Source organism: Nyctibius grandis, chromosome 18, assembly GCF_013368605.1.
Source record: "Nyctibius grandis isolate bNycGra1 chromosome 18, bNycGra1.pri, whole genome shotgun sequence".
NCBI classification, from domain to species: domain Eukaryota; kingdom Metazoa; phylum Chordata; class Aves; order Nyctibiiformes; family Nyctibiidae; genus Nyctibius; species Nyctibius grandis.
The window spans coordinates 7,992,100-8,100,283 of record NC_090675.1 but is presented as its reverse complement, the minus strand read 5'-3'; the positions used below and the strand labels follow the sequence as shown (position 1 = coordinate 8,100,283).

Genomic DNA, 108,184 nt, shown 5'->3' with positions numbered 1-108,184 from the left:
GCACAAAGCCGTGCCACTCAGAGCAACCGCCAGCGAAACTTGCTGCTTTTTACCTAGCACGAGACCGGAGTGACACCTTCTCTGAGACGTCCCTGCCTTTGACAGGCGAATGTTGGCTGAGGAAACTCACATCCTCCTGTGTGTGGCCTTGGGACACGCTGCCGTTGCAGAGCCCCGTGTTGGGGGACCCAGCCCACAGCCAGCACATGGGGGCCCTAAGCCATTGCCCCACAAGGAGGTCCCTGGTCTGTAGCCACCATCTGGGGTGGGGGTCTCTGGACCGCTGGTGAACCCCCGGTCAATGTGTGTGGGATCCCCAGGGGGGTCCCCATCCCATAGCCAACATGTAGGAAGGCTCTAGATGTCAGTTAACAAATAGGGGGGGTCCCGTGCTCCCCGCACAGCAGGGCCCCAGGTCCCTCACCAGCACACGCAGGGGGGTCCCCAGCCCCCCCAAACCCACGGCGGGCTCTGCCCCTGCCCAACACGTGGGGGGGGTCCCCAGCTCCTGCCTCCCCACCGAGGGGTCCCCGACCCGCGGCCGGAGCACGGCGGTGTGGCTCCCGCTCCGGGGCCGGCGGAGGGTCCGCAGCCCCCAGCCGGTGCACGGCGGAGCCCCTGCCCCCCTGTGCCGTGCCGTGCCGTGCCGTGCTGGCCCGCACCGCCCACAGCCGGCAGCCCCGCGGCCCCGGGGGCGGAGGCGGCCCCGGCCAGGCCCATAAGCCGGGCGGCGGCGGGAGCAGCGGTGGGGCTATGGCGGCGGCGGGAGCGGCGCGGTGCCTGCGAGGCGCCCGGCGCCTCCTGCCCGCGGGGGCCCGGCGGGAGAGCTGCGAGCTGGCCCGGCTGGCGGGGCCCGTGGTGAGAGCTGGGGCTGGGGGGGATGGGGACGGGGACGGGCCGTGGCGCTGAGTGGGGGCCGGGAGCGGCGCGGGGCTCGGGTGCCCGGAGCCTGGCGGGGTGCCCCGGGCTGGGGAGGAGCCCCCGGGCCCGGCCGGCTCTGCCAGCACGTCCCAAGCCCGGCACGGCCCCTCATCCCCGGGCACGGCCCCGCAGCCGCCCCTCCGAGGGGGCTTCACCTCCTCCGTGCCCGCAGCGGGGCCAGCCCGGTCCGTGCCCCGCAGCCCGTGGATGCCCACGGCACGGCTGGAACCAAACCGCCACCGTTCGTGCCTTCATTGTCACCCGAGCGCTTATTCCTTGCCCCGGGAGCTCCTGCTGCTGTTCAGCTCGGTGCCCGCTCCTGCAGGGGCTGCCAGCGCGGCTGTGACAGCAGAGGGGTGGGCTTGGGGAGGGGGGAGAAGCTGTTCAAGTGCTCTGGGAAACCCAGTTTAGAGCTGCAAAGGGGAGCCTGTGTCAGCCCTGGTCTAAATCCGTCACGCGTGAAGTTGTGTGCTTTGAATCTTCTACTTCCTCTGGTAAATAAGTAGCAACCAGTGAAGAGATGCCCTCCCTGACATCAAAGCGCTGACCTGCTGTGATCAGGCAGCAGAGGAAGTATAGACGGGTTTCAGTTTCTGTACTGAACGCCTCAGCCCCAGCTCAGACCCCCCATGCACCTGCGGCAGAGCCTGCTGCTCCACGTGCACAGATAACCTCAAAACCAAACCTACAGCTGCCGTTAGTTAACGATCATTTCATGTCAAACCCTGCGCTGGAACAATCGTGGAGGTATGGACCTTCCTGCCGGGATTACTCACAGCAGCAGGTCAAACATGCTCGGGCCTGGCAGGAGGACTGCATCCACAGGCAGCTGTGGGAGGGCTGGAGAGGAGAAGTTTTTGTTCTGTTCTTCCTCTGCCCCCGCAGGAGCTGCTTCTCCTGCAGCGCTGGGCTCACGGCTTGCCAGCTGCTGGGTGGAAAGGAGCATAAGCAGACCTTGGGCATGGTCCCCAGCCATGCCCACGCCTCAGCGGGTATAAATGTCCCTAACTCCTGCCATCTGGTTCTAGCTGTGCCACGACTCGGTACCTCGGACACCTGTAGAGGAGCCATCCTCTTGCCAAGGGATGATAAGATCTGGAGTGCAAGCTCTGCCCTGGCATCGCTAAGCCTTGCTGTAGCCCCTGGCGAGGAACAAGCAGGCTGGACTTGATGTCTCTCCAGGAGGAGAGGACATTGCGGTTTGGGAGGAGAGTTTTCCACAGATGCACAGAAGTGTGCAAAAGCATTGGGATTTTTTTTTTTCCCCCTCTGTGCATCTTTCATCTCGGGCAAGAGGATTTCTAGTGAAGCCGTTAAGCCCCATGTAATCAAGCGAGTCCTCAAGCTGGCTCCTCTGCCCCCGCAGTGCTGGGCTCCTGGGACAGCAGAGCCCTGGCCTGTCAGCTGCAGTGACACCAGGAAACCAACTGTTCGTAGTCCGACTCCTGGGGGGGAGGGTGGTGTTCCCCAAGTCCTAATCCCGCATCTCACCATCTCCTCCTCCTCCTTCCATCCTAGTTTGTCGCCCAGCTGCTGGGGTTCCTGATCAGCGTGGTCAGCTCCATCTTCTGTGGCCACCTGGGGAAAGCCGAGCTGGATGCTGTGACACTGGCCGTGTCTGTACGTATTGCTCAGATTCCCCTCTGATATAGAACATAAAAATTACATGTCACCCAAAAAAGAAGGAAAGAAAAAAAGGCCCTGTAGGAGTGTCTACGTGAGGACCCTGTGCGTAAGCACAGCCTGATGCAACACAAACATTGCATCCACCAAATCTTTCTTTCGCCCTGAGGACAGGCAGGAGCTGGGAACTGCGCAGTCAGTGGCTGTGCCAGGGCAAGGCCAGCAGCTGGGCAGGGAGCTGCCGCCTGTGCCCAGCAATCTGGACCTAGGCCAGACCTTGAGTGCGCCTGTGGCTAGGAGCAGCACTGTCTGTGGTCCTTTAGATATTCACCCCTTGATAGAGGATCCTTTTCCACACCAGAGGGGAGAACAGACTATTTAGGTAACAAGAATGTGTTATTCTGAGAAATAGAGAAGGGCTGGAAACTTCCCAAAAACTCATAGCAGAACTGTCTCCCCACCCAGCTGGGAGGGACACAGTGCTTTGGGCCAGGTCCCCTGTCACCCTCCCTTGCAACTCAAGTCCTTTGTCTCTCCTCCAGGTTATCAACGTGACGGGCATCTCCATCGGTTCCGGTTTAGCCTCAGCATGCGACACGCTGATGTCCCAGGTCAGTAGCAGCTCCCCCTTTCTTGTGCCTGGCAGGTGGTATCTTACCTCCTGTGCAGGGTGATCTGGGCACGAAGGGTGGGAGGATGGCAGCTTCCAGCCAACATGGGGCTACAAATGCCCTGGCTGGAGCCTGCTCCCTCCCAGCAGCTCCCCCAAGGAGCCCTGGGTCATGCCTGGGCAGCACAGGGATGTGCAATCCACCTGAGAGCCAGCTATACCCCGCCAGCCTGGCACTAGCCCCTGCAGGGTGTGGGAAATGCATTTAATCTGCCTGTTGCTGCCCTGGGTCCTGAGCATTTGCCCAGACCCTTTGGTTCCCTGTAACGCTCACCTTGGTCCTCTCTCCTGACTCAGACGTACGGTGGCAAGAACCTGAAGCAGGTGGGCACCATCCTGCAGCGGGGGATCCTCATCCTGCTGCTGTGCTGCTTCCCTTGCTGGGCACTCTTCGTCAACACCGAGCGGATCCTCCTGCTCCTGCGACAGGACCCCGAGGTCTCCAGGTCAGGGGGGAGATCGAGCCCTTCTGGATCAGGCATTTGGCTGTGGCTGGGTTGCCATGTAGCGTTGAAATCAAGGCTCTGTGGAGCTTGAGTGCAGCGCTGCTTGGCTTGGCTCTTGCTTTGCTCTATGGTTAACTGGGGAAACAACTCTCTTTCCAGGTTAACTCAGGTCTACGTGATGATCTTTATTCCAGCGCTTCCAGTAAGTTGCTGCTAAAGCTGTTAGAAGCTCTGGATCCTTCAGTAATGTTTGGGGAAAGGAGGGAGGGTCTTTGCTCTGTGGATCCCAGGGCAGCATGGTTTAGGGCTTTACAACGTGCCCCTTGATCTTGGACTTTACAGATGTGTATTGGCCAGCAGCTGCTGGACCAGCAAACACGCACTCTTCTTGTCTTGCTGTGCAAAGCCATTTACTGCAGGCCACTCTGCACGATGAGTAACTGGCAGTGGACGTTGGAACCAGGGCCTCCAGGGCTCACTCTTAGCTCTGAGATAAAGGCTGCAGCTTGCTGTTTGCACACACCCACAGCTGCTGGGCTCTTGGCTAGTCACTCTGTCTCTCTGAAGGGACTCCTCTGAGACAGGGAGCAGCACCCCTGGGGAATAAGCATCTGTAGATTAATGCTTTGTTCCAAGGTTTCCGGGCTCTCCTGTGCTGATGAGGAAGCATAGGAGACTTCCCATTTGGACACTGATCTCTCCTCCCAGTGGGAACAGGAGGTGTCTTTTATTACTCTTGGCCTGGGACGCAGCCAGTGCTGGCAGATGCCACACAGGATGAGGGTGTCGGGCAGCGTGCCTGGCTGGGGCACCCTGAGAGGTGGAGGGAGGAGCTGAGGGAAGGACCTATCTGTGGGTGTTAAATGGTAGCTGGCTGTTGAACCATAGTGTGGTGGTGCTGATGAAATGAATCCTGACTCTTGCAGGCGGCGTTTCTGTACCAGCTGCAGACAAGATATTTACTCAGTCAGGTATTGTATAACTAGCCAGGTTCTGGGCCATAGAGTAAAGGTATTCCTAGGAACATGGATAAAGTTGGGGATCTAAGTTCATCCTGTCCTGGGGAGAGCTGGGCTGAGGAATGTGTGATGCACAGCCCTAAGCCAGCCCTGCAGGGCAGGGAGAATTCATGGGAACCACCCTTAGCTTGCTCCATTTCCCCACTGCCTCCTCCCAGCTCTGCACTGAGTTGATTGCACCAGCTCTTGAGCCCTGCATGCTGCCTTCTGCATGTCTAACACGATCCAGCTTTACCTGAAACAGGAGCTGCCTTCTTGGCTTTCTCCTTGGGCATTGATGCAGGTTTCCCATGTTCGCTGGGTGGGGGCTTGGGCAGTGCTGGGGAAGCAAACTCCAAAGTCTCTCCTTGGCTTCCAGGCGATCATTTTGCCTCAGGTGTTGACGGGGATTGCAGCCAACATCCTCAATGTGGCCATGAACGCCTTCTTCTTATATGCACTGAAGCTGGGCATGGTGTAAGTGTGAGCAGAGATGGTGACAGGGGTTTGCTCGGGGCTGTGGGGGGTGTCCTGGGTGCCCAGTTCTGCCACCCTCTGCCCCTAGCTAACCATCCTGGAAAGATAAGGCTGGAGAGATCTGCCCCATATCTGCAGCGAGGCTTGTATGAGTGCCACCAGGTCTCTCCTGCCATAGCTGAGGAGGTGGTGAAGGAGGACGTTGTTTGTAATCCACCTGTCTCTCTCCCCAGGGGCTCTGCCTGGGCTAACACTGTTTCTCAGTACACTCAGGCCATTCTCCTCTTCCTTTACGTGTGGTGGAAGAAGATCCACGTGGAGACCTGGGGAGGTACTGTTCATAGCTTAATCCTTCAAAATACCAGTGTCTGTCCCTGGGGGTTTGGCCCTGTCACCTGCACCCGAGATGTAGGTCTGACAAGGGGATTACCATCCCCTCACGGCGAGTAGATTCTGTAAGCCATGAGCCCAAGGCCCTTACTGTAGCCCCAAGTATGTTCTTGCTGATCACCCTGGCTCAGGAACGCACCATGGTACAGCAGGACTAGGCTGATGTCCTGTGAGATGGGGCTTGTGGTGGTTGTCCTCAGTGTCCAGAAGAGCGTGTGGCTCCCCTTCAGGGGAGGAGAGGGAGAACATGCATTCATTTTGCTTCACCTCCTCATTGCAGGCTGGACCAGGGACTGCCTCCTGGACTGGGGCTCCTTTATCCGTCTGGCGGTACCCGGCATGCTCATGATGTGTATTGAATGGTGGACCTTTGAGATCGGGAGCTTCTTGGCAGGTCAGTCCAAATCCTCTTTTTTCCTCTGATTCAACGGGTCATCTTCCAGCCATGCCTGCTCTGGTGGCTGCCTCTTGAGCGTGTCCCCAGAGCACCTCCTGCCAGCAGCCTCCTCGCCTGCAGGGTTGGTTCTGCAGGATGCTGCATCTGTTAGATGGGAACCCTGTAATCACCACCTCCTCGTCAGCACAGGAGGGGTTTAATTCTGACCTACTGAAGGAAGCGACATATCTTTTCCAGGGCTGCTCAGTGTGGTGGAGCTGGGCGCGCAGTCCGTCATCTACGAGCTCTCCTCTGCGGCATACATGGTAAGGGCGGGATGTATTAAACCAAGATCAACCTGGCAGGAGCCCCCAGACAATGGCCCTGCAGATCAAGGCTGGGGAGGGAAGCAGGAGTGGGTACCAGGCAGGTGGTGACTCTCAGGCCTAACGTGCACATCCAGGGGTGGGCTGCAGATGGAAAGTCCCTTCACTGCAGCAATGCCAGTTTGCCCCAAATTCCCTGCTGGGGAAGAAGCAAATTCCTGCAGGCTCTGTTGCCACTCACCTCCTCCTTGTCTCCTGCTACTCAGGTGCCTCTGGGCTTCAGCGTGGCTGCGAGTGTCAGAGTGGGCAATGCCTTGGGATCGGGGGATGTGGTGCAAGCCAAGACCTCCTGCGTTACTGCCCTGCTGTGCGCAGGTCAGCCCAGGTCCTGCGGAGGGGAATAAAGGAGCGGGACGTGCTGCCCTTGGGGCAAGCGATTTGACTGTTGCTTTTTCTTTCAGGAGTTTTTGCTGTGGTGGTTGCAACATTACTAGGAACCCTAAAGGACGTGGTGGGATACATCTTCACCAACGACAAGTGGGTTAACAGCTTTCTTTTGATTATTATTACCTTCTTGGAGGGTGTGATTTATATCCCAGGAGCTACTCAGAAGCTGCTGACAGAGTTCATGAAGCTCCATCTGGCAAACATGTTCCCCAAAGGTTCCTCCCCACTGCCCCATGTCACTGGGCAGCATGGAGGCTGCTGACACTGGGTCACTACTATGGTGGTATCCAAGCTGAACATGTTCCCTCAAGTCTCACGGGCTGGGGTCAGGCTTTGCAGCTGGCTGAGGGAGATATGTCAGAACCAGAGTCCCTTGGGACCAGGCGGTGCTGCTTTCCCTGACCAGTGTGTACATCTTCCCAACAGGGAGATCGTTATCTTGGTGTCCAAAGTGATGGTCATCTTTGCTCCATTCCACTTGTTTGATGCAGCAGCAGTGAGTATTTCAGCACGTGCAGCGATTCCTCTCTGCAGGTTGGGGTGCAATGGAGAGTGCTAAGCTGCCTCGAGCTCACTCTTGATCTGTTAAAGTGATGCAGAGAAGCAAACTGATAAATTATCAAAGCAGCATCTTGCACTACCGATAGCACCTCGGCGTCCCCTGTGCTTGTAGTTGCCTGGTGGCATTGCTGCAGAACAACCCAGTTCTTTCTCCCTCTTTTCCCCCGGCAAGGCTTCAGCTTTTTACTAGCTTGTCAGAGCAATGGGTCTTCAGAGGTGTCAGGTACTCACAGCATAGCAGCAGTGCTCGTACAACTCGTTAGGTAGTAATTTCAGCCTGTTTCCTCCTGTCTGTCCCTGGGAGAGGGACCCAGGCAGTGTGGAGAGCACTATGGGGTCCGCTGGCACGCCTGGGTGTCTGCAGATGGCTCTGCATTCCGCGCCTGGGTTGGCAGCAGGGGCGAGAGGAGTGGTGTGGCTTTGGTCCCTCTGGGCTCTGTGGGACCGTGCTGCTGTGGGTTCCCCTATTCCCAGGGCCGTGCCATGGCCCAGAGCTCCTGTGGTGGGACCTTCCATGGCACGTGCTGTCCCGTGTGTTGACTCCTTTGCCCTTTCTCCTTAGGCGACGTGCGGCGGCGTGCTGCGGGGCACAGGGAAGCAGAAGATGGGTGCTATTGCCAACGCCGTCGGCTACTACGCCATCGGCCTGCCCATCGGCATCTCGCTGATGTTTGCGGCCAAGATGGGGGTGTTAGGTACGTGTGTCCTCCGTTTGGCATTGTCCGAGCTGCCAGCACAGCTTCTGCTGGTCCAAACCCTCTGCCTTGAGCAAAAGCTCAGCCCTGGAATTTGTGCTCAGATCCTCCTTCCGCTCGGCGGGGCTGGGTCGCACGCTCAAGTGTTTAGGTGGTGCAGGCTCGGAGTAGCCTCCATCAAATGGGGGCTGAGATGTCCTAGTAAATCCAGGCTTGCTCCCAGCACAGGACTCCCCCCAGGAGCTGTTCCCTTTCAGGGCAGGTCTCCCATCAAGACTGGATTAGACATGGGGCAATAACCTGACCCCACTGAAGTCCGGGGGCATTTTGGCAGTGGCTGGCAAGAGCAGGCTTTCCCCAAGCGCTCCCTGAAGTAACTCTCCATCGCTGCAGGTCTGTGGGTGGGGATGATCATTTGCATCTCTCTGCAAGCCCTTTCCTTCTCGGCCTTTGTCATGCGCATGGATTGGAAGAAAGCTGCAGAAGAGGTGAGACTCGTGCTTCTCTCTAGTAACTCTTCAAAGGTGTTAGATGAGCTCCTGTCCCAGGACAATGCCACAGCCCTCTGGGAGGGGGCAAAAGGGAACTGGGGGTCTGTCCCTCTCCTGTAGCAGAGGAGCAGTTTGGTGCTGAGCACACTTGCTGAGGGAGGGGGCTCGGGTTAGCTTGGCTGCGCAGGCCAGCCTTGTTCTGAGAAGAGCAACTCTTCCCTGTGTTTTTAGGCTCAGGTCCGAGCTGGACTGAAGAAACAACTGGAGGACGTGAACTCCAATGGCACAGCTGCTAACAAAACCTCTGCTGTGGGTATGTAACTAGGCCTGGCGACAGGGAGGGAGCCCAAATTCTCCACCCATCCCTTCCTCTCCTTCCCAGTCATGGCAGCTGTGTCTGTCCTGTAGCCCAGATGGCTACAAAGAGCAGAGTGTCTGGTGCTAGTCCCAGGCCAGTGGCACTTCTGTACTTAGTAACAGGCTACGAGATACCCCAGTACCCCTGTCACCACCCTGACTGCTCCAGGGAAGAGCCTGGACTGCTGGCCAGTGTCTGCCTTACCTGGGAACACCTGCCCCTTTGCTGTGGCGTGTCCCCATGTCCCTAAGCCTTGGGAAAGGGCCCCCAGGGCTGTCCCTAGCGCTTGTACAGTATCAGACTGGGCTCCCCTGACTTTGCAGCTCGGCTTCCCTGCAGCACTCACCTCTCTGTTGCACAGATTACATCGCTGTTGACACGGACACCGTGGACACTGTGGTCCTGCCTGAGAGCATCGTGGGAGGTGAGAGGCAACCTGACCACCAGCTCGTCACGCAGGAGGAGCCTGCAGTCGTCCCTGCTCCTCCCGCTGTGCTATGGAGGGCCCTGATCATCCGCCGCGTGCTGGCTGCTGCCACCGCCATCGCTGTCCTGCTGGTGGGCATACTGTTCCGGCTCCTGACTGGCAATGGCTAGAACTGGTGACACTGGGGAGCTGTGCACAGAGCAGGAGGGCATATGGTATCGTCCCAGGAGGAGGATGGTGCGGGGGAAGGAATTCCCCCTCAGTTCCTTGTAAAGAGTCACTTTGCTCAGTTTCTGGTTAACTCACAATGTTTTATCCCACACGCAGAGTTCTTAAAGGGGGTGAGGATGGGGCACCTGGGAAGAAAGTGCTGGAGAGCTGGTCCCTCTCCTGCACCACAGTGGGATGTCACTTGGGATAGGTGGGAGTGTCCTGGGGCTGGCCTGGGAAGGAGACAGGGACCTTGTGCTGCTGTCCTGCTACCTCCTCCCTGGGGGCATCTGTCCATGTCATTTGCTGACGGCAGAGGCTCTTGCTGCCCACAGTGCCTTTCCTCACGCCCAGTCTGTGCCAGCACCCCGGCGTGGCACGGCCCCCTCACTCCCGCTGCGGCAGCGTGGGGCAGGGCTGGGGCTGGTGGAAGATGGCTGCTGGGGCGTCGGGCGCTGGCTGCTGGCCCTGCTCTCCCTGCTGCGGGGCAGGCATGGGGCCTACAACAACTCTTCTTTGCACTTTTGTAAGGTGGGATTTTGATACAATAAAGTTTTCTGAGTAAACGTTGGGCTGTTAATGTGGTGCGAGCATGACCCCGGTCATTGGCACGATGAGGCTGTTAGGAGAGGGGAGACGTTGCGCCTGGGTTGCGCAGCACGACGGGCTTGCACGGGGCGTGGCCTCAGCCTCCCGGCCCCGTGGTTTGAGGCTGGCTCTGGGTACAGGGGCAGCCGGGGGCTTGTTTTAGCTGGGCTCACACAGCACGCTGCTCCCCTTGGGTACAAAAGCAGGGTTTGTGCACCTCGACTGCTCCTGCGCCATTGCTGAGCCACATGGGAGGGTGGGTGTGTGTGCACAACCCTACAGAGCCACCAAGGAACTGCCATATGTCCTAACGCCAACGCCCTAGCACTGCCTGCCCACCCCTGCCCGGGCTCTTACCTGCAGCTGCAGGTGGCACGTGCTGAGCCGTTGGAGGTGAATGCCAGGTACAGCTGGTGCACAGCCCCTCCCTGCCACCCCACAACTCTCCTGGCACGTGGCACTGGTTGCCTGCGGGCTGGGAATGAAAAGATGTGACATAAAGGGGCTTGAAAGAGCCATCAGCTGTGGGGAGGATGGGGCAGACTCTGCCCTGCTCGGAGTCCCAGTATTTTTGGGACTGGAGCCTGGGGAGAGGAGGAAGCCTGCCTTGCTCTGCCCTGGGGGCTACCCCATCGCAGCCCCCTCCGCCGCCCCGGCTGTGGGCCAGGGCCGGACGCTATATTTGGCGTGGCGGAACGGTGCCGGTGAAACCCGACGCTGCGGAGCTGTGCGAGGCCAACAGCCGGAGCCAATGGGGCCGGCTTGTCTTGGCCACCGCCGTGTTGTGATGAGAGGGGCCGGGACGGGCCGCAGCCACCGCTGGCAGCAGCTCACGGACCCATGAACCCTCCATCGCTGCTGGAAGAGGAGGACGGCCCTCCAGCCCTCCAGCCGGCAGAGCCACGGCGAAGCAGGAGAGAGGTACGAGGGCTGGCGGGAGGGATTGGGGAAGACTCAGTCCCTCACTCCGCACGCCCAGGCTCCTCCACGCTGCCCTGACCCGCTGCCCGCACTTCCCATCGCCGCCCCAGCAGCTCGCCCGGCCCCGGCTGAAGTTCACCCCCACCGTGGTTACACATTGCTCACCCCAGCAGGGTGGTTTTAAGAGAGCACGGAGGAAGAGGGTTGTTTCACTCCTCTGGCAGAGCGGCAGCATGAAGCAGGCGAACCTCCCCGAGGAGAACGGCTTCGGCGAGGCGATGGCCGCTGGCCAGCACGATCTCACACCCGGCAGCTGCGGGAAGAAACGCCGCTGGCTTCGGCGCCTGGTCCCGGACCACTTCTGGGAGGACACAAAGAAGCTGCTGGTGCTGGCGGGGCCGCTGGTAAGGAGCCTGGGAGGAGACTGCTGGCGTGTCGGGGTGGCTGCAACCCCAGCCTGATGCCACAGGCACCCTGGGGAGCGGGTCCCTGGGCCAGCAGAGCCCAGCTGATGGGAGACCTCCAAGGGCTCCTGAAGAATACAGACCCAGACTTATAGACTGGTTTGGGTTGGAAGGGACCTTAAAGATCATCTAGTTCCAACCCCCCCACCACAGGCAGGGACACCTTCCACTAGACCAGGTTGCTCCAAGTCCCAAGAGTGCTGCTAAACACCCAGCAAGGGGCTCAGAACCTCACACCAGCTTCACCCAACGTGCCGGGGATTGGGTTGTTGACTAGTTGTGTGCACTCAGCTGAATGCACACAGCTGCCCTCCCAGCCTGTGCTGTGCTCCGGCCCAGAGGCTCCCCCAGCACCATCATCTCTGACCCTCACCTCTCCTCTTCCCCGCACTTAGATCCTGATCCATCTGCTGATCTTCCTGATACACCTCGTCAGCTCCATATTCTGCGGCCACCTGGGCAAGGTCGAGCTGGCCTCCGTCACGCTGGCCATTGCTGTAAGCACTCCCGGGGTCTGCACTGGCGCTGGGTGCCAGCTCCCACCCGCTGGCGCTGGGATGGGACATGGGAATGGAGGTGGATAAGGGCAGAGGAGATTTCAGACTCACTTTTCCTTTCCACCCCTCTCCCTCCCTAAAAGTCTTAAATGCTCACATTCTCTCTTTGTTTTTTTTTAACTCCCCTTTCCAGGTTATAAACGTTACTGCCATCTCTGTAGGATACGGTTTGTCTTCGGCGTGTGACACCTTGATATCACAGGTGGGTAAGAGACGGTGGCACTTGTCCTGGTGACACGGGGTTTTCTGGCGTCGGCTGATGCTGCCCAGGCACTGTGTGGAGCCCCGGCTGCACCTGCGACACGGGGAAGCTCATCCACCCCCCGTAACAGGGAGCTCTGCGCTCCCCTTGAAATACCAAACCCTTCCTGGGCGGTCTCCAGGGTGGTCAGGGCTGCTCCACGGGGTCCCCGTACCCCAGCGCAGCGGAGCTCACCGTCCTCTCACCTTGCAGACCTACGGCAGCAAGAACCTGCTGCGCGTGGGGGTGATCCTGCAGCGGGCCACCCTCATCCTCCTGCTCTGCTGCTTCCCCTGCTGCGCCATCCTCATCAACATCGAGCAGCTCCTGCTCCTCATCCGCCAGGACCCCGAGGTCTCCAGGTCAGTGGCCCCGTGGCCCAGATACTGCTGCCTCATCCCTCCCCGCATGGTGGGGGGGCTGCAGGGGACGAGAGGCAGCTGGGGCCGTGGCCCCTCGCTGACCACACCTCTCATGTCCCCCCAGGTTAACCCAGCTCTACGTGATGGCGTTTGTCCCCGCTCTCCCGGTGAGTCCCCACGGGCACCCCGGGTGCTGGCCACGTACAGGGCCTGGCCATCCTGCTCCTGCTCAGCGCTGGCCTCATCTCATCCACCAATTTCCTTTCCAGGCAGTTTTTCTGTATAACCTGGAGACAAGATACCTGCAGAACCAGGTGGGTCCCGCAGCCCTCGCACCCACGGTTCAGGGCTCCCCTTGACCGTGCACTTGGGCTTTTTCGTGCTCGACGTTCCCGCTGGCGAGGCAGCGTTTGTCCCCAACACAGCCCGGGTGCCCTGGAGCAGCTCTGACCCTGGAGATCCCCCCATCCCATGGCCAGTTGTATCCCTCTGCCTGATGGACCTTCCTTCACGCTTCCCCACGTCAGGGATTTACCTCCAACACTCATTTTCCAAGCAGGCACCATCATCATCAGAAGTTATTTATTTTTTTGGCTGGGAAAGCTGCTGAGCCCGGGGCTGGCGGGGACCTCCGGCCCTCTCTCCCGAAGCTCTCGTGACGGCACCGTAGCCCCCATCTCCTCCTCTTTGCAGATGATCATGTGGCCGCTGGTGCTGAGCGGGATCGTCGGCAACGTCGTCAACGTCGTCGCAAATTGCGTCTTCCTCTACGTGTTCCACTTGGGCATCACGTGAGTAGCGTCCGCGGCAGCGGGAAGGGACAGCTCGGGGATGTCGGCAGCATCGGCGCTCGCGGGGGCACGGCGTGACATTACGCTCCGGTGCCCCGAGGCCGGGGAGGAGTGAGCAGGGTGCCCACAACCTCTCTCATTTCCTTCGCAGGGGCTCTGCCTGGGCCAACACCGTCGCTCAGTATTCACAAGCCATTTTCTTGTTCCTGTATATCATAGGCAAGAAACTCCACGTGAAGACCTGGGGAGGTAAGGGCATCTCCCCAGCTCCCTCCGCGAGTATTCATGAATCTTCCACCACTTCCAGCAAGTGTATTCTGTTAGTCCTGATGGTGAAATATTAACCTCAGCCCTCCGCCCCCGGTGCTGCTTCGGTGGCAGCACGTCACGCGCGAGCGCTGGCAGAGCACCGTGCCAGGCAGTAAACATTAATTCTAGAGAAATGAAACTTTTTCTGCCGGGGCTTTGTAGGGTTCAGCCCCGAAGCCGGATGAGCACAGACGTAAGCACGAGGTTGTCCTCAGATGCTCTGCTCCAGGAGGGCTGAGCTGAGGGTTGCATCGCTCTGGCCCACAGGATGGCACCAGCGGAGCTCGTACGCGGAGGCTCTGCTGCTGGAGGTCCCATGGGGCTGAGGAGCATTGCCCTGGTGGCTCTGCAAACAGGGTGCCTCGGGTGCTCTCAAGGAGCTAACACATGGCCAGGCTGGTCCTCCATCAGGTGCCATCTCTCCTCTCCGCAGGCTGGTCCAGCGAGTGCCTGCTGGAGTGGGACAGCTTCACCGCCCTGGCTGTCCCCAGCATGCTCATGATGTGCATCGAGTGGTGGACCTACGAGATCGGGAGCTTCTTGATAGGTCAGTGGAGAGGGGGAGCTGCAAAGAGGTGGCCAGGATGTGACCCGGAGCAGCACCAGTGCCTGGCACTGACCCTCTCCTCTCCCCCAGGCCTGTTGAGCGTCATAGAGCTCTCTGCCCAGTCCATCATCTACGAGGTGTCCGTCGTTGCGTACATGGTAAGGGCTGGGGGTTGTTATTTCTGAGCAGGGCTCCCTGGGGACAGCCCAGACATCCACCAAAATCCAGCTCCAGCAAATCTTGGGCTTCCCCCTCTGCGCTTATGCCTCTCCCTGCTCCTGCCTCTCCCTCCTATGGAAATGTTTTAAATTAAATCCTCAACTCCATCCCTGTCTCTACCGGCTGGTTCTTCTGCTGTCGCCGTGGTGGCCCCTTACCCGGCGTTACAGATCCCCCTGGGGCTCGGCACAGCGGCTGGCGTGCAGGTGGGCAACGCGCTGGGCGCCGGCGACGTGGAGACGGCCAAGAGATCCTCCTCCACCAGCCTGCTCTGCACAGGTCAGCCTGTGCCGGGTTCCTTCCAGGCACGGCGGGACCGGGGAGCGCTCGCAGCCCCCTGCCCGCGGCACACGCCGGGGTTCCCCGCTCTGTCCCTCCGGCCGGGCTGGGCGCAGCGCTTTGCTCTGTTTTTCAGGGGGGTTTTGCATAGCCGTGGGGTCCATTTTAGCCGCCACAAAGGACGTGCTGGGGTACATCTTCACCAGTGACGAGTGAGTGCCCCCGGCTCCCAGCCTCGGCGCGTGAAGGTCAGTTCCCAAAAGCGACCGCTGGCTCTTCTCTGTCCCCAGGGAGATCGTTGCCTTGGTGGCCTGGGTCATGCCCGTCTACGTTGTCTTCCACTTGTTTGAAGCCACGTGTGTAAGTCCCTGGGGATGCTGCTGCTTTCGGTGGGGACCTCGGTGCTGAGCAGCAGTGTCGCAGGGCGGGCGGGCGGGGGTCCCTCAGGCTGCGGGTGGGCACCGGCTCACGCACCGGGACCCCGTGGAGCTCCTGGGATCACCCCTTAGGAAACACCGAGTGCACAAAGAGGTGCTGACCCACAGGATGGGGCAGGGATGCAGAAATAACCGGGCAGAGGCGGGGAGCTGGTTCACCAGCCCCCCAAGGCAGCGTCAAAGCCCCGAATTCAGCCGAGGTGGCACCCCAGGCCCCAGCCCCTCTCCCTCTCCCCGCAGGGCGCCTGCAGCGGGGTGCTCAGAGGCATCGGCAAGCAGAAATTCGGTGCCATACTCAACGCCGTCAGCTACTACGGCGTGGGCCTGCCCCTGGGAGCCGTCCTGCTCTTCGTGGCCAAGATCGGTGTCATAGGTACCGACCCCGGGGCGTGCAGCTCTGCGTGCCCCAAAACCCCTCGCGGATGGGTGCCGCTCCCCGTGCCCCACCGTGACCCTCCTGCCTGCCTCTGCCTGCATACTGGGCACACTGGGGTGGACTGGGATGGCTCCTGCAACTCCTGAGAGCTTTTAATCATACTGGGAAAAAGCAACTGCTGGCAGGTTTGCCAGCCACCCCATCCCGTGTCCCTGCTGACCTGGGTGACATCCCCTGTCTTGCCTCGCCGTCTCGGCCGGGTCAGGTCCCGCCGCGGTGCCCGGCTGACGCCCGCGTGCCCTCCGCAGGCCTGTGGCTCAGCATGCTCGTCTGCGTCTCCCTCCTCTGCACCTGCTTCATCGTCTACATCTGCCGCATGGACTGGAGGAAGGCGGCCGAGGAGGTAACCCCCGCGCCCGCAGCATCGCACCCTGACAGCGGGAAGGTCCTTGGTGCCTTAGCTGGGAACAAAGCAGGATGAGACCGCATCCCACAGGACAGCGCTGCCTAGGGCTGTCCTCCAGTGCTCCCAGCAAAACCCAGTACTCCCACGATCGCAGCCACATCCCTGTATCCAGCTCCCTCCCACCTGTGCACTCCATAGCCTCGGGGTTTCCCTCTACACCTCGTGCCACCCTTGGCTGGGGACGTGGAGCACAAAGCAGATGGGGCGACCGAGGCCACCTCAGCCCTACGGTCCTGAGTGCCGTCTCGTGCCCCACAGCTCCAGGGCTCCCCGCCCGCCAGCACCGCGGGGGCATTTCCAGCTGCTCCCTGCTAAACCCAGCGCGTTCCCTTCCCCAGGCTCAGCGCCGTGCAGGAGTGACCCAGCTGCCGCCAGAGGAGCCGAACCCGGGCCCCGAACCCTCCGTCAAGGCGCTCCCCTCCGGTGTGGGGCCGGCCCCACCGCCCCACGCTCACCCCCTCGCCACGGCGGTGCGGGGCTGCGTAGGTACGGCCAGGAGCTGGGCACGGCGGGGTGGGGGAGCTGGGCACAGTGGTGGGTTTGGGTCCAGGAAGGGGTCCTGAGGGTTCACATACAGCAGGAATAAGCCCATGAAATTGGGGTGCAGTGTAGTGCTGGTGACGCCCCCGGTTACTGGGCAAACTGTAATTACAAGGGTGGGCTCAGAAGGGTGACGGAGGCTGGCGAGGGGACGACCGCGAGGGACAGGGCACCCTGGGCAGTTCTCACCTTGCAGACACTGGGTCCCACCAAAGCTCCGCTGAGGGCTGGAGATCTCCCTGCTCTGGGCTGCTCACAAAGTGCCTTCAGAGCTCAGACAAAACCCTGCCAAGAAACGCCTCAGCCCCCCCGAAAGCCCCCCGTGACCCTGCCCCGCTCTCCTTGCAGCGGGAGTGGATGCGCAGAACGGCGTCGTGCTCACGGGCATCACCAGGATGGATGGACCCACGTACCAGCTGGAGCCCCAGGAAGCCACACGTGCCACGTCCCCTCCGGCCACCGCCATGGTCACCAAGGAGCTGATCATCCGGCGCGGGCTGGCGGCGGCCGCAGCTGTCGCAGTGCTTGCACTCGGCATCGTCATAAAGCTGACGACCAGCAAACACTGACTCGCACCAGGGACCGTGGGGACTTTGCTTCGGGGGCCAAAGCTCCTCCTGAGGGATGGACGTACCAGCCAGCGAGAGAACCCAGCACATGCCGGGCCCGCGGGAGCCAAAGGGCCCCCGGCAGCATCTGCTCAGCCACCTCTTGGGAACGGGCCCTGCGGCTGCTCCAACACCCAAAACGCTGCTCGGGGCTGCCTGTGGGTACCCCCCTCCTGCCCGCGCTGCCGACCGGAGCCGAGCGCAGCCCGGCTCACACCGCTGCTCCGTGACAAGCGTCAAATAAAGAATAAACCCAGCGGGCTCAGGCTGGCTCCTTGGGTGGAGGCTGAGGGCAGGGCCGGGGCTGGAGCAGGGGAACATCCAACGTTGGGGGCTGCAGCCCGTGCAGGGGCCTGGGGCACGCGGGTCTTGCCCTGCCCCAGGTGGCCTTCACAGTAAAACAAGGGGTTTATTCAGCAAAGCTCAAGGTCAGCTTCCAGTTACAGGTTTGGAGGTAGAAGACTACCAGTAAACCAATAAAAAATGGAAATTCAATTCCAGGTGGGATGGCTGGCTGCTCGGCCACTCTGCCAAGGACTTCCCCAGACCTGGGGGGACCCTGGTCACAGCAATGCCCCTGTTGTTGCCCCCAGCAGCCCCAAATGCAGCGCACCAGTGGTGCGACGGTCCCTGGTGCTCCTCTGCACTTGGGGCAGAGCGTGGCCAAGGCTCAGAAAGCCCTCGCTGTCACCTCAGGGAGCCTTTGCACACCTTGGGTGGCTAAAGGTGGTTTCCCCTGCAGCAAGACATCACCCTTTCGGTCGTGAGTCCTTTCAAGGATGGGATGCTGCAGGCTCTTAGAGGCTCATTCCCTCTGCTCCAGGCAAGGTGCTGAGGGCAACCAGCCTGGACTGTCCCCGTCCGTACCACCCACACTTTGTTAGGGTTATTGCTGGGATGAGACAGCTTTTCCCAGGGATCACACAAGACAACACAGATAACAGGCTCGGTAACAACAGGCTTTGTTTTGATACCCTTGTGGCGAAGGATTCCCCGTTCCCCAGAGCCTGTAGCTGGGCTCCTGTTTGTGAATTGGGGCAGATGCCTCCTCCCCTCTGCCACCACTCGCTGCTGAGGCCTGCACCGATTTCGGCAGGAGCCGAAGCCTTCAGCTCGTGGCTTCTCTGCTTTAGGTGGGCTTCGTTCACTGCTACCTCTTCAGTGCACTGGCTGCCTCGGAAGAAATGAAATTGCAGCAAAAAAAAGTTCAGCTCTAGGAATGCAGGGAGCGAGTGGCGGGTCACAAGTCTGGTGTGCTGCCGTCTGCCTTCACCCCTTCATCACGGGGACAATATCTGGCGAGGCACAGAAACACGGCTGAGTCCCACTGGGAGGGAGCAGAGCTTGACACAACGGGGCCACAGAGGCTGGGACCAGGTGGGGCTCAGGGGACAGGGCTGGGAACACGCACTCATGCGGACAGCACAGACCCAACGCTCACCTTTGCCACCACTGCTGCCACGATCCCCAGCAGGGCCAAGATGACCAGTCCCACTCGGCCCTTGTTAAACCGCTTCAAGAGGAAGAACTCGCAGAAACATGAGGGAACATTGCAGAGGTCTCATCCTGCTTCCCAGGAGCAGCCTTTCACTTCTTAGTCAGGACGAGAGATCTGCCTGCAGTCCCTGCCCGACCAAACGAGACACCGAGGTTCCCTCACAACCATTACAGTCTGTCCTTCCCAGCCCGCCATCGCAGCTGCGTGACACAGCCCGGTCCTGACCAAGAAAGCAGATGACTCATTAAAAAATGAAAAGAAAGAAGAAAAGTTACCTTCAGAGAAGCTTCTCTCTCCACCAGTCTCCCACAGCAAGTGCAAGCGGCCGCAAGCCCTTCCCCTGACGTGGCTGGGAGTGATCTCTCCTCCCACGAGAGGGTGGCTGGCCCGGGCCCAGGGCTCTCACTAGATACAAGCTGCCCTTTACCCAGATATATCCTCGTGCTGTGAACACACAAGCCCTGGATCGCCGCGTTCAGCCGGGGCAGAGACCCAACCGCCCGCACAGGATTGCGAGAGACCGTGCGGCTTTGCCCACGTTGGGCGCACGAGGCCGGGGGAGCGCGTCCACGTGCCCCAGCAGCCGTCGGGAGCCAACGGACGCAGCCCGTGCCGTTGTCCGGACTGAATGAACCCCCGGCTGGCAGCGCCCGCAGGCGGGAGGCAATCGGGGGATGGATTTGCACAGGACAGGAGGAGAAACAGTCCAGTTCCTCCACAGCTCCCAGCACCGCCTCGTCCCACACCTTGCCTGGCTCCGTGTGCCTCCGGGGCAGCCTGCTGCGCTCCCGTTAGAGCTGGGGGGGATCTGTCCCTACGAGCACCGAGGTCATCACGCTGGAGACCTGCGCTCCTGTGCTGCGACAGAGGCACCTCGCAACACGTGTGTGACGTTCGGCCGAGCCATGGCCAGGGCTGGGAGTGGCAGAGGACAGGCAGGATTCCCCAGGACACTGCAGGGACTTACCACGCTCGCTTCGTTATTTAAATTCTCAGTGTTTATTTAGTACTTGCAAAATATATCATTAAAAAGGCTTAACGTATGGATTGGACATGAAGAAATCCCACCTATTGCACAGTAAATATAGTTTTCTGCTCCATAGCGAGTTATTGCATTTAATAATAATTTTCAAGTTTATCTTATTTAAACATTAGTATTTCTAAGGTCCTTTCACCTTAAGTTTCTCCAGCATCCTTTCCCCAAGCTAGAACAAGCCCCACATTATCTCCCAGTGCAAGATTACAGCAGACCCAGAGCTCGAACACAAAGGAGTACACGCTCATTTGGTAACTGTTTTCCCTTGGAGGAATCTGACCAGGAACAGGTTTGTACTGGTTTTGGCTGGGATGGAGTTAATTTTCACCAGTTTCATTTTACAGGCAGTGCAGGTATCATCTTTGTCATCTTCTAATGGCCAAATAACTGTTATAGGCACGTGATGAAACCCAGAGCCCCCAAAAGAACATCAGCCTGCATCTCCTGACCAGCTCTGGACGATTCTGGCTCGTAGGGACGCAGGAATATTTCACCTCAATTAAACAGCAAGTGGGAACCTCACGAGGTTTATTCACAACCATCATATTGGTAAAAGGCATCAGCAAGCAGAGCCTGCCTCAGCCTCATCACCACGAGGGTGGCTGTTCGGAGCACAACAGAAGACAGACCATCCCGAGAACCGCAGGGAAAACGCTGTCAACCCCACCACAGCCGAAACTTAAGCTCCTGTTTGGCACCGAGGGAAGGCAGAGTGGTTTGGTGCAACACAGCACGCACGTCCCTGGCAGCAGCGTGCTGTGTGGCACGGGGTGGAGGTAGGGACTGGTGTTTCTTGCTCTGCAGTCCTCCTTTGGAGAGCTTGTACCCACTGGTCCCTCTGTTTCAGCATGGCTTTTTAGTAAACAGGAGTTTGAGCTTTCTCTTGGTTAGTGCCTCTCTAAGGCTACTCTGTGTGCTCGACAGCTCACTGAAATCACCCAGTACAAAAGAAAAAAATGACTTCCCAGCTAAAGAAACAGAAACAAAGCGAGCGCTCAGAGTATGACTTGCACGTGGCACCTTCTCCTCTCTTCAGCAGAAGACCATCTGTGGAAGCAAAACACAACACCAACGTCCTGTGAAGGATCTGCTGAAACAAAACCAATACCTTTCTAGAACAGCCTGCAGCAAAGCCCCTTCACTCTGGGTGACTCCCACCTGCCTCCTGCCCCCTCGGCATGCACTGACTGCTGGTTATCTTGGACGAGCTCCAAGCGCTGCCAGGGAAAGCATCGCTCTCTGGCTCCAGGGGGAACCTTCTCCAAGCCCCACATTCACTACTCTAACAAGGCTTTGCCCCATCTCAAACCAGGTCTACACACAGGAGAAGAAAAAGGCTCCTACCTCACTGTGCCAGCCACAGCAGTGCTCTGAAACCTGCTCCTCCTTACCACACCCTGGGCCAGCCCAGCCTCTGAACAGCCAGCACAATCAAGAGGGCTTTTCTCTTCAGCACAGACTGGTGATTCTGAGAAAACCCAAATGATTTCAAGATGCCATGAGTTGTCCCTCTTCGCTGAGAAGGTGTTCACCTAGACAGGACCTGCCTCCCTGGCTGCTGCTTCAAGCCCTGAGCCAGTTGTTGGCTCTTACACCTCCTCCTGGACTCAAACACTCCAGCAGGTTTTTTCCCTCGGCTCATTGGGCTCCTGCACGTCTCCTCACAGCGGTAACAACCCAGAACAGCAGACTGAAGGGAAGCATCCTGATCCACCCTGCCATCTCCTGCCCCCTCAGTGGCTGTTCCCTAAAGCCCACTAAACCCCCAGGGCAGGGACGGGAAGGGCGCACAGTTGAGCTTTGCAAGGAGCAGCCAGCGCAGGCACAGTCTGCCAGCCACGGAGAACCACCAACGATCACATTTAGGAGTTTTAGATCTTATCCCTCCACCTCAGGAGGCATCTCAAGTCCTCCAGCCAGCTTCTGCCTCCCGCAGAGAGGGAAGGACATCCCACCTTTCTGCATTATCCATCTGGAAATGGAAATAATTGAGCTAAGGTGAGATGGGAGCCGCACCTGGGCGAGGAATAAGAGCTCCTCATAGCCCTAGGCTTGAGGACACAGCCTCCCTTCCCCACGGCCCCACGGCACAAAACCACGGCTGGCAGGGCCAGGCTGGGGAGCAGCTCACAAGGCCGCTGAAGAAACCCCAGGAATCGGTATCACTCCTGAGACTTGCCCAAGATATACCAAACTCTGCCTCTGGAGGGAGCTTCTCACGAGGTCACCTACCAAGGCAGAGCAACAAATGCTACAGCAGCCTAGGAGATCTCTCTGAGGACATTCCTATTCTCGATACCACTTGCAAGAGTGAGAGGCAGATCTTGATGATTTCAAGGGGGGCAGATATCATAAGTCTCAAGAAAGAACAAACAGGCCAGGCTCTACCAAAGGGCTGCAGCTGCAAGGAGTGAACTTGCAGAAGATCAGCTGGATTCCACATGCACTCACGTCGATGGCAAAGACCCAAAGCTCACCTTTGCCACCACTGCTGCCACGATCCCCAGCAGGGCCAAGATGACCAGTCCTACTCGGCCCTTGTTAAACCGCTTCAAGAGGAAGAACTTGGCCCAATCCACCTTCTTCTGGCTGCCAGGTGGGTACCGGAGTTTGTTCGTACCCTCCATCTTCAGGTCCTTGATCAAGCAGGCGCGGCGGTGGGAGAAGGTCTCAAAGCTGTGCTTGCCATGGTAGGCGCCCATCCCGCTGTTACCTGAGGGACACAACCCAGGCAGGTCACACCACAGGCTCAGCCAGTCAAACCTTTGGCCACCTGAGGCCACCAGCATGGCAAGAAGCATCACAGGGTAGTTTCAGTTGCTTGCCAGCTGCACTGCACATTACTACCATCTTCCATATCAGTCTGCACTAAATGCTTCAGTTTTCCCAAAAAAGACACCCAAAGGTGCCTCCCTTTTGGCCCCTGTCCTAATGTACTCCCAGAATTCATTATTACTGAGATCTGCTATATAGACACCTTCCAGCTGTGACATGGGCAGGGGTACCTGGACACAAAACAACCGCTGCTGTTCCCTGGGCCACACCGTGCATCAAGTCACAACACTTAAAGAGCTCCAGTAACTTACCGACACCCCCGAAGGGCAAGGTTGAGAGGAAGAAATGCATGATGACATCATTTCCAGTAACACCCCCACTGGAGGTTTCTGAGATTACTCTCTTGATTAACTGACAAAAGAAAACAAACAAACAAAACATTACAAAGGTCCAGAAGAGACCAGACCACACAACCAAGCAGGACTGGGAGGGGAGCTACGAGCCAACAGGCCACCGGGATCATTTTCTCTGGCTGACAACTCAGATGAGTCCTCTCCATGCGATCTTAACTCAAGGAAAGCGGGAAAGTTCAGAGGAAGGATGGGAAAGATGGAAACCTGTGAGCTCACCTCCCTAGCAATATATTAGAAGTAACTACATTAATCATGAAAGGCTACACAGCACCAAATAGGAAATTCAGCCTTTTATGCTTCTATTTCTTGAACTCATGCAAAGGCACAGCATGTCAGCAGGAGACTGGGAGCCTCCAGCAGCTCTGGGAACACTCGTGGGGGCACCTCCGTGGGGAGCACAGCCCAGACCCACCTTCTTGTTGTTGGAGAAGACGTACAGGGCAAGGGGCTTCTCCCGACAGTTGATGAACTCAATGGCTTCGTCCACGCTCTTCACAGTCAGAATGGGAAGCACCGGCCCAAAGATTTCCTCCTCCATCACCTTTGACGCCGGAGAAACGTCGGTGAGGATAGTCGGTGCTGAGGCAAAGAGGAGGGCAGGAGATGATGTGAGCAGGACAGGAGACGTGGTCCATCGCAGGACCTCGTCCTGGGCACTGCCTGTGTGCAACACACACCAAGCAAGACACAGACACACACAGCCCGAAAAGGCACCCACCACCACCTCCCCGACCCAACAGCTGCCAGAAGCACCTATGAAGCAGGAGGCCTCATCAGCCTCTCCCCCGTGAGCGATCTTCTGCCCTTCCATCAGGCCCAGGATCCTCTTGAAGTGACGCTTGTTGACGATCCTTTCATAATCCGGAGACGACTTCACGTCTTCCCCGTAGAATTCCTGTCAAAGGGCACCGCAGAACCAAAGCACTCGACACACCCTCACGACAGCCCCAGCCCCAGGGCTGCAGTTACAAAACTCACACCCGGGCTGTAACGGGGACAACTCCCACAGCACCAGGAACTCCACACCTACCTGCAGAGTCGCCTTGATGTTCTCCACCACCTCGCTCTGGATGGACGGGTCGCAGAGGATGTAGTCCGGGGCGATGCAGGTTTGCCCACAGTTCATGTACTTCCCCCACGTTATGCGCCTACGGGGCAAAGGGAGATGGTTTCTCCATGGTCAGTCCCTTCCTGACCCTACAGACCGGCCAATCGTGCCCGAGTGACACCCACAGTCTGGGGACAGTGGCCCACCGAGGGCTTTAACAGCCTGACCTGCAGGCGACAGCCAGGTCACAGTCCTTGTCGATGTAGCAGGGGCTCTTCCCGCCCAGCTCCAGGGTGACGGGCGTCAGGTGCTTGGCAGCCGCCTCCATCACGATTTTGCCCACGGTGGAGTTGCCGGTGTAGAGGATGTGATCGAATCTCTGGGTCAGCAGCGCTGTTGTCTCAGGCACTCCTCCAGTGACCACGGGGTACAGCTCCTGGGGGGCAAACAAGAGCCTTATAGTACCTTTGATTTAAAGCACGTACATCAAGGCAGCAGCTCTGCATGGGGCAGAGTCACTTGTGAGCTACGTTACGATCTGGACAAAGGACAGCGGTAACAGAGACAAGCTCTGCTCCTTCCCCTGCAATGAAGTTTCACTTGCCACATTATCTCACGTGAACTATAAGAAATGGAGGTTGAGGCCAGGGCTGAGTCAGGCTGTGGACCCACTCCCACACACTAAGACCAAGGGCACATCCAACAGCCGGGCTCTCCCGAGGGCTGTCTCCTTCCTCAGCTCTTGCCCCTGCCTAGAAAAAGCACTGACTCCCTGGAGGAAACTGCACACGGGGCTGTGCTGTCAGAGAAACAGCCTCAGTGACACAGTGCAACCGGTGTCAGAACTGCCAGACAAGCAGAGGAGAAACACCACGTCCCGCTACGAGCGCAGCTCGGCAGGACATGAAAACCCGGGACGTACGGCCACCGAGCAAACGGCACCCAGTTCTCAGGGAGAGCCAGGCACAGCCAGATCCAACAGCAGTTCATGTTTACCTCGGGGCATCCCCAGCACAGCCTCCAAAAGAGCAGTTATTGCAGTGAGAACTACCTACACACCTCTTTACATAGTGACAAACGTCAATAAAGCTGTCATGTTGCAGCAACATCATGTAGGCATGCTGGGTTATGCAAATGCAAGAAGAATGTATCCACGTGCCTTTGTACTCTGAGAGCAATTTGATCCTTCCCGTATCTCCTACTTATGCTGCTTTGGAATGAGCAACTGGTTTGACTCTAACCTGCAGGAGCCCTTTGAAAGCGTGACAGATATTTCCCCAAGTCAATCATGGGGCCACACTCACCCGGTCAAGGTACTGGGGGAGGAGATCAGCCACCAGCTGAGCTGTGTTCTCACTGACCTCCGACGGCTTCACCACTACGGCATTGCCTACAAGACAAACCCAGCACAGCCTCTGAGACCTCTCACGCCTCTCCTGCCTCCCGCACCACCTGCCCACAGCCCCACAAAGGACAGGGGCTGCAGCAGATCCCCACCTGCGGCGATGGCCCCGATCAAAGGCTGCATGACCAGGACAAAGGGGTAGTTCCAGGCCCCGATGATCAGCACCACCCCGAGTGGCTCAGGACAGATGTAGGCCTCGTCCCGCATCGTCAGCAGGTTCTTCTTCACAGGCTGAGGGGCTGCCCAGGACGGCAGCTTGTCCATGGCCAGGGCCAGCTCCCCCAGCACACCCAGGACCTCCTGGCTGTACGCGTTGGGCCCACGCTGCAATGACAGAGAGCTTGGGGAGGGGATGGTGAAGGCACCCACCTCCTGCACCCACCGTGGCAGCCCAGGGAAACAAAGTAAATTTCACTGGCTCAAAGCGTGTGCCAGGGCAGTTACTGGTAGCGGTGCCCCAAAGAAACTCGGACAGAAGACGGCCGGGCCAGGTGCGTGGGGCTCAGCGTGTGGCAGATACCAAAACCTGACAGCCAGGACCTGCCTTCACAGTCCTGCCTCAGACCAGCTCCTTCTTAGAAATGGTGGCGGCAGCAGACCTTGGCAGGCGCAGTGAGAGCCAGGACCACGGGGGACATCAGCAAATGCCACTTGGCACGGCAAAGGCAGCCCTTGGCCTTCCTGCTTTCCCTTCAGGGCTCACCACTGTCCACACAGGGCCGATGGCAGAAACCCCCCGCCGACCCAGACCTTGTGCAGATCCGCCTTGAGGGCTGCCAGGATCTCCTTCTCCTTCTCCTGCACCATCCGCTCCAGGGCCTTCAGCTGCTGCATCCTGAACTCCAGCGAGCGGCACCGGCCCGAGTTGAAGGCGGCTCTCGCCTGCCCAACGACCTGCTGCATCCTCTCCATGGCTGCTCAGCGCTGCGGGGAGAGAGCGGCGAGACCCAGCTCACTACGGGCCCTCCCTCCTACCGATGGAAGCTGACTTTCCCCCCAGGTACCAGCCGCCCTTTCAGCCCCCAGCCGCCACCCCACCTCCCCGGCTCCAGGGCCGGTACCCGCTATCGCTCGGTCCCAATTCTGCCCTTTCTGAACCCTGAAGGAATTCGCTGCAGTTTGTGATTTAGAAGAGTGTGGAGAGGCGCACGGGGAGCACACGTCAGTACAACAGCCAGGCTGTCAGGCCGGGAACCGAGGGGCAGCTCCCGGCCGGGGCGCAGGCCCGGGAAGGCGGCCTGGCCCCGAACCCCGCACGGCCGGAGGGAGGCGGCCCCCCCGAGGAAGCCCAGCCAGCCCCGAGCGCCAGCCGGGCTGCGGCGAACACCCGACCGCGGGCCTCCCCCCCGCCCCGCCGCGGTGTCCCGGGCAACCCCCGCGGCCCCGCCGCCCACCCGGGTCCCCGCTCCCGTCAGCAGCTTCCGCCTTCCGCTCACGTGATGGCGCCGCGCCCCTCCTCCCCCCCCGGGGGTGGAATGGGAAGGGCCGCGGGGCCATTTCCCCCCCCCCCCCGCCACTGCACTGCGGGGCGGGCACAGAATGGAAGCGGCCGGCGCGGGGGCGTGGTGTCGGTGCAGCGGCCCCCGAACCCCCCCGGCCCCGGTTTGACGGTGGGCCCCGGAGGAGGAGAGCGCGGTGTGCGAGCCGAGCGGCCCCGCGGCGGAGGGGGGGAGCGGGTTTGCCGGGCTGCCGAGCCGCCCCGCCGGCGGGCAGGGCCGGGGCACCGCATCGCTCGGTGCGGAGGCGGCGGCAGGCGGGAGCCCGAGCAGCGCCCTGTGGCTGCGGCCATGAGCTGAGGGAGCACCGGGGACGGGATTAGTGTGGCAAGAGCAGAAGTTAAAAGGGGAAAGAGCAAAAGATCAGAGCGGGGTGAAGGACGGGAACCGACAAGCGCCAGCACCTGGGTTCCCACCGTCAGGGATGCGCCGTCCCTCCGGGCCGCCTCGCAGGAGCGCCGGCTGCTGCCCACGGCTGCCCCGCCGAGCTGGGGCTGGACTGGGACTGGCACCGGCTCTGGGGCCGGGACCGGCTCTGGCACCGAGCGGAGCCCCGGAGGTTGTGAAACGCTGACAGACGCGGGGCAGAGAAACGCGTGACGTGAGAGCTCGGGGGGGCAAAGTCCCACTCGGGGCTCCTTATCTAAGGAGGGTAAAGTGGCACCGGGCAGCTGAACCCCTCGGGTTTCCCCCGCGGAGCGAACGCTGCCTGAATTCTGTGAGCACCTCACCTTTGGGTGGCATTTCGGAGCCAAGCGCTGGTGACGGAGATCATGGTGCCCTTCCAGAAACCTCCTGCGCGGGTGGGAGACAAGTCAGTCAAGGAAAACTGGGCGGCGAGAGCTGAAACTGGAGGTGGTGGCTTGTAAGAGGTGAAGCAATCAACAGGAATAGCCTGGCCAGGACAGTCAAATTAACCTTGACACAGCACTTGTGTGGGAAACAAGCCAAAAAAAAAAAGCAGGGAAAGGAGCTGAGACAAGGCTGGGCTCATTCCCGTTAAAAATAGTCCGGCCACAACTTGTTCTAAGAAATGCAAGGGGATTGTTAGAAAATTACTGCCAGGTTGTTAATGGGCTACCATTTCTGACATGCTCTAACACAGGCCCTTATTGCTAATGCTCCTCAGCTGAAACTGTCCAACTACATCCCTGCCCACCGCACACCTCTGCGATGCACAGGGCCAGCAGCTGGGTGCTTGTGCCCAGGAGATGGGGCTAGCACAGACCATGTGCTCTCCCCCAAAATTTCATGACATTTTCCCCGATCAGCCTGGCTCCCCAAGGCTGGGGGCTGCCCTTTTAGCCGAGCCGGCTGTGCCTGTGCCACAACTCCCCAAAAACACAAAGCTTGGCTTGCATGAAGTCAGTTGGCTTTGTGAGCAGCTTGCGGGCTGCAGCTCAGCCAGCACATGGACATTTCACAAGCTATTGCACAAATCTCGGCAGTAAACAGTCTGCTGTGGAAAAGAATGACAAGAGCAACTGCCAATACTTGCATGCGGGAGGCAACGTGTGTGCAGGGCTTGACGCAGCCCTTGCACTGTGGTGTATATGAAAAGGAGGTGGGTTTACATTCAAGGAGAAGTGGGAACTTTCCTTGCAGGAGCGTTACCTGATGCAAACACGCTCTCCTTAATCCTGTTAGCATCCTTGCAGGCAGGGCAGGTTGGAGCTCTGTCCAGGCACCACGCTGTCTGGAGAGCCAAAGAAAATTAAGGAGTTAATGCTACTGCAATCAGAGTAAAAGTCTTTGAGCTCTTGGAGTAGGGTATAACATTGTGCCTGGGGAAAGATGCTGCAACGCATCCTCTGCAGGCAGCGCACCCACCAAGGGATGGCTGCAGGGAGAGGGAGATCATTATTTACCTGTGTTGTCCAGAGTGGCCGTTCTCCAGAGCCTGTATAATTCTCACCCTTCAGCCCGAGGGTTTTCATGCCACAGCAGTGCTGCTTGTGCTTGGCGTCACACACAGGAGGCAAACGTCCCAGCTCCCAGGTCATCCCAGTGGCCAGCAGGCTGGTCCTGTGCCACGCTTGCGCAGAAACCTGGTCTTAAAGCTCCTCTGCATTTGCAGAAAGGAGAGAGCAGCAGTGTGGCTGCATCCTGGGAGACGGTCCCTGTTGGTCCTTGTCAGGGACATCTTTTAGCCAATTATGGACAGGAAACAAGGCTGAGGGTGTTTTAAGTGTTGCAGAATATCAGCGGAGTCTCCCTGGAGCGGCTGGGCGAGACACGTGGATTTCAGGGAAGCGTGGGATCTGGAGTGAGATGGAAGAATACCCCAGACAGCACTTGGTGAAACGCATGGTCTGCAGCATGCTCCCCACGCCTAGGAGCTGACAGTGTTTCTATTTTTATTCAGTCACTAAGAAACAATAAAGAAGGAAACTATTTATGGGAAAGTAATTGAACTGCAGAGCAATCAGGAGGTAAGCAGTGCTGGGGGTGCTCTAATCCCCAGGGCTATACTTAACAGCAGCAAGAGACGTTTTATGGAGAAGCTGAGCTTGAGACTCCCCTCTCCTCTCCATTCCTCACAGACCCTTGCTCTCGCTTCCCTCTTGGAGTCTATTATAGCAAGGCACCACAGTGCGACAGGCTCCTGCACTGGGCCTGGGCAGCATGCCTGTGTGCTGTTCCTTGCCCTGCACCCAAAATCATCCAGCAAAGCCTGGGGAAGGAGGACTTTGGTTTAGAAGATAAGCTGTGCAGTATTTGATGTCAAGAGTCCACCAAATAACACCAGCTAATCAATAAACGTTTCTGTAGCTTGCACACTGCGCTCACAGAACTTCAAGCTTTTAGCTAGGCTGACAATCCTCAATTTCTGCCTAAATATGTACCTAGTCTGGAGCTCCAAGTGTTTTCTACAAGTCACACAGTCCAGCCAGTGGCACAAGATGGGGAGATACAGAAGCCCAGACAGCGCTCAATCATAAAAGCAGTTACAGAAGATTAACAACAGGGAGAGGCTTTAAGGAACCTACACAAATAAACGCAGCCGAGTTCATTTATGGCATCACTTGTTTTGAAAGCTGTGGCTGATGTCACATTTACAAGAACAAGATGCTGTGTAGTACAGAGCCAGGGTCTGTGGGCTGCACTGTAGACATAGCTGGGGCCATGGAAAATGTGAAAGCGACACAAAGAAACAATGAGAGTGATTGGCACAAAGACCACAACAAGACTCAGCAGCACCGCTAGCATTTCGTTTGCTTTCAGCCCAAGAGGAGGGGGGAGCCTGCCACACACAAAAGCCTATTGAAAAGGTGTTTGTCTGAAGAAGCAGTGCCAAGACTTAGTTAGACTAGGCTCCAGCTGACTCAAAGACCTCAAGAGAGAGGTTACTGAGCTATATTTCACTGATCTACAGAAAGGAGGAGCTATGGGGGCACTCAGTAAAGAGCCACAGCCAGGGCTATGGCTCAGGTTAGACAGGGAAGTTCAGGGTAACAGGAGATTTGCTTAAAGGCGTCCTGGACAGTCAAAAAACAGTGGCAAGCAGAGATCAGAGCATTCACAAAAGTCAAAGGATCAAAACTTTAAGAAAAAAAAAGAAAAAAACACCACAAAAAAAAAGCAGAGGAAGCAGGAGCTGAAAAGCAGGTGGGTCACAGGTCACAAGCCAGCCCACCTGAATTTCAAAGCCTCAACAAGCTTTGAATGCAGCAGTATCCAGCTTTACTGGCCTCGATGAAAAAGCAAGCTGCCCTCTTTGGTGCAGCTGGGCTGTGCACTGCACAGGGTTGTGACACCAGTGGATCACAACCACAGTTACAGCCTCTGAACCCAGAGGTGACAATGGCAATACCTTGACATCGCTGTACGAGAAAGTAGCAGGAACTATGCAGAACCTAGCGAGTCCCAGGAATAACTTACACCTCTCAAATGAAAAATGCCTCTCAGAATAATTCATAGTGTATTAGTTGCAGGTTAAATTAACTAGATTTCATTCTCTGCATCAGAGGAAGGGCTGAGAGTTCAACTTCTTGCTTATAAAAAGCAGAAAATGTCAGAATCAAAATGTGTTTTAGATTCCTCAGCTGACATCATACACTATGGAGACAGCAGAACAAGTATGGAACATGGTGCTCTTGAGTAGATGCTAGAGAGCTGAACTAGAAAAGCAGCACATCAAATAGCTCCTTTCAAGTTCTATCTTTCAAAAGGCTGAAAAAAAAAAAAGTATTTGGTAGAAACAAGCACCTGCTGTTTCGGAGAGCTGAAGACAGAGGACGGCTTCAGGATCTTTGTGGAATGAGCTTCTGCAGAAAGACGGGCCATGAACATTGGTCTCCTCCTCTTGAAAACAGCAAACAAGAATAGTCCTTTTCTTCTCCTCCTGTTTGTGCAGCTGTAGTCTTGCTGGCAAGAGTGGAAGGAGAATGAGCTTGAATCCTAAGAAAAAAAAAGAAAACCAACAAAAACCAATGAGTTCCTGGGAAAAGCAGCTTATCTGCTAGACTTGTGCATTAAGGTTTTTGCTTTGTTCCTAGATTCGTGTTCAGACGTATCATCAGCACTCCCTGCTCACTCCGTCCTCATCCTCTTTATGTGCCAGTCACAAGTGTAGGGTTTTTTAAAAGAATAAATTGGGAAAAATTTGATAGTACAACTAAGAAATACAACACCCACATACCAGCTACCACAGCACACCTCAGCTGGGGAAAGGATATTAGCTACATGGTGGCCAAAGCCTGTTTTTCCTAAAGTTTGGATAGAAACTGTAAATTACTGCCAGTTTTTGTCAATTAGCTCTGTATATGCTGTTCTGGCAGCCCAGACAGCTCTTCTTTGCTAGAGGCAACAAACAAGCACCTTCTTGAAAGAACATACAGCTGCTACCCAGGAACCTACTTACCATATTTGTTTTCAAATCCAAGTTTAAAAAAAACAACAACCAAAAAGCAGGGGAAATTGTTTTCCTAATGCAAGTGAAAACAAACTCGGGGACACTTTGTGCCAGAACTATCCAGAGATAAAGAACTCCAGCAAGTTGCCCCATCCTGCCCTGGTGGCACGTCCAACTGCTGAGGTGAGCATCTCTCGACCCAAGCAGGGAACATTCAGCAACCGGCTTCACCAGCCAAGTACAGACCGTTTCTTTGAAGTTCACACCGTTGGCCTTTGGTTAGAGAGACACAGAAACCTGGTTTTACCATAGAAACACTTCTAGTGTCAGTATTTATTTTATCTTAATATACATTTATACAGGCCATAATAAAAAGGCTATTACGCAACAGTTCAGTGAGTTATTACCTAGTTTCAAGAATAATGCATGCAATTACAAAGGAGAGGTAGAAACACCGTATTAAAGACCTAAAAATACAAACATTATATAAACAAACACTTTCAAATTAACTGTTGGAATTTCATACAGATAAATAAGGTAAAAAGTACATTACTCTGTCAAAGTAAAGGAAACACATGGTTATCCGAACACTGAAACAATATTTCGATGTGTAAGCCCTGTACAACTTTGTCAAATAGTTCAGACCACTGTGTTTAAGAGGATTAAAATGATTTTGTCCTGGAGAATGGTTTATTCAAGTATTCAAGCAGTTGAGTAACAAAAAAAAAGTCCCAAAAATGAAGTATAGGAACCATTTCCAGAGAAGCTGATCACCTAAATACTTTGCAAATTGCTGTCCTGATCTCATGGGATGCTTGAAATGATAATGCCTATAAGGCTAAATGAAGCTTCCCACCTCTCCCCTCAAATGCACACAAAATAATCCTGATTTTTCACACACACACTGTATGTAGATATTCTACATCAATTCATCAGCATCTCCAACCTCACCATTATTTTCTGGTTTTGCATGGTTCCTTGCAGAACCTTTCAGTTTACAGTATTTATTGTAATACTGCCCAAGAAACAAACCACAGAGAACTGTCGTTACACCCCTAGAGACTGCAGGCATTAATGCACGTATCGCATGCACAACAAAAGATGCAACCAAATCTATATAAAAAGCAAACAACCAGCAACTCAACATTGCTATTACTGAGAAAGTCCAGAGCAGTAGTTACTCAAGTATTAGACAAATAGGTATAAAATGGAAAGGTTCACATGAATACAAGTTTGTACAGTTTGTTTGAAAGTCTTCTAGAAGCTACGTTTGAAATTCTGAAAAGAATTTTATGTACACTGAAATGCAATTCAGCCAAGTCCATTGTGCCTTCTTTCTCTGATTTTTTTTTTTATATAGTTCTTCAAAAACGAATATACAGTTGCTTTAGTAAATTAGTGCAAAACAAAATATTTTGGAAGAAGATCATCAAATTGTATCCACATCAGCTGAAAACCCACTGGGGATTTTGCAGATGGAGCACAATTTCCTCCATTACCATCTCTCCCCCGTGTAGGAGAGCGCTTTCTCGCCACCCCTTCACATGACAAGCTAGGCCATGGTTACGTGTGAGCTCCAATACAAGCCAGCTTAGCCCCGAAAGCTTCGAACAGCACTTGCACATGGTTTAGGGTTTCCCAAATTCACTCTGCCACATTTTACTGACAACTTAAAAATATTTTTCACAAACTTTTGAGGGAATCTTCTGAGGGAAATGTCTTTTTGTACCTGATGCAGAAGGATCCACTCTCTATAAACCTCATGAGGAAAAAAAAAAAAACCAAAACCCTGATCATTCAAGTCAAAGCACACATACAAGGATCAGTTTGAAAGGTGAAGAGAGATTCTTTTAAATTCTGTTGCTAGGAAGAAAAAGGAGCTGCTGGATCGGTAAGGCAAGTGTACTTTTGGAATTTCTCCTCTTTGAATATGCTGCTGTTTCTTTGGTAGTCACCACAGAAATGTAAGAATCATCTTCCACGTGGGGCAGAACAAGGACAACAATTAAGCTGTAGTGAAAAAAGTGCAGTATCACTGATGTGGTCCCTTATGTTCACACCATCTGGTCCTTGGGATATTCCTACTGCTCATATACAGCCACTGTGCTATAGCAAAGCGCAGAAAGCCTTCGCTCGATGCTAGATTTATCTGGAAACAGAGAGAGGTAAAATAGGTGATGACTTCAGTGTTACTTTATAACGCATTAATTCCATGTAATTTTCAGTATTTTCATTATTCAACATGAACTTACACTTGTGTACATTTTCTATATCTGCAGGGTCTTGCAGTATTTTAGTCAGTCCTTCCAGCAGCAAGGCTGCTTTGTGGTATCGATATGTAATATCTTCAGTTTGCTGAAACATCTCATCCAGAGCTGCCGACTGAACCTGGAACCATTCAGGAGATTCAGTTACATAAACTGCATTACGACAACGTAGGAATAGATATGCTTGTTCTTATACCTACATTTTCTTGTAAAGAAGATAAATTAATTGTGCACGACTACACCATTATCAGCACAATATTTGCCAGTATCTTTTGTTTGACATCTATGTTAAAAAAGACTTCCCTCTCATCAAAAAGCAGTTACGTTTCCTGTATGGTTACTGCATCTGCTCCACGGCAGGTATAAAGTTTATCAATTACATGAAAAAGCTTCGACGTGTTTGCTACCATTTTTGCTTTGTATGGACAGGCTGATGTTCCTCAAATTGACCTGGTAGATTGACGAAGCTATTCTGTTGCTTCTATGCTTTAGTAAGCCTTAGTGCATGCGGCTCCAGAACGCAGGGCTGTGTGGCTTAGGAGTTCATTTCCTAGTGTTTATGTACCAAATGTGCTGATGTAGGAGAAAGGTCCCTGAGGAATAGTAGCTGCCAGGGACTTTAGCCACAGTTCAGGCAGGGCAGGAAAGAGAGTGAAAGACTAAGAAAAATTATTACAAACAGAATTCTGGAAGCATACATTCTATTTTCTGGTTATATAGAAGAGGTATGTGAGAAGGAAGCAATTCATCTCAATATTCTACCATTTAGGTAAAAGGAGTGACTTACTATTTCTACAGCACAGCTGTAGATGAGTTTCTCTGCAGTTACACTGTTGATTTCATCAATGAACCTTTGCTTGTCCGAAAAGAAACGATTCAACTTTTCTGTCAATTTCTTGCACATGCTGATACAGAATTTGTATCTCTCATTGAGGCTTTTCACAACTGGAAGAAAGGTAAGAAGAAATTAAAAAACCCCAAAAAACACCACACAACCAAACAACAACATAGCCTAAGTTCAGCTTTTCCCAGCACGAGCAAAGTCAGTTTAAACTTGTGCTTTTAATGTTTATTTACCCTGCCACTTCTATGAATTAAGTATATATCAAATAATTTCCATTTCAAGTTAGTAACTGCCCATTTCTTAACAGTTTCTAGCTGTATCTTTGTTTACTATCAGAATTGTGCAATTGTACCTATCTACAATTCTCTTGTACAGAAGAAAACAAACAGATGTTGCAATTTAAGCTTTTTGAGTGATGCAAAGAAAATCACAAGCAAAGCAAATCCGATTATGTTGCGTGTACCTTGCTTAACAGCAGTGGATGGGTTCAGTTTCCCCGATTTGACCTGTGCTTTGGCAAGATGCAGAGAAGATGCGAGTAACTGGGCGGCTTTCATGTACAACACCAGCTGCTCTACTTGTCTAGGAAGGTGGGAAAAAAAAGAAAAAGAGTAATTATGTATCAAAACACCTTTCTTGAACACATTCAAGCCATGGGCAGGGACCATTTTTTATTTGCAACCCTACATAGGACCCAGCAGCAGCAGAAAAGGAAGACAGATGTTTAAAATGCAACTCCACCCCTCCCTTCCCTTCACAAACACTGTGTCACGGGTTGAGAGCACATCTGCTCATCTAGTAGCTGCAGCAGCAAATACAAACTGCTTTAATGTGGACTTTTAAAAAGGAACACTTATTTGTGGGGACTAACTGCCCGAGGTCAACGTCTTACCACAAGCTACTGGGTGTACTTTTCTCACAGTGTCATTTCCTATGCCCCTGGAATTCTCAGTTGTGAAAAGCAAACACTTTGCAAGGTTTTTTTTTTTTTTTTGTTGGGGGTTTTTTTTGTTTTCTTTTTCAGGAAGAAGGCAGGAAGTGGAACTGCCCTTTCCCACCACTCCAAATTTCTCATATTTCTCCTTGCTTTTGATTTTTTATTAGGGCTGATTGGTTTCATGAAAAAAAGGTCAAATTTGGACACTCCTTCCCCCTTCCCAACCTCCACCTCAGTGCTTCTGCTTCAGCCTGGTCAACAGGAACAGATGCAGGCTCAGATCTAACAGAAGCTGGTACACAAATTTCCAAGCTTAGAAATGCACTGCTGCACCTCAAGCCTGAACTCCTCACCACTTTCCCCAACGTATGTGGCATGCCAGAAAACACTGTCCTTTTATTTGTCTGCTAGCAAATGTCTCTCTATCCTTTTCTCTTTCTGCTCTGTCTTCAGTTGTTAAAAAACTTACTCCTATAAAAGATTCTATACAGCAAAACAATCACTCCCAACAAAAAGGGCATAGTTTGAATTCATTTTTGATTTATTCAATATTCACTAATTCTCTTGATACTGTTTGACCGCATACTTACCCCCACTCTTTGCTTAGCTGGCTGATCTGATCTACAACTATGCTCTCTTGGATTTGGTACAGCGATACTGCAGAAGTACACAGGTCTGGGTTTCCTCCTCGTACTGCTGTCAGATCCAGAACACATTCTGTAAATGTCAGCATCATGTTTAGATGACGCAGTGTATCTGTATGTTCTCTCTGTCAGAGGGAAAGACGACAACAATTTAACCATTATAAGCCATAAGGCAAACAAGTACACTTAAAACTCTTGCTAATCATTTGAGAATTTCTTGGTATGTCAATTCTATGTGGAAATCACACTGTAGCAGAGCCAGCACTAGGAACTACAGAACCAAATGGGTCCAAACAGATCAACAGACATTAACTTGTTCTCTCTTTGTTAATGATTTCAAGATACTGTAGCTTATACTTAAGTCTTTCAACAAAGCCAAAGGAACTGGGACATGGAGTTCTATGTTTGTTGAAACCTGAGCAACTAAAGGAATCACAAGTGGGACATATTACTTGTTATTATATTATCAGCAACCCAAAAGTATGCTCGGCACTTGTATGAGAAGCCAGGAGGAACATTTGGCTTTTATTATATAACAGACTTGATACCTACAAGAGAACCGACCTAAAGCTTCGTACTTATCTACTTCGCTCTAATTTGCACTTAGATCAAGAATTATATTGTGTTAAAAGGTGGCTGTTGCCAAAGTTCACAGTTTAAACTAAACAACTTCAGTTGGAGCTAACAACTCACTGCTTCTTGGTGACTAAAACAGATACTACATGCATAGTCTCTGCTCAAAAAAAAAAAGTTAGCCTTCAAAAATTATCAAACATATCTTAGCAATATTTGCAGGTCTAAATACATTTTAAACTCTGTGGGAAGAATGCAGTGTACTGTCAAACATTCATATTATAACATGCAGGTTCAATAGGGATCCAAACACCTTCCAGCAAGATGTGAATGAGAAAATAGAACAGCAATCTCTCTTGAGAAATCTACAGTCCAAGGATAGCATTCTGGTGAAAGACCACCCCAATATGTATTTTTAAAGTGTCACTCCTCCACACGTTTTAAAAAATATAGGACACTCTTCCCACAAGTAGGATTTAATGTCATCCACTGACTGCGAAGAAGCAGTTAAAAACAATGCCCAGAGGGATATTGCTACTGTCAGCACCCACGTCCAGAGACTTGGCGTTAAAACAGAGGCCTCTTTGGAAGGCTCTGGTGAACAAAAGCAGTTATGTTCCTTTGGGTACCTATTCAAATACATGAAATGCCAGGGATAACTACCAAAGAGAAATTGGTCACAATTGATACAGGAATATTTTCAAGATCTTAAAAAGGAATATGCGAGATAGCGAAGAGGAAACTACAAAGTGCACTGAGCAGTCTTGTTTTTACCATGTCTCTGTTTTAGCAGCATTACACATTATAAAACATTAAATTATTTTTTCTATACCTCCATTAAAGTTTCCTCAGGCAATTCTGGAGCTTCAAAAGTGATAAAGCCCTCTAAGCTGGGAGGCGAAGTACCATAAGGCATGTACTTCAGACTCGGAGCTGCCTCGGCTCCCGGAGGAGAAGAGCCCATATAAATACCAGGAGGAGAGCCCATATATACACGGCCACTAGTAGAGCAGAGAGACCCTCCAGAACTGTTTGATCCAACTACAAGAAAAATAACACACACATTCAGTCTAATAGGTTGCTCCATCTCGCAGCGCTGGGGCTGCGGATGATAGCAAATGACAAATCATTAGTCATCACAGGTTCACTCTTGGGAGGCTCTCCTCATTGTTCCTTGCATCACTCTGTAGAGAATGCAAAGGCTACGCCGTAACGAACAGTGACGATTCATAGCACAGATTCTAGGAAACGGCTGACAAGGATTCCAAGGCAGAGAGTCCAACAGTACAGACCAAAGGTTGTGCTATGGTTCAGAAAAGCACACTGCTGCACACTCCTGCTCATCCTGAGCAGATGAAGACCTTTACCTTGAGATCTTTGATATCTGGCAACAGAGCCGACACATGCCGAACCACAGTCAGCTCACACCCACTGTGTGTTGTTTCTGGTACAATGCACAGCAGCAGGCAAAAATGCAGAATCAGAAATCTAGCTTTTCCTCTCCACCTTTGCCATAGAGATTATTATACTCCCTGTGGTGGAGTACAGCTGTGTACGCAGGAGGTTACACTCCACTGTACTGTAAATCCATGCCTCTGGCCCTCTCTTTAGGAGAGAAAAGCCAGAAGTTGTCTGTTATTAATCTGTACTTTACAGAGCACGTTTACTGTATGGCCTAGAGGACCTACTGTGCAAGGCAGTAATCAGGTTACTGGCCCAAGCCTAAATACTGCATTTGAGAACAGTCCACAGTTGTCAGGAAAGTCTTACCTGAGGTGGTTCGTGTTCTGAGGACCATATGGGTGCAGGTAGGAGGGGTGGCGCTGCTTGGAGGGGACCCAACAGTAAACATGACAGCCCGAGAACTTGCCCCGCTTCCCATGGAAGGAGGTGCCATTGCAATTCCATAGGCCCCTGCTGGAGCTGGAAGAGAACATTTCAGTAAGTTAGTCCCTACTACATACAATCACACCAATAAGTAATTATATGCAGCAAACTGGAGCACTGCAACACAACATGCTTTGATGTAGATCCAAGACTTAGACTAGTCAGAAGTTCTAGCAAATAAAACAAGCTGAGTGGACAGCCTTGGCAATAAACAAAGAGTCAAGATGCAGTCTACACATATCTCTTTACTTTCAATCTCTCTCCACTCTACTCTCACCTAGAAAAGAGCAACAGAGGCTCTCTCTGAGAGCCTGAGGACACCATCAGTCCTGCAGCAAAAGATACAACAGAAAAATTCTAAAGTCAGACCGTGACAGGTCTGGAGGCTACAGACCAGCCCTGTCTGCAGAACTCCTTCCATCTGCTCAAAAACGAAATGAGAACTTCTGGTGGCCACTTGTGGCAAGGGACAAGCTGAGGGAGGGATGAGAAAAAAAAAACACCCAAAATTACATAAACTGGCTTTCATATGAAAACAAGGTGGAATTAGGAAATGAGACAGCCACAAATGTTGTATTAAAAATAAAATCAAACCAAAAAACCCCAAACCCCTCTATCCAGGATAGACAGTTGAGCTATTTCTGTGTTTAGCACAGTAACAGATATTTTCCTGTATCAGTTATTTTTAAAGCTATGCTAAAGAAATGGAACATATCCCCTTAAAGATTAAAAAAAGCCTTCTGTACTGAGACTAAAAATTGTCAGAACCAATTATCAAAGTTGGCAGTGGAACTGTATCTCGTTGGCACTCCATAAAAAACCTAGCACATAAAGACAGCTTGGATGTATCAATCTGTTCCTTACCTGTATCCATTGGCCGCTCTGTATTGAGGCTGTCTGTACTGCCTTGATATAACTGGCCACCAAGGGTAGTCTTCACCTGCTGATCTGATAGCTTCCCAGTACTAACAGACCTAGACAGAAAAACATGTGAATTCACAAGGTTCTTCAGTAAGATCTTCCTAACTTGCAAGTAAGGATGACCTTCCAATTCTTGGTGTTTATTATAGAGAACTCTTCAACAAAGGTACAGAAAGTCTTGAAATCTCGCTATTCATCATGGACCTACTGGAATAGAGCCAACCATAAAAATAAGGAGACCTTTGTCTCTTAAAAATTTATATTGCAAATTTTGTCATATAGATTTTCAAGCAAAAACTGAACAGGCTTCACAGAAGCAATGAAATTCCATATTCAGATAATCAAAACAGAAGTGAACTAGACAGCCACCCAAAGCGCTCCAGGAAGTCCATGCTATATTTATACATGGTACAGAGTGTTTCTGGTGTATACACCAAACCTCAGCATCTCCTCACAGCTCACTTTTTGCATGCTCTTCCCCTCCAAGTTGTTGGTGCAATGTACATTCTCCTGCCAAGTTACCTCCCCAGCTTTGCAGGTTATAAATACTACAATGCCTACCTGCCGAATGTAGCTTTACTGTGCTGCTCTGCCTGCTTTTCACCTCCTTGGGTCGAGTGGAAGTGCGTGAAATCCCTTGGGTCAGTGATGTCTTTAGGCTGCAATGGGGTATCTACCGAGCCCTGGCGATTAGCCAGGGCCAGCAAGTTTGAGGACGCTTGAGTTTTAGGTATTTTGAAAGGAGCTGATGCCTTTAAGAATCAAGACCAAGAACACACAAAAAACAAAGTTAGAACCCCAAAATATTCTTGGGAATGGTTTCAGGTAGTGTGTTACCACTCCACATTTAATGACAGGGGCAAACTTAACGAACCTTAGTAGGAGAGCCAATGATGGTTGGTAAGGGAGTTTTGAACAGCCAGTCTGAACTCCTAGGTGACGATCCCATATGTTTGGTAGGTGATGTTCCCAGGCTACCCGGCCTACTTGGTTGTGGAGAATGACTGTATCCATACCCAGCATAGGATGGGCACACTGGGTCTGAATGCTGCTTTCTGAGCTTCTGCTTGTTTTGGTAAATATCTGTGAGAGTAGGAGCACTCTGCAACCTTGCTCCCATCAGAAGTGACTGTGGAGACTGAGATGGTGGTATTGGAGAACCTGTGGGGAAGAGAAACAATGAAGTAAAATTCTACTTGCAGTGCTTGAAAAACGTATCAATGAAGCCCAAAATGCCAGAGACCAACATTAAACTGAAGGGACATGGGACGGCAAATAAAGTGAGTTGTTTGATCACCAACTCACTAGATGGCAAGGAGAATGGCTTTAGCCTGTCAGCTGCTTGGACTAAGGCTACATTACACTGATGAGACGTTCAGGCTGCCAAATAGGCAATATTTCAGGATGACAGCTGTACTGGCAGCTGCAGTACCTCTGGCAACCTGCATCAAGACAAATAAAGTGGTTGGATTAGCAGGAACGGCATAACCAATACTGAAATTTCAAGTGCAGCCGCCAAGACACTAGGTTGAATAGAGGTTCTCAAGTACTGGAATTATATTCTTGCAAACAAGTGCGTGAATGCGACATTGCATGTTAATGACTTGTTTTGGACGTAATGACTTCATTTGCAGACACAACAGGCAGCTCATCTCATGGTTCCTGCAAGAAAACTAGGTACTAAAAAGAACCAAATTATTCAGATGGGACAGTTTGGGATCATTACTTTGGGCAGTCATTTGCTTTTTAGTCTGCCAGACAATCTTTTTTCAAAAGCTTACTATGTACAAAGGGAGTCCACACTTAAGTACGAGTGCAGTCTCTCCTAAATCAAACAGAAATGGAAGAACTATACGCAGTCATTTAAACAGAGGGCTCTGGGGAAATACCTCTTATGAACACCTCACCTACTCAAAGGTGCCCTTCCTCTTTCAAAATAAGGAACCTGAAATTTCAAGAAATGGTCTCTTCCTTGGGATATTTTTATGTCTCATGATGAGGAACTGTGCAAAGTTACACATAGTACATACGACTTCAGCTTTATGGCCACAGCTTCCCAGATAAAATGCCTATCTTTGTACCCTCAAAGAGCTGACACTGAAGTGACAATTTCATTCACATTAAAAAAAAAAAGCAAACCTGAAAATGAATGATACTAACTAGATAAGATTTTTAAGAGCTGGCCAAGACAATCTTCTGAGATAGGCTCCGTTTCATAAATGTATGCTCCAAAAACCATCACAACCTTCTTGCAGTTTGCTCAGTGAAGTGCCCAACTGTTAAGACACATCTTTCAACCTTAAGCCTATCCTCTTGCTAGTTAGATTTTGAACATGAGCTACTTCATCTTGATTTCATTCCACTCCATTAAACAGTACGTTTTAGAATAGCCTTTCTGCCCGCAACTCCAGCAGAGGGATCAAGTCTATTTCTTATTAACTTCTCCGCCAAGAATTTGCTTGTTTGAAATCCCTCTGCTAGTCTGTCACATAGCATTGAAAGTCCTCGCCTGTCGTTTCAGAAACCAGTCTGAAATCTCACTGGTTACTGTTCTAGCGTCATTGCCACTGCAGGGAAGGGTTCTGAATTAGAAGTTTGTCCTCTGCTGCCACTGGCTGCAAGAGCAGCTCCATTAGTTCAGAAGCTACATGACGACAGACACCTTCAGTCCTTAGAAGATCTCAGTACAGATGACCTCACTTCACCCAGAAGCAAAAGACAGCTTCCCATACCCATTTAAACGCTGAGAAACAGACTCGCTGCAACTTGTGGTATTTTATAAACAGAAACACCACTGCATTAATTTGTAATTAAGAAATAAAGTCAAGTAGAAAAAGAATGCAGGAAACAGATGAAGAAATAAAACATTAAAAACCCTTACAGCCATAAAAGCAGTGCTTGTGCTATGTTACAAGTACAGGTCAGTCTGACACTGGCAAAAGGCACTAAACCAACAGCCCTACAAAATTCTATCCAAAGATGCAACAAGAAAAGCATACACACTGCTTTGTGTTCTCTTCACACACCCTTTTTTTTTTTAAAGAGACTGTTTCAAATCTGAGGATTCACTCATTCCTTGTGTTTTGTTGAGACTGCCAGTAGCATAGCAATTATGAAGGCAATTTTTGGGACACGTCATAGAACTTATTTCATAGGGATGAAACCGTTCCCAGGTATCTGAAATATGGCTACTCCAAGAAATGAAGGCTCTATCATCTCCAGATGATTTTGCAAAGTGTTTAAATAGGGGAAAAACCCACAATGCAGTTTCACCACCACCTCTTAGAAAGTAAAATTAAAGAGTGTAACTAGTACTTTAGATAAGAAGAAGTTGCACCCAAAATGTGCATAGAGCAAAAGAACGTGTTGCTGAATTGCATATTCTTATGCCCAACCCTTCTGACATTACAGTGTGATTCCATCTTTAACAGTCTCAGAACATCCTGAAGTCCTATTTCTCCTTGATCTTTTTTTTTTCCTGCTAGCACGCCATAATAATTTATGACTTGCAAAGCTTACTGAACGCTTAGCAACACTAACATCAGATCCCAGTCACTTTCCTAAGGGAATGACGAAAACGTGCTGCACGCTGTACACTGGCAATTCTTCCTCCCTTTTCTGAGGACTGGCATGACCGAGCCGGTCTATCAAAACCAGATTCTGAGAAGCATGTTACTACCATTCATTCTAATCTATCCACTTCCATCCCTCTTTAAAGACAGGCATTATTAGAGTTGCCTTTTCATACTGAGAAAAAAACTTCAGTTGCTCTTTCATTGTGTAGGGAATTAGTTATGGGGAAAGGTGTCTTGATACAGCCACAACCAGGCTGTTTCTACAGAAACTCAGCGCACCGCTTACCCAGTGTCTCCTATTAACCCATACTAAGGTTGTGTTGGCTCTCCTCCCCCTTCCCAAAACGCTGTAGCAGCTCTATCAAAAGAGCACTGGTTGCATTGTCCAAAGTCTCTCACCTGAGAAGTTTCTACTCCTTGATTCATGTCCTTGAAGTTGTCCGCAACAACAGTGTCCAAGCTGCTCAGGTATGGTTCCAACTATGCAAACAAAATCAAAATGTGAATTTACACTTTATGCTTCACCTACAAATGAAGGTAAAGCAAAATAAAACCTAGTTAGTTTCCTTCTGTAAGTCATGTACAGAAATTATTTCTGCAAATGTGACCTAGTTGGGTGGATTTTGGTTTAAGATAATTTCAGCCAAGAATTAATGTTCTAAATTACTGTTCCAGATAAACCTTTACCAATTGCTAAGAATTTATGGGCTTACCTAGTGGTGAAGGAGAATACGGCCTAGAAGATCCGGTGGATAACCTGCGCCCAACACCCTGTGCAGTGTCAGCTGGTACTGGAGAACAGGAGCCCATCTTCATGAAGCCCATTGGGCTAGTATTTGAGCGTCTCACAACTCCAGCTCTAACAAGGTGAAAAGAGTGGTTACACACACTATAGTAGCTGTGGTTCCTCGAGATAAGCTTCAGAATCCCCTAAGAAGTATAATGATCAGTTAAAGAAAATACTGATATTTAAAGAGAAAGCTATGATGTTGAAGCTTATTAAGCTAATAACTTAAGCTAAGCTTCCTGTATTGAAAACAAGCAAGATTTAATTCCCTTTGTTCACACTGACTTTTTAACTTTCAATGCCATAAGTCTGTTTACTGGAGAAAATTAAAACAGATATCCCTTAGTACATGGATTCCTAATCTTCAGACATCTTGATCTTCAAATTTTGAATTTTATAACCAAGTGAAATGTATTGCTGCAAATGCCTATTATTATGTCAACAAAGATTATGACAAAGTTTTCATATTGGGTCTGATATACAGGTCAGATAAATGAAAACAGATTATTTAAGGGAAAGGCACTTCCCCAAGTGTAGCAACTATTATAAAATCAAAGATCCTGAAAAAAATGCAAGGAACATGGGTTTTGTTTTTGTAAAGATCTCCAGAGTTCCAAGCAGTCTGTTTCTGAGTCTTTGACCTTCACCATCCTGATCCTGTAGCCCACAAGGCAGAGAGTAAGTCTGGCACACTAGAGCTTTGTAATAAGACAAGCTGACTAACCAGCATGCCAAAAATTGTTTCCTTGATATTCTACAGAACAATACATTCATCTCATCTCTACATGTGTGAAAACAAAACATAACTTATTACTGACTTTCTAGTTCATGATGTAATGCCATGTAATACACAAAGAGGAATAAAAAAGCAAGACTTCATCTTTTTACCTTCTTGGGTTGCATTTGAGTGAAAGAACAAGCTCATTTTGTTTTCATGAAAAATGTCAATTGCCCATCCAACAATCTTGAGATTGTGAAGGACTATTATTTGTTATCATTAAAATGTCTCTTTATTATGTTTTTGTGTTAAAAAAAAAAATGACATCAGCAGGAAAGCGTGGACATCTGTCAGGGTACAAACACAAACTAGAACCAAGAAACAGGAGTTAAAAAAAACCCCAAACTCACCTTGGTGATCCGTGGGGGTTTGACACGGGGCTGGCAGTAGAGGAGAGGTTCTGTTCTATGCGCTGGTAATTCCGTAGCTGAGTGGGAACAGGGATAGGTGCTGTTTCGCTGCGGGGGGACACCGAAGGCTGACAATGCCTGAAGATGGAAGGTATGGAGAGAGGAAATGAATAGAGGTGGACAGGTCTCTCTCTGAACTGTACCAGTGTTGACATTTCAAGAAGATCTAGGAAACAGGCAAATAAGCTGCTTTTGCACTCCCAGCATGCAATATGATCTCAGCTTGTCCTAACCTAGCTCTAACACTTGACAGAGGAAGACCAGGAACTGTTCGTTACTACCTACCTGTCTTATACTGGCTAGGGTCAGAGGGAGCTGAGAGTGCAGCGCTAGCTGGAGCACTTCGTCACGCATCGCAGCGATCTACAGATCCCTCCGACCTCCTGCCAATCAGCCCGCTCTGTTTACCACGCTTCAAAATAGCGTTCTAGGAAAACCCGCTGCGCTCAGAACAGGAAGTTCAGCAGCAGGGCTGGAATGCATACAAAAGCCACTAAAGTAGTCAGAGATATCCCCAGAGACACCAGGAACTTGCAAAAGGAAAACATGTTATATAACCAACCTCTGACAAAATGACCAAAACCACATACCTGAACATTAATCCACTGACTCAAACTGCAGATTAGCATTACCCAAGTTCAACTGAAGTGTCAGTGACCTGGCTTACCTCAGTGTACTCTCTGATAAGGGAATCAAATCACTGCAATGTAATCAGTTACCAACACTTTTAAAGGAAGACAGAATTCAATGAAAAGACTTTCAAACAAATGGGCTTTTTGGAAGATAATCAGTTTAGCATTTGGTCCTTTAAAGGATTTTATTGATCACCTCCTCAGAGAAAGATTAGAAATTTTTAGAGGAAAGGTGACAAAAGTTCTACCATGAGCTCTAGAAAACAAGCAGTCACAGCACTCACTGCATGGCCACAGCTGAACAGAAATCTGGGTTTCTGACTGCACTTGTCCCATTCTCTTTGCTACCTCTGAGAATAAAACACTACTTCCTAATATGCAGAGAGCTTCCTTAGTCAAAGAAGTTAGTCCTTTTATTTCCACCCAGTTTCTACATACTACTGAGTAATTTGAGAGTCAGCTCATAGTCAGCACATAGTTGGTGGAAGGGCTGGAAGCTTCCACGCAAGGAGAAGGTCTCCCAAGTGGAAACCACACAAAGGCAGTGGGCAGCCTGCTACAACTAACACAACACGCAGAGGCAGCACAGGGAGGCTCCCTGGGCCTGACCTCCGGCAGAGGGGAAGCAGATGTTATTCAAACTGTGGCAGTGACACTGAGAGGCCATGAAGGCACTTCAACTTTTAAAGTACTCAGCACAGAAAATGCCTTCCCTCGCTCTCACACAGCCTTGCAGGTAGAGCCAAGCAAGCTCTGCGAGTCATGAGCTAACTGGCAGCAGCAATGCCGTGTTAGAGTGGTGGAGAGGCTTGGTACAGTACTTGGCCTTTCATCAGGGCTCCCCAGCTCAGACCTAAGCTAAGCTCTGGGTAGGCATCCTCAAATCTGATGTGGTTTGTGGCTGGTTAGAGAAAATGCAATACAGATGTGTGCAGAGCTGCATGCAAATCTTGTTTCTGTGAGATCTAGAGAATAAAATTAGCAATTAACCACAGGAGAGCGAACCACCTCTACCTATTCTGCCCATTCTGGCTGGAGCCTGACAAGTGTTACAGCTTCTTCTACTTCACATAAACCAGCATAACTATGGGTACAATTCATTCAGTTTCATCAGCTTATCAGAAAAATTCACTGTTTCAAAGAGCATAATCTTTTGTTAAAAAAAAAAAACCCCACACACTATGAAAGAACATTTCTCAGGAAATAAAAAAAAAAAACAAAAACAAAAACCAAAAGCAGCATCTTGTAGAATATCAGACACGCTCTGCTTCCTTCAGATGATGTCCCAAGCAGCCAGTTAGTTACCAAATTTACTCAGACAATAATTAAATCAAACTATTACAGTACAACCACTGAAACAGTAAGCACCTGCTTCTAATCACACAACTATTTAGCTCTTAAGTTACTAAGGTACAGATAACATAACGGTCATATTTTCATAAAACCTGTAACTGTAAAAACTGTGACACCTGACACAATTTAAAATAGGAAATTATATGGCCAATCCAGGGCAAATGGATCTTTACAGACAAACCACCCCCATTATCTGCCCTTAAACATAAGACTAAAGCTGTATTGATAGCCCATGTCAGCAGATTTCACAAACTGCACAAAGATCAGCACAAAGTAGCAAACTTTTCTTGTGACAAGCATTTCTAAACAAATAATGCTGACTCTCAGCCATGTAGTATTAGCATAAGCCAAAAATACACCCAACATAATAGCTTTATTCCCCATTTAGCCACTCATCCTCTTTCTATTTGTACTGAAAACATTATGAAATTCATTACTTGGTCAAATGACAAATCTAACCCTTCTGTTTAGATATTACATTAGTAGTTAAGCAGCATGATCAAGGTTTACATTTTCCAATATAATAGAGAAAAGATTTCAGGCACCACTGATGAATATCAGTTCTATTTCAAACTAGCAGAAACTTTGTCTACAACCACGTGGAAGAAAGAGGACTGACTAACAGTCCCACTGATGGAAAAGCTGCAAATCATGTTTAGCACTTTCATGTGGCTTCTTTGGTATCTTGTGAGACACAAACACGAAATTCACAGCAATCGCTTGCAAAGAAGCCACACCCAGTTACCAGACACAAGACAATCCAACCACGAGACACAAATCCATAAGCAATCTCGGCTTTGTAACTTCCTCTTCTCAAACAGCTACTTCTTAAAACGCATAGCGCATTCAATATCTTGACTCACTAAACAAAGACTGTGCTGTGCTTCATTACACAGAAAGGACAAGTTAGTTATGTCTCTAAGTTTCTGCTTTTGACCAGTTCAAAATTTAAACAGACAAAAGAATGCTGTCTTTCCTTCGGGAAATCTTTTGGGGATGCACCAGCTATGCAACTGTCAGCCATTAAAATGCATTAAGTGTAGAGTGCCTGGAAAAAACAGGTCTAGCTTCTATTTCAATGCAGTTTCCAGTAGCTATCCACAATTAAACCCCAGAACATACAGTAGCAGAGAACCTTTTTAAAAGAGAGGAAATACTAAGCCCACATCACGCACCTGTTAGCTGTACCAGAAGCAGTACTTCGAGAAGAGGCTGAGGATGGTTTCTGTACAGTTCCTGAGCTTCCAGAAATAGTTAATGGTGACTGCCTGTGAAAACAAAATCCACTGTCAAAAGACAGGTCATCACATCAGAAACCACCTACTTTTCAGCAAAACTCTGAATTCAGGCTGTTTACATATTCATATTAAATTCAGCTTGGCATATTAATCTTTAAGAAAGTCCACACACAGCTATATAAACCCATCACTGTCAAAAACCCAGCAACCCCTTCTACAGCTGCAGTATCAATTTTAGAACATGAGACTTCTTTTGGATAAAGCTCAGCACACCTACCCTCCACACATCAAGAACTCGCTTGAAGCCCGCCTGCCAGCTGCTCCCAATGGCATATCATCTACAGTAAGCAGAAGAACACATTGAAAACCCATGTCATGAAGCGGAATCTTAAAAAAAAAACCCTCCAATATTACTGTTGTAGAAATAATCACTTCTGACAAACTTCTATGAACATATAAAAGTTTTCCACAAACTGTTTTGTGCATGAAAACACCTCAAATTTGACCTACAACAAAAATGTAACTGGGGAAGGTAGTCCTTTAACAATTGTTTTTGTTGGGATTTTTTTTGCTATACTAATTCTAATAATTTTGAAATAAAATCTGTTGTTTAAGAGTACAAGGTATTAGCATTGAGAGTTTTATGATAATGAATGACAGAAACCCTTCAGAGATCAAGGCACTAATTTAGTCAAATACTTAACACAAGTTGGTGGCATTGTACAGAAATCAGCTGACTGGCTTCCTAGTGGCAATTCAGGTTTGGAAGATGTCTTAAAATGGCAAAGTGCCACATCCAAGTCTTTCTACTGCATAAGCCCAGCCTGATGCCTTACTTTTCATGTTCAGCATTTTTCATGTTTTGATCTGCACTTGTCCATTATCTAAAGCTCCACAGCATGGTCTATAAATGTTCCGTTAGTCTGGAGGTAACAATGTGCCTGCCTCCACTGAGAGGATCCTTGGGCTTCTTATCAGCGGTTGTTTACAACTGACTCTTTTCTTCTACTGCCAAAACCCAATATTTTTCATTACTTTAAATCATTTTGGTATCTTTGACATCTCTGGCTACCCAATTGAAGATGAAAATGTTCCAGATGGACATGCAGGTGTACCAAACAGTCTCCCTTCAAAGAGTAATCAAACTAAAGAAATAAGTTCCAAGGTGAATTGAGACACATTTAGATAAAAGAGAGCCAAACAATAACAGGACATAAAGGTATGTTACGAATGGAAATCGTTTTAAAATGTAAAAACAGGAAGGTTCTTACATGAGTGGTCTGAAGAGATGTTGTGTGGGACAAGAACAAAGTCATCTGTGTCACAAGAGGAGTTCTTGCTACTGGTACTGGCAGAGTCTTTAGAGACTTGAAGATAGTTAGGAGGACCCAATGGAGGGGAAGACAAATTTTCTTCTTGAATATGCTGCATGTCTGGCAGAGACTGGGAGGGGGAAGTAAAAAATAACCACTGTAAATCCAGTGATTCAGAATGTGGAATTGCTCTTTTAACTATGAAGCTTCTAAAGCAAGAATCATCACTAGCTTTGACAAAAAAAAAAAAGATAAATTTAGGACTGTTTTTTGTTTCTTAAGTATTTATAAATATAAAATGTATTTGAATTTGGAAATGTCAAATACTGGATACCTCTATAGTGTCAATTTAGACAGTTCTAGATTAAATAGGCTGTGAAATTAATCAATTGCAATTCGTTCAATCATTCCCAACTATACAGATGCACCTCTTACACATAAAATTAAAGTCACCAGTTTGTATCAGTATAAGGGGCCTTAGCCAAAAAGGCCGATTCAAAAATTTTCTGTAACATTCATTATGTTGCAAACCATATTAGCACATCTAAAGATTTGCTACTCTAGCATTTGATATGTATATGGGGTTTTTTAATCAAAAAAGAATAAAAAACCCACAAAGTACAACATAAGGAGCAAGAGAGAACCAAAATGTTAATGGCACTCTTCTAGCAAAAGACAGAGGTATTCCTTGCTCTGTGTTCTTAAACATGACAGTTTACACTGGCCAAGAATTGAAAGATGAAAAATTCAATAACCCTTGGCTAAACATTACAGCAATTATTTTCTAGATTGTTCTGTAAAACAGAGAACTTACTGGAGGAGAAGCAAACCGGCATGATGGAGAGCTACCACAGGAACTGCCAGAGACTGAGCCTGCATATGTGGGCACTGGGACAGGACAAGCTAGAAGAGGAAAACCCAGGGGAAAAAAAAAAATGGGACTAAGGTTTTGAAAGGCCGAATTTCAAACAAACTCATTTCCTGACTGCTTTTCATTCATAAACCCTTATACAACTTATAAGCACAGCACATCCTTAGACACACAAGGGTATTTAAGTTCAGTTGAAATGTCAAAGGAACTAGTAAATAAGTATCACATTTCAGTCCAGCATAGTACAAAAAAGGGTTCAACACTTAGCCTCACAATACAGCACAACAACAAGTCAGACTCAGGAAAACGCCTCATAAACACTTAGCGTGATATTTGGCAGATCCTTCTCCATTCCAGCCCCCAACATTCATCTTTTACACAAATAAGTGGAAAAACAAAACTACTTACACTTTTTGACTGTTGAAATCTGATCCAGGAAAGGGTGGTTGAAAAATGCTTCTACAGAACAAGAAACAACAACTATGGTGAGTAAACGTACAAATGACACAGAATTTACAGACTGTATTGCAGATGAACAGTTGCCTTCCCAGAATCAATATTTCAGAGCCAGAGGGTGAAGAGCTTATAAAAGATTAAAGCTTTCTATGTTATATGTTGCTATAACATTTGGAAAGGAAACAAAAGTCAATTGAATAACTTCAAACAACAGCCAGCAAGGCAAGTCAGACTGAATTACTGGAGGATATTTTACGACTGCACTTAAGGATCACGTACACAAGAAGCCTTCCTATATTTCCTCATGACAGTATGTTTTCTATGTTCAATGTGGTGCTAATTCAGTTTTAAGTTGCTCTTCAAAATGAGCATCTCACATCAAAAACTGAAAGTATTTTCACTTCTGCCTTTCCCAAGGGCTGACGCTTATTTTTGAACCCATTAATGCCACCCCTTATGAGGCCAAAAATCACGACGCAGAGCAGCAGCCATTCTCCTTCCCAACAGCAGAACACGACCCGTGCAGCCGGTTCACAGTTCAAAGCAGAATGAAACACAATTCCTTTAACAATTTCCTCAGTTAACTTGTTACTGTTACAATAGAAACATTTTGCTTTTGTTGTAAATGGATATGCTGAGATGCATTTAACTGACTTGGCATAACCAGCTGGCTAGCAGGTTACATGGGAAGTTTTATTCTACAAGAAGCAACTTTCAGCTCGTTAGAGGTAACTGATGGTTGGTAGAAGCCAGCTGCTGAGCTTTGTGAGCTTTAATGTTCTAACAGTTGAGGAAAAACAATGCTGTTCATCAGACCTGAGCAAATAACAAGGAAAAAAAAATAAAAGAAAGAATCTGAGGCCTGCAGTATCTCCTCTTCCTTCAACACTTCCTTCCAGGGCCCAATGAGGAAGGGAGACTGGCTGTAACGCAAGAACAATGTAATGATTAACTTTAACACGAGGATCAGGTGTTCCTGAGCTTTTGTACAACACCTGCTGTTCTACGTTATATTGCTGGAAGATCAACAAGATTTCCAATGCTATTTTTACTTTAACAAGAGGCAACTGGGCTCAGTTATACACTCCCTTTCATTCCCTTTGCTAAACACATTCCAGAGCAGCCCCTGTGAGGCCCTTTAAGCGGCTCAGCCAAGGAAAACACGACTTTCATCACTACCATTCTGCTTTCTATTTTTCTTTCTAAGCGCAAATGCATTCTCCCACTACCACCACCGATACAGTGAATGTCCCATGTTTGAAGAAGCTGTAGGGATCAGCACACCCAGAGTGCAAAGCGGAATCGATTACTCAAAGCCCATGTTTGTGACATATTAATTCTTCTACACATACAGATTTATAAATCGACCTTTGAATATTATCACTATCCTCTGGGACATCTTACAGAAAAAACTCCTGATAATTGGGTATCTGACTTCTACTTAAGCTTTTACATGCAGCAGTTAAATCAAGTTATTTCAGTCACATCTATACATAAACCCCCATGCCTAGTTCTCAGAAGAGCAACACCTTCATTATGCCAGTACTGATAGATGTTTCAAATTCCAAATTATTAAAAAGAAAAAAGCTTGATATTTCTTGGAGCAAAACAGAGCAGGAATTGAAAAGGAAAAAAAGGTACAGCTAGGAGAGTCTTGAGCTTCAAGCAAAGAACTAAAATGCCTTTTGAATCCTCCTTTCTCCACAACCTAACAAATATAGCCGCCTTATCACAGCTACACAAGGACCACATGTGATGAATGAGTCAATCTGTGTATTTCAGTACTGCATCAGAACCAAGCTTGCCTGCATAGCTGAAGAGCAATCGTGACGGTTTCATAAGCAGAAACAAAAACTGAGCGTGTCTGACCTTTGGTTGCAACTCACCCCAGGATCTCAGCATCACAAGAGCTGATAGATTACAGTGAGGAAAGAAATGGGTCTTATCTACAAAGAGCCTGAAGAGACTTAAAGATTTAGGCTCTTGATTAAACTTGATGGGCCACCTATCTTGTTGCTAAAACAAATCCCAGTATAAAGCACGCTACTATTGATATAAAAAATAATAATAAAAAAGATTGTTGCATTTAGCTAAGTTAGCTTTAATTAACTAAAAGTTTAAGATTAACATTTCCTGGGAGCTATAAAACTGCAATAACAAATAGTGCTAGAAAATTTAGACAACCAGCATGAATAACATGACATACAAGATGCAGCTAAGAAGAACTAATCAAGATTTAACTTTTCAGTGGTCGTCTTTTAAAAATGCTGCCTGAGTTGGCATTAAAGGAAAAAAAGCATTACTACTTTTGCAGTAATATGTAACCAAAAACCCAGCAATAAAAAGGCTTTTTGAGGCTGAAGTGAGTAACAGACAATCCAGCCAGCACAAGGACACACAAACCTGAACTCTTCTCCTGACTAATTTTGAAGAGGCAACAGTTGTAGCCATTCTGAATGATTCAATAGGACTGATCTGAGGCCTTGAAATCTTAAGAAGTTAGAACAATGTTCTGCCACCAAAGATCTCCAGCTAAAGAGAAAAAGCCAAACACAGCAGTAAACTGGAGCCAAGCAAGTTCACTTTTGTTAAGGGGGTATCCATCTCTTTGTACTAGGCTTAACTTCCCAGCTAATTCAAAACGCAGCCCTGAACAGACATTGCAGCAACCTAACAGTATGTGAACTTCAGTCACTGCACAGTTTAAAAAATTTAAAACTTTAGGACTTAATAAAATACGACGACACAACTGTTGTTTCTACTACCTTCTGGCTTAAAACAGTGAAAATATTTCACTAAAATAAAGAAGTCTCTCCAGCTAGCAATACCTAAGCGCAACAGCAGGAATTCGTCTTCACAAATATAAACAATTTTGATATCACATCACATCTCATTGCCCTCAGACAGACATACATATACAGCTTTCAAGGTCAAATCAAATGTACACAATCTGTACCCCCATTAGTACAGTTATAATATTTGCAGTTTGCAAGAGAAAGTAAGAGGGAAGAAACATTTAAAGCAACTTTGCTTCCAAAGTGGGTTCTTCCAGTACTTGTTACATTTCTGCAACCAACACCACATGGAGATCAGAGATGCCTGCTCCTGGTCTGAAGCCAGTTAAAGTAACAGAAATAAGACTGTGACATGAAATTTAAGGTATATCAATTAACACTGGGCGGGGGGGGGGAAAGGCCACAGTTGAAAGAATTAAACTAATTTATATTTCACTACCCAAGTACAAAGTCATAATTTCTGCATGTCACTTAGTACTCACTGAAAGTAGTTACCTAATGATTTATTTTGGCTACCCTGCCTCCTTTATGAGGACCGAGAAGAAAAAAATACTTCATGTTTCATGTAATTGGCTGTAGACAAAAGGTCAAGACAGTTATTCCAGCCACATGAATACAAGAAGGGAAGTCAAGAGAGCAAAAGGAAAAGTTACATACCAAAGTCCATTCTATCTTTTTGGCTTCTCTGAAGCAAACCCAGCAGCAGGTCAGCCAGATAAGCTGATGTTTCCCTAGGAATACTGCACACAAGAGGAAGTAAAACATGCATTACATTTCAGGCATGCATGAAATTTCAGGAAGTCAGCATTCTGCCATGTCCTTACGTCTTCACTATACATGCTCTATAGCCTTAGTACAGGGCACTTTCAACTCAGCAAGGTACAATGAAGGCAAGATGCAACATGAGTCACTGGTATCACACTATGTCCTTGCCAAGATAGCAACATCAAATATTTTTATGAATCCCAGGCATTCCCAAAGATGAAAACGTGTTCAACAAATGTAAGTGACAGGAAAGGCCATGGTGACATACCTAGGAATCAAATTCCTGTTCTTTTCATAAAACATTCTCAAATCTTGAGGACTATTGGCCTGTCAAATAAAAATGTACATTAATTAAAGCTCAGTTTCATGGAGAAAATAGCTTCTGTACCTCTGCACACATACATGAAAAGGAGGCTTTTGCATATGGGCATTAAAGGAGAAAACCCCAAGCACAGCAGTGACTTCAGTACTGAGTATCCTTATATATTTCCTCTGGATTGAACACACTGATCTCATAGACTAAGTATGAGCAACTTCTCCCTTGGTATCCTCGAGTGATCTGGCCTTTGAAGCATCAACACTACAGTCATACATCACCACTTACTTCTGTTTTCATGACTGGAAGGAAAAGCCCTAGCAATTTCCATGAGACTAAAAAGAGGGAAAAGGAAATAAAGTGTTACCTGAAAAGGTGGTTTTCCAACAAGACACTGATAAATCACAGTTCCTATGCTCCACAGGTCTGCTTTAGCATCATAGTGTTGAGACATAATCACTTCAGGGGCCTGGAAAGAACAGCAAAATCTCAGAAGGGAAAACAAAAAAGCAAAGCCACAGCAATACAAATACTCCAGTTGTTCTGTCAGAGCAGTATTAACAGAGACCACTTTATTGTAAGACAAAATTAACATTTTAATCTGTATCACATGACTTGAAAGGTAACAGTTCTATCTAGAATGAAAGCTATGTTTCAAAGCCACAGACAACTAGAAATGCTGATGTTCTAAAGAAAGCATCTAGTGATAGGCATGTATAGGAATAAGAGGTAAGTGTTATTTACTCTGTTTATACAGTCCTCCTTGTGGATAAATAACCAAGCATTTCATAAGGAATATTATTATTATCATTTTGCATATACAGAAACAATACAAGGGAAAGCAAAATGATTTTCCCACAACTATACAGCACAGTAGTGGTAGTGCCAAAGTCAGACAGTTCAGTGCTCAACTAACTACCACACTACTTAGTAAAAACTAATGGCAATTAACTCCAAATTTAAAAAACAAAACAAAACAAAAACATGTGAGAGAATACATTAAGTAACTAGAATGAAAACATCAAGTAGGTTTTTTTAACTACTAGTGTAAAGCTCTTCTAGCCTGTGTTTGATCACTTTTTATTTTTTCAGAAACTGGGAAGGAGATAATGCCCTATTTCAGAGGGGAAAAAAAAAGTATGTAAGTGGGACTGAAACTACTTTGCCAAAAAATTAATGCTACCATGTATTGCCTTTTAATTCTCTAAGATTTTTCCTTCCTGCAGCACTAAGAAATGTTCAATGTCTCTCCGATTTCAACAACTGTGATCTCCAAATCCCAAGAAAAAAAAGGAAATAGTAAAACTATGGAAGGGTGAACTGCATGCTGCCCCTGATAATTCTGAGGCAACATTAGGCATTTGCCAATCTGCAAGCACTAAATTATTTTGTTCTGGCAGGAGAATGTTTGAGATAAGCAACATAATCTGAAACAGACTGTCACTTACCATATACATAGGGGAACCACACAGAGTTGCAGCCATCATGTTGCTATGCAGGTAACGAGCAAAACCAAAGTCAGCTGTGTAAAGAAATGCATTCGTCAATGAAAAGAAAGATAATTTTCAAATGTTTAAAGTCTAGAAATGAACTGTTTCTTATTGATATCTGCTACAATTACCAGTTAGAAAAAGACAGGTATAATATATAACCAACTACACAGAATTGTAAAATCTATGTTACACTGAAAGAATAGTGTATTATCTTCCAAATAGCAAGCCAAGAAACAGCAGGGGCATCATTTGCACAAACTGCTGCTCCACCATCTCCCCAGCTGCAGAGCACTGTCTGGCATCAGCAGGAAAGGACTGAAGTCAGTGGCTAAATATAAATGGTTCATTAAGAGTGATGAATATACAATCTGCTTCAGTGAAATCACATCAGGTAGAAGTTTAAGAAGCAAAGTTTCAGATGCCTGAATTTTCCATGCAGGCAAAAGCATCTGAAACTATCAGGTATGGACAGCAAGAGAAGTTTTGTCTCCTCTGTGCTGTTTAGAAGACGGAGTGAGATCTCAGATTTTGTTTGAGCAAAAGCATAGAAAATAAAGTTGTTAAAAACAAAGTATTTTTCAATAGACACTTAACAGACAACAATGAGAGATTAGAACTTCTGAAGTGTCCTCTTGGTAGTATCCTGAACAGTTGACATCTCTCCCCAGTTACAATGACAAACCACCTTCTGCCAAAATAACCTACATTGCTAAACTTCTCAAATAACCCTTAGGAGGATCTACCACAAAAAAGCCCAGCTGGAACTGCAACTGGAGTCTCGCATGCACACAGTTTTGAAATGGGCTAACGGCTACTCAAAATTTCAAAGGTTACAGATTTATGTCAATTAAAATAGTTTAATGCCAGAAACATCAGCTAAATAGGTTTCTTTTTCCTGCAGATTTAATCAAAAAGGTTGTTATGACTCAGTCCTTTTTATACTGAGAATCTGCATGACAGCATAAAGCTCATCATTCTAGACTTACTGTCTGATTTGCATCAGTCTAATACACACCATATCCAGTACACCCTCTGCGCTTTAACTACACAGACACCTCTGTGTAGGGAAACAACCCAACAGTGATGATTTACCTTTAGATCAGAGAAAAGTGTATTTACCTATTTTGATGCGTATGCCACTGACACTTGACTTCCTACGACTGGCGTAAGACAACAAAATATTCTGTGGTTTAAGATCCCTATGAATGATTCCTTTACTGTGCAGAATACGCATAGCTGCTGCAATCTGCTGGAGGAACACGCGGATGGTATCTTCACTAAGAGTTCCTTTAGCTGGAAATAACACACATTAGCAGATGAGAAAATAAATATCATTATCTTTGGGCAAAAAGCAATAAACTTCATAGTGATCAACTGTGAAAACAATGAAGACAATCATTCAGAGCGAATTACATTCAGAACAATCCAATCTCCAGTATTTTTCTACAGATGTATATACTCTCAACAACATACACATCTCCATAGTTTTACACTAGCTACTCCAAATTATCTGGTTTTACAGTAGCTTATTCAACATGGTAGCATAATAATTGTAAAACTTCTCAATCACCATTAAATCCTAAACTCACTAAAAAAGGCAAAGGAGCCAAAAAAAAAAAAAGAACTTCACAGTTTAGAACATTAAATGTATCTACAATCATGGTCCGACCTGAAGCTGTAAAACCTGTTCTTTAAATAAATTATTATAGGCATGCAGATAACCACTCTGCTCAAAAATTTCATCCATGCTAAAATTTATTTTGAAGGGAAAAATAAAATGTACTTTTGAAAGTCTCTTCAGAAGGTATTATCTCATTCTGCAGTCTGAAAAAGTACTGAACGCAGGAACTGGATTATACTGTATGAATCTGCCCAAGGATTTTAATGGGAAGTGAATTAGGCTTTTAATATACAGTTACCATAACAATAGCTGTTCACAAAAAGATTCCTTCAACATACTGAGATACAAAGGTAAGTAGAAGAATATCTTCATCAAGAAAAATATGAAGATTAACATCTCTGCTCAAAATTTTGTTTGTAATAAGAATCCATTTGCCGTGATTCACTTTGGGCAAAGCCATGTTGAAGGATAAAATCGCTCCTAAGCCTGAAATGCCTCTTTGTAGGAAGCATTATTATATAAGTAATTCAGAATTTTTAAGTTCACATCTTGGAAAATAAAGCAGGTAGAATCAAAACACTGGGAGCAGCCCCCAAAATATGACTTTAGGAATAGAAAACCACATATTTTTCAGCATGCTACTTATGGTTAGCTGCATCTTCTCCCTCATTTACAAACACAGGAATGTTACATTCAACTGTTTTGAAAGCAGTGGCAAAAAGCATTTTCTGCCTGTGCATTATTTTATTCACCTTCATTGCTACTTTGTGGGCAATATACACTGGGAAATATTTTTAAACAGATGCAAAAGCTTATGTCCTCCTGCAGCCTCAAAATGTAGTTTTCAAGCTCCCAGGGTGGCACACAAACACACAAAAAGCACTCTGCTGCTGACCTTGACTGCAGACAGAACACAACACTGAACAGATTCCTGGTGAATTCAATCACTCTTATAAAGAGGGTGCTCTAAAATCACACCAGGGTGAACATGCATTGTGGAACTACAGACATTCCATTTAAACCACAAGCAAAAAAATCTCAGAGAAACACCAACGGATTACAGGAATACAGAATATAAACACGTAATGCAATAGCTTCTTAACAGGGAAAGTAACCAATTACCTTGTAAGTAATCTGCCAAATCCCCACCATTGCAGTACTGTTAAAAAGAAAGGTTTTTATTCAAAACACAAGCATTGAAATACTTGCTATATAGTTTTTACTTTGTAACCTTTTAACAAAAATTAGAAGATCCCTTCCAGCTGTTTGCCTTAAAATTGTTTTGTCAATTATTATTAATTAATAATTTGAGGTATAACACTTCATCAATACTTACAGTATCATAAAATGAAACTGAATAATTTATGGAACAAACTGCTGATACATTTAGTAGTGCATAGGAAATTAATAATCTAGTTTTCAGAATTGCTTGCTTTAGCTAGTCATGGTTATTTTGCAGCTGTGCAAAGAAGTTTTGTCTAAAAATCATCTTTAAAATCAGCCAGAAAGAAACATGTATGTTAACACGTACCTCCATTACCAAAAAGACAGAATTGGGCATTTCCTAAAAGAGAAGGAGAACAAATGGCATTTAAGAATGTGACAAGACAAGGCTTTCAGTACCTGTATTAACAAAGTGTAACGAGATTTTTCAATCAACTGAGACACCTTATGTTAAAGTCACTGTTTTAGAGGAATTGGGGAATGTACATTTCCCACCATTAAATATTTCACATTTTCAAATATCCTGAAGACTAAAGCCATCATCAGACAATCTGGCCACAACAACCAGTTCTCTAAGGAGGAATTCCAGAGCAATGTTCCCCACTTCTGGGTAAAACACGCTTTGGTTCTGCCATCTGACGAGCCGAAGGTCAGTCAGACATCACAGAACAGTTAACTGGAATAAACCGATTCCCAAACACTATTTTGTAGGATAATTAATTCAGGAATCATGCATACTGCTGTAAAGTATCTCCCTCAGCGAGTCCCTGGCAGAAGCACGTCCCTGCCACGGACCCAAATGCCTTATGGCAAAGGTGTGACTTGTTATGGCAGTCGTACTGAGACTTTCCAAAGCACTGACCTCCTCTGACCTATCTGCAACCTGAATTCCCTCTCTTGTAACTGGGTAAAAGTTACCAAAAGACAGATTAGCTAATTTCTACTGCAAATTATCTACACACCCACAAACATGCAGTAAAAACGTCGGTGCTTAAACCCAACTGGAACAAGAACATTCATCCGTTTTACAAATATTTATTTTGTGTGAGGGAAGAAAGAGCCTACCTGCCTATGCCAATAATCAACATTGTTTTCCACAGTCTCCTGCATAAAATAGTTTTGTTGTGCCTACAAAGTTGAAGACACTCAGAGATCTTTTATAAAGTAAAGGAACACAAAGAGAACTAGAAGGAAACATAAGGCAGGTATACAATAAACAGGATGATGTTTTTAGTTACATAGTGTGTTACCTCCCTTTCACTTTAGAAAGAAACTTAAACAAAGGTTGACAGTTTGTGGGAAAATATGTTTTTAAGACAGTTGAAGGAAAAGAGCGAGATGGCATACCAGAGGTGGCCAGGCGTATGCCCCCGCTGGAAGTGGAGCTGTAGACAGTCTGACTGTATTCTGCTAACTAGTGTCAAAAACAAAGTCAAAAGGGACGTCGCGTGGCAAAACCAAAGCTGTGACCTTAGCCACCTTCCTCAGTGCTTGTATTAAAACTTCAGCACATGTTCAGTTCGACCTTACTGGCAAGAACTACCACAAGAGTAGCCCATTTTCAAGGGCTCGCTAACAGGTCAGCCAAGGGAGCTTTAAAAAGAAAAATAAAGTAAAAATGGGCCCATGGGCCCAGGCTAGGGAAACCAACTACCCTAAATATCAAACAGAGCACAGGGATGGTACAACCCACTAAAGCCACTTTCTACCAATCCATCACAGATATCCGCTACAGAAAACTGTATTCAGTACAGTTCAAGATGAACCGGCTGTTTTAGGGTTAATTCAGGACTGTATTAGGCTGCTTCACTTTCTGGAAGCATTTAGCTTGGCCACCTCATCTGTGTTACAGAAATGCATCTGAGGTTCCTTCCAGCTCAGAACATCAAGCACATGACAGATTTGTTTACATTTGGAAATTAGCTTCAAAGAAAGCAAGTTTCTAGGAACATTAGGCAAATCTGTTGGGAATGAGAGGCAAACTCCAACCAATACAGAATATTAAAGCAGCAGCAGATCCCATTTCAGGAAGTCCCAATTGTTCAATGTTCTGTAACGCTTGTGGCCAACATGAACCGTAATTTGCAATATAAGTGCATACATTAAAGCAAAAACAGATAAGTAATTACTTGCTCTCTAAATTACTGAAAATACATAATGATAAATGCTGTTTCTTTCTACATTGTTCCTTTGCAACAACATCTTCCAAGACAAACTCACTTTCTTTCAGGAACCCCAAGGATGCCAAACAGCAACTCTGAGATCCCAATTTATCAAACTGAAAATTCTGCCAACTGAGGATCATTTCACTTAAAAAGACAACCGTGATGTGTAAAAGAATCACACAGCTAAGAAGCACAGAAACCATCCGTTCTCCAGTGACAAGAAAGAAGTTCAGCTACTGGATTTCCACCCGAACATAGCGATCCCATGAATCAGAAATAGATGTTCCACAGCGTCAGTGCCTCCGCTACACAACACGCTCTGTACAAAGCCAGCAGCTTATGGCAGTATGTAATGCTCAGCTCATGACAGACATTTATTCATCACAGAACTAAGAGAATGTGTTTTCTGGATTCCCTCGGAAACAAAGTCCTTTCAAATGAAACTGCTCCCTTCAGAAACACGGAGCTGATGATTTCTCCTGTTGTACTAGCCCTCATCTGTTTAAAGACAGTCATTCCTACAGAGTACGCTAGATTTCCCTCAAATAGCATCACTCATCGGTTTTTTTGACTGATATTCTTGCTTATTAATAATCAAAAAATCACTGGGTTAAAGTCATAGTAAGAAGTAGAGCGTGTTTCCTTACTGCAGCTTGGATAATCCTTTTTTATGAAATCAGCAGAGCAGATTAGAGGTTTCACAAAGAGTTTTTCCCAGACTAGTCAAGAGTCCTATCTAATTCATATTGCAGAAGGAGTATTTTGCACAGTACCAAGCTCCCCAGCTGCATCTCATCCCAACTTTAACTCCTAACCAAACACTTCAGTACCCCCCCAATGCAAGCTTTAGTTCAGAACAGCTGATGTTGTTCAGCCCTTCACAGTTGCTCACATTTTGCATCACAGTTCTTGGCCAGCCTGACCAGGAATGTGATCACCATTTTGGGAATACATTCAGAAAACACAAGTCAATTCTGTAGATGCATTTTACCCTTCTAAATTATTTTGATGAAAAATAAAGCCATCCCTATGATCACTCTCTATAGACTTGTGATTTCTGTTGACTTGCTGAGCAGAACAAAGCGCTCAAAAAGGAAAAGATTAGTAAACCAGCATGTTTCAGATCTAACATTCAGGAATAAAGCTGACCTAGGAAGCTATTTTAAAACTGCTTCTTGAAACAGATAACAAACCTTTCAGAAGTTTACACTGACATACAGATCATAAAACTACTGCAGCTGGAGTTGTTCTGGCCTACACTTCTACCTAGAAAAATAATCAAGCAAAACAAATGTATGTTGTGTTGCAACAATTACGGAACAGCTTTGCCCAGCAAGCCTTGCTTTGTTGCTTAAAGTTTTCTTGACAAAAACCTACTTTTGCTCCTTCTTATTCTGAATCTAGGTTTTATTTGCAAGTTGAAGTAAAAGATAGCAAAGGTTAATAGGAAACCATGTTACAATGCTGTAAACTAACAGATAAACCTACTAGAAAGAGATTAAGAGGCAACATATTTGCCAAAACTTGCTATGTTTTAATCCCAGACTTCCAACAGTTGTCTCAGGGGATGTGAAGTTCCAACCCAAATCACAGGCTCAGCGCAGTAGCTCCATTTAAAAGACATTAATTGAAAAAGAAGTCAAAACATCCATGGTTACTTCTGACAGCTGTTGCTAGAACTCCAGTGTATTGGCAGAAACATACCCTAGATTTCTTTTTGGTTAGGAAGTCCTCCTTTAGAACAAGCTGAAAGTCTGCAAGGAGCTCTTAGTGAGCTGCCAAAGCAGAAACTGTGGCAAAGAAATAGTTACTATAGTTTTTGCTCCAAGTTGATACATTCTGTTTAGCTGCAGTTTATGATTGGACTCCCAAGAGCATGGGAGTTAACCTGACAGCTTGTGTACCGCTATTATCTGATTAATTTTCTGATATGTTAATTTGTGCTATATTTGCTTTGATTTTTTGGCCAGGAACACGCTCCTCATTTTTTCTGAGCATTAAGTACATTTGGCAGAAGTTCTAATGATTTAGTGAAAAAAGGACTGATCCAGATCTTTTTAAGGCTGTTTCTTACTATACTACAGATACTCTTGTTTTGCTTTGCGAGTGCACCATTGCAGCAGCTTCCAACATGTTCAGCTCCTATCCTGTCTAAAGGATTGAACATTTTGTTAGTTCTGATTAAATGTTAAGTCTCAGCCTAAATGTCAGTTGACATGTGCCTGTAGGATTCAAATAGTGTGCATGCTGCCAATTATTCACATAAAAGAGCAATCAGCTGTGGAGAAATGTACAACAGCTGTATCATTCATTTTGTTACGTGAAATGCTGTACTTTAATATAAATGGGAGGTAGTGAAAGAGACTGGCCTGCTGCACAACACAAAGGGGAGGTGTTCACAGCACACCAAACATTTAACACGCTCGCGTACCTGAAGATCTTCTGAAACAGTGTTTAAATACAAATTATAGCACCTAGGCACAGCAGGTAAGCCAAGGACTATGTAGAAATTCCAACTCTTTGGTCTGTGGGCCAAAACAAATTCCAACGGGTTGTCCCTAACCTTCCAACACCTGCGCTGGCGTCATTCCTTGCAGTCCAATGTTGTCGTAACCAGCCTTCCAGTTAGCATCAGCTGCCAGGCAGTATTTCAACACCTTTACCATTTCTACAGGGCAGGATTTTTGTTTTTATCTGAAAACTTGTCTGGACAGCATGTTTTCATATGACTGTTTCCACAGACAGTGAGGATGGATACTGACAAACACAAAGGCCTTAATCAAGGAGCTGAGGGAAAAAATAAAGATATTGAGACACCGTCATTCAAAAGATGACAGTTCAGAAACAGCTATGATGAGAGTATGGAGGCAATCAAAGCTGTGAGGCACCAAGATCAAGAGCACACATCAGAATGCTTGAAGGAACCACGTCAAGAAACATATGCAATACTACCTGACCAACTGGAGTCCTTGGGCAAACCAAACAGCAAGATTTAATTCCCGCTGGTAAAACAACACGTATACATAAACATGGTTCCTTCCATAAGCATCCCTAGTAAGAACTCATGGGCACTTGTGGGTAAGTAAAGGCTGAGGTGTAGGTACCAGAAGAACCGCTGGCTTTGTTCCCACCAGCTTTCACTGCTTTCAAGGACAGCAGAAGCAGCTGCAGTTATTTTATCTGCTACGTACCAACAAGCTAAGACAAGAAACAATTTCTGTTCAGATACTGTTTCTCCAATAACACACTAGAAATTACTTCTCCCTAAACTACTGTTCAAATAGCAAACTTCAGACTCCATACAGTGAAGACATTAATTCATTCTTCTAAAATGCTATCTCCAGGATACATTACAGGCTTTCATTCTGAGGGCTGACATTCTAAAGAGGTTTTGAATTAAATTATTTGCTAAAACAGGCACTGTCTGGCACCGTGTAAGAGATCAGTTCTACTCAGCACACACTTGGGATCATGAACTGCCCAAAACTGTAAATTCATGTCCTAAATATAGCACATTCCAAATAACTTACTGATACCTTCATACTTCAGTATAAGGAACTCAATGTACTTTATGCTGGTGAGATAGAGGTTATTTTAGACTCCTTTTGCTTTTGAGAAACAGTGGGCTCCATTTCCCCAATTAACATGATTCAAGACTGACTGATCTTTTGCAGGATGAATGATATCCTGTAGCAACACCATGGGAAAAGAGCTGCATTCCTATACCATTTTAGAGAGTCAAGAGGTTTTTTTATTCTTGAAAGAAAGAATACCATACTCTTACCCAAGAAGATAAGTAAAAAAATGTCTCAACAGGTTATGTCTTGCTATCCATCTCTTATATTCTGGTGGTTTTAAGTATTTCACTTCATGAAAAATTAATTTCACATTTAGAGGTGAGCTGCATACGCTTATTTTTTCAGAGCCCTACTACTGCAAAACATTTGCCTCTCACAGATGAAGAGTTTGTATTTAAGTACCTCCACAAATGCCTTCAGCCTTAAAACCACTGGTCTCCACGCCCTGGTGTGTGCAGATCCCCAGCCTTCTGAGATGGCACAAACCACAACTGTACGCTCTGCTTACATAAAATGCTTAACTGCAGATCAAACCTGCCAGTGTTGTGTGTAACCACCTTACGGAAATCAAGGGTAATTATTGTGCTGGCACCAGAACAAAAGGGTTTTATGCCGACCAACGCACATACAACACTAATGGCACACCAGTTCGTTCGGGTGTGTCTCCAGATGAACGGGCACTTCTAATAATTTAACTCAGTGGACCCTACACATACTAAAGTAACATATCAACATGGTGTTCATAGGAGCTGAAGCAACAGCAGCATGGAAGGCTTTAAAACGTTCATATACTATCAGCAGAATAGCTCACAAGTTCTCCTTGGGTCTAATTAAAACCTTAACGATGTATGTATCTCTATTACACCGACTTGTGCGACTGGTCACAGATCATTCAACAGGAACACAACCATAAATGAAGAGAGATGAAAGAGAAGGAATCTATCTCCTGTGAAAACAATTCCAAATGAAGCCTTTTGCAATATGTAAAATAATAACAGCCCTTTCATTCTCAAACTTAAAAGACATATTCCAAATCGCTAGGCAGGGATACAGCTTTAATCTCAAAGTACTGCCATTAAGTACAAATAATTTCATTTAATATTACGAGATGTAAAAACATTTATTCTTCATTGCAATTAATGCACACTTTTTTCACTTAGTTTTGCCACTGACCTTGCACACCATCTTTTCTGTCTGAAAACTCAGTACAACAATCAGTTCTTGGATTAGTCGGCTAAATGGTCTGCCAAACAGTGCATCTGAAACATGAGCATTTTCTTATTTCAAACTGTCTAAGGTTAAGAAAAACTTCAGACCAACAGAACTATAAAAATAAAACAGACTCCCAGTCACACTGAGAACTTCCTACTGTGACACAGACTCCACTGGCTCCAGCACTGAGGAAAAAAAAAATAGCTTCTGTAACTTAAAAATTGCTTGAAATCCTAAAGTCTTATCTGCTGTACTGTATCACTATGTTCCCAACACTGTGGCAAACAAAAAGGGCAGCACATGCTAGAACATGAAACGCTAAAGAAAATTAGTAGGTGTAACAGCCTACTAGACATGAGGATGCCTTGCATAGCGTTCGTTCTTGCTGGGTTATAAATTAATGTAATCATACAAGTTAATGATGTATAATATTTCACAAACACAGCCCTGTGCAGAAAGGGAGAAGCTTATTTGTGCAAGCATCACATTCTTCAGACCATATTTTGCAAAGCAATTTCTTCTATAGAAGTAGCATCATACTGCCAAGCTTTATGTTTGCCATGGATATGTTTGAAACATATCCAAGGTATGAGACACGGGTTTTCCCTTCTCTTTGCTTTCACTGTTCATTTTATTTAAATGCAATAGTCAGTGACAAGCAGCAACATCCCCTTCTCACATGGAGAGTACAGGACTGACCATTCAAGAAGTCCTGTCACTCTAAGGGCACCTTTTCCTGTGGCACAACAGAAAAGTATCAAAGTTATGTTTTTAAACAACCTTTAGGTATATAAACCATAGACAAGTGTAGGGCTCTGTTCCCTCTTCCCTTGTGGATGTTCTGTGTGTAAATCAAAAGAAGCAAGAGCCTCTCCAAGGCTTAGAAGATACACAACTTTAAATCATCAAAACACATCTAGTCAACTACTCTCAGGTTGAGCTGCAAAGCTTGGTAAGTAATCTTCACATATAAATTGGTAAGTAATCTTCACATATAAACTGCTGTAAATGATAAATCTGAAATTCAGCTGCTTACTCATACACCAACGCCCCCAGTCACCAATTCCAGTTTCTTTTAAGATGTCTCGATATACTAAATTTAGGATGCCGAGAGATTATTTCCACTTAGCAATACTCAGGAAAACCTGGTCTCTTCAAGAAGCTCAAGAGACTACACTTTCCCTCCCAAAGCAGCTAACATCATTCAAAATACAGAGCTCTGAAGTTAAGATCCAGGAGGGAAAAGAATCTACACATTCAAATGTGAAGTTTTGATATATAGTCTGTTACTACAGGAACATAATCGCTTTGTACCAAAAGCCAACAGAAGTCAGTACATGTCCTGTAGCGCTACACACACTAAACCCTCAGCCTACCTAGCACATACCCTGTGAACACAGACTCCTACAGCTACAGGGATACACATCTACACATAAACTGAAAACCTTTTAGGATGCAAATGGTAAAGACAGAAAAAAATTGAAGAATATCAAAATGTCTATTTTGCATTGCTTTAACTATGCAATGCCCCAAGGGTGGTTCTTAATAATTTTTTCATAAATGTAACTCTTTATTTAAGATTAGAATTGAGCCCAGGAGAGAAACGTATAGTTCTTATTCAAGCAGAACAAGTGGCTGTATAAGCTGTATCACATCATATTTAGCTTTACTCAACACTTGCAGGCCTTAGGATACAAAAAACCGTAGTTCTTACTAAGTAGAAAACACTACCCTAGATAGGACAAAAAACTCACTCCTTCACATTATCAGGCAGAATCCTGGGAATAAAAAAATGAAGACAATTTGAAGCAATTTAATACTTATTTCTCCCACTTGACAAGATCCAAATGTCTGTCTGTCTTTTACACTTTATCCTAGCCTTCTGAGCACAGGCAACAGCAATATATACACGTGTGATCATGGTTTGCTACTTCCTTCAGTTTTTCCTCACCGTGACACAGGGCTGCACAATACATTTCTTTGTGACAGAGATCTCAAAGATGCTGCTCCTTTTCTACAACAGAGTATTGTAAATTATGTTGACTTCTTAACGTCACTTGCTTCATCCATTCAGAACAACTCCTACTAGTACATTTTCCTTCAGGTGTATTCAGTCGTTTTCCACAAACACCCACTTCCCAATTGAATTTCAGGGCCAAGGAAACAAGGCTAATTCAGGAGAATAGTCACTGCCACCGACAGAGCTCCCAGCCCAGCCAGCTGATGCTTTTTCTCTGGAGACAGGACCAAAGTACACAAACAGCCTCTGCAGAGGTTCTCAGGCTGCCACTTGCCCCTGCTGCCTGGAAGTAAACCCTATCCCTCACGGCTTTCTAGCCCAACTGTGCATCCTGCTTACTAGAAAGAACCAATTCAAACTAAGCACATAGTGTGTTGAAGATGAGAGAACGCCCCTGCCACTGCTAGGGAACTGGATTTCTTTTTCTAAATACCTAAATTTTCTGATTATAGCAACAAAATATATGGCCATTCAAAAGTTTCTGCTCAGTACACATATATATGCATTCTATTTTCATAAATAAATTTTAATGAAGAAAAAGGCATCAAAATAAATTTTACCTGGACATCATAGAGAGCTACAATGTTCTCATGCTGAAGTTCCTGTAAAACAAAATATTTGTATTATGGAAATAGCCTGTTACTATTATTATTTTAAATTTAATCTGCTAGGTGATAATCCAAGAGAACCAACTTTTACAAAGAAAGGTAGCATCTTTTTTAGACCACCTGATGGAATTTGGAGGAAATCCCAGCTACTTAGAAAATATTTACAGGAATAGGAAATTAGGCAATATCTTCAGAGGTCATAAAAACATTTGGTTCCAGAATTTATTTTCTCTGTCTTGTTACAGAAAGTACTACAGCACAAGATCCTTTAATGAGTACTGAAAACTGACTAAATTTAATTTTATAGTCTCACACAATTTCTTGCTTAGCAGAGTAACCAACTACACTATGTTCAAGTCAACTTTACCGTTTTACAATAAAAAGGAAATCAAACCAAATAACACCAAGTAAAACTCACAGGACAGCTCATGCAATTATTTGTAACTGCTCAAAAAAGCATCTGTCTTTGCTAAGTACTTGCAGCACACTAATATACCCAGCCCTACAATTTCTGGTATACAATAAACATACTAGAATATAATATGTATATATTGGTGTACAAAATAGTGACATATCTCAGGAAGCTTGGCAACATGGAAAGAAAGCAGCACTAATTATTACTGCAAAGCTATGTAAAATGAGATGTGGTGAAGTTCAGAGAGCAGAGAACGCTAAGAGACCATCCAAGGAGACATTTCCATAAAACAGCACTGAAAAACTAAATGATGCTCCGGTTTATTTCCTTCATTAGAGCCACACTACACATTTTAAGTCAATTAACACAACTCAGAAGTGGGAAGACTGCTTCAGGAATCAAATCTAGCATGCCAATTTTAGCTTTCAAGGCATCTTTGAGCAAAGAAGATGAAGAAAGATCAAAGACTCATATTTTACCCTCAGCTACGAGTTCTGTTGCATGCACTGCTTCGGGAAAGTGCCACATTAGCCATCCTGAAGGACACAGTTTTCTACATGTGCAATAAGCAAAGCACAGAGACTTGTTCTACAACAATTTTCCACTTTTAACTACAAAAGCATGCCCATATCCTGTTCTGAGACCATTTCCAGAACTAAAAAAGTATCTTTTTTTTTTTAATTTTCCTTAGTCTTTTTAGTTCTGAATTTCTCCTGGAAGTAACAAAGAAACAAAAGGCAGAATAGCAATTACTGTGACACCACCCATGACCTGGAATGAACCAGGTCAAAAGGCTCTTTTCCTTTTCAAGCAAAGCAGCTTTAAAAATCACTGCAAATTAACATACCTTTAAGATTTTTATTTCTTTTCCAAGTAGGATTTGTGACTTTGACAAGTTCTTTTTGTTAATACTCTTTATGGCAACTTCCCAATCAGTTTTCTGGAAACAAACAAACAGAAAAGTATTGTCAGATTTATATTTTTTTTAACTTTATCCACTAACAACTAGCTAGTGAAGCACTGCAGAAAAAGTTGCAAGATCACCCCTACTCTACCACCAGTGATTACTACATCACATGACACCATCAAGAACTATTTCATCCCACAATAGCTCATGCAGCTATTAAAATCCAGCTGCAGCTACACTGCATTTTCAGGGATTCAAAAGCATTTAAAAACCAAAAGGAGCAAGTAATCACATCCCATTTATTTTTTGGCAGTGGTGCTATGTATCTGCTTTTTAATCCTCTCAATAATCGAGTTACTTTTACTCTCCTTTAAGGACTTCCCATTTTCAGCCGCCTTATGCTCTACAGCTGAAAATTGCACAAGAAAACATCTGTTTTTTTTAAATAAACTTGTATATTGTCTATTTATATATTATCTAAAAATAAATTGTGTATTTATTTGTAAGGTGGGAGCATCTCCATTGGCCTTTAAAGTTTCTGTTTTCCTTTCTCCCTTTGTTTTTTTAACCCCCAAATCACTGCACTGTGCCTCTCCGAGTTGCCAGTACTGCCCTAATGCTCCAAGGTGATAAATCTGAAGTTGTTTTCTGGAAAGCAGAGCACTCCAGGCACCAACACCAGAATAAACTCTCACAGCATCAAGAAACCATAACGTAACTATGAATCCCTGGGGTGATTAGCAAGCCACGCCAGGAAACCAGACACCTCTGAATTTAAGAAATCTTCAGCCAGTCCCAAAGGAGACAATTTTCCGTTAGACCCCTCGTTATCCAGCGAGATAAACATGACCCTCCTGACAAACAAAGGGCTCAGCCTCCCGTACAGCCGCAACTCTCCCCTCGCCGCTATGTTGGGGAGGTACCGAACAGCAGAGAGGAGGGGTGGGAATGCAGAGAGGTTGTTGGGTTTTTTAGGGGAGGAGAAAAAAAAAAAATAAAGGGTTTATGGAGGCCGGGAGCCGGCTGCTGGGCTCTGGGGCCGCCCCGGGCGCAGGCCCAGCCCCGGGCCCCGGCACCTCAGCCCACCCCGCACCTTTCCGGCTTTCTTTTTTCTACTCAAACACCCAAATCACGACAAAACTCCCCAGAAGACCCCCCACCCCCCGCCCCCGCAGCTGTCACCCACCGGGAGGGGCTCCTGAGAGCTGCAGCCCCGCGGAGCGACCCCGGCCCCGGCTTGTGTAACCGGCCCCGCTCCGGCTGCGGGCGAAGCCCATCGCTGTTTACCTTGCGGTGGCGACCTTTGAAGACCACAGCAAAGGCTCCGTGTCCTATCAGGTCCTTCTTGCTGTACTCAAAGTCCCCCACCACCTCCATCATCCCTCAGCGGGGCATGAAGCCCCGGGAAGGAGGGAGGGAGAGAGGGAAAACAAAGGGGCTCTTCCTCCAGCCGAGGCAGCTACAGCCGCCTCACGGCAACGGGCGGCGGGGTGGGAGCCTGCCCCTCTCCTGGCTGCCCCCGGCGGCGGGGGCAGCTCCTCTCATAGCGCGGGGGCAGCCGCAGACCCCCGGGCCGGCGGGGCTGCTGCAGGGCGTCTCCGAGGCGAGGGGCTCCGTCTGGCATGGGGAGGGCAAGGCGGGGAAGAGGCGGAGGGAGGATCTCAGGGGCCGGGTGTGAGGGGACGGCGCGGCATCGGCGCCGGGACGAGGGGCCTTCTCAGCGGGGAAGGGGGCTCCGCGCCCTGCCGCTGCCCGGCCCCATGGCCCCGCCACAGCGGGGGCTGCCGGCGCCGCGGCCCCCCTCAGGGACCGAGCCCCAGAGCATCCAGCAAGGCGGGCGGAGGCGCGGCCCGCGGCTCCGGGGGTGGCTGTCGCTGTCGTCGCCGCTGCACCCCCCACGAGAGAGGAGAAGGAGGAGGAGGGTATGAGGGTGCAGAGGGGGGTCTCTCAGGCCGCCACCGCCTCCTGGGGCTCCCGCCGTTCCGCCACTGATCCGCGCCCCGCCAGCCCCGGCTCCGACTGCCCGGACCTCCGCGCCACCCCACGCAATTTATAGGCCGCATCGCGCAGGCCCCAGCGCTCGGTCGCTTCCGCCCGCGGCCAAAGAGTGCCTCACCCCGGTTAACCCGGCGGGAGCGCGCAGCGGGGTCCCTCCGCCGCCATCTCCTCAGGGCCGCGCGCGGCCCCGCCGCCGTCTCCAGGGGCCCCCCCGCCGCCCCTCAGCCCGCCGCTGGGCCTAGGCCCCCTCCGGCCCCGCACACCCCCACCCCGCCATGGCTCCTGGGGTCGGTCCCTGTCGTCCCCTCCCTGAGGACGGCGACCCAGCCCCTGGGGACCACCCCTGTCCTCACCCCAGAGCTGGGGCAGGGAGGCCAAACGCAACCCAAGCCCCCCACGCCTGGCTATCGCTATTAACACTTGCTGTATTTCACTTTAGCCGTTTTCTTGGCTGCCTCAGGCCCACCTGCCAGTGAGGACAAAGCTGAGGGGCCACCAGCAGAGGAGGGAGAGCCAGAGGTGCCCCACCAGCCCTCAGCACCGAGCACGAGCTGTCCCTGCTCCATTAGTGAGCAAGACTCTACGTCAAACCTAATACAAGGAACTTGAATGGAGAAGCAATGGAGGAACAAGCACGCAAACTGTTGTAAGCCAAAGACACCTCAAGTTGCTCACTCTGTAAGGAGAATGATGTCTGTAATGTACAGCCTCTGCCCTCCAGCACTTTTAGATCAGCCTGGGGCTGTTTACAGCAACAGGTACAAACATTTGAAAAAACCAACCAGCCACCACACACCAGTCACATGGAGCCTTTCACCTTCACCGCCAGTTCTATAAAGTTATACTCCTTTCCTTTGCTTTCCATTCCTCAGTGCTCTCTTCCCCTTCCTCTCTGTCCACCTTCTCCATCACACCACCTCCACACCCCTGTTTCACCTGTACATGCTGTTTCAGGCCTCCCCCATATCCCCACCCGCCCAAGACCCCCTCAGCACTCTGACACCACAGCAGCAGTGATTAACCCTCCACTGAAGTTGCCATCAACACAAGGTGTGCATCGGGATCACACAGGGCAGAGCTCTGACCCCACACAGCTGTGCTGAGCCTTCTCTCACATGATACCAGCTCTGCTTTCAGTGCTGCTAGATCAAAATCTAACTCAAAATGAGACTCAGCACAGTTATGCAGTTGGTCCTCTCATTATTCACTTATCTCCCTTTGCCTTCTGGCACTCAGAACCAAGCACTACTGGAGCTGTGTGCCACGTCAAAACCTCCACAGCTAGTCTTTTCCAAAGACTGAGATTAAAAAAATATTCAGCAAGAGATTCTTAAAGGAATATTGACAGCTTTACGAAGGGCATTTTAAGCTCTAGCCATTATATGGAGGCAACAGAGGAATCCTAAGACATCTACTTTGTGCCAAAGAGAACCAAAGGGCTTTAAAACCCAAGACCAAATCTTCCCTTTATTTTCTGAAGTTCTGAGCTCCCATCCAAAATCTGTTCACAGCACTAACCTAGCACACAAAACAGAGAAAGCAAAGCTGACCAAGTAATTTCAGCAGCTCAGAACAACCCCATGGAAGGAATAAATGAGATGTAAAAATATTCCAAGTTAATCATAAATTAAGGTGTTGGTAGTAACGCAGACACTTTCTAGTATGCACTCACAGTGCGCCTTTAAAACCAGGAAAAAGCCCACAAGTCTCAACGTGTTAAATATTCTGATTCAGAAAACAATTTTCCTGGGAACTGGCTGTTTATTGCCATCCACTGATTCTCACATTCAGTATTAATCCTCTCAGCATCAGCGTGCACCCTCACCCCAAAGTCAATGTCACAAGCTGCATTTTAGGGAAGCTAAAAAGAAAAAATAATAATCCAGAAAGATGCCTTTTGAACAGAGAAAGCCACTTCAGGAATTTCTAAGCCACCATTCTGCATTACACTTCAAAAACGAGACACATTTCGCTTCAGTAGCAGCACATCTGATGTCCTTTTGTCCTCGTAATGGCGCTGGAGCCCTCGAGCAGGTTTGTTTCAGCACAGCAAGGACAAAACAGCCAGGAGCGGCGGGGAGGTTTGACCAGAATAACTAAACATGCTGCTGTCGCACTGGGATTCCAACTGGATCTGAAGGGCTGAGGTCTGAAAAACCGCTCGACGAAGGGCTGCGGGATTTGCATGCTGGTCACTCATTTGAGCTGGGTCCTTGATTAGTGTCTGGGAAAGCTTCTAGGTGTCAATATTTCCAGCGCTGGCGGACTACAATAAACCTATTTACAAACAGCACCTTCACTTGCTTTTGCTGAAAGAGGTCAGAGATGGAGCAGATTGAATTCACCTGCCCTTCCCAAAGGCAGCCTCATTACTAGAGATGTTGGGAGAGCCATGCACCATAACCCTGCTCATGCTGCTCCTCCCTCACCCAAGGAATACACACAGATATTCACCATTTAGCATGGGCAGGCAGCGACAGCCCTGCAGCGCTCGGAGGGATGCACTGGTCTGCTCTGACAAGCCACGCGGCAGGACAATAAAATACCCAGCACGCTCAAAAAGCATGGCCTGGCAGCAGGTACCAGCACCATGTCTAACCAACCACAGAGGTCCTTCAAAAGCACAGAGTACTGTGTGCTGAGTTTATTTTTAACATGGTACTGTGCAAGAGCTGCAGCCCACTGACAAGAGACCACCAGCAACCTGCAGCTCAGCAAGGACCACTGATTTATGGGGTCAGGCTGAAGAAAACACAGAATAACAGCACTGGAGACAGATTTGTGGCTCTCCCCTAGCTGCGCTACATTGGTTCAGCCAAATTAGTCCCTCAGATGTGAGCCAGGACTCACGATCACAAGAGCAACAGATCTTGGAAGGAATCAGCACCTTTCAGGTTGCTTGTCTGAGTACACAGCACGCTTTCATCTGGTAGCAGATCCCCAGAATACAGACATCACTGTTCTGAGTTTGCATTAACACCTTACATCCTCAAAAACACTAACGGTCTTCACGGTAAGCCCTTTTCTGCCACACCACCAAAATACGGCCCTTTCCGAGGCAGAAACATCACCTGAACGGTGCCTGGGTTGACCCAAAGAAAAGCAGAAAAAATGCTGCTTTTTCTCATGCTCACGCAGAGCAATGAATGAAGATTATTTTCTTCCTGTTCATCGAAAGATTTTTTCCTCTCTCTCTCCCCAGGCTATAAACATGCACACAGAAGTTAAATTACTGATCTGGGAAAACAAACAAGAGATCAGCTGAGTCGAGCAGATCATGAATGCGTGGCTCCAAGGACCCAAGACCTGGGGAGCACAACGTGTATGCTGCTTGGCCAGCCCTCCTGCGTGGATAAGCAGAACACACAGACCTGAGAACAATTTTTGGAAGGATGTTAAGGCCGCACTTATCTAAATTGACTCCCAAAGGCAGGAGCCTGGCATCGTCCCGCTCATCTCAGCACTATCCCGAATGATCTACTTCACTCTAGGTGTTCTCACCATTTTCTTCTCTCCTTCCTTCTCTCCCTCCATCATACCCAGGAATTTATGAGACAGGTAAACCTTTCTCAGAGGACTGGCATGCTTCCCAGTCTTTATCGTCACTGTCCTCCCATTGAGGATTTGTAACAAAATTAATGGTGGCATCAGCTGACCTATCGCAGCTTTTAAAGGAGAAGGTGTCAGAGGGCTCCGTGCAACAAAGTTTCTAGAGATGCTTAAAATTATTCTTATATTACCAGTGAAAAATAACACCCTTGTGGTAGGCATACCTGTGTGGTACATGTAACGAGTAACTCGGGAGAAACCGGATTGAAACACAGCAGCAGTTACTGAGATTCCTATCACAGAGCATTGAAAAGTTCAGGTGTTTCAGTAGGTTTTCTGAAGGTTAGCGATACAGTTCCCAGAAAAGCAATCAGAAAGCTCCAGCCCACCTTCTAGATTTGTCCTTTAACAAAAAGTAATGTCTTCCCCATTAATAACACCATCAAGCCAAATCTGCCACCTGCAATTCTACAAATGAGCTAATTAAAGCTCACACCACCATCGCCGGCAGAGCGAGGGAGGTCGCACGCTTGGTTCACCTCCGGCCAAAAAGGAGCCACGTCCGAAGCCGAAGGGCAGCGGCTCTTCCCCTGTGCACAAGAGCAGGCAGGAGACAGCAGAGCGAGGCCCGGGAAATGCCACATTCAAATAAAACTGGGAGGAGTGTTACGGGATTGCTGAGGAACACAGCTGGAACAGGGCCAGCACTTAGTATGCACGAAGGCTGGTACTGTATGAATGATAAAAATAGTAGCAGCTGCTGAGATAGGAAAATACAATTTGGTCTACGTGCAAATCCATCACATAGTGTGGTTCAAAATCTACCCACTATCAGGTCAAGGAAAGATTAAGGCCGAGATAGCTTATTTTGGTGTGAACTTAGTTGCAAGGCCTTGTCTTTCTTCAAAAGGTCTCACTGTGCTTTGGAAAACCTTCTGCTCCAGCATTAGGAAGGTGGGTTTTAATCAGGCCCTGTTTGGTGCCTAATATCACAGAAGCAGTCGGAAGAGGTGGCAGGAGCTAGCCTAGGTTAGGAGCACGGCCAGAGGGCACAGCGATTGCTTTGGTTTGGAAATCAGTGGACAAGGAAGTGGTCTTTAGGTACACGTACACACATAGCCAAGCCAGTCCCTGCAGGCAGGATCACCTCCCCCAGCTCTGATACATCCCTGCTTCTAACAAAACGCACTGTGGATTAACAGAGCTAACACAAAACGCACGGTGACCCCACGCAGAGCTTTGGGAGACAGAGAATGCTGCTTCCCTCAGAAGGAGCCACATACTACCAGGAGCCACAGAAGCTGCCGCTTTCAGCAAGTCAAACCCAGGGACACAGAGCTGAACTCCCGAGGGTGGATAGTTTCCTTTAGCACAGGCACCCCAAAAAAATCTGAAAAACGGGCTGGCTTCTCGGCTGTTACCAGAGATCCATCAGCTGCACGTGTGCCTCTCTCCTTCCCAAGGGCACGGCAGTCTGGGGAGGCAGAATTCAGCTACAGTTTTAAATCACCCGTCCTACAACATTTACCTTAATGAATTACAAAACGTTTTGTTTATGCAGATGGACACAACACAGCTTTCACCGTCAGCAAGAACCAGCTGGAGGAAGCATGTTAATGAAAGAGCAGGTACAGGATATTGAGCTCTTCCCAAAAGATCCCATGAAGATAAAGCCTGCTGACCTGGCTGGCAGAAAGAGATACTAACAACAGCAACCGCAGTTTGTGTGCTCAGTCATATTAAAGATCTAACCCTTTGTTCCACTCTTTTGCTCACCTGAACACTTGCAGACAAGCAAATGGCCATTACTGCACCATCCCCTCTTAATTCTCCAAAGCAATCCTGCCAGCAGGAATAAAGTCCTAAAATGCAGCTGGGAAGCATCCGAGATCCAAACTCCTGTTCCGAGTTGTAGTAATCACTGAGTAGCAACTGCAGTATGAGGGCTACAGAGAACGTTTTGGCCTTCATGCTAGCTTGCTGCAACTAAATCTGACAATATAATCTCTGTTCCTTATTAATCACATCTTGATTTTCACTGTTTTCTAACTATCCTGGAAATAAACACTAAATCCAGGTCTATTTGCCTCATGACTGTCAGAAGCCTGAACTGACTTATAAAAAGGCTTACAAAAAGCAAGCTTACAAATACATAACTGACCCTGTGAATCCCTCTCACCCACTGGGCAAGTAAATGCACTTGAGAAATTCCAGAAGGAGCCAACTCTGTGCAATGGAAGTTTTGCCATTTACTGCGACACTCCCAGCCCTGCTGCCAGCACATATCCAGGGCAAGGGACAACCACCACCCAAAATGCCTGCTCCATTCTTGCGCTTCCCAACCCCTTCCTTTCCCCCGAGCTGGCACTGGATGGGAAACGGGCACTCTCTCCCCTGTTCGGAGGCACAAGCGCCCCATTTCCAAGAGCCATTGAGACCTGAAAACTCAGGACAGCTCTAGCAGGCACTTGAAGTCCATGCCTGTTGCCCCCTGTGTGGATGAGTGAATGAGTTACCTGCTGTGGATGCAGAGGATCACTAACAGATAATGCTTGGCACAGCCCACAGGGAAATGGGCTGAGTAGAAAGGCAAAACCTTACTGGAGTAATGAGAAGCCCTAAGACCTTATTCTCAGCAGATCTTTGTCGCAGACATGCAGCCAAGCACAATTATGCAATGTAATGATGTGCTGGATTTTCCCCCTCCTCTCTCCTTCTCTGAAGGTCACAAAGGACAACCCTTTCTGTTCCCACTAAAAGCCTCTTCCCTGCAGGATTCTTCACACAGCAAGAAAGAGCATGAGCTGTCCCCACCCTCCGCTTGCCCCTTTCAAGGTGGCAGGCTACTGTAAGGCTGAAATTGCAATAAAAAGCCAGTTGAGATGGAAGCAGATGAGATATCCCTCCTGTAATGCTCAGAGGAAATCATCCTCCAAAGCACAGCTCTTAATATGAACTAGAATTAAAATTTCCTTAAATAAATATAAGGAAAGAGTCCATGAGGGAGAGCAGCCAACAGGGACAGGATGTCGTGCTCGGGACAGCCTCCATCGTCCATCACCTTGCAGATCCCCCAGGCAGACTGCGTCGAGGGCAGGCCAGCTTAGGACGGGACCGGCAGCTTCGTGTTGCTGCTCCTATCGGCGCCATCTGCAAACGAAAAGAGCTGCTGCGTCCCTGTGGTCCGGCACCAGCAGGTACCGTCCGAGAGCAGCACGGTGGGGGCCTGGGGACCGCGTTCCTTCATCAGCTGAGGTCAAATGGCAACCAGCACATGGGAATTTGTCTGTCTGCATAAGTGGGAGAGAGAGGGAGGTGAGAAAGGAAGGGTCTGACCGACTGGTACAGCTGTTCCTTCCCCTCTCCAGGAGCCAAAACACCCGAGTCAAATGTCACCACTGACTGCTCAGTTGGAGGGACTCTGCTTTCTAGTCATCTCCCAAGGGACAGCAGCAGTTCCTGCCCCGAGGGAGGTCAGGTCTCTGGGCTGGAATTTGGCCCAGCGCTGTGCTCTCTGCAAGGAGAGATCATGACCTAACCGTGTAGGTCTCTGCAAGGAGACTCCAGCTCTGAAGGGCACACAGAGTGGCTGTGACAACCTCTACGGACAGGCAACAGGTTACTTACATCCGCAAACATTTATCCTTCCCTCCACTCGCTACCCTCTGTCCATCCGGGCTCCAATCTGTTGCATACACCTAGTAGTAGGGAAAGACCCAGTTATTTCTGCTGTGAGGAGGAGCCATTCCTGCCTCTCTCAAACACCTCAGCTACACCAGACACCTCACCTCGTCCGCATGGCCAGGGAGATCGATGGCCAGTTTCTTCATCTTGGCATCCCAGACCTTCAGCGTGCTGTCACTGCTCCCGCTCACCAGCAAGCGGCTGTCGGCTGACCAGGCGATCTGATACACGGCCGAGACGTGCCCTCTCAGCGACGTCAGGTACCTGGTGCAGAGGAGGCACGAAGAAGCTGTTAGAGGAGCAGGCACAGTTGGGTTTGTTCCAAACCTGCCCTTTCCCAGCCTTCATGTTTCTTCTCCACCTGTGAGCAAGCAAGCACAGCCATGGGATGCCCAGCACACCTCAAGCCAGCACACACAAGGCAGTCAATTGCCACAGAGTCCATAGGTGGTTCAGTCTGTCTAAAAACCCTCCCAGATGAGCTCAGAAGCTTCTCGAGGACAGCGCTTCATCCCAACTCCTCTATCCAGCAGGCAACACTACAGCCTCACCATAAGGTGTGTCCTCCTTCTCTCTGGCAGAGCAGCCTGGATTTAGAAGGATCGTTAAAATTACTGACATGAACCCAAGCTCATCAGTACTAAGGCAAAACAAGGGAAGGACTACTGCCTCAGCAACACTCTAGCAGAAGGTTAAAAGCTGGACTACAGAAGCATCCAAACACCAACAGCACCACTTGGAACTACAAGAATTTGCATTGTCCAGAACAAGCTGTTCTCTGGCACAGGAACCGTTTGAACTGGGTCAGTCTACAGTATGCAACACACATGTCTTCAGGAGCTCAGCCGAGTGGAACATCCCATCCCACCACAGCTGTGCCTGCCCCACAGAACCAGCCCTGCAGCAGGCAGCATGTGCCGCATGGGTGCCAGGCAGTGCTGCGGCTGGGTGGCAGCGGGGTTGCACACAACTGGCCAAACTCAGACCCTGTAATACAAGAGGAGCTGGACAAGGGACTTCCCAAGGGCAGAGAGAGACAGAGGCAGCAGAATTACTTTGCATGAGTTCAGGCTGCAGAGACGCTGAACACACCAGGTTGTTGCTGGCAATGACATTGGGGCCCGTCTCTGCGTAACCTGTGCATTCCACGCAGACCCCATACAAGCACCACCTCTGTAACAGAACAAACCAACTCACTTTCCTGTCCTACCATCCCACAGCTTTATGGACTTGTCAAAGGAAGCACTCGCTATTGTCCGGGTGTCTGGTGAGAAGAGGACTTGGTTAATCAATGCCTGGTGGCCCATCATTCTCTCCAGCGGCTTCTTGTCTTCTGCTGGCCTCCACAGAAAGAGTGTGAAATCATCTGACCCCGAGACGAGCCTTTCAGGTTCCTGGCCCTGAGAGAGGGATGAAAGAGCCCAAGTCTTGTACAAGCCAGGTGTGGAGAGCTCAGAAGCCCACCAGCATTGGGGGTCAACAGCCAACTGTGCACGTTTACTGCTTCCACCAGTAACAGTGTTAGAAATGACAGCAGGGACAAAAGGGACTTACCCTGACTTGGTCATACCTCTGCTGTGCCTTCTCCTTCAGTTCTGCCACTGAAAGAGGGAAAGGGAGCGGGGAAGAAACATTTGCAACCCTTAGATGAAAGAAAACTTTATAACCCTGTGATGCCAATTCCAATCCTGGCTCCGTGGGCCAAGCAGATGCATGTGTGACTGCTCGCCTGCTTTCTCTTTGCCAAGGGTGATATTGGGAGGAAAAGCCCTTGAAAACAGAGTGGCCTTCCCACCCTCCAGCTTCCCATCCCTTGCCCTCAACCCTGTGCATGGGCAAGGAAGATCATGGCTGCCAGCATGACCGACACCAGCACAGGACCTGCTCCCAGCTCTCAAGATTGCTTTGGCTCATGGCAGCATTAAGAAGAGACATCAGGGCTCCTTTCTATCCTTCCCATGGCCTCCCCCAGCCTACAACGTGGGTGCTGCACTTACAGGAGCCACTCACATCCTGTGGGTTGATGGTGGCTTCAGCAGGTTCGAAGGCGCCGGTGCGGAGAACGTAGTCGGTGCTCAGGGCCATGGTGTTCACCCAGTGCGCGTGGCCCTGCAAGGTGCGGCAGAGGACCCCCTGCAAACAAAACCACCCACTGAGAGAGGGATGGGCAGGACAGAGCCAGACTGTGCCAGACCCACCAGACCCACTGTGCTGCGGGGACCAACCCTAAACTTTCCAAACCCTCTCGCCCAAGAGGCAGGTGGGGCTGCAGCCAGGCTTGGCAGGGAAGAAACGACACTGTTGAACTTCGGGAAATGGTTTCCCACAGGACCTTGGCAAGGAACCCCCCCAAACAGGTCACTCCAGGGATGTTTCCAGCTTTTAGCCCCATTTTACGCTTTTAGGGATGAGAACATGGCACAACAGCTATGCCTTCCAAATGGCATCAAGCAACAGGCTCTGACAGGTCAAAAGCATACAGCACCCACTCTGCACCTCCACCTTCCAGGGCACAAGCTGTGCCAGGAAGAGCAAAGCTACAACACAGCGTGTCCAGCCCCCTTCGCCTGCAGCCCCAGGGCCGCCTGCCTCACTTACGTCCTGGCTCCTCCAGACTTTGATGGTCCTGTCCTGGGAGGAGGAGTAGAGCAAGCCATCCCCCCCCCACTTCACACACGTCACCGACTGCGTGTGGCTCGTGAGGATCTTCTCACACCTGCCCATCAGCGTGTCCCAGATGCGGATGCTGCCATCCTTGGAGGCGCTCGCCAGGTAGCGGCACTCTGGGTTTCTGGGCAAAAAGATCATCAAATCCATTTGCACTGCACACACTGCTCCTCCACCAAGCTCTTCCCCCACCAGCCCCAGAAGTCAATGAAAGACAACTTTCTCTTTTGTCTTAAGATCAGAGAGAGGCCGGGCAGGGGCAGAGCGCTGACCTACAGAGAACAAGATCCCACAAAGCCAGGGAGAGGCAGACAGATGCTTCCCTCTAAACCAACCCTTGGGCTGCACACTGGAAGCATCAATCCAGGGTAAACCTGACACCTGAGCCCTTGGCAATGACCTTGTTTTCACAGGAGGCAGCTTTAACCCGCTGGCTAACGAGGCGACCACAAACTGGCACCTTCCCCGGGCACTAGCTGGGGACAGCCCTGGGCAGGGGGATCAGTCTGCCTTACGCAGGCAGCACAGGCTGGCAGGAACGGGAACATGTCAAATGCTCCCCTGGCTGAGCCGTGCTTCACCTCCGTCAGGAAACATGCCAGGAAACGTCACCACCCAGCAAGGAGAGGGCAGCCAACAGCCCCCCGTCCTCTGCACGGCATCTGTATCACTCAACACAGTTTTAACGTCGGAGGAAGCAGCCCCCAGCAGTGAGGAAGAGCCCGGCCCCTCCCGTTGTGCAGGAACTGAGCGGGGAGCACAGCTGGCTGGAGACAGAGAAGTGGAGCTCTGGCGGGGTCATCTCCCTCCTCTCCATTTCCTCATCCTCCTTTATAATCAGTTTTTTGCTAATCCAGTTTAATTGTTTGCAAATAGCTGGAGTTTCCTACTGGCAAATCCAATTTGCAGGGCTCTGCTCTGAAGGGGCCCTGTTTCTTTTATTTATTTCTATAATGTCTTGGATTATTGGCTACAACTGTCCCCCTCCATCCATCTCTCCCAGAGCGAGCTTTAGCTGATCGAAGGGATAAGGGATTGCACAGTTAATCAGCCCTCACGATAAATAACGGGATGACAGAGACAACAGGGATGCAGGAGAGCAGAAAGGGAATGCTCTGCAGAGCCTGAGCTCGGGCACCACGCGGGCAGGCTGCCCTGCTCCCAGCTCAGCACGCTGCGGAGGAGCACACCAAACGTTCATCCAGCACCATGAAAACATTGTGTTTTCCACAGGCAGGTGTGTCTTTTATACAGGGGAAAAGAGGCACAGCCCAGCAGCGACTTCCCTGCACCCTCACAGGGACTACGAGCAGCAGCTGGGACTCCTGGCTCCGAGCTAGACGCATTTTTCCCGGCCCACTTTTGGGGCCGCTCTCCTGCACGCACCCCCCGGCTCCCCACAACGGGAGAAAGCAGCAGTGCCCGTCAGGCCAGGCTGCTCTTTTCTGTATGAGTGAAGGGGAAGGGCTGGGCCGGCTCTTCACTTACATGTGGAGCGGTTCCCAGCACAGACACGTGATCCATTTGGAGTGGCCAGAGAGCACCCGGCCGATCTGATTGCCGGTGGCTGGGTCCCAGAGAAATATCTGTCCAAGAGAGGAAGCAAGAGGGTCACGTCAGGCCACCCACATCATGTGAATCCCAGGGATGTTCAGGCTCCATTTAGAAAGGAGAGGTGTCCTTGGGGTCGCGTTTACGTTGGCAGAAGGACGGAGGAGAAAGGGAGGGGGGCAGGAGGGCTGGATGCCTTTCCAGATCCCTGGAACTGACATCTCAAAGCATGAGATCCGATCGCCCCCCTCTCTGCCTAAAACGCTGCTGCTACAAAAATATCTGCCTCAACTGAAAATCCATCCAGGTCCCCAAAAAGCCAGCCTGAGCCGTGACATCCTGTGCCAGAGGCAGTGAATGTTTGCAGAGCACGATGAAAGCCAGAGCGACCTAAATGCTACTTATTATTGGATTCCGTGGGTAGGACACAGGTTGGTTTTCTCTCGTTTTTTTCTCTCTCTACATAAATGTTCACCCAAAGAAATTAGTCACCTCCTACCTAAGAACCTGGGAGAAACACAGAAATGGAGCGACTGCCCCTCTGCAAGTTACTGGTTCAGTTTTAATCGCCCACGAGCGCTCCCCGGGCATTTCTGTGCGCACCCTCAGCGCGTGCTTTTTGCCCCGCAGCTGGGCCAGGGCCCCCTTCGCATTCCTGAAGGGGGAATTTGGCTGCGTCTGAGCAGGAGCGCTGCGAAACAGGCTGCGGCTGCACGGCTGGGTCAGGCAAACAGCAGCCCTGGCGACACCCCTTCTTGCTCCAGACACCTCCCTCGTGACGGAGCCGTCTGCCAAGGACCACATGCAAAGCCTGGCCTCTTTCCAAGAGGGGAAAGCATCTGCCACAAGAGGTCTGCAAAGGCAACAGAGCCAGAGCCCTGCCCTGCACGGAGTTCAGAGACGCTACTTGCAACTACTGCGATGCATCCACATGCAAAGCTCCTCTACGTAATGGGACTCCTGCTTGAAACAGCTGGATACACCCCTCACACCCCAGAAAAAACAAGTCTTCGCCCCTAATCCCCCACAGCCCCTTTATCAAGTTTCATTTCAGCTCAAAACAAGGCTGCAGAGGGTCTCCACGCTCCCACAGATCCCCCGGCACGGCTGTCAGGGCACCTGGCCCCGCACCGAGGCAGCGGGAGCCGACACGTACCTGGCTGTTCTTGCAGCCTGAGGCCAGCTTCTTGCCATCGGGCGACCAGGCGATGCTGAGCACCCAGTGCCGGTGACCTGGCAGAGAGAGCACGAGCGGGTGTGAGTCTGTCTGTCCCCTGTGTCCCAGCGTGCAGCCGCCCCAAGGCAGGACTGGAGGTGGAGGGAACCCTCCATGTTCCTCCTGGCCAGACTCTCTTCCTCTGCTTCATTAGCGAAGGAGAGCTGCTCCCTTCCTGAGCCACGGCCCCAGCCCACCTGGCTCAGGCAGCACCCAGGCTCGAAATGTTTGTCCCTCAGAGCAGACAGGGGGTCCCTGAGGGAGGGGGGCTCAGGAGCTGCCCTCCTGGGACACCCCCGCACCCACCTTTGGCCGTGAACTGTGGCGTCTCCGTGCTGAGGTCCCAGAAGCGGACGGTGGTGTCTCCAGAGCCGCTCGCCAGGTACCTGGGAGAGGAGGAAGGGCCCAGCTCAGCACGGTGCCCTCGGGGAGGGGGCAGCAGTCACTGTGTCACCCCGAGCCCCCCCACCCGCTGCCAGACCCTCGTACTTTCCCGTGGGGCTGAAGGCCACTGAGATGACGGCCTCAGTGTGCCCCTCCAGGGAGCTGGTGCAGCGGGTCACTGCCCGCACCCTGAACACCGCTTGCGGCTGGTAGATGATGTCCAGGACCTTCTCGGTCTCCACCGTCTGCCCCGCCAGGGTCTTCTCCAGGGACGCCACAATCTCGGCATCGTGGACGAAAAAGGCCAGAGGCACCGGCTCATCCTGGGGGAGAAAGGGCAGGAGCCATAGCGAGGGGTGGCCCCAGGGCGGGCTCGGGGGGTGCCGGGGGAGCTCGGGGGGGTCTCACCTTCTGCAGGAGGGCGTTGCAGACCAGCTGCAGCTTGTCCGGGGTGATGGTGACCGGGACGTCGAAGGGGGAACCCAGAGACTCCCCCGCCTCGTCCCGGAACTGGATCAGGAGCCGCTGCACGTCCTCGTCCGGCGACATGCTCTGCGGGACAGCGGGGCTCAGGGCCAGGGACCCACCGGGGGAGATGGGACAGCCCCACAGCCCCCCACCCGGGCAACGACACCCACGGGGGGGCGAAGGAGCTGCCACGGGGGAACCCGGCGTGGACCCCGGGGAGGGGAGAAACACCCCACGGGGACCGGGACCCCACGCGGGGGGTGCAATAGGAGCCCCACAGGGGAACCCCGAGGGGTCAGAGGGGCCCGGAGCGCCCCAGCGCTCCCACCCCTCCGGTATCTACGTGCGGCCCCGGCCCCGCTCCCCGCAGCCCCGGCCCCGCTCACCGCGGCCATGTGCCCGCGCGGCCCACGTGGGCCGGAAGCGGCTCCGCCGGGGCGGGGGGCGCTGGGTGCGGCGCTGCTGCCCCCTGGCGGCCGGCGGTGCGCACAGCGCCGCGCCCGGAACCGAGGGTTCGAGTCCGCAGTGGGCCCGTTCCGCCCCGGGGGGCGATTGGGGTCGGGGCTGCTCCGGGACACTTCCCATGGTGACCTCACCGGTACTTTTTATTGCATTTCTAAAATAAAAAGCAGCAAACCCAGGAAAAAATATCCCAAATATCCCATTCCAGTAAGAAATGAATCCAACGCTGCAGCCTGCCCAGCTGCCGTGTGTGGAAACGCTTTGGGGTAAAGGAGAGCAGGGCTGGGCTGCAATCAGACATGGTTTATTCACCATATAACACGGGCTTGTTGGCCTCAAGAGGTGGCAGGGAGGGAGCTCTTGCACGGAGAGACACAAATCTGCCACACAAACCTGTAACACAGCAACAAATTCAATGTCAAACTGTCCTGTCCAGCACAAACCAGTAACAACCATGGTGAGCATCAGATCTCCATAGCCCCAGAGATCAACGCTCCATCAAATCTAAGCACCATTTATGGACAGAAGAGGAAAAACTGTGAGGTGGGTCCAAATCAACAACTGAGCCTTGCTTTATCCCTTGGCCACCGTTCAAGCAAAGCAGCTTTGAGAAGTTGCCCCGAGCAGGCGCTTGGCCAGCCCGCAGTGGCCCCCGGCACGCTGCCTTCCCGAGGAGCAGGGAGAGGCCCCACAAACAAGGTGGAGCCCTGGCAGGGATTTCTCCCTTCTTTTTTTGATGGATGTTTTTCTTATCAGTCTCCAGGAGCTGCAGCACTACAGGTGTTTGCTACTGAGCTGACTCAAGATAAGCTGAGCCTCTCACACTCGGGGAGCACAGCAGCAGAAGGAAACACAGCCCTGAGCAATATTTGTACCCAACCTGGGGCCTGTGATCCCCAAACACACTCAGCTGGTTACTTTGGATCCTGCCGAGGTGGAAAAATGAGTAAGTGTTGCACACAAAAGGGGTGAGGGTTCAGCTTTCCCACATAAAGAGGGTTCAAGCACGCGTGCGTAGTTCAATACTGGGCTACAGGACCAAGCCCTGCCCCTTTTACCCATTCCCTACCCCAACTTCTGGCATGGCCTGGGATTAAAACACCTTCTTACTTAGCATATCAGCCATAAATATTAATAAGTGTGTGCAAATGTACCAAGGACAAACTGTTCAGGGGTTTGTTTCTTTTATAAACTCCCAAGACTCACGTTTCATAACCATGTAAAGTCAAATCCCCTCAAAACAGAAAATTGACACAAATTTTAATATTTATATATTTTAAATCAAAACACAATTAAATATAGTATGTTTTAAGTACATGAATACTTGGGCATGAGAGAAATAAGAGGTGGTACATAGTACCAAAAACCTATACACAGCCTTTTTTTGCTTTTTATAGACAATACAGTGTGTCTCTATACAATCGAACATTGCAACAGAATAACACTTGCTAGTCAATCAAGATATCCTGAACATTGGAGATGATCCGAGTTCTTCGCAAAGTGATTTTTTTGCATGAGTTTGAGGAAAAAAAAAAAAAAGCAATCATAAGAGTAAAATAAAAAACCCGAAGTAGAAGTGTTGTGTACTAAAAATGCAGCGATAACGTAATGGTGACACACTGAAGACTTTTGATACCCTGGAAAATCAATTCACTGGAAAAAAAAAATTGAGGTGCTGTGTAACACAGTGTTTTTTTTACTTAATTAAAGGTTTTGCAAGTTGCAAGTGTTGACAATGTCAGGGAGAAGGCCAGATGTCATTAAAAAGTATTTTTCTTTGTAAACCAAACATCTGGAATTAGATACTGTGTTGGCTGGAGGACAACAAGCTATGGAGAACGGCAGCAATTATTTTTTTCCTTGCTTGTGGGATGTAGAGGGAAGACAAGAGCGGTCTACAGGGGACAATCACCTCCAAAGGGTTGTGCTGGGAGCCGGGGCTCGGGAGCAGAGGGCTGATCAAGTGCAAGGTTGGCTTTGGAGTCTGCTCTGTGCTGGAAGCAGGGCTTTGTGTGTGCAGGTGTAAGAGCTCGACGAGGGAGAGTTACACTGTCCAGGCTTCGCTCCTGCTCATTCTACGCTGCCTTCAAAGTTAATGTAGTTATGAAGTAAAATACATTTATCTTACAGTTGAATACGCATCTATTTCAAGTAAGGAAAAGTAAAACTTAGAACTTTTTAGGTCATTCACTGCCAATGAATTCACCGTTTCGGGTTCACTTCTCCAATGGCCAATGTCGGGGACACGCCCCATGGCCTTTCCAATTAAGTGTTTAAAAAATCACTAGTAGAACTAGAAACTACAGCAAAACCCTCCCCTCTTTGTTGTGGCTTGTGTCCCCTTCCAGATACTTTGCTTAAAAGTCTTTTTGAGACAGGGTCAAGTATTTGTGAAGCTGATCACAGTTTCTCAGTGACACGTTCGTAAACTGCGTCCTCATCTCTTTAAAAACCATCATTATTGTGAATGCCACAAACAGCAGGAAAAAGTGTTTCTTCACGCTCTCCAGTGGCGGTACAGGATTGCTTCTTTTAAATTCTTCCTTATAAATGAGGGAGATTTCGGCGGTTGGAGTAACAGTGTTTTGTTTTCATTGGCTGTGTTAAAGAACCCACCAAAAGGGAAAGCTCACTCATTCTCCAAGTGGAAAACTAGGTTTCCTGTTCTGGTGTTTCTAAAATCATAGCTGGAAAAGGAAAAACAGGGTTAGAGTTCATTTTACCCTAAAACCTACAAGGCAATTGCTCAATAGAAGCACATTTTGTGTTTAAAAATGATGAAGCCAGGAATGCTTATGAGTTTGGGAGAGGAAAAAAAACCCTAATCCCACAACACACTCAACCTTGCGATTACTGTAACCCTACTTGCTTAATGGAACCCAGAGCATCTGCAGCCACTTGATTTTTAAATACTGTGCTGAGTGACCTGTGCATTAGCCAGACTGGAATTGTATCATTTGCAGCCAAACTATCAAGTGAAGTATTATAAAAGTCATTTAAATATAACTGCTCTACAAAAAAGAAAACAGTCACAAAGTGAAACTCTGGATCCATCCATTTGGGTCTAATAACTGAGCTTTGGCACATGTTTACTTTCAATAATTAAAAATAGTGGAAGTTAATTTTTAAAAAGTTAGATGCCTGAAAGTCAGAAGTACCAGTTATTAACGCGGCAAACTGCTGTCATGGTCACTTCACAAAATCTAACCATTGCATCAGAACTGTTTGGTTTTTTTTTAGTACAGAGAACACGTGGACTTGTGCACCAGCAAAGCTGCTAAACACCAACACACAACACCAAACCACCAGCCTACAGACAGGGCTACTGTGTCTTTTTTAAAGTGTAGACACAGCACTGTGTAAATCCGCACACCCTACGAGACGACTTTCCAGCTGTTGAGTTTTATTGACACTTTAGGCAAATACACCAGCATTCATTAACATAAAACATCAAGCATGAACTCAAATAAGGAATTAGAGTATTGATCCTGCAACAGAGATCACCCTTTTAACTAATAGGGCAGCTTGTAAAGACTCAAAATGAACAAAGACAATCGTTAATGCTTGCACAGGAGAACCACTACAGGCATCTGTTAAGAAATTCCTACATCAGACGTAGGCTGAAACACTTCCAACCTTTGTTTCTTCATATCACGCTATGCTAGTTTGAACATTTACCAGCGTGGGTTTCAGATGCACTAGAAAGGCAAGCAGGAGCTCTGCTCCTCCCACAGTCTGGCTTAAGGCAGCCTTTCCACCCCCTTACCTTCGTAACCTTCTCCGAAGGCTGTTCACATTGCGCCTGCTGCATAACGTCATTGACTATCATCTTCGCTATCCTCCAAGCCATCTCTTCTTGAGCCTGCCATAGAAAAAACATCCCAAAATAGAGATAGCTTCAAGTTCTTCAAATAAAAATACAGTCCTCTCCGCATAATTCACACTCAGCCTTGGAGATGCGGTTAACCTTCATAACTCAGTAACTTGTAGTAAACTGATCTTCCCTTGATGGAAATGCACCTGGTTTCCAAGTACAGCATTAACTTCAGTTATTGTATTTATGGCTTGATGCAATTTCCAAGAGGGTTAGTGAAGCTTTTAGACTTATCTGTTGGGGACTTGTCCAAGCTCCTCCAAGGAGGAAAAAAATGCAGCCTGTAATCCGTGTACAGTGGTCACTTCACAGTAACAAACAACAGCATCTCCACTTCTAATTGTAGTTACATCTTATAACACCATAATAAGAAAAACCTTGCAAGCACACAGTTAACCATTACATTAGTTAAACCAGCAAGCATTGGCAAAAATCAAACTTTCACACATGCATGCAACTAAATTATATTTAGCACACAGAGTCTGATGGTTCCTGTTGGTGTATCAGAACGATACTCAGAGAAACAGCCAGGATTAAGAACTTAAATACTTCATTTCCCTAATCTACACTGTAAAGTCAGTCACAAGGGCAACATAAAAGAGGACACACCTCATCTGTGTTTCCTTGAACCCATTTCTTCATTGCTTGTGAAAACATGGACCCTAGTTGAGATAAAAAACAGCAAGCAAGGTATATTAGCAAACTCTGGGGCACTCCTCTATAAAAGCTAATTCCTTCCATCCCTCTGAAGGGTTTGCACTGCTGGCGTTAGAGAACACACAAGAGTGGCATGAAAGACAAGGGATTACGTGGAGCCACGGTTCATTAGACGCTGAGCCCAAACCATTCCTCTGTACCAGAGTTGAAAAGCAGCATTAACAGCAGATCCCAAACTGGGTGGGAAGCATGTGGAGAGCTGAAGTTCTTTTTCATCTCGAGACCAAATCTTTGAAGGTTTGATCATCAGCTCAGCTGCTAGCGGCTTTCATCCCTGCCAGGTTCCACCGACAGCTCCAACTCCCACGGGCTGCTCATACTCCCAGGAGTCCAGCTGGACCAGAAAAGCAGAATTTGGAGAGGAAACTGGGCCAGAGATGGGTTTTGCCTCAGTACAGGCCAATCCCCATAGCATCTCTATTTGACTTAAAACAGATCCTGCTTATCTTGACTGCAGTAAGGAAGAGAGCAGTTCTGCAGATGTTTACAGCAATGGAGAGAAAGAGGAAGGCAAACCTTTTGATTTTTTGACATCAGGCTCTGGTTCAGATTCTCTGATGAACTGTCCCAGGTCACTGACTCGTCCAAATGTCATCTTCCTGAAGAGAGAAGCAGTAAAAGAACCACACAAGTCACCAAAAGAACTTCGGCACTATGGAAAGCTACAAATCAGGAAAGCAAACAAAGCCACCACAGTAAAGACTCTAGGGTCAGAAGACTGGCATTGTACCCATTACCACCTTTTCCACCTAAAACTAGTACATTGGGAAAAATATCCTGCTCTTTTCATGTATCTGCATTCAAAGTGTATCTTAAAAACTCTTCTAGAAACTAGAAGCAGGCAAATGCTTCAATGACTCAATCATGGAATATCATCAGGCAGTGCAAGCAAGTGCTCTCCACTATCATAAAAATATGTCATTAGGTAGAAAAGAGTTTACAGCACCTACAAGGACAGAAGACTGGTATGCAATAGAAAAGCAAGGTAGCTATAGAAACAAAGAACATGTGCATGAGATCTACAGAGCAGAAGAGCAACTTAAGGAACAGAAGAATAGCTGAGCAATCTGCTAAAGAAATGAAGTATAAGCTCTTCTCTACCAAGGGGGTAGGAAGAGATCAAAGTTGCACATTACAATATCAAAGGTGCCTGAGCTCATTCTTTTCTTTTCCAACCCCACATAGGAACTACTTAGCTGTATTTTGGAGTCAAAAAGGAATAATAACTAGGAGAAAGAGAAAAACCAATTGGAAATATTTTTCTGGCTGCCCTTCTGGTCAGAGAAACATTCACTATGACATTGGTGTTAAATCACACTACTGAAATAAATTTACTTTCAAATATTAAGACGCACTAAGATTGCGACGTCTTGCATCTATGCGTACTCTCAATGCAGGAGGACACAGCAAAACTGAAGACAGAGGTGAAACACATAACTAGAAAGAATGAGAGACACTGAATGAACCTTACCCTGCATATGTTCGTTGATATAAAGATTCTGGATCCAGACTTGCAGCATCTACAATTATTGCTTCATCAAAATTTTTCAGGATTTTAACATTAGCCTTTTTGACATTGGACTACAAATAAAAATTCTAAGTATTAGTGCCCAATGCAGACAACTAAGAGCTTCTTAACAAAACTGCTATTTTAGTGCTTTTACACTTAGATAAACCTCCATAAAGTCTCTAAGCAAGCATAAAAGAGTTAGAGAGCAACTACACGGCGATGAATTCCTAACTCAGTATGACATTGTTTTTAAACAGAGGATGATAGAGTTATATGAACAGAGCCAAAGACACAATGTACAGGTCAGCATACATATGTTTAAGGACCGCTGCCTAAGCATTATCAACTGAACAGATCTGTGTGTGCATGCAAATTATTTGTTTGTGAGTACCTAACACTGAACTACCTCAAAAGCTGCAGCAGCTTCACTCATCCCTCTCGTGCTTGGTAAGCAATTCCCAAACACACTACGCTTCCCCCATACACCGAGAACAAATGTTTATCTTTTTGGCCTGGAGTATTTACATAAGATTATGAAAAAAGCCAAGGAAACATTAGAGCAAGAGCAGGGAGAGCACAAACGCACAGCAATCTCTTAGCACCTTAACACAGAACAGAAACATTCATGGCAGCTGCCTCGCAAACTTCTTTCCTGCTGCTCTGTTGAAGCGCTGTTCTTTATGCAAAAATATGCAGAGACCCTGAGATTCTCCTATTCAGATAAGCACACCACAAAATGCAGCACTCCAGTCCTAAACTGCCCAAGCAAGCCAACTACCAGCACTTTCTGGGTATTTCAAGATGGTCAGAACACAGATTTTATTCCCCACTTTGCAACTAGGGAAGAATATTCCCTCCTTGCAAGTTAGGTGGTTTAAAAATATTACAGGCAGGTAGTATAGCTTCCAAGTTGCTTGAAACACAGTATGTCAATAATGTTGGTCTAGATACTGGATGTAAAACCCCGGCAGCACTGCAGCACTCAATAAAAGCAATTCAGCAAAAGCGGTTCTAGCGCAGCTTTTCTGCTCTCGGCTGGGTTTGCGGTTTGCAAGCTGACCTGGTTACAGATAAGCTAGAATCTGCGTATCCTCTCTTCTTTCACATCTGAATTAAGCAAAGCTACAACTTTTGGAACTGACAACTCTTGGTTAAAAACACATCTCTGGTGTCACTGGGATGGTTTCAGAGTGTAACGAGCTCCACTGCTCAGCTCCGAGGCCCACACGGGAATGCAGCTCTCAAAGCGGCACCACGAAAGTGATAAAAAGAAGAAAGATGCTGGCCCACAACGAGGGCACTGTGCAAAGCAGACACACAGTGGACATTTCCCAATGATCCTGGAAGGGTAGCAGAGCCGAAGGAGCCCACTCACATTCTCCTTCCTACGCAGTACAGCGATGGAGCAGCCACATAGCTCTGATCATGCTCAGCGAACAATTAGAACACCCTCCCCAGCAATGGGCTTTTTTTATGCCCAGCTTTACACCAAACTATATATAGGCAAACAAAATGCGGGTATCACCCCCCAGCTCAGAGCATCTCAGTGGTAACGCAGTAAAGTGTCAGAGCTCTCTTTTGGAAAGGTCCAGAGCCTGGCCCTTTTCTATCAGAGCAGCACGACTAGCCAGGTTGAGGATGACAGTAGGGAAAAGCCTGCTGAGACAAACCAGCAAACACCACCTGGTCAGATGTTAACTGTCACTGCTCTACGTGTGAGTAGATAGATGTCTTAACCCTAGAACTGGGTGGACTCTTCAGAACAGAAGCTCTGGCACTTTAATAGAACTGAGCACACAAAACTTGCATATTTATATTTAAATTCTGTAGCATATTCACAAGTGTCAATTTTTGCCTAAAGTTATAACTATGCTATTGATCAAAAAAAAAAAAGGTGATTTTTAATAAAAAGCATTCTTAAATGTTATGGCACTATGAAACAGTCTTCAGTGAATATTAACAGCTTAATAAAACTGTAACTTTCATGCAAAGAAGTAAAAGCAGTACAAGACTTTGGGTACAACAAATACAACAGATACTCTTTCATGCCAACACTGTTTATCTCAACTTAGCATCAGCTAAACACATCCTACCATGACACAGGCTTTAACAGTAAAGTGGAATGGGAAGCTTCAAACTACAAGATGTTTCCTTACAGCGTATGAACTTTGATATTGATACAGCAAAGTGATTGCAGCATTTCCTAGAACAGAATCAAACCAAGAAACTCGTACCTGGGAGGCAGAGCCATCCGGGCCCCCTAGAGAATCGCTATCAGGAGAGCTACCGGGGCCGTGAATACTCAGTGCAATATTCCCTCCTGGAAATTCATCTCCTCGTACTGAATGGATGAGATCATTCAAGTATTTGTAGTAAAGGTTGCTGGACAAGAAACCAGGTAAAAAAACCTGAGAGACAGAAGGAGTCCTCCTTAATCAAGGCTGGCCTGCACAATTACTGTAGATCGTTCACAGAACAGAAGGGACACACAAACATCTCGGCCCTTGTGTAGATGGTACACAAGTAGAAGTGTCCACACATGGTATTATTCAGGATTAGCAATTGCACTGCTTTAAATTTGAATCCTACTGCACAATGAACACAAATAACTGTGTATTAACCAAATCCTCCAGTAAGTGGAACTGAAGTTCAGAATTTGTTTTTTTCTCCTCTAGAAAAGCCTGACAACCCAATAGGCTTACGGTTGTTTTGCTGCGCTGTTCAAAAATCACCTGCAGCTCCAGAATCAAATCATTAATCTCTAGCACCCAGGTACCCCAGAGTTACTCTATTAGCCACACCACTGATATTAGACTTGCAAACAACTGCTGCTAGCAGGAAGGAAAGTTTTCTAAAGATAGAGAATAAGCTGTTGATAGCAATTCACATGGGAGGAAATTCTGTTACTTCCATTAAAATACAATAATCACCCAAGACAAACGTTTCACAGAGAATTAACTGAAACCAGTGGGTGGTATTTTTTCAAATCAGGCTGGGGAAAATAGCCTAGCAAGTTTTACTAAAGCTGTTGTATTATCCAAGTAAACAAGAAGTCAGTAAAAAAACCCAGAACAATTCAGAGATGCTGAAGGGGACGTTTGACATGCTCACGTCATCTTTACTAACTGTGAAAACCATTCTGAAGGAGGTGTCTCACCGTCTCCATAGTAGTCCACGCCTGCCGTAAAGGAGTAGTGAAACACGTAGGGAGAGGACCCCCTTCCCTGCAGATGTTGGATTCAATCTCTAACCTCACAGAGTCATCAAACCCAAGAGGATGTGTAGCTTGAAGGGAGAAGTACCTGCAGCACCAGACAGGGAGGAAGACAACACCAAAGGATTTGCAAAACTCTGCAGATGGTTAGTTCCCAAAGCTTCCCATCGAAGACCGCTGCAGCCACTAAATGGTGCTGGCTTCAAAAACCTATGTACAACTGATCCTCACTAACTACAGGGGAGGAAAATCCCGAATTCACAGAAACATTTTTGATAAAGCCTTGCCCTGAAGATATAGATAAAAGAAACAGAGCAACATGTGACTACTCATGAGCAGAATTCTTACACACACAGCTTTGCAGCAGGAAGCAGGAATGAAGCAGGAAACACCCAGAACTCTGAAGCAGCATTTGCTCTACTAATCACATCACTGAAAACTGAGTTTGTGGATGGAGTAGGGGGATGACTGATGGAAGTCAGAGTGAATTGTTTTGCTTCCTCTCCAATTATTATTTCCTACTGGGGTAATAACCCAACACGCTTGTGCCAATGAGTCTCACACTTAGGCTTAAGAACAAACTTTTTCTGGAAGCAGTTTTGATGTCCATCTTCCAGTTGCATTATTGCTAAGGTGCAGCACAAAATAAAGGAAAAAAGTTACACTACTGAGAAGTCTGACATTAAAAGGGATTGGTCACATCCTTAAAAAAAAGGAAAGTCTTTTGAAATATCAAGAACAAGCACTATTTGGCTTTTACTATGTGTGATAACAGCTCCTACAGCCTACTTTAAATGGCTAACAGTATCTGAACCTTAAGGTTTTTCTACAGTGATGCATCTGCTATTAGGTTTAAATCTTCTACATTTCCAAATGGCAACCAATTGGCTTTGATATTTCAGGACCAAACATTAACTCAAGCGATCAAGTCCTGAAAATTCCGAATTGTGTTTAAGAACAGAGTCCTTATAAGGATTTTCTCCTCATGTATAAAGAAAAACTTTAAAATTCTTGTGTGTATACACATTGAAGGTCACCTTAATAAAATGCATTTCAGCATAACAGTGCAAGAAGTTAACAGTTTGGAAATGAAAAGTTCCTTTTGCACAGTGCAACACAAAACTACAAGCACAAAATTAAGAGCTTCAGAAACAAATAATTGTTGAACTCCCTCACTTGTCATATAAAATCATGGCATCATTCTGTGCTTCTTGCCCATCATACTGGCCTTTTTTGGCAGCAAGTTGAGACTGGAAGTTATCTGCTGCCAACCAGAACTGCAACACATTAACTGCATCTTCCTTTTCCATGTACTGGAAGGGAAATTAAAAAAAAAGAAGAAATTAAAGAAGTTTTAGCAAGAAACTTTTAATAAGCACAGAGAAACCTGCTTCTTCCCATTTAAAACAAGAAACATAGTCCATACATTAATGATGTAAAATTGTTACCACGGCATATAAATATTCTGAATTTTCAGATACAGTGTTGCAGACAGATTTAGTTGGTTTAAAAAACCCTGAAACTTACAACATTTCTTTTCTGTACTGATTCTCACATTTAGTTTCCAAACAACTATTTATTTGTATCACACTAAAGACAGAGGAAGCACTATTTTCATGCTGTGCTTAGCTTACACTGAACTCAGTGTATTCCCTCAGCTTCCCACCATGCTGTTTCAAACTATTTTGGCTTGTCAGACTATCAGGACAAGTATTTACTACTAACAGATGATTCCCTAAAAGTACAGAATCCCACAGCTGTAAAATCATACATTTAACCCACCACATTCCGATCTGGTATCCTCTCTCTGTAAAGCTAGGGAATTATTTGTTATCTGTAAGAATGCTTAAGGCTTTCAAAGTCCCTACTTCATTTGGCAAGATTAAGGTGACGATGTCAAAGCTTCTACAAAGCAAAGAGACACTCAGAAGTGCTCACTAACTGGAGAAGATACACACGAATACTCATTCTACAATATGGTGTGCAGGTTTGAACATCTGAAATAGTTCTACACAGGGGCAGGAAAACATTTAATGCATTTTCTCCCAGAAAAAGATAACCTCATCTTTTTGGTTATATTTGAGGTGTCTTTATTAGAGCCATCAGGGGATGAATAGTTTTTTTTCAATTCGATAGAAAGGAATAATAAAAAAAACCCACCCCAAATCTAACACTCACCTCAGAGAAATAGAACAGGGCTGATTCACAGAAAAGTATGTCAGCCAGATAAACAGTCCCGCTAGTCAGCACCTCGATCTGGTATTTACAGAAATGATGACTTCGCAAAAATTCACTAAAGTGCCTGCGCACAGACAGAATAACAATTAGTTATTAAGGGTCAACAGCATTCAAGGCACCTCATGAACCAATTAGTTCTTGCCCCAGAAGTCTTATACTTTTAGTCAGATAAAGGCAAAAGAAGCAAGAAACAGCACAGGTTTACGAACGACACAAGAAAGATATAAGGAATGCAATAACAGCACGCACGCACCTAAAACTTCAGCAAGTGATCACGAGAAAGGATTTGGAGGAAGAGATCTGAGCAGTTTCAAATACAGAAGACTGCACAAAAAAGTCATCATACAGTTATGCCTCCATAAACATTTTTAACAGAACCACCTTTTGCAAAAGGACAACAGACACAAGAAAAACCATTCAAGCAACTTACTCTTGTTCCATTGCATTAAACACTATTGACTGTGCTGTAACAAAACAGTTCGGATCCACTTGGCCATCTTCCCCACAAATCTTTGCTGCAAAGAAAGACCAGGTTAATTTTAACGTGTGTTTGGCTGACCAAGCTGAAAGACATGAGTAATGACTAGTTAATGAAAAATTGCAGTTCAAATCCACCAGAATCAGCTGGTTCTGACTGCACTAAAAGAGATTTTGAAGTACTGCAGATAGCTGAAGGATAATATTGTGGTGAAAATATCTGATGGAAACTCAGATCTGGATTCTTTCCATAACCACCAGGAATTCTTTCACTAATTTAAGCAAAGTCTCTGAAAGTTCTTCTGGGGATACTGCACATCACTACTGAAAGGTCAGATCCACTTATACTTGTAATGTGATCTATCATCTTCTTACAACTGACTTTAAAATTCATAAAAATAAAAAGAAATATTTGTGTGTGTGGTATTAAAGATACATTTTTATGGAAAGGAGGAAGCTCTGAAATGAGCAGGCAGTATGCATTCTTACCAACTATGTCATTTCTCATTGCTTCTGTAATAGGTATTGGTTTAGCAGCATCTGGAGAAATATATTTGGTAAAAGTACTAACTGCATCCCGTTCTATACCTACAAGGAAGAAACACAGAATCAAACTTGGAATTCCTTGGCACAGGTCTAAAACGAGAAGTGAATAACAAACATCCGCTCTTCAGAAAAGCAAGTATCTAATTATCAGCGACAAGTTTCCTTCCCATGAAGCTCTCACTCCACTACTTGATACTTCGCTACCGACAAGCTCCAGTGACTGTGTTGTCTCCAGCCAGGACACAATAAGCTGGGCATGGACTGACTAGTGAGATGGAATAAAGCAACGTAGCTCTGAATTCCCTACCACCAGACAAGACAGCACCCTCTTCCTCAGCTGCACACCTTAGTCCCAGAAGTAACGCCTTTCTAGCAAGAACTGCAGTGAAGTTCCCAATTTCTGGCTCTCATCATAAAGAATATAAAATGCTTGCATTACAAAGGAATTAAAAGAAAAAAAAATTTAAATGGGATGCCTCAGAAAAAGATGTGTGCTTTACATGTCATCTTTTGAGAGTTGGGACACTGCTCTGGAAGAGGGAAAAAATTACACTCCAGACTTTTCAGATTTCTCAAAAAGGACCTAGTACATTCAAATTCTTTTTAGACAGCAGAAAGCAGAGGTGCTTTTCATGACTGAAGTATCATTGCTTTTATTTAAGCTACTTTGGGGCTGAGGTTATGTATTGTGGAGGTACATGATACATAACTATATGAGAAAGACAAACAGCAAGAGAAAGGGATGCAACACAAGGAAACAGTTGGGCAAACAAAAGGAACCAATGTGAAGAAAGGAGTGTTTCCTTTTTGTCTGTAGACTTGCACAAATGAGGGAGGACTGAGTAGATGCAAAGTAGAGAAACAGGTTACTGTGCATGTAGCTTACTACTGAAAGCAAATATTTTAATTTCATCCTTACTTCCAGTAGCCTCTGAAGAGGTGGAATCCAAATGAGAACAAATCAGCTACAAAGGGAGGAACTCTATCAAATAAATCCAAGAACAAAAACAGTACGTTCCACACAAAGATCTCTACAAGTCTCTTATAATCATTACTTATGTCATTTTATGTGAGACAGGATATTTACCTTCTGTGAAAAGTTAGTTATCAATTCTCAGCCCCATCAGCCAAATTTTCTGCAATTCTTTTAAGTTGGGATGGGTGAGGGAAGAACGGGACATTGCAATGTTCATCTTCATTTCTTAAGATTACACATAAGAACAGAAGTAACCTAAGCTTATTAGAGTACACAATGATTCTGAAGTCTCTTCAGCAGCATATTTATTTTTAAACACCCAGACAAACGATACATAGCTCAAACTGACCATTAGTTACACAGCAAGTTAATATTAGCGATATACAAAATTAGTTTCTTCCTTACAACATCATGTTATATGTACTAAGACCACATGAGAACCGAGGCAGCTCCCCGTACAAAGCAAGCAGCTGCTGGTCTGTTTCCCATCTCCCCACCTTTTTAAAGAAAGGGAACACATGGCACTTACTTTTCATGAGTTTTCCTGACAAGTCCTTTAGTGCAGAGGAGGGGCTGTTTCTATTTGATACTGTAAGCTTGGAAGATTCTTGCTGATCAGCTGGAACAGGATGGGTCCCTGTCTCACACTTTCTTAGACACAGAACACCCGTATTATCACCCTCCTGACCCGAGAGCACGTGGTTCTGGCTGTTGCTAGTTCTGTTGTTCTTGTCCGAAGCCACCGGCTTGGTCCTGAGCAGACGGACTGTGCTAGAATCCTCCAGTCTCTCCTCAAGCATTCCAGTTGGAGAAGATGATGCAATTTCCTGCTGCTTCGAGGGTGACACTGGCTCTGCCAACGAACTCTGCTTAACTGTGTTCAGGCTATGTGCTCTTATACGGGACCACGTTGTGGAGTGGAAGCTTTCAGCCTCTAACCAAAATTTAACCAAGTGTTCCATTCTGCGTAGTTCCATAAACTGGATAAAATAAGGGAGGGCTACATTGTCCTGCAGAACTTGTTCAAGGGTCTTTGAAAGGCTTGATTTGGTCTCTTGAGCCTGATAATTCAGACATGATCTGCCTAAAGAAAAATATCAAGGGAATGACTCCATCTTGCACTACAGACACGGGTATTCAACACAAAAATGTCCTGCAATGCAACTGGTGAAGAGACAATTCCAACATAATGGTGGTACACAAACTAAAGGAACTTCTTTTAACAAACAAATGTACTGCCCCCATTCAAAACCCTTCTAGGGTAACACAGATGCTATTGTAACAGCAGTCAAATTTTTTAATTACCTCATCTACTTGCCTGAAAATCCAAGGATGGTGAGCATACCAGTAATATACATAGAACAAAAAGAAATGTTGACATTATTATAGAGCTGATGAAGCCTTACCTAAGTCTCCAAAATGAGCAGCTTCCATGTGACTTGGCTGCTTCTTAAGGGCAGCTGTCCGACTGCTAGAAAAAGAGTCCATGTTGGCAGAGATGGCATTAATTGCCACATGGCTTGGTCCTGCAGCCTCCAGCAAGGCATGATTTCTAGTGCTTCTTTGAGGGGAATGTACCGGTATTGGAGCTGGAATGAAGACAGGAATGATTAAAAGACAAGGATGCCAAGACCTCTTCTAAGCAGTACCCAATGCTAAGCACCCCAAGATACACCAGAGAGTTTGCAAGAGTCAATCTTATAAAAAAACTCATTGTACCACTGTGTGTCACCTTTGATCAAGGGTCTGATAAGAGTAAAAGACCACAGAAATAATTCTAGCAAGAATAAACTCACTTCCAATAGATCAGTGGTACCCACCCACCTATATTTTCCTTATTCAGCAGCTAATCAAAAGACGCCAAGTCTGAGGTTACACGTGAAGTATTATTCCGGAGTCCTCCTGCTTCCTTGATAACCGCTATCTTAACAGCTTAATACTTTGTCAACAATTTAGTTTGGTTGCAATGTTCTTCCCAATCCATTTCCACACCTTTCTGAAGGCTCAAATGTGTTACAAAATCCTGAACTACAATTCTGTCTATCAGCTATCTGTCAATTTTAACAAGAGTATTTTTCAAAAATATTTTCTTTGCCTCTATTTGGTTTCAAGAGACAAAAGCAACAAGGAAGTATCTCTGATGAAACCCAGGCTGTAAGCCTTAACCTCCTCTAGCTATTGTAGAACACGGGTGGCTATTTGAACCCAAAGGGAACAAAGAAGAACTTCCTCACACAAAACTGTCAGTGAAAAAGCATCAACTAATTGTTAATTGATGAGAAAGCTGAAAAAAAACCCCACACTCATAGCAGTTTCAAAAGCTCTCAGGATATTGCATTTGATTAGGATGTCATGCAAGGACATCTTACACCTCTGACTTAAAGCCAGACAGATGACACACTATCTCAGCACACCACTTCCTAACAACATGTTTCATCAAGGTGTCAAGCAACTCTGTTTTTATGACTTTCATGCTGCATAACTTTATTTTTATTCACAATTTTATGACACACGATGACAGAAGTTGACAATTTCACACTTGCATGTCACATAACAGATACCATAGGAGCAACAGTACAGGAAAGTCAAAATGTTCAAGCTATGGCAAAGTGTTTCTCCAGTTGCAGCGTTTAGTACCAGGACACCACTTGCCACCTCTTACAAAGCCTTTGGTATTTAATACCAGCAATAATGGAGAAAACACATTTTTTCCCAGGCCAATGGACAGCAGCCAGTTGCTTGGCTGATGACAGTAACTGGGGAAAACTTGCTGGAGGCTACTCGTGTAGAACCAGAGCCACACTCCTCATAATGGTTTAGGCTTTTGTGAATTAGATTCAAATTTAATTTTATATTATGAACATTTAAGGGAAAACTGTTCTACTTAATCTAAGGCTCAAACACCTGTTCCAAAGCCTCCAGACAGCACTACACTGCTAACCTAACGTACAGATCGTGGAGTAGCTGCTTGCCAGACCGGAAAGATGCTCTCTGCTTGCAGCAGCTCACAATGTGTAATACAATAAATTTCCAAATTTATTTTTATTTACAGGTAGTGTAACCTCTTTCAGCTAGTCATCGGAGGTTGTAGCTGCACTGAAATGACAGGGTGTGCTACTAAATGGATGCAACTTACTGTTTCCTATATTTGATTTGAAAGACAGACCACCAAGGTGAAAAAAGCCTTTAATTTTCTCTTGATATCCAGATAACACATTAACAAGTACAGAAACAGGATTTTGTCTGAGGATATAAAAGTAACAGATTAGATTCACACAAATTACCTCATCTCCTTTTAGTGCTGCAACAAAACCTGACAGGATAAATAATCTTGTTTTCCCACGCTTTATAAACTTCCTTCCCATCAAGATTTTTTTTCTCTCCTAACAGACTTAGCAGCAAGATTTCTGTATCACACGGAGCAGCATTAGAAGAGCTATTCATTCTGACCAAGACTCAGATCTTCAGTCTCACAAGCCACATCAGTCAAACTTAAGTCAGACACTGGCAGCCTCTTTTGCAAATCAGACACAGTTAAGCTGCATTTTCTAAACTGCAAAGTACGCTACACGTAAGCAAGAAACTCCAGAAGCCGTTTGTTGTAGATAAGGAACAACCACTATTTGCAAAGTGACTGAACTGCACAATCACTTTGAATTAAAGCTCACGCCTGACATAACTTAATAACCTTCTGTACTTACACATTCAGCAAGATGACTAGGAAAGATTAGTTACTATAAATAGACAGAAACAGAATTAAGTTTTGCGTTTGTTTTGTTTTTAATGGATAGGTCACATCTGCACTCAGTCGTAAGGAAATCATCCCACTGATTAAAATAAAAATGGCAGATGATATATCTGAACTTACAGACAAAATAAATATTGAGCTTACTTTTAATTGCTTTCACATCTGTGGTCTTTTCTTGTTCTTTGCCTTTCACTGTAAAATACAAAGGAATGTGTTAATGCTATTTTGGGTGACTAATGGCATCTACCAGAGAATGGACATAGAGTTCCCAACATCAGTGGGTATCAGAGGCAGATGTAAACTATCATTTTGTTAAACTAATCTCTCGTATTTAAATCTGCACATCTAGAAACTGACAGAGGCTTTCAAAGCTTTTGTGTTGGTTTATTTTCAAAAGCAAAACCTTATCATCCATGAATTAAGCTTAATGAAATACAGTATGTTAAAATTAACATTGAGAAAGATGCTTGCTGTCTATATGATTAAAGCAAGGCTACATTCAAGGTTACTTTAATAAATAGCATTAACTGGGAAGAACAGGATAGATGCATTTAAAGAGCAGGGCATTGACAGATGCTCTCTATGAACTAGAAATCATACACCTAAAACCAACATCTCCCTCATATTCCAGGAAAAGCACTACAACACACAGCAGAGAGATGTACATGGAACCAGCCTCACAAAGCCATCCTCAGTCATGATGGATACCACATAAATGTTCTGGAAACACACTGCAAATAGTTAATTCTCTCAAAATTAATATTGTTTAACTACCAGCCTATGGCAAGCATCTGAGGGGAAGGTAATAATTAAAAAAAGTTGTGATGGAAAAGCAATCTTTTTTTTTTTTAAAGGAAATGAATGAGATCTGTTTGAAACAAAAATAAAGAAACCCAAGGAGTACATAAACAGGATGGCATGAGAAACAAATTAAGTGGTGATATTGAAGAACATGATCTACTAGCGAAACCTTCTCAGCTGCTCCAGGCTGGGATTATGACTACAAATAGGTCATCTTTGAACACCGATTGTGGAGCCCTTCCAAACCTAACCACAAATCATAATCCAGCACAATCAAACATTTACATCACAAAACACGAGTAGATTAAAAAAAAAAACCCTTCCTATTCTGACCTAAGTATTTTAAATATTTTAAAGGGAAACTTCAATCTCTGGTTACATAATTGTCCTGCACGGTGGCGGCTGCAGCACTCCCGTGCTGCCAGCCTTCGCTGCGAGAAGTATAAACGTTGCAGGTCTGGGAAGTGGCAACTCAGCATTTAAGATTTAAGCTAGCAGCTAGCACATTCCCTCTCTGACAGAGAGGCTTAAGCCTCTGTTAGGAGAGCTGGATTCTTTTAAAACTGAACTCTCACAGCCAACTGCAGCTGTGAACAGTGAGAATAACGAGCTTTTACGTAACTGGGGGCGTGCTGATATGCAGGAGGAAAATCACTGAAAAAAATCTGCATGTCTGAAGTAATACTGAGGTCCAACAGGAACGAAGCAACCTCCATACAGCATTACAGATGCTTTATCTTTCCAAAATTATTGCAATAGTTAATTCATCAAACCAATTCTTAACTATTGTCAATGATTCCCAAGTTTCAACAGAAGAGTCCTCCATAAGCCTATTTTCAGTTTAAATACATCTGTTCCTCCTTACCAACTACTCAGTTCCTCTCTCTCTAATCACCTGCTTATTACTTGTAATACAAACTCCTTGTTCATGTTCCCAACCTCTTTACACACAGGCTTCTTTTGTCCCCATCAGCTTCAAGCAGAACAAAATTAAGTAGTTAACAGCAGAGGACAAAAGAAAACTCCTATACGTGACAAGACCAAATTTTAGAGGGTGAAGTTTCACTAAAGGAATTTACTTTCACTTTCCTCAAAAAGAGGATGTCACTTGGTGTCTGTGTGAAGCCAGAGATAACTGCGGTACGTGATGACCCAGGACTGAGAGTCTGGGAGGATTTCCAGTAGCAAACCCCACTCACAAAGCAGTAGTCCATCAAGCCACCGCAAGCCAGCCACGTGAGAGCTGAGAACCTTAATTCACATCTAGAAATATAGAAGGAGGAACAAACCTAAACCGTTCACGCATGTATGCATGCAAAAAGCAACACAGAACTTCAGAGGTCAGCCAGCTGGTAGGACTGTGTACATTATTTCCAAGATATCCCCAGTGAATGAGCATGTTGTGTGGCCTTTTTCACCACTAACAATTTCATAATCTGCTCTCAAGACCCCAGCGGCTGGTCCAACTGTTATAGTTTAATTTCTCAACCCATTACCCACCCTGTTTTCTAGACCTTTATTTTAAGGCACATACTTAAAAAACCTATTTCACTATAATTTGAGATTTTTTTTTCTATGTTTTCAGTTTAAAAAAAACTGGTTTTATTTCTCCCCAACAACATTACTTCAACCCAAAGTCACTGATGCTTTTATATGGTTTTGAACTGCATGTGTCTCGTCTACAGAGTTTTACCATAAGCCTGAATTAGTTGCTTTTCTCTCACCTGCAGTTTAAGATCTTCTCTAAAAGCCAGTATCTCAAATGCAGATTATACAAAACAATATTATTTTACGTACAACCCAGATGAAAGCTCACTTCCCTCCTCTCCTTAACAGCGTCTCTTGGGCATCTAGTTCTGACTGTGCTTCTCTGACCAAAGATCCTTTAATCAAAGTAACACAAACACATACTCAGCCATTTCATTACTTTCTCCCTGAGAAAGTTTTCACCAAAGCTGACATTGTTGCCATGATTACACATCAGGATGGAACATCAGCTCCGCTATTCTCTTCATCAATGAAACAGCAGGAGCTATTTTTGAGCAGTTTATAAGTAGTATTAAAGCTTTATTTTGCAGCTTAACATCAGTATGTAAGCACCCCAAAAAGGATTATGGCACTTGCAAAACCTTCAGCGGACTTCAAGAGTCTTCAGATCTACTAATACAAACAGAAGTTTAAACTCATTTCTTCCAGGACTGCTACACTAACCGCCACAAACAATGAAATTCTCGATGCTGCTACTTTGGCTGAGCAAGCTTACCACAGGACATGTCAGTCCAGAGCAAAACCAGCATCTCAGATAATATGTTCTCTCCTCCTAACTTAGAGTCTTGCCTCCCAAGATGTACATTTTGGGCTTTAGTAACTGAGAAATGCTTTAGGAGAGTGCTGTAGCAGTCACCGCTGGAAGAGCGATGGTCATATTGCTTGAACTACAGCATGACGAGATAACAGAACCACTTTCCCAAGAGGCCCTTCCTAAAAGGTGCCACTTTCAACAAAAACCACTCAAACCACAGGTCGTGCAGATTGGAAGTGCACTACACCACATTTCATCACAAGCTGCAGCACAAGCGCCTTCAAAACACTGCAATCTCAAAGAACATTTAAACTATGTCAATTTGTGCTACAGGAATTATCATCGATATTCCAGGAGTCGTAAATTTCAAATCTGAGCTTGTGCTCCATAACATCAACAAACATATCACAAAATAAATTGTCAATGACTCCTTTGGCTTTTATGAAGAGCTCAGCGTGATGAGGACCCTCTTCCAGTTCGGGTTTCTAGCTACTGCTGTAACATGCTCAGCCTATTATGTTTTTACACCACCACATATACCAGCATTGTGAGAAAAATACCCTGTAAACAGTTACAGAGGCTCAAAAATGGCATGAGATGTGAGATATTTTATACCAGCCCACCCAACTGCACCAGTCCCCTGGTTCAGACCCGCTAAGCCACGTTCCCCCGGTACCGAGGGCGGGAGCGGGCGAGCGCTGCAGCCGGAGCCGCTCCCGGAGCCGCCCGCGAAGGACGGAGGCTGCAGCCCGGCGTTCGCTACCGGTCCGAGGTCACTGCGAGAGCCCCGCTCGCAGCCGACACCCCGAGGCCCCGCAGCGACCGTCCCCGCACAGCCCCGGCCCCCACGACCCCCTCCCCGAACCCTGAGGGAGGAAAAGGGCCCCGTCGGGGCCGGGAGGTGCCGGGACTGACCGTCATTCGCGGGGAGCCCGCTCCTCAGGGGCCGAGCTTCCTCTCGGGGCCCGGTCGCCGTCCCCGGAGGGGTAGGGCCGGGGCCCAGCAGCCGTGCGGGGGACGAAGGCGGCAGCCGCCCCTCAGCCCCGGGCCTCCCGCCCGCCGCCCCCCTACCTTTCCGCCTGAAGAAGGACATGGTGCCGGGGAGGGGGCGAGGCGGCCGCTGGGGAGGGGGGAAGAAGGGGAGGGAGGGGGCGAGGGCAACGAGCCGGACTCCCTATGAATGAGCCTCCTTCCTCCACCCGCCACCGCCTCTCCCTCCGCCTCTTCCTCCCGCGGAGGCGCCAGCGGCCGCCATGTTGTCAACAACAGCCCCGCTCCCTCTTCCGGGCAGCCGGCGGCCCGCCAGGCATGACGGGATGCGGCCGCGGCCCCGGCCTCACTCAACATGGCCGCCCCGGCGTCGGGCAGACCGGCCAATCCGCGCGTCGGGGCGGCCATCTTGGATGAGGGCAAGACGTTCACGGGGGTGGGGGAAGAGCGAGACGGCGGCCATCTTTGATCAGGGCTAGGGGCACCGGGCGGAGTGAGGCGCGGTCCGCCATGTTGGATGAGGGCAGGAGGGAGGTCGTGTTTTGGGGACACTTTCGTAA

At 47.5% G+C, this 108,184-nt stretch overlaps 6 protein-coding genes across 17 annotated transcripts; 2 read left to right on the top strand and 4 right to left on the bottom strand.

Moving 5' to 3' along the window:
- Window positions 1–753: 753 nt before the first annotated feature.
- Window positions 754–9,376, top strand: LOC137672027 (multidrug and toxin extrusion protein 2-like). Its single transcript, XM_068415970.1, has 17 exons — window positions 754–858; window positions 2,440–2,541; window positions 3,087–3,155; window positions 3,512–3,660; window positions 3,820–3,862; window positions 4,587–4,631; window positions 5,038–5,135; window positions 5,369–5,466; window positions 5,806–5,919; window positions 6,160–6,227; window positions 6,494–6,602; window positions 6,689–6,764; window positions 7,101–7,170; window positions 7,798–7,930; window positions 8,324–8,418; window positions 8,653–8,734; window positions 9,141–9,376. The coding sequence occupies exons 1-17, from the start codon at window positions 754–756 to the stop codon at window positions 9,374–9,376; spliced, it is 1,692 nt and encodes a 563-aa protein (XP_068272071.1).
- A 1,415-nt stretch (window positions 9,377–10,791) lies between these two features.
- On the top strand, window positions 10,792–17,307 carry LOC137671765 (multidrug and toxin extrusion protein 1-like). Its single transcript, XM_068415498.1, is given in 19 exon segments — window positions 10,792–10,818; window positions 10,821–10,925; window positions 11,150–11,329; window positions 11,785–11,886; window positions 12,080–12,148; window positions 12,401–12,549; window positions 12,674–12,716; window positions 12,819–12,863; window positions 13,243–13,340; window positions 13,492–13,589; window positions 14,083–14,196; window positions 14,287–14,354; window positions 14,586–14,694; window positions 14,831–14,906; window positions 14,985–15,054; window positions 15,372–15,504; window positions 15,816–15,910; window positions 16,312–16,459; window positions 16,862–17,307. Coding segments are annotated over 19 exon segments (1,950 nt in total). The 3' UTR covers window positions 17,083–17,307.
- Window positions 17,308–19,595: 2,288 nt separating this feature from the next.
- On the bottom strand, window positions 19,596–28,488 carry ALDH3A2 (aldehyde dehydrogenase 3 family member A2). Of its 7 annotated transcripts, none has more exons than XM_068415469.1 (14): window positions 28,407–28,488; window positions 27,524–27,641; window positions 27,197–27,435; window positions 26,047–26,220; window positions 25,389–25,620; window positions 25,196–25,281; window positions 24,119–24,327; window positions 23,874–23,991; window positions 23,597–23,738; window positions 23,256–23,422; window positions 22,742–22,841; window positions 22,133–22,368; window positions 21,000–21,123; window positions 19,596–20,702 (listed from the first exon to the last, which is right to left on the bottom strand). In XM_068415469.1, exons 4-13 carry the CDS (start codon window positions 26,206–26,208, stop codon window positions 21,043–21,045), a joined length of 1,533 nt encoding a protein of 510 aa, XP_068271570.1. In that variant the 5' UTR covers window positions 26,209–26,220; window positions 27,197–27,435; window positions 27,524–27,641; window positions 28,407–28,488; the 3' UTR covers window positions 19,596–20,702; window positions 21,000–21,042. The 7 variants fall into 7 exon arrangements, with proteins under 7 accessions (XP_068271570.1, XP_068271572.1, XP_068271577.1 ...); XM_068415471.1 differs by having other exon boundaries at window positions 27,209–27,435; XM_068415476.1 differs by lacking the exon at window positions 21,000–21,123.
- A 3,460-nt stretch (window positions 28,489–31,948) lies between these two features.
- ULK2 (unc-51 like autophagy activating kinase 2) lies at window positions 31,949–72,258 on the bottom strand. Of its 2 annotated transcripts, XM_068415699.1 has the most exons (28): window positions 71,540–72,258; window positions 70,193–70,285; window positions 68,883–68,924; window positions 59,655–59,687; window positions 59,246–59,282; window positions 57,622–57,795; window positions 56,458–56,531; window positions 55,377–55,478; window positions 54,962–55,020; window positions 54,586–54,668; window positions 51,086–51,136; window positions 50,621–50,709; window positions 49,765–49,936; window positions 48,771–48,831; window positions 48,431–48,523; window positions 45,211–45,348; window positions 44,009–44,154; window positions 43,695–43,775; window positions 40,595–40,881; window positions 40,282–40,472; window positions 39,664–39,773; window positions 38,683–38,835; window positions 37,745–37,953; window positions 36,286–36,464; window positions 35,222–35,340; window positions 34,702–34,859; window positions 33,900–34,035; window positions 31,949–33,796 (listed from the first exon to the last, which is right to left on the bottom strand). In XM_068415699.1, the coding sequence occupies exons 1-28, from the start codon at window positions 71,630–71,632 to the stop codon at window positions 33,729–33,731; spliced, it is 3,231 nt and encodes a 1,076-aa protein (XP_068271800.1). In that variant the 5' UTR covers window positions 71,633–72,258; the 3' UTR covers window positions 31,949–33,728. The 2 variants fall into 2 exon arrangements, with proteins under 2 accessions (XP_068271800.1, XP_068271801.1); XM_068415700.1 differs by lacking the exons at window positions 31,949–33,796; window positions 33,900–34,035; window positions 37,745–37,953 and having other exon boundaries at window positions 34,773–34,859.
- Window positions 72,259–78,687: 6,429 nt separating this feature from the next.
- On the bottom strand, window positions 78,688–86,169 carry NLE1 (notchless homolog 1). Its single transcript, XM_068415665.1, has 13 exons — window positions 86,156–86,169; window positions 85,710–85,853; window positions 85,407–85,624; window positions 85,224–85,303; window positions 84,858–84,934; window positions 83,639–83,736; window positions 82,082–82,274; window positions 81,481–81,616; window positions 81,038–81,084; window positions 80,681–80,883; window positions 79,588–79,747; window positions 79,427–79,497; window positions 78,688–78,949 (listed from the first exon to the last, which is right to left on the bottom strand). Exons 1-13 carry the CDS (start codon window positions 86,162–86,164, stop codon window positions 78,937–78,939), a joined length of 1,449 nt encoding a protein of 482 aa, XP_068271766.1. The 5' UTR covers window positions 86,165–86,169; the 3' UTR covers window positions 78,688–78,936.
- Window positions 86,170–87,479: 1,310 nt separating this feature from the next.
- Window positions 87,480–107,900, bottom strand: AKAP10 (A-kinase anchoring protein 10). Of its 5 annotated transcripts, none has more exons than XM_068415545.1 (15): window positions 107,550–107,900; window positions 103,676–103,723; window positions 101,190–101,372; window positions 100,313–100,867; window positions 98,751–98,849; window positions 98,215–98,299; window positions 97,725–97,848; window positions 96,723–96,859; window positions 95,490–95,634; window positions 94,567–94,740; window positions 92,294–92,403; window positions 91,339–91,421; window positions 90,715–90,767; window positions 89,998–90,093; window positions 87,480–88,918 (listed from the first exon to the last, which is right to left on the bottom strand). In XM_068415545.1, the coding sequence occupies exons 1-15, from the start codon at window positions 107,725–107,727 to the stop codon at window positions 88,913–88,915; spliced, it is 2,076 nt and encodes a 691-aa protein (XP_068271646.1). In that variant the 5' UTR covers window positions 107,728–107,900; the 3' UTR covers window positions 87,480–88,912. The 5 variants fall into 5 exon arrangements, with proteins under 5 accessions (XP_068271646.1, XP_068271648.1, XP_068271647.1 ...); XM_068415547.1 differs by having other exon boundaries at window positions 107,706–107,900; XM_068415546.1 differs by lacking the exon at window positions 103,676–103,723.
- Window positions 107,901–108,184: the final 284 nt, after the last annotated feature.

Coding starts and splice junctions, on each gene's coding strand:
- ULK2 (XM_068415699.1), bottom strand. CDS start 71,632: ATGATGGAGGTGGTGGGGGACTTTGAGTACAGCAAGAAGGACCTGATA. Junction 45,349..48,430: donor GCTTCTGGTACAGCTAACAG/GTGCGTGATGTG, acceptor TTCCATCTTCAG/GCATTGTCAGCCTTCGGTGT. Junction 34,860..35,221: donor ATCCACTGCTGTTAAGCAAG/GTACACGCAACA, acceptor CCTTTCTTCCAG/TTGTGAAAAGCCTCAATGAG.
- LOC137672027 (XM_068415970.1), top strand. CDS start 754: ATGGCGGCGGCGGGAGCGGCGCGGTGCCTGCGAGGCGCCCGGCGCCTC. Junction 4,632..5,037: donor CAAGATATTTACTCAGTCAG/GTATTGTATAAC, acceptor CTTGGCTTCCAG/GCGATCATTTTGCCTCAGGT. Junction 6,603..6,688: donor TACTGCCCTGCTGTGCGCAG/GTCAGCCCAGGT, acceptor TTTTTCTTTCAG/GAGTTTTTGCTGTGGTGGTT.
- NLE1 (XM_068415665.1), bottom strand. Junction 85,625..85,709: donor GCAACGCCCTCCTGCAGAAG/GTGAGACCCCCC, acceptor TTTCTCCCCCAG/GATGAGCCGGTGCCTCTGGC. Junction 79,498..79,587: donor TCCCTGGCCATGCGGACGAG/GTGAGGTGTCTG, acceptor CCCTACTACTAG/GTGTATGCAACAGATTGGAG.
- ALDH3A2 (XM_068415469.1), bottom strand. CDS start 26,208: ATGGAGAGGATGCAGCAGGTCGTTGGGCAGGCGAGAGCCGCCTTCAAC. Junction 23,992..24,118: donor GACCTGGCTGTCGCCTGCAG/GTCAGGCTGTTA, acceptor TTTGCCCCGTAG/GCGCATAACGTGGGGGAAGT. Junction 21,124..22,132: donor TGGCAGCAGTGGTGGCAAAG/GTGAGCTTTGGG, acceptor GGGTTTTCTCAG/AATCACCAGTCTGTGCTGAA.
- AKAP10 (XM_068415545.1), bottom strand. CDS start 107,727: ATGTCCTTCTTCAGGCGGAAAGGTAGGGGGGCGGCGGGCGGGAGGCCC. Junction 103,724..107,549: donor CGGGCTCCCCGCGAATGACG/GTCAGTCCCGGC, acceptor TGTATTTTACAG/TGAAAGGCAAAGAACAAGAA. Junction 91,422..92,293: donor TATCAACGAACATATGCAGG/GTAAGGTTCATT, acceptor TTCTCTCTTCAG/GAAGATGACATTTGGACGAG.